At 28.8% G+C, this 131,099-nt stretch overlaps 12 protein-coding genes across 23 annotated transcripts; 2 read left to right on the forward strand and 10 right to left on the reverse strand.

The window, feature by feature from the left end:
* The first annotated feature begins 5,776 nt into the window (after positions 1 to 5,776).
* Positions 5,777 to 6,991, forward strand: LOC132950569 (uncharacterized). The gene is made up of 2 exons (XM_061022084.1): positions 5,777 to 6,195; positions 6,316 to 6,991. Exons 1-2 carry the CDS (start codon positions 5,799 to 5,801, stop codon positions 6,756 to 6,758), a joined length of 840 nt encoding a protein of 279 aa, XP_060878067.1. The 5' UTR covers positions 5,777 to 5,798; the 3' UTR covers positions 6,759 to 6,991.
* Positions 6,992 to 7,340: 349 nt separating this feature from the next.
* On the reverse strand, positions 7,341 to 12,150 carry LOC132950568 (uncharacterized). The gene is made up of 4 exons (XM_061022083.1): positions 11,496 to 12,150; positions 11,157 to 11,346; positions 10,699 to 10,791; positions 7,341 to 9,604 (listed from the first exon to the last, which is right to left on the reverse strand). Exons 1-4 carry the CDS (start codon positions 11,633 to 11,635, stop codon positions 8,822 to 8,824), a joined length of 1,206 nt encoding a protein of 401 aa, XP_060878066.1. The 5' UTR covers positions 11,636 to 12,150; the 3' UTR covers positions 7,341 to 8,821.
* A 1,482-nt stretch (positions 12,151 to 13,632) lies between these two features.
* LOC132950698 (uncharacterized) lies at positions 13,633 to 32,579 on the reverse strand. The gene is given in 22 exon segments (XM_061022237.1): positions 13,633 to 14,358; positions 15,643 to 15,899; positions 16,005 to 16,192; positions 16,728 to 16,740; positions 16,742 to 16,894; positions 17,017 to 17,210; positions 17,325 to 17,510; positions 17,575 to 17,731; positions 17,816 to 17,965; positions 18,030 to 18,221; positions 26,925 to 27,120; positions 27,197 to 27,465; positions 27,842 to 28,023; positions 28,412 to 28,526; positions 28,528 to 28,578; positions 28,904 to 29,097; positions 29,152 to 29,337; positions 29,419 to 29,578; positions 29,676 to 29,825; positions 30,713 to 30,901; positions 32,346 to 32,394; positions 32,499 to 32,579. Coding segments are annotated over 20 exon segments (3,381 nt in total). The 5' UTR covers positions 32,346 to 32,394; positions 32,499 to 32,579; the 3' UTR covers positions 13,633 to 14,159.
* A 3,869-nt stretch (positions 32,580 to 36,448) lies between these two features.
* LOC132950699 (uncharacterized) lies at positions 36,449 to 49,150 on the reverse strand. The gene is made up of 22 exons (XM_061022238.1): positions 49,019 to 49,150; positions 48,777 to 48,933; positions 48,462 to 48,647; positions 48,147 to 48,296; positions 47,889 to 48,048; positions 47,157 to 47,333; positions 46,882 to 47,075; positions 46,243 to 46,408; positions 45,733 to 45,914; positions 45,219 to 45,487; positions 44,969 to 45,136; positions 44,138 to 44,193; positions 41,767 to 41,918; positions 40,052 to 40,231; positions 39,656 to 39,805; positions 39,349 to 39,508; positions 39,081 to 39,266; positions 38,666 to 38,859; positions 38,165 to 38,330; positions 37,600 to 37,781; positions 36,947 to 37,215; positions 36,449 to 36,891 (listed from the first exon to the last, which is right to left on the reverse strand). The coding sequence occupies exons 3-22, from the start codon at positions 48,639 to 48,641 to the stop codon at positions 36,693 to 36,695; spliced, it is 3,540 nt and encodes a 1,179-aa protein (XP_060878221.1). The 5' UTR covers positions 48,642 to 48,647; positions 48,777 to 48,933; positions 49,019 to 49,150; the 3' UTR covers positions 36,449 to 36,692.
* Positions 49,151 to 52,171: 3,021 nt separating this feature from the next.
* Positions 52,172 to 58,025, reverse strand: LOC132949918 (esterase FE4-like). Of its 3 annotated transcripts, XM_061021042.1 has the most exons (11): positions 57,841 to 58,025; positions 57,663 to 57,773; positions 57,376 to 57,561; positions 56,067 to 56,216; positions 55,822 to 55,981; positions 55,554 to 55,739; positions 55,139 to 55,332; positions 53,526 to 53,691; positions 53,146 to 53,327; positions 52,635 to 52,903; positions 52,172 to 52,558 (listed from the first exon to the last, which is right to left on the reverse strand). In XM_061021042.1, the coding sequence occupies exons 3-11, from the start codon at positions 57,553 to 57,555 to the stop codon at positions 52,390 to 52,392; spliced, it is 1,656 nt and encodes a 551-aa protein (XP_060877025.1). In that variant the 5' UTR covers positions 57,556 to 57,561; positions 57,663 to 57,773; positions 57,841 to 58,025; the 3' UTR covers positions 52,172 to 52,389. The 3 variants fall into 3 exon arrangements, with proteins under 3 accessions (XP_060877025.1, XP_060877024.1, XP_060877023.1); XM_061021041.1 differs by lacking the exon at positions 57,663 to 57,773; XM_061021040.1 differs by lacking the exon at positions 57,841 to 58,025 and having other exon boundaries at positions 57,704 to 57,733.
* Positions 58,026 to 60,636: 2,611 nt separating this feature from the next.
* LOC132950700 (uncharacterized) lies at positions 60,637 to 70,335 on the reverse strand. The gene is made up of 18 exons (XM_061022239.1): positions 70,104 to 70,335; positions 68,397 to 68,582; positions 68,031 to 68,301; positions 67,462 to 67,847; positions 67,131 to 67,296; positions 66,785 to 66,966; positions 66,414 to 66,682; positions 65,226 to 65,441; positions 64,237 to 64,246; positions 63,777 to 63,998; positions 63,536 to 63,685; positions 63,158 to 63,317; positions 62,833 to 63,018; positions 62,557 to 62,750; positions 62,116 to 62,278; positions 61,654 to 61,835; positions 61,263 to 61,525; positions 60,637 to 61,200 (listed from the first exon to the last, which is right to left on the reverse strand). Exons 1-18 carry the CDS (start codon positions 70,134 to 70,136, stop codon positions 61,002 to 61,004), a joined length of 3,438 nt encoding a protein of 1,145 aa, XP_060878222.1. The 5' UTR covers positions 70,137 to 70,335; the 3' UTR covers positions 60,637 to 61,001.
* A 2,125-nt stretch (positions 70,336 to 72,460) lies between these two features.
* On the reverse strand, positions 72,461 to 78,296 carry LOC132950538 (esterase FE4-like). The gene is made up of 8 exons (XM_061022043.1): positions 77,270 to 78,296; positions 75,665 to 75,853; positions 75,284 to 75,557; positions 74,777 to 75,159; positions 74,108 to 74,273; positions 73,558 to 73,745; positions 73,204 to 73,472; positions 72,461 to 72,923 (listed from the first exon to the last, which is right to left on the reverse strand). The coding sequence occupies exons 2-8, from the start codon at positions 75,851 to 75,853 to the stop codon at positions 72,773 to 72,775; spliced, it is 1,620 nt and encodes a 539-aa protein (XP_060878026.1). The 5' UTR covers positions 77,270 to 78,296; the 3' UTR covers positions 72,461 to 72,772.
* Positions 78,297 to 78,321: 25 nt separating this feature from the next.
* On the reverse strand, positions 78,322 to 89,183 carry LOC132950537 (juvenile hormone esterase-like). 4 transcript variants are annotated; one of them, XM_061022040.1, is made up of 8 exons: positions 88,425 to 89,183; positions 82,724 to 82,909; positions 82,034 to 82,310; positions 81,327 to 81,709; positions 80,473 to 80,638; positions 79,634 to 79,821; positions 79,032 to 79,300; positions 78,322 to 78,718 (listed from the first exon to the last, which is right to left on the reverse strand). In XM_061022040.1, exons 2-8 carry the CDS (start codon positions 82,901 to 82,903, stop codon positions 78,505 to 78,507), a joined length of 1,677 nt encoding a protein of 558 aa, XP_060878023.1. In that variant the 5' UTR covers positions 82,904 to 82,909; positions 88,425 to 89,183; the 3' UTR covers positions 78,322 to 78,504. The 4 variants fall into 4 exon arrangements, with proteins under 4 accessions (XP_060878023.1, XP_060878022.1, XP_060878024.1 ...); XM_061022039.1 differs by lacking the exon at positions 88,425 to 89,183 and adding an exon at positions 83,478 to 83,694; XM_061022041.1 differs by lacking the exon at positions 88,425 to 89,183 and adding an exon at positions 83,349 to 83,487.
* Positions 83,750 to 92,758, forward strand: LOC132950539 (15-hydroxyprostaglandin dehydrogenase [NAD(+)]-like). 3 transcript variants are annotated; one of them, XM_061022044.1, is made up of 7 exons: positions 83,750 to 84,021; positions 85,984 to 86,178; positions 91,397 to 91,526; positions 91,639 to 91,751; positions 91,962 to 92,129; positions 92,263 to 92,444; positions 92,554 to 92,758. In XM_061022044.1, the coding sequence occupies exons 2-7, from the start codon at positions 86,065 to 86,067 to the stop codon at positions 92,669 to 92,671; spliced, it is 825 nt and encodes a 274-aa protein (XP_060878027.1). In that variant the 5' UTR covers positions 83,750 to 84,021; positions 85,984 to 86,064; the 3' UTR covers positions 92,672 to 92,758. The 3 variants fall into 3 exon arrangements, with proteins under 3 accessions (XP_060878027.1, XP_060878028.1, XP_060878029.1); XM_061022045.1 differs by lacking the exon at positions 83,750 to 84,021 and adding an exon at positions 85,618 to 85,682; XM_061022046.1 differs by lacking the exon at positions 83,750 to 84,021 and adding an exon at positions 85,693 to 85,771.
* A 770-nt stretch (positions 92,759 to 93,528) lies between these two features.
* On the reverse strand, positions 93,529 to 97,174 carry LOC132950701 (uncharacterized). Its single transcript, XM_061022240.1, has 3 exons — positions 97,146 to 97,174; positions 96,758 to 96,947; positions 93,529 to 96,467 (listed from the first exon to the last, which is right to left on the reverse strand). The coding sequence occupies exons 1-3, from the start codon at positions 97,172 to 97,174 to the stop codon at positions 96,261 to 96,263; spliced, it is 426 nt and encodes a 141-aa protein (XP_060878223.1). The 3' UTR covers positions 93,529 to 96,260.
* A 2,348-nt stretch (positions 97,175 to 99,522) lies between these two features.
* LOC132950536 (esterase E4-like) lies at positions 99,523 to 109,826 on the reverse strand. Of its 2 annotated transcripts, XM_061022038.1 has the most exons (9): positions 109,675 to 109,817; positions 109,136 to 109,191; positions 104,745 to 104,931; positions 104,371 to 104,665; positions 103,929 to 104,311; positions 103,514 to 103,679; positions 100,769 to 100,956; positions 100,422 to 100,690; positions 99,523 to 100,217 (listed from the first exon to the last, which is right to left on the reverse strand). In XM_061022038.1, exons 3-9 carry the CDS (start codon positions 104,922 to 104,924, stop codon positions 100,004 to 100,006), a joined length of 1,695 nt encoding a protein of 564 aa, XP_060878021.1. In that variant the 5' UTR covers positions 104,925 to 104,931; positions 109,136 to 109,191; positions 109,675 to 109,817; the 3' UTR covers positions 99,523 to 100,003. The 2 variants fall into 2 exon arrangements, with proteins under 2 accessions (XP_060878021.1, XP_060878020.1); XM_061022037.1 differs by lacking the exon at positions 109,136 to 109,191 and having other exon boundaries at positions 109,675 to 109,826.
* A 12,875-nt stretch (positions 109,827 to 122,701) lies between these two features.
* On the reverse strand, positions 122,702 to 126,857 carry LOC132951007 (Golgi integral membrane protein 4-like). Of its 4 annotated transcripts, none has more exons than XM_061022667.1 (11): positions 126,560 to 126,857; positions 126,283 to 126,470; positions 126,031 to 126,209; positions 124,925 to 125,050; positions 124,715 to 124,846; positions 124,567 to 124,644; positions 124,449 to 124,496; positions 124,255 to 124,356; positions 123,819 to 123,910; positions 123,680 to 123,759; positions 122,702 to 123,038 (listed from the first exon to the last, which is right to left on the reverse strand). In XM_061022667.1, the coding sequence occupies exons 2-11, from the start codon at positions 126,449 to 126,451 to the stop codon at positions 122,977 to 122,979; spliced, it is 1,068 nt and encodes a 355-aa protein (XP_060878650.1). In that variant the 5' UTR covers positions 126,452 to 126,470; positions 126,560 to 126,857; the 3' UTR covers positions 122,702 to 122,976. The 4 variants fall into 4 exon arrangements, with proteins under 4 accessions (XP_060878650.1, XP_060878648.1, XP_060878651.1 ...); XM_061022665.1 differs by having other exon boundaries at positions 123,668 to 123,759; XM_061022668.1 differs by having other exon boundaries at positions 123,825 to 123,910; positions 126,560 to 126,854.
* Between the last annotated feature and the right edge of the window lie 4,242 nt (positions 126,858 to 131,099).

Here is a 131,099-nt window from a genome sequence, read left to right on the forward strand (position 1 = left end):
AAATAAACACTTAGGCTATACTATTAGCACGTGCGACAGTCGTTGCTCACACGTGTAAGACCGTCGCTCATACATACTCTTGACGAATTTCACGACAACAGCTGCGGGGGGACTGCTCGTGTGGCAGTGTTATATAAAAAAATAAAAGTGTCGCCTCAGCCCAATATCTTGCTTCGCTGGTCTACCCTATCTTAATTAATTAGTATAGAAAATATTCCTACTTAAACTATTTATATATTAGATAAAATTACATTGACGAATGTCTACTATGAATACGATATACGACAGATATGGTAGGTACAACATTTAAAAACATAATTTTGGTATACCTAACCAATGTTGAAAATCCAAGGACTACGCACTGCTAAAATGTACGAGGAAGAATAGAATGTATCTTGTCGTGGAACAGGTCACTGTAATGAGAAATCAGCCGTTGCTTACGAAAAACGGTTCAGAGCCGAGAAGGTGTGTGTCTATTTCTATGAGTAATGTAGTATACCTACTACATTTATTTTATAATTTGTTTAGATTTTTATTAGTAATTTATTTTTCTATATAGGTAATACAGCTAGTAGGATGAACTAATTTTTTGCCAAAAACATTTATGTTATTATAAATTATTATAATGTTGTACAATAATATATTATTATTGTCGTCATTAAATCGTAAATAGCAGTTATTTCATTTATTGTGGACCGTTCATATACAGTAAAATCTCGCGAAGACGGAATCGCTTGGGGCCGTCCGATTTGTCCGTCTTAACAAAGTTTCCGACTTGATGGGGATCGCATTTACTATATTATGTATTTGAATCGGGGCTAAAAAAATTGTCTTTGTTACCTAGGTTTCCATCTTATAGAAGTTCTGTCTTACCGAAGTTTTACTGTATTTTAAATTGTTCTAAACTGAAACCAAAAGTGAAACTTTATTGGCATTGTATTTTGATGCTGTACCACAACCCACAGGATGGATTAAATCTATTCTAGTTTTCAGTTGTTATGCTATGCCTAGCTATTAAATCTGTTCTACCTATCACCTAACGCAACTATATGGTCAATATAAACTAGGAATAATTGTTGTCAGACAACTGCAAGCTCCTATATTATAGTATATTAAGTCAACTAGGGGGGCCGTAAAACATTTAAAAAATATTATTTATCTGTTTCTATTTGTATAATACTGTGCCTATATGCCTAATATAGTAAAAGGTCGACAAGTGGGTACCACTCTGCTGTACAGTAGTTGTAATGAATGTGTTATATTTGAATACAATGATAAACTATTGTATACAAAAAACGATTCTGAGCGGTTAGCGTAGTCCTTATAATATTACTATTTTTTCATCGTTGCTATGGTGATAGACAAAGCGTTAGAAATTAAAATCCCATGTTTACCGGTTTTTCGTAATTTGTCGGTAGTTTTTCTCGACGCTTTCTAAAACTACCTACTTGGAATTTTCAAACCAATACATTCTTCCACTCCGCTCAGAATGTAATATACCTATATTGGTCTTCCCCTATGCTCTATAGTACTTAATAACAAAAATGTTATCAACATCAATCTGAAATATAACATTTAAAAAACGAACACATATCATTGAATAACTAATGCGACAATACATTCAACGCTTCACTTAGAATCTAAACCTAGACAGCATGCAGATAGCAGATAGCTTTATATAGGTAGGTACTGTCTTACTGAATGATTAAACTATATTATACAGTCGGCAAATAATATTATTGTAATCAAATTCGATCGGAATTCATTAAATGACAATTTTTAAATTTATTTAAATACAGGCACTACATTTTTTTTTAAATAGTTATCACTTATCAATATAATTTTTAAACACTGATTATGAAAAGTACTTCAAATGAAAGCTAAAATTTATGATTCTATACTTATCATTATACGTACCAAACTAATTGGTTTGTTCACCTCGTACTGTATTATTGTTCGGTGTTGGGCATATTAATTCAAAGCCATATTATGCTTGCCTACTTATGATGTACGTGCAAATGTTTTGATTTAATAAATACCTATCTTACCGCTATAGTCTATGGCTTGATAACATAAATAAATATAATTATAATGCTTCTGACTCATCAATAAAATATGATTGTGGTACCTAAAATACTGTTAAAGTCTAATTTGCATTTTTTGTTGTAAGGTAGGTATTTGTTTAAAAACGGATTCTTGATGTTTGACTTTATTGAAAATACTAGTGTAAAAAAAGACTGACAACCAGAAAAATAAAAAGTAAAAACAATTGGCACAAGATAATATTGAGTTTATCAGATATATTCGATCACAAATACATCAAACACATTATTAATTTATCTTGCCTTTTTTAGTTATTATTTAAAATTATTTTATGGATCACTAACTTAAACTTCAACAAAAAAAGTTTAAAGGATTAGGTAATTAAAAATTGCATGTGATTTTACAAGAACTTAAAATTTAAATAATTCAACTTAAAGATAAAACAGAATGTTTAACTATCTCAATATTTGTTTTATCATGTTTGGTTTTGTAGGTTTAGTTTTAAATTGTTAATAAATTATATTTCTCGTAGGTACATAAAATCACTGTCGGTCTAGCCCACCGGGGGCTATTGAAAATTTTTATTTAATGCAAAATGAGAAAGAAATTAAAAAAAAATCTTACTTATTTAACTCACGCTTCTCACGAATTTTTAATAATATAATGACTAATAATTTCCCTTTTACCATGGTCTAAAAAAAAAATTCAGGAGGAAAAAATAATTTTATTCATTAACTTATACCGAACTTATATTTTCAAAAATACAACATATTGCGTATAATATTTTTAATTTATTTGGTTCTCACATTTTGATAACTAATGATAATCCGATGGGAAATGGGTAATAAAGAAAAATAGGTACTCGTTGAAATTGTATGTAGGTATTATTTATTTATTTTTCGTTTAATAATATTGTTCAATATGATAATATATATCCGCCATGCTATACACAAGTAACATTTTATATTTTTATAGACCAATGGTGGGGCATGATCTTTGTAATGAAATTAGAGCTATAATTAAAAAATGTACGAGATATTCCCAGCGGGCAGCGACACGTTAATTTTGTTATAAAAATCATGGTCCTTTAAAATTGACATGTGCAATTAAACCTATACATTATTTTATTTATATTAACTTATATAAATTTGACACAAAATAATTCTAACTAATAATTAATAAGTACCATGTTCATGAGATATTGGACTCTAGTTATAGTAAGTTATGATATTAATTGTACCTACATACAAAATAAATTTACCCAGCTAGAAGTGTTCTTTTTTAAAGGGGCCCATGGATAATGATTGTTTCGTGGGCCCAATCATTAGCCAGACCGACAACGCACAATATCACCAATATATTCATTGCTGTGTTGAAAATCTTAAATAGTTTAGTAATTTTATAAAATTCTGTAAAGTCAACAATCATAAATACATTATTATTCTAATTTATAAAAACAATACATAGCTGTGTAGGTGAGCAAAAGAGATGAATACCTAGCGATTCGTCTGTAATCCCTACAGATATTATAAAATGTTTATGTGATAATGAAAAAAAAGTAAATTTTCAATATTTTCATCAGTGTATTTTAGATTCTGAGCAGAGCGAGGAAGTTAGTGATTTTACAATGGTGTTTATTTTTATTTTTTTATTTTTTTTTTTATAACCTGTATACAAAATATCTTCCAGAAGGTGTGCTTTGATTCCAACATAATAAAGTACCTTATTTTTTAGCAAATTGGTTCAAGATGGTACTTTAGAAAGGTCATTTTTGATTTTCTCAATAGTTATTTAATGCCACAGGAAAAACCACCGACACATTTTTAAATTAAATTAAATTTTTATATAACCATTGAAACGAATAAAAAATAATAATACCTATTATAATATAATACAACTTACAGGATAAAATAAATAATAACAAAATCCAGACTGACAAACCGTCTCCGCTCACAATTGTTTTTCTTATACAATGATAATATTATATCATTGAATTCAAGTTTAATACAATCCTTTATACATTGACCCACTTGTAACCTACTGTACAGCAGAGAGACGTCCACTTACCCACTTTTTTTAATATACAAAGGTACCTAATTATTTAATATTTCTTTAGTTTTTAAAACTCTTTTAATGTTTCCCAGAACAGTTTACAAATTTGAATTTTTATCTTGAAATTCTTGATGATTTGGTATTTTTCATTATTATTACAAGTTATTTATTATACACGCACTGCATTATCTGGTACGATTTTTATCGTTCGGTTTTTAAATATATTTTAGATGCGCTTAAAATCGATTTCGCAGTCGTCCGAAAACCTTAAATATGAAAAAATAACAATGAGCTATATAAAGTATTATAAACGCACATTTAAATAGTGCACACTATAATATAACACTTGACTTTTGAAAAAATCGAAGTAAAAACACAATAGTTATATCTAGAAATACAGTTTAAATACTTTAAAAATATTCTATCACATAAGGATTGTATAAGTTTAGCTTTTCGTATATTTTAATATCTCTTAATAAAAACAAATTTAAAATATCTTTATCCCTGTGTTAGTTTATATAACAGTAGGTACCTATTTTTTTTTATTTTAAAAACTTAACTTCATATATAAAAAATCATGAAATGAAACTAAATCACATACATTTTAGATTATTAAGTATACAATATTTTAAGCTAAATTCATAAGTAATTAGTACACAAATAATATGATGTTCAATTTTATAGGTAATAACATTGTTGAATTATTAATACTTTACCCAATGGTGTTATCTACTTATACAGTATCTAATACTGGATATCTGGATGAATCTTATTTCGTTTATACACTAAAAAGTCTCTACGATTTGAGCGTTTAATTGTTTTCATAATATTTAAAACACACTATATTAAATAAAGAATAATTTCATATTAAAAAAAAATAATTTAAATGCATATCTCAACCAACGTATTGGTCACTTCCGTCACTTACAATGAACGTAGAAATATCAAATATTTAAAGTGATTTTTCGTATTGTTCTTTAGAAGCGGTAAAGCTGAATCCTATATTTTCCACCATGACATAATCAAAAGTTGTGCAAACAGCCCCCCCCCCCCCCAAAAAAAAAGGAAAAATTATAAGACTGAAATACGTTTGGCAGCTCAACAGGACCTTATCCGCGAAAATCCAAGTCTATCTTGAAATGTAGTTTTTAAACGGCATAAAGAGGGCCGAGGACATTTTTAAGGCGGATCGTCGTAGGCTGTTAGAATCAAGCAGCGGTGCACTACGCTGCACACTCAAACCGTCAGTTCATGCAGCAGATAATGCACGAGAAAATCGATCGGACGAAAATTGGAACCTAAGTTTTTCGTCCAAAGTTTGAGTGCGCGTCGTCACGAAACTCGGATATGAAAAAATAATACAAGACGAGACGAGACGATTTTTGTCAATCGCATTAATTGTAGTCACGGATTGCCGCCGTCATTTGCATCTCGCGATCGCCGCCGTTTCACTATTATTCGGACGTCCTGTACGTCCGAAAAGGACGAAGGACCCGCGCGCGCGCGCATAGAACGGGGGCCCGCCACCGCCGCTTAGTATTCCGAAGGCGACGCGCGCCGACCGTAATGCGGAGAGATTAGCGTATTTGTCACGCGCCACCCGCAACCGGTCGTCCGGCCGGCCGTAGTTATGTTGGGCAGTGGGCCAGTGCCGGTGGTATATAATGCTTGCGCGGAGAGGCGTGGCCAAACATTCGTTTACGATGCACAGCAGAAGAACAACAGTGTCCGTGTCGTCGCTCTCGGTGGTGGTGCTAGCCGCGGTCGCACTGGCCGTGGCCGGGGTCGCAGTTGCAGCCGACCGCCCGGTCGACGGTCTGCTGGACAGGGTGCTGGACAGGTGTTCGCTGGGACCGGGCGCCGTGGGATGTCTGAAGGGCAACGTGTTGGAGTTCCTGCGGGACGGCCGCGCCGCCGACGTGGAAGCCGACGGTGACGTAGACGCAGAGCTGGTGCGAGCAGCCGGCGCGTACATCGAGCGCCGGGTCAACGAGCCAAACGTTGCCACGCCGGTGCGGGACGCCCGGGCAATGGACAACGAGGCTGGTCCAGCCGCCTCTGCCGCCGCCGCCGCCGCAACAACTACCACCACAGCTAGAGGTTTGGATATTTTAAGTATAGTCGAATTTCTCAAGGTCGTCCGATCTGTGTATAAATTCGTTCAGTCGTTAGTGAAGCTCAAACAATCCGAACTCAATATTGCATTTATACCGTTTGTAGCTGACATGGAGATGGGCATGATGCAAGACAAGATGCTGATGCCGCTCATGATGATGATGAAGATGAAGCTCAAGATGCTCATGCCCATAATGATGGCCCTCGTCAGCATGAAGGCCACCAAGGCGCTGGTGCTCAGCAAGGTGGCCATAATGCTGGTGCTCGGGTTCCTCCTCAAGGAGTTCCTGAAGAAGTCCGGCATTCCCGGGCTCCCGTTGCACCTGCCCGGATTCCCGGGGTCCGCCGAACCGTCGTCCACATCCGGACCTCCACCCATGTACGGGCCACCGCAGTCTTCCGGCTACGAGTCGTCCAGCTCGTGGGAGCCAACGGGTTACTCGAGCCATTCCTCCGATTCCGCTCATTCGATGGCCTACAACAGTTACCAGCCGTCGCCGTCGTCTTCGTCCGGTTCGTCAGCCAGCCTGTCGTCCAACAAATATTGATTTGGTCTTAGAGTTGTATCCTAGGTACCATTATTAAATTATTGTTTGGATTCATATCATTATTATTTATTACTCAGGTTTAGCTAAATTTATTTATTTATTTCATGAAAATTGTTTAAAAACAAATATATCATATTTTCGTTGTGAACATACCGATTGTTCTTATATTCTCGACATATTTATTTGTTTATTTTTATTTATAATTTCTAATAAATAAATTAATAAATATTGTACGACTGTCTCGTTAGTCTCAAAATCTTTAGTGTCGAATCGATTTAGAAATATTACGTAAGTAATAAAAACACCATTAAACATTTTCGAAGACTTCATTGAAAATTATATAACATTTTGAACAAAGATAATACGATTCGTCGCAAAAAAATTATTATACTTATCACACAAATGCATTAATCATAAGGTATAGACTGTAGTTAGGTGCGAAAAAAAAACAATTGCAATCACATAGTAATACAAATAGCAAATGTTAGCAATGAACATTTTATTTAGGTAGGTACTTATACACAATAAATTATATTGTTTTATCATTTCCATACACTTTGAACTAATTAACTCTACGAAATGCATAGAAATAAAAAGACGTTAAGCACTTCAAAGTTCAATTGCCATTTAATAAGAGCATATTTTTAAAATCAGACAAAATAAATTATAATTTTTATTTGTTTTTCATGTATATAAATTATAAATAACTATATAAATAACATTAAATTAATAATACAAAAATAATTGGCTTATATATTTATATACGTACTTATATAACATGAATTTAATGTTTTTTTCTTTTCACTGGTCTCGACTACTTTAAATGTTTTACATTTTTAACAAATAAAATGTCTATAAATAACACATATTTTATCGGGGAACACCAATTAATGTTTTTTTTGAAGATTAAATACATTTTAAACATTTTTCACTTACAACATAATTTACACAATAAAACAAAGGCATTAACACAAACAACTATATATATTATATAAATTTATATAATTTTTTTAGAACTTTTATAATATAAAAAAGTAGATTATATATATAATTAAGGTAACTCAATTGGAAATACAATAGTTATTAAAATTTAGTTATCCTAGATGTACATCATCTTTTTTTATATTTTTCATTTTTACACCCTGTTATAATAAATTATACCTAAAAGTAAAGCTACAATAAAATAAATTACTCATAATCATTAATAGGTAGGTATTAAATTTAAATGATAATTTAAAAAAAAAAATGAATTTTTAATAGTAACGATATTGTTTCTTAATAGAGATAAAACGTGCGTGAAAATGTATCACAACCCAACCTAAAATCCCTATTAATTTACATGTTTATTTTTCTTTATTGTTATATACACAATCTGTAACTTAACCTCAAGGGTTCAATAAGCGTATTAGCTAAAATACAAAAACTAAGTACATGAATAAACTTGATAAAATTAGCCAGTGATGACACTTTTAGTGAAGTGATTTGCATGTTAAAAACCAATTTATGAACGTATTTTAAGTGGTATTCTTTTTTTTCTATTTAAACAGGTTTACGTAGTTGCAATAATATTAAGCATGATGTTTTAAAACGTTTACACATTTACACCTAACCTATAGTGCCTATATCTACTTTTCGGCACAAAATAAATATTATTTACAAAAATAATGTACAATTATTATTATTAACCTATACTGCAGTGCAAATTTAGGTAAGTGGTATTAATAATTCTATTGTGATTATAAAATTTACCCTACGGCGTCAATAATAATAATAATAATAATAACAATAGTAAATCGTATGATCTAACATTGTTTATAATAATTATCAATTATCATAGTACCCATGTATTGATGCGTATACAATATAAATATGTACCAAATTATTGGTTTGTTGGCAGTACTTTACTACTTTTATATATTTCAATAATATTCTATTGTTCCTACAATACCTATTTTTACTTCGACTTACACCTTAAACTTATCTATGGAATATTTTTTTTTTTAAGAAATGCACCAAGTAGACATTTCTCATTCGGATATTCCGAATGCTGTCGGTGGTTTTCATTAAAAACACATGTGCTGTTCTGTTTCGTTATTGATGATATTTTCGGTACCGTTGACCACGTCGTTTATACTTTCTTCTGTCACGTCTACTTGACCGTCGTTCGTATGAGTTTTATTAATCTCAATGTACGTTTCGCTTTGAACATTTTCGACTTCCGCCCCCACTTCGCCGCTAGTGTCGTCCGCTGCCAAATCGCAGATTTCGATTTTATTTTCAATAACATCATCGGAGGGACCATCGATTTCTTTCGTATCAGTTTCGTCATCAATAATTAAACCGTTCACTTCCTCCGATATGTCATCTTCTACTTGATTACATTGATTTTCCATATTTTCTGAAATTTCAACAACATTATTAACTAATTCTCCTTCAACGAGTATATCGTCGACTTGTTCGTTACAGTTTGCGTTATGATCGTCATCGTTCTGCTCGACGTTATCGACGTCAAACACTTTGACGTCTATTAGTTCGTCACAATTTGTTTTACAGTCGTCATTGATTCCAATTTCTACGACAAGTGAATTGCCATTTGTAAGTTCCGGTGATAATATGACATTTGGTTGGTCATCGATCGTCAAATGATTAGTGGACGTTTCGTTTTGCTCTTTTTTAGACTCGGGTTTAGTTCGTTTCGTTTTACTGGATGAAGGTGATTTTTTTTTTTCCACTGGCTTCGACTCAACAGGTGCCGACGAGTTCGCCTGACTTATGTCCTCTTTTAATATTTTGCTAATTTCGGAAATGGGTTTCAACAGAGCGATAAGTACATCGTCATCTCTTCTCTAAAATAAAAACAATATGTAATTAGAAAAATATAATTATACAAGTCACCAGCTATAATTATCATAACACCGACAAACAAATGACATGACTCTATATATAGATGTGTGCAATATACACTATGTAGTAAGTATGTTATCGATATTGTTGTTACGATTGTAATAAGTAATAACAACGTAGAGACGTAGAGTGTACTTGCAGTTGTTGACTGTAGTACAATCAACACACATTTCAATTTAGCAATATTACGAAACAACAAACGGTTTTGATAAACAATGGCGCATGAGTCAGTTAAATGGAATTGGCATTTGCTTGAATCATTTGTTTAGCAATTTCTTGGTTTAGCGGAAATAAAACGTATCACAATATAATTAGCTGTAAAATTCAATTAGGGCCGCAAGCCAAGGAAAAATTCTGCTGGCACACACGCGATTGATGAACTTTGTCAAAAAGGGTTTTTTCACCTACGCCGCGCGGGACAACAGGAAGGGACGAATGACAGAAAAAAAAAAAAAAAAAATTATAATAATAAAAAACAGCATATGTGCGTAGATTCGGAACTTTAATTTCACAAAACGTTGCCAAAACATGTCTCGGTTTTCACATTGCTGAGCGACAATAAAATGTCTAAAACGACGGCGCGCTATACACACGGGATATATATAATAATATTTTAATATTCGGAAACGAGATGCAAGTGCGTATATGCATAATATATTATATAGGTACATTATTTGATAACACGGAGGATCGCGCGTGCGACCGGCCGCGGACTTATGTAGGTCGGAATCGTGTGGAAATTTATTGCGTTCGTATTATAATTTGTAAACGATTACTATGTACTGACATTGGGACTATATGTGCGGAATCCGCATTTATTTTGTTTTGTCGAGGAATGCCGGTGGCCATGTGCCAGGGGACGCTCCGGCTTAATCATCACCGGCCATCGATCTATTTCTGTATTCAAGGTGGACACGGCCGTTTTAGTGAATTTACGATCAAATCCCATTTACTTTTTTTTTTTTTTTAGGCCCATTCACAAGCGCGCACGTATTCGCGATCGTATCGTATCTACGGCGCAAGCCTGCACACTTACTTGGAAAAGTATTTCCCGATCGAAATACACGAAACCGCGGCGTTTGGCCGCTATCAGCAGACCCACCACTTTGTCCGATATTTTCGTGTAAATCTGAAAGAAAAAAAGTACAAATCTTTTTACACATTATAATTTTAATCACGCGTTTCGCGAAATCTGTACTGAACTCAATAATTATTAGTATTTCGTCATTGTGCAACGTACACCTGAACGGGCACATATAATATTATAGACAATAATAATAGCACCTGTATTTGCGCGTGGAGTCTGGTCTGAGAGTACCTAATATGATGTAGGAAATCGAATATCGACTGACGAGTAACGATCGCATATTATTATGATATAATATTAATTTCGTAAAAAAAAGAAAATTCGTGAATGCTCCGAGTCGTACGGGGAAAAAATTGACATCGCCCGCGGTATTTATATTCTATATGTTTTATCGGCGGAAAACTCACCTGGAAAAGTTCACCAAAACTGACGATAATTGTTCCGTCGTCGATCGGTTGGTCCTCGTCGTCGGGATCTCTCTTTTTCGTATTGTACGTGCCCACATCGTGTATGACGGTGCACAGTTCCAAGATCTCGCGGCAAATGTGCGACTTTGCTTTGCGTCCCCTCAGATCTGTCTTAGAGCCCGCTATAGGCCTACGGAACATAATATCAATATGATACGATTGAAACACACAGAACCCGACGGGAAATTGTATTACAAAAAAAAAAATATAAAATACTTTTGTAAATCTATTATGAATGTTGCGGTGTGTGTGTGTGTGTGTGTGTGTGTGTGTACTCACTTTCCGTATTCCTCCCGGGAAAATCGAGGAGACGGCGATCGCGACTGTTCGAATTGCTCCGAAAACGGGTTCAGAGACTGCGATTTCGAATGGCTGTCGGCCTGTTGGTTGAATTTCGAAACGATATCGAGAAACGACATGGTGACGTGCAATTTTGGTACAAATATTAACAATAATTAGTCGGTGTACCTAGCGTATCATCCCAACACTATAGCACTATATAATGAACGCTCAACTGACGGAATTGAAGTATTTAAATAGAAACAGGCTGCCAAGAAATTCCGCGCAAAATCGTCACCGGCGATGCAAGAGAACCCACGTGGTTTATGATGTTTCTATTTTTTCGCAAACGTCACGAAACCTTACGAAACCCCACTCGGCGCCCGGCGCCTACGTAACACGCGCGCGATTATAAAACATCATAAAATAGATTTTTCTTTTATATTCATCATACTCGTCGACACGAGCCACGGGACACAATGTTTAGAATGATATTTTTCACGTTCCAGACATCATAGTATATAGTACAGAAGTTAATCGAACCTGGCGCTGATCGTAAACGAACTAGGCACTTGCGGCGTACGGAGCCAAGAAAAAAAATCACGATTTCTTAGTTCGAGTGGTTTTTATTCATAAAATCGCTTCGGACCGATTTGAATGATTCAACAACCATAATTCATCGTTAACGCACTTGTAACTGGCATTTCGTATAATGACGCGAGTCTGATACTGAACATTTTATCCGAAAGTCTATAATTTGACCACGAACTGCAGCCAGGGTATTTAAACGGCGAGCATTCTTCAGTTATTTGTAGCTAAACGAAAGGGATTTTGGCAAAAACATAACACACATACTGCATTTTATCTCACCGGGTAATTGAACATTTTGGCACAAACACGTTTATAGTTTTGATTTTCGGGTTGAAGAAATCCGGTTCATCGTAAAAATGTCTATAGTGACGTGATCACCTATAAAGTTGTTCGAAGCTATTTTTTAATCTTCCAAAGCATGTTGGTTGATAGTATAATATTATGCTGTACCTACGTGTGCTATAATATTAGGTTTTAAATATAATTCACTCAAAAAACATAGGTGGAGACAATAATAAATTAACTTTATTTTTAGTACGGATTAAATAGCACTAACATATTTTCCAAGAATTTTTTACCTTCTTCGCTGGGGTAATAGCCAAGTAAAACTAAAATATTATATAACACGTATATATTATATATTATGTTCAACAATATTCTTACAACCCTTACCTAGTAATAACTAATTAATTCTGAATTTCTTGTAAATAAATATCTAAAATTATTTAAAAGTTTATATCTACATGAGCATATGATATAGGTATAAGTATTTAGACGTAAATAACAGAAATCAAATTATAATTTTAAAAAATGTGTGTCTCAATATTATGAGAAGCTAACTATATTGTGTTATATTATTGTTATCGTAATTGTATGGCACATTAAAAATCATACCTAATGTTATTGATTTAATGTGTAGTAAATAATAAGTAAAATAAGACTTACCTACGTAAACTTATAATTTTAACAATTTATATTTTTTATTTTTTTATTTGTCACAGTCCTATAAAAAGATAATGTTTACACACTTTTCAATTTGTTGATATATAAACAACATTCTAAACATAGATTTGCATATTATTTATAGCATGATCTATTAAGTTTGATATTATTATTATTTGCATTACTGTTATTGTTATCCGTGACATCCTTAACCTTTTTTAATCTTATTATTTTAGTTTTTTTTAAAACTAAATAATATTATATACCAATATCTAATACATTTAAGATATAATAAATTAATTGCAGCAGACGAGATTAAATTAAGCAAACTAAACGTGTTATCAATATAATTAGTGTACTATAAAGTATAAATTATAATTTATAGTAATTAGAAAATGTGTTGCTATATAGGTAATGGCAGTATAATGGCACTAACAGTTTCTGAATGAAAAAACCTTATCACGTGATCAATGAGATACATAGTACCTGTCTAACTTCCGACGTTGAACCATCTTATATATATTACACACTCATTAAATTGAATGTCGGGTACATTTTATAGTTAAAGATTTTCGTTTTCATATACAGTGAGTACCGCATAATGTGATCACATTGGTTCAGGCCATTTTGATTCTATTAACCAGTTGATTCCATGAAGCATCTTTTTTTCAATAGAATATATTTTGGTTTGGGATTTTCAATTTTCATTCCAATAAACGGTTGATTCTGTAAACCAGCGATCACATTAAGCGGAACTTACTGTAACATATATTATATATATCAGCTCAAAAATATAAAACAATATTTTTCGTAAACACTCGTAAATATTATACAATACCAGAAAATAGTTTTATATTAACAATTATTGTTGGCATCGTTTTATATTTTTATACAACAAGACAAATAATATCACCTTAAAAATTGGTTTTGGCAGTATTATAAGTCTACAAAAAACGTATAAAAATAATAATATATTTTTCTCCTAAAATATAGTAGGTAGGTTTAAAAAAAAAAATTACCAAATAATAACTTAAATAATTATTTACTCTAACATGCATTTAGAATAATTAGTATTAGTCACGGTTAATTTTAGAAGCTTACAATATAAATGTTTATCTACACTATACACATTTAAAGTTCCGTTCTGGAATGTTCTCGACTGTAGTTGACACTAGGCGTCAGTGGCAGTCCGCTCCAAAAGTTGTACTCGTCCGTAAACGGTCTTTCGGACAAAACAGGCGTGGATGATTTTATTAATAAATATTTCATGTCCTTTTTGTTATACCTCGGCCAAGTATTTCCTGTGTTTTTTCCGTCAACAGTCAACTTACTAAAATCAATTCAAACAAACACATTTACTTTTACATTTTACACACAATCCGGCTTGGTCGCTTGGATAGTTATTATAGTAATAACTTATTACTTATTAGGTATGCTATAATTTAAAACAAATGTGATAAAAATAAAACAAATCTAGAAGATTATTAATGTCATCTAGATCTAATGATTGTCAATATGTTAGTAATTTACACAATTATTATTATATCATCATATACACAATAATTGTTCATTTATAATTATTTAATTTTTAATTATTCAAAAATTTAATAGAATCAACTATAATATATTATATATATATGAGGTACCTACCTAATACATATGAGTTCAGATCAATTATTTACGAAATAATAAGAAATATATTATTATGAATAATATTAGATATATTGTTTATAAAGATCCGCATGCGTTCTGTCTGCCTTACAAACGCATAACATGGCAAATTGTACGCTCAGTAGATCACGTTTAGCTCTGTTAGTTTAAAAATTAGTGAATTTACCTTTTATAAAATTTAAAGATAAAGATATCTATTAGTGAATTTCATAGTTTTTTTTATATTTTAATTTTAAAGCAAGTTACGAGTATTTTAAAATGCACAAATTTATAATTTTAAAATACTCATAACTTGATTTAAAATCAAAATATTAAAAAACCCTATGCGAAATTCACTAGATAACCTTACCTTGACATTTTTTAATAGATCGTCAAATCATTCTAATTGTTAACTAACATAGCTAAACGTGATCTGCTGAACGTATAATTTGCTATGTTATGAGTTTGTAAGACAGAGAGAACGCATTCGAGTGTAGCGCCCTCTTAAGAGTTTATTTAGTTTACCTAGAAAATAGAAGGTAAGTCATATTATATAGATTATAGAGCATAGGCATGGGGGACTAGAAATATCAATTAATATAATTAATTATATTTACGAGATTAAATCAGTAAATATATGAGGAGGCGTTTCGAGAGTTTTTTCTGCGGGAGGTTAAGTCCCCCCAACCCAAACTCACACCTATGCTGTACAGGATGTTAAAATAGTTGTAAAATAAGTACCTACTTAAAAAAAAAATTAAATGTGAACAATTTAAGTTCCAAAATTAAATACTTATATTCAAGATTTGAATTTTGTAGGTACTATTGTGTACTGTGGTTATTACGTACGTTACACGTATTAATAAACCTTGAGTAATAAAATAAATTAACCACTAAACGTAAATTATTTGCGTTAAAATAAATTGTTAATCATCACAGTTACGACAGATCAAATAAACCGTACTCAGAGCTGGCGAAGTTCGTCCAAATGTCTACCATAAGTTTAGACACATTCTCGTCTTGTGTGTTTAACCGCTTGCCTAAGTCGAAAAGGCTAATCATTTCATCGCCGTGAGTGACACCTAAATGTTTTGGACATGGTCCGAATAATGCATTTAATGAATGCTTGTTTACATAATCGTACACATAAAAGTGTACAGGTGACATTACATGATTGGCCATGTCAATAACCCCTTTTAAGAATATGCCACCAGTGACCATCTGAAATAAATGACAATTAATTATACATTTTTAAATAAACGACGAAAGATGGTCAACATATAAGAATTAATCATAAAATGTTATAATTATGTTAATAATACTAACATCGACCGTCTTTTTAGGATTGTCTTCGATCGAAGTTCCTTCTGGAAAGTAATGCTCTTTCAATTTGTCACTAATAAGACCAACGTCTTTGTATGAAGCGGTGAAATGGTAAAGCAGCATTAGAGGCACTATTCGTCTGAAGTTTTCTTTAAATTCAGGGTAGATAAGTCCATTTTCATTATACAGCCCTATATTATATCGTAAAATAATAATAATAATAATTATGAGATATAGTAAAAAAGATTTTAAAAAAAACTTTATTACGCTATATTTTGTACATAATTACAAATTACACTGATACGCTGTATATTTTATTAAAACTCTAAAACTCTTCATATTTTTGATAATTTTTTTTTTTTTATGCATCAACTAATATTGTTTTGTAACTCATATTGTGATTTGTAGTTACATTATATCTTCATGATGTTATACGAATAAGTAATACATTGTTTTACCTAAATAACTGTAGGCGTTTTTAGGTAAATATACTATTAATACAATTGTAGTTACATTATCATAGTACAGGAAAATGTAATTTACAATATTGAGATAGACTATATTATTATAATGTCTAATGATATTAATTATTAGGATAGATATTATAGACGGGAGCCGGGAGGTTATGCTCATGTCTCACCCGAATTTTTGTATATTTTCGATGTTGAGCTTATTGCACACATTTTTATTACAAAAAAAAAATGTATATTTTAATATTTTACTTACGAGATGCAAAAAAAACCACCTTCTCCAGAATTCATTCCAATTATAATCGGCACGAGTGATTCTTGTTTATAATATTTTAAAGGATAATTGCATAAAAACGAATCTTTTTTCTCGTGACACTTTTCAACAACGGCTGAAAATGTGACTGATGGATGTACTTCCCATTCCTGAATCAAACAATTTTAAAATATACGTATGCATAATACTACAATAATTGGGTCTAATTTCGTATTGCATTTATAGTTGAAACAATTATTATCACCTGTTATTACAATAAAGTTCAACTTACAAAAAAATTTCTATTTAATTGCACGAATGTATCGGCGGGCAACAGCCTTAAACAGTCAATCATATCTTTTGAATTGGAAGGACATCCAGTAATTGTAGCAACAGCTTTGGCACGCCGCTCGGCTAATCCCGGTGGCAAGACGGCCCATTGACAAAAGGGACTTCCACTTTGTATAATTGCTTTGTGAAATAGTCCTACAAATAAATTGAGATTATATAATTTAGTATCTTTCAAATTTATTCTATCTAAATTCCAAGTATAAGGTCGGCGGTTTTGTTGAAGTTTATAAAAATGTTGAATTATAGTACCTTTACTTAATGGTGACAGTAAATGCAATCCCACACTTGCCCCTCCTGCACTTTCACCGAACAATGTAACTTTTTTATTATCGCCGCCAAATTTGGCGATATTATCTTGCACCCAACGAAGTGCTACTACTTGATCTTTCAAACCATAATTTCCCGGCAATATGTCATCTTCAGTGCTCAAAAAACCTAGATAACATAGATGTAACATAGATACTTTAAAAAGTCCACACACAATATTAAACGTTGTTACCGAGAAGTCCGATCCTGTAATTTATTGTAACTAAAACAATGTCTTTATCCATTAGATACTTAGGGCCATAGAGTCGCATACCACCATGTCCAGAGCTAAAACCTCCTCCTGGGATCCATACCATGACAGGTAAATTTTTCACACCTGTTTTGGGCAGCTATTTGACATATTATATTTGGTTTATTATATAATAATTCAGTTGATTATTAATTTATCTATGACATGAATATAAATGGTATACCTTTGGTGTATAAACGTTTAAATATAGGCAATCTTCACTTCCCAAGAGGACATCGGATGTCTGGTACATGAACAGATTCTTTTGAATACACATTGACGGCTCTGATGTAGCATTAAATACGCCTTTCCAGGGACTAATTGGTTCCGGAGCCTAAATGTTAACGTATAAAATGTAATCACACAGGTTGATTATTGTATAGACGTTTTATAAATACTTTGAACCGGAGCTGTCCCACAGGTGGTTTTGCATACGGTATTCCTTGAAACGCAAAAAAATTCCGTCCATTTCTCGACAAGAACTGTTTTCCTTTCAATTGGCCTTCGTGTACGTTTATCAGTGGACCGGTACAAAAGACATATTGGAAAAGTAACGTAAAAACAGCCAACACAATGCGATGCATATTTAACTATAAAAATAATATGAGCTATATAAAAAAAAAAAAATGTATGCAATTCACTAAAAATCAAATCATATCAAAACCAAACCTACCTATAACCTAGTATTTTGACAGGTGCACACAGAATACACACTCGGATTATCTGTAGTAGGTACCTACACAATTATACATTTATACACATTAGTACGTCCCTATTTACAATTATCGTTTAACAACAGCGACGTGCAACAACATTTATTAATCATTATAGTATATAATGGTAAGGTATACAACTATTAAACACAATTATTGTACGTCGTTTATGATCGGCCTTCGTGCGTTGTTGCACTATAAAAATTAAAACGTAAAAATCGATTTACACTGTTGATAGTTATCTATTGACTATTGGCTATTCACAGTCGAAATGCGGATATTATATTATAATATTACGTTTTGTCGATAGGTAATAATTAAATTACATAAGGTTTACTGTGTGTATCGCATTTCGTATAAAATTGCTTAAATTATTATTAAGTATTATAAATTACCTATTAAATGTATAGTATAATAATACTAATATGTTTTGTAGGTATTTATATTACATAACAGTTACTAACCTATGTCCTATGATAGATCGATACTCCGACACTTGCACTTCGATTATTAACGATGCTTTGGCACTGTCTCGTGATAAACGCAGTTTGACGTTGATAAAAATTGTCGTTTGAATACCTTTGATTGTACAACGACCTTTAAAAATTAGCCAACGATGAATTATATACATATTAATGAATTTCATTGGCAACAGTATTTATTATTTATTTTTTTTTACATTCATTTTTCACAATGCGTTCACTTATACCTACATGTATATTATAAAGCGACATTTAAAGATTGTATGAAATAAAAGTGTGTTATATGAAAATATCATCATCTTATATCGGAAATATAAATAATGAATAAATTAATTTAGTCGAGAATTCTAAGCGTATTCAAACAAAATTCTCATATTGTAAACAAACGACTTTATTCAAGGAAAAGAAAATTAATTATTAACATTTACTCTTTTAGATTCAAAGGAAAGCGATGAATGTATAGATCTTACAATGATGTGTTTTATAGTAGAAAAAATTGCATTAATCTTAAACTTTGAAGGTGGTATATGTGATAAAAAGTTGGTACTTTTTGGAGGTCAAAATTGAACATACCCAGTTTTTTTCAAAATATTCGAGAAAAACAAAAATGATTCAGGTAAGTGGTAAAAACACTTTGCTGTACATTAGATGTCTAGAGATTTGCCTTCATGGATGTGTTAAAATTGAATTGAATAATATAAAATCATTGTATACGAACAACGATTGTCAGCCTATAATATTTCTAAGTATATTTTATGATATTGTGCTTAAAGTAATTAATTTTACCATTAGTACTACAGTACCTACTACTCAGTGGCGGCTCGAAGGAGGTATATTTGAATCATGTGATTCATAGAAATATTAATGGGTGGGTGGGTGGGTGTCCTGTGGTTGGGAAAGTTAGTTTGAAGAAGTTTTAAAAGTTGGTAATTCAATTAGAAATATAATGTTCAGCTCTATATGGACTACATGTGTATCAGCGTAAGTCGTACAGTAACAGCCAACATTAGGTTAAGCGGTTAAGCCCGGTACCCCGCATGTGTAAAGAATGGAATATAAATATTATATTTATTAATTCGAAGAAATTATCGATGAAAGATAACTATTAACGTTGGTTATAATAGTAGGTTACTCTGGTTACTGATTAAAAAAGTTGCTAACCGTAATTTATTAATAAATATATATTCCCGCGTTGTAATGTACAATATTTAATTTTGTCTTCGATGTACAATATGTACCTACCTACTATAAGCAGATTAGTTGACATTAACCACTTTCTGTTTGGTTATTCCCGAACTGTAATCTGTATCATTGTTATGTACAATTTAATTTTGTCTTCGATGTACAATGGTTTTTATTTCGTATTTTCGTCAGTCATTCGACAATCGTCCTATTTTCCGTATTAGCGCTACGTCTAGTTAAATATATCGTTTAGTCAATATGAACTTTTTTAATTTGCCATCGTCCGAGAAGGAGGCTGTTCATTTTCTCCAAGAACGCGGAGTGTTGCCAAGTGCACGGATTTGTCCGAACAATCACTTGGCAAAATTGTATTTTGGAAAAGAAATCTTTTGGAAATGTAATATTAAAAAATGCTAAAAAAAAGGTAAATATACGTAATGGTAATTGGTTTGCGAAATCACGAATATCGTTTACGACTGCTGTGCGATTTATATATGGGTGATCAAATGAAATGACTAGTATTAAGTGGTGTGAACAAGAACTTAATATAAGTGAAAATAAAGTTATTGACTGGAATAATTACTTACGTGAAGTATGTGCAATGGCGATTGAAAATAAACCACAGGGGAAAATAGGTGGACCGGGGAAAATTGTCAAAATTGATGAAAGTTTGTTTTCGAAAAAAAAAAATCATGTTGGGAGGGTACTTCCCGAACAGTGGATATTCGGAGGAATTTGTCGCGAGACAAAAGAGTCATTTTTATTAAAAAATACCTGACAGAAAAACAGGAACTTTACTTACGGCGATCAAAAACAACATTCAGGAAGGTACCACGATCTATTCAGATTGTTGGCGTGCATTTAACACCGAATTATTAAAATCATCCGGCTTCCATCACTATACTGTCAATCAATTTTGTTGACCCAACCACAGGAGCACACACCCAAACAATTGAACGCCTTTGGGGATCGGCAAAGTGGCGAAACAAAAACCATAGGGGAACAGCTCGCCATCATCTAGATTCATACCTGACTGAATTTGTTTGGCGACAAAACCTTGGTAACGATCCACCGTTTAATAAGATTTTAATGGATATTAAAACCTGCTTTCCTCCTAAAAAAAATTATTAACTACATTTTTTATTTATTTTTTATATTATATTATTACAATTTTTTCTATACACATTTTTATGCCATTTTATCGTGTTTCAAAATATATTTATATTATTATTCAGAATAGATTTAACCTATATATTTTATATATTTTTATTGCGGTAGTCGAAATAACACGGTTGATCGTATAATAGGTAGTCTTGGAAATATTTTGGTAGTCGAGATAACACGGTTGTGAACCTAAAGTAGTCGAGATACCACGGTAGTACCCAATTTTTATACATTTTGAAGTTTATAATAATACTGTTTAGTTTTACTGCAGTATTGGCAGTTGCAACTTACAGTGAATAAACTTGTGTTTTTTTAAAGTTAAAACGTAAACATTTAAAATATATGCTTTTTTTTTTTTATTAAAAATAAAGTATATTTACAATCTATACATAAGTTTATAATGAGTAAGTGTGGTGACAGAGTAAGTAAGTATTATAAGAAAAAAAAATAACAAGAGAAGGAAGGATCCCAGCAGTGCCACCTGACCAGAAATAAGATATATGCTATAGATGAAAATGAAACAAAATGTGCGTGTGGTAAAATTAAGGCATCAATGAACTTATGGAATTGGAACAAGCATTTAAAGGCTTGTAAATTGAATAACATTAAAAATGGTGCAGGACGAACGCAAGATATAAAATCTTTTTTTCACTACATTTAAGTAAGTACTTATAAGTTCTATTAACAAAATATTACGTTGTTTTTACTTTTTACCCAAAATAGTGCTAAAGTATTACAATTAATTTCAAAATTTACAGAAATATTATGATACCTAATTTAAAGGGATTTTTTTAAATATATAAGTAACTTAATGTCTTCATGACTTATCAGTTCATCACTATTTAGGTAGATGGTTTAATATTTTTGGTCAAAATCGTAGTTTAATATAATTTGTAAAAAAAAAACATAATAATATTGCATATTTTTTAAATAATTATAATATGAATCTACATATTTTATAGATTTTTATTGCTTATAAGTCCAGGAACTACTTATCAGTTAAACCTAGGGCTCGGATTTGTATGTAAATACATATTTTTACTAAAACATGATAAATTATTTATTACAAATGATAGATTCGTTTCACATGTTTTGCAATAAAAAGGATAAAAAATAAATATTTTATTTTACATATTTTTTCATAATTTGTAAAATGTCTGCTTTAATTTTACATATTTCGTACATTTTTACAATTTTGGTGGTTTAGTAGTAGTAGTACTGTAATAGTATTGATTAGAAATTAAAAACAATGAATTGCATTATTCAAAAATGATTTAGAATTGTATTTTAATTTAACACGTTAACATATTTTTAAATTTTCTTATTACATATTTTTTATTTTATACTACAGATTTTGGCCATTTTAATTACATATAAATGTACTTAATTTTGGTTTTTTATTACATATAAATCCTAGCACTAGTTATAACTTATGTGTCTAAAATACAAAATACCTAACTTTTGTTTATATTATGCAAAATGCATTAAATTGAATTTGCTCCCGTCTCTGTTTTCTTTTAAATATATTACCTACCTATTTTAACTTTTATACAATAAAATATTGAATCATAAAAATATATTAGGTAATTATGTATTAACAATAAAATTATTAGGTATTTACTTTTATTTTAAAAGAATTCCAATTATTTCAATAAAAAAATATTCAAATTTACTAAGTTGGAGCCGGTTAACTTTTTTTCTCATGAGGATCATGGTTCATGGTTATATTAATAATGTATCCACATTAATTAATTTTATTATATTCACTCAATTTTCACAATTGACTTTAAACCGTTAAAATAAGTAAGAAATAAGAAATTATCTTGAAATTTTCAATAACTACAGGTTAGTGCATACAAAGTACAAACTGGTATCACATGAATTTTTTTAAAATTAATATCATTAAATTAAATTTTTAGTTTAGATTATTGTTGAAAATATTACATTTAATACTTAACATTTAGAATATAATGTATTATTATATAATATTTTCTAAATGTAATGCATAGATTGATATGTCATATAAGTACAATTATTAATTGGTTCAGGGGTGATACAGGGTTATATAATATTTACTGTGTATACCAATTAAATACCTATAACTGACATAACTTATCCACTAAAAAACTATGAATTTACCTTTTGGAAAGCAGTGAAAATTTTTTTAGGGTGGTTGGTGTAAAAATATTAAATGTGAGTCAAGAAAAAAAAGTTCAAGCCGCCACTGGTTGTTGTTGTCATACCGTTCTTTGTCATATTCGTAGTTTCGAGTTTATCCCGTGAATTGTTAAACAGGAATAATAAAAGTGTTGTTTTCTTTATGGGTACTTTTTAATTACCTAAGTCGTTAAGTTTTGTCCATCCAATTAAATACCTATAACTGACATAACTTATCCACTAAAAACGATGAATTCACCTTTTGGAAAGCAGTGAAAATTTTTTTAATTTTAACTCAACGAAAACATTCATAGAAAAATAAAAACTAAAAAAATTTAAAATGTCTATAATAGTTGAAAACGAGTCAAAATTTAATTCGTTTTTTCCAATTAAAATAAACTCATCGATGGTCAACGACATATTTTACGTAAAGAAAAGTAAGGGATATTATTAATTATTGTCTACGTTACATCTATCTATAGCATTTGACAATCGATCGTTGTTCATTAGCCATTGCGGCCTGCACATGACGAGTATATTATATTAATATCTGCAGACGAAATTTAAAAAAAAATAACGATGGCGTACTAAATGTTATGCATGATTAAGTGTTTTATTTTCGGTAAGTTAAATTATTATGATTTATGACGTTTACTCTTTAATCTTTATTATATTACTCTATACATTTTACTCTATTATATATTTATATTATAATTTATACTTACATAGGTAACTACTTCCCAACGTCCAACGTACTTAGAAATTAGTACTAACAAATTATCGATCACGTCAGTGTTTGGAAAGAACGTCGTGCATGAACGCATAAGTCGTTCACGTTCATATTTAGTGATTAATTTAAACGATTTTTAAGACGTTCAATTGTTCAAATGTATTTACCATTAAATAATTAATATTGATTAGAAATGTGTGAATACTGATTAATAATATTATATAAAAACATGTGTCTATTATAATATTTTGATTATGAATTATAAGACTAAAATACGTGAAATCCAACTGCATGGCTCGACATAAACTATAACACTATTATTGTATCCACGAGTTTGTCTTCGTATTTAAACCTGTAGGGGTAGCGAAACGGTCGATCTTGGACGATTTCTATTCCCCCTGTTAGAATATTAATCATGCATTTGTCATTGAGTAAATACAGTTAACCTGGTAGACGGTAGTGTGAAATGGTATGCTATACTTTCTGGTAATCAATTAGGGCAGCGTCTTAGTTTAGCAGTCAGCGACTATTACCGAGATTATAATTAACATTTTAAAATTATTTAGAAATCTAATGTGAAACACTCACCTTAGATAACTTTACACTTTAATTTTATTATTTATATAAATAGGTATAAGTACCTATGTTTAGTATTAATATATAAAATAGTTTTATTTCATTAGTCGATCCTAAAAGCAAAAATATACCCACAGTAGATCTTAATCAAAAAAGTTTGGCCACCCCTGCATTTTAAACGATTCATAAAAATAAAATAAAACATTTAAATCAATCAATTCATTTTTTCAAAAAACGTGAACGGGGTCGTTTCAAAAAAACATGAACGTGAACGATTTTTTTAGTTACCGTTAGTGATGCCAATGGGTGATGGAAGAGGCCAAATTATCCTAAAAGCAGTAAGACACCCTGTAATTAAGAAAACCAAGGTTTATACCTTTACACCTTTAGTTTTATCACCTTTGACAACACACTTACCACCTCTAGAGATCAAAAATGGTAAGTTAATACATTCCATTATTCCAAAGTACATTATCGAATCTAAATTAATTAGGAACGTAACAAACTTTTTTCAAAATATTATTTACATAAATCTGTATTGTATATACATTTAAAGTTTAAATTAGGATAAAATTCATCCAAATCTGGAAAATGTTCAAATTATTTATCAGTTAAAAATCCATAAAAATTTATCTTTTTAACAAAAAAAAAAAACAAGTTTACCGTTAAGTTACGCTATCTATAGCCATGAGATATTTTTTAGATTCTGAGCGGAGTGATGAATGTATATTGATTTTACAATGATGTGTTTTTTTTTTTTTTGTTTTTGTTTTTTTGTGCTGTGTATACGATAAGTAGTCGAAATAATGGTTCGATTTTCAATTTCAGTATCTTGTTTGATGGGAAAGTGAATCTAGTTGATGCATAGAGGTTAAGATTATCATTAATGTTCAATAGCACGGAGAAAAACAAAAAATAAATTAAGGAAAACCGGAATTTTTTACGCAAAATTTTGATTTTTGGTGCAACTCTAAAACAAATGACCATAGATATATGCAATTTTCACTGGTTGTTTGTATAGCATTTTATATACCAGTACCATAGCCAGGAGGCTACTAAGGCTACTGAGGGTACTTAAATGAATTAGTTAAATAGTTATAGTTGCACCAACTTATTTTATAGTAATTTCAACTATATAAAATAATAACTTAAATTTAACCATATAAAATGGTTGATGTACAAATATTGAATATTAACCTAACATAACAGCAACTATAATTAAAGAAGCATTGGCCCTAGTGGACCAGTAGTGGATCTAGGGAGGGGGGGCAAAGGGGGCATTTGCCCCCTCCTCCCAATTGTCATAGTTTCCTATGTTTTACACTGTGCTCAGCCAATTTTTGTACTTTTTGAATTTTTTCTCCCCATGCCCCCCATCCATCCCTAAATTAAGCACTGGATCCGCCACTGTAGTGAACTCCAGAATATTAGTTTTTACATATCGGATAATACATAATAATTAGATATTAAAACAACGTAATAATATAAGAAAAAAAAGAGTAATAAAGGATAAATCGATTAATATTACTCTACGGCTAATGGTTTTCAATAATATTATATTATACTAATTCTACATCCTTATTTGTTTACAATCAATTTTTATAGTAACATTTTGAACGTTTGATACAAGATTCTTCATTAGTAATTCATACTGAAATCAAACACGTAATAAATTTATATAGGTATTAGGTACATAAAAATTTAAATTTATGTATAAACACAATTTTTTACAAACATTTGTAGCTCAGATATGAACGAACTTAAATATTTAAATAAAGAATAAAGATTCTAGTAATTTTTTGTTTAAATTAAAAAATATTTTTGACGGAAATTTGAAACTTTTACGTGCCTATATTATTATATTTCGTATCTAAAAGAAATTACATTTTCAGACCATTCATATTAATTTTACGGTATTGCCTATGTATACTATATGAACCTATTCACACCATTCTACAGGAATCGGTATTGTTTCGAAAGAATATTACAATAATAGGTATAAGATGAAATAAATATAATATAGGTATACTATTATAATAATTAATAATTATTAATATATAGGTACAATAGGTACATAAAATTAATAGTAAATATAATGTATTCGGAACATAAATTATAAATTTCATTATTAGATAGTGTAAGAATTTCCTCTACTAAATTTATATAATATTTAAATAATATATTATTAAATACCTATATCAACTAGTTTAAATATAATTAAAGTATTTGAGTTCGACTTTCTAAATATCAGTTAACTATGTTAATATTTCGAGTATAAATACATAATCAAAGTTCAGTTTTATATGACGCTCGGGCTTCATTCAATCCAGACAACAGTGGCAAACTATTCCAAAATTCGTATTCATCAACATATGGTTTCTCTTTAATTAAAGGAATACTTGTATTAATCAAAACAAATTCATATTTTTTGGTATTAAATTTCGGCCATTTTTTTCCGTTTTTGGTACCATCAATTGTGATTGAGCTAAACCAAAATGTTAAAGTTTTATTAAATGTATTTAATTGTATACACTTATAACCAAACTATCCCGATAACGTACTCGATGCATGCGAAATTTGTCCATATGTCCACCATAAGATTTGATACACTAAGGTCCTCTCCCTGTAGGTCACCACGTTCAGTTGTATAAAATAAACTGGTTACTTCGTCAGTGTGCGTTACCCCTAATTTTTTTGGAAATGGATACGGTCCATATACCGAATTAAACGATACATAGTTCAAATGATCGTATATGTAATAATACACCGGTCGTGATAACTCGATTGCCATTTTAAAGATACCGTGTAAAAATAGACCACCAGAAATCATCTATAAACAGTATAAATTAAATATTCAAATAATTGCCATTGTAATATTTTTCCTTTAACAAAACTATTTAAATCATAACTGTTATCTTAAAAACATTACTATAAATTTATATATATTATTTGTTTTTTATGATATAATTGAGATGACCGTCAGAAGCCATTACAATATAATATATTATATACCTACATATTATATTCAATTTCAAAGTGTACGAGTGTTTTCTACAGAATAGGTTAAAAATTAACATAATATTTAAATATTTAATACATACCTACCTTCAAAATTCTTTTAAAATTAACTAGTACATTAAACCTATTATTATTCATAAAATAATTTTTGAAAACATTTTGTTATTTGACAGAAGACTAAAACATACTTTGACAGCATTCAATGGATCTTTCAAAGTACCGTCTGGGAAATATCTTTCAAATATCTTGTCACCAATTATTGGAATATCTGAATACTTTGTCGTATATCTATACTCTAAAAATGACGATACGTAATGATCAAAATCTTCTTTCAATTCAGTATACACAAGATCAGTTGCGTTATACATTCCTAACCAAAAAAACAAACAAAAATTATAACATCAATACATCTGTAAACAAATTGTAATTAAAATTCCTATAAAAGAAGTAATATCTTTCAGACGTTTTCTATTAGTAGTGAACATTTAAAAACCCACGATGCAAAACATAATATTATTAGGAATTCTTTACCCACTACAAATAATTCACAAAGACCCCCGCGATATTCAAACAATATTAAGACAACTAAAAACTGATAAAATACTATCATTTAATAAGTTACTAGTTTACATAATTCCTATCCAACCACCTACTCAAATGACGGGTTAGGCATGAAGAAAACTTTTTTTCTGCGTAACACTGTTTTTACCTGCTGGCTAACCGACAGTTTCAGGTAGATTATAAACGTAATCACTTACTAGAGGCAAAAAGACCACCCTCTCCAGAGTTCATTCCCATTAAAACTGGAACTTTTGATATTTGTTTAAAGTCTAGTAAAGGATATTTACATAAAAACGAATCTTTTTTTTTTTTTACAATTTTCAGCAACAGGCATGAAATTGATTATTGGATAATTTCTCCACTCCTGTAAAAATAGATAAAATAGAATAAATAAAAACATATCATTAATCATAGGTTGACCTCCACTTCCCTCGATTAAAATTTAGAGCTAATGTGAGATATGCAGTAGTCACCGCAAGGTGCCAAGGTGGATAACCCAGGAAATGCTGAGTCATTAGTTAAATAAATATAAGTATTAATCGTACCTACTTAATAGATATTAAGTACAATCTGTGATGGACACAGTTTTGAATTAAGTATTTAATTATTTGTAAAACGTCTTTGCACAGATTAGTAGATATGTATTTGGAATGCTATAACTTTTTAATGTTCAAAAATTATATACTTACAAATAAACTGTTATATAAGTTCACTAAAACTTTCGCAGGTACTTGTTTTAAACATTTTACCATTTGTCTTGGTTCTTCGGGACATCCAGCAATAGTTGAAATAGCAGAGGCTCTTCGTTCGGCCCACCCCGGTGGGGATACGCCCCAAAGGTTTAATGGCGATGCACTTTCCATTATTGCTTTGTGAAACAACCCTATTATAACATTTAAAATTTAGAAATTTATATTTTTTGGATACTTGTATTTACCTTTGCTCATTTTTGATAACAAATGTAAACCAACGGAAGCACTTCCAGCACTTTGTCCAAATAATGTAACTTTTTTTCTATTTCCACCAAATTTATCAATATTTTTTTTTACCCATTGTAGTGCTAAAACTTGGTCTTTCATACCATAATTACCCGGCAAGACATCGTTTTCAGTACTTAGAAAACCTAATAAATATTTATAAGAAATCTTTTAAAAATATAATATTAAAATAGTTAGTGAACATAATACTTAAATAAACAATTTACCTAGAATTCCAAGTCTGTAATTTAGGGTAACTAGAACTATATCCTTGTCTAACAAATATTGAGGACCATATAAACTTAAACCTCCCGAACCCGAAAAATAACCTCCACCGGCAATCCAAAACATGACTGGAAGTAATTTTCTATCACCCTTTTTTGGTATCTATATATATTATATAATATAATATTATTATTAAACAAGACTTATTTATAAATTTTTTGAGAATAAAATTGTAATGTATTTCATATTATTTGATTACTTTTGGAGTGTACACATTGAGATATAGACAGTCCTCTGCACCGACAAGGATATCCGCTTGTTGATAATAAAACAAGTTCTTCTGAATACACACTTGTGGCTCGGTAGTAGCATTTAAAATACCTATCCACGGATCTGCTGGTACTGGATCCTAATAACAAAAATGTGAATTGCATTTAAGGACATTTTGATAAGGAGCTTAGTATAGGCAATGGTGTGTACAAGTTTCATGGTTTATACGATCATTATCAGTGTTTGGAAGGAACTTGTTACAAAAGAAACGGATACCTGGAATGAATTCCTTTTTAAAGAACGGCACGATGAACGAATTCCTTCTTATAAAAAAAGAACGAGGAAATGAACTAGTTCTTTTTTTCAAGGAAAAATAACAAAATTGTTCGTTCATTTCTAGTTCCAATAATTTACACAGATAATTATGTAAATAATTGAAATTAAGATTTTTTTAATGTGTATAATGTATATTGCTAATTAATGATCGTTATTGAGTATCGACGTTAAGACAATCGGCATACGTTAACCAACAATTTAATTTTGAAGAAAATCTCAAAATAGAATTATAAAATATGTACCCACCTATACTTGTAGTTGTATATTATAATTAAAAATTAAATAAGTATGCATATGAAAAAAAAAAACATAAGTGATTAAATAAGAATTTTTATTTTATTAGGAACTCGTTCATTTTCCTAAGGAACGACAAAGGAACGAATTCTTTTTTTTTTAAGGAACAAGGAACGGAACGAATTCCTTTTTTTTTTTTAAAGAACGAGGAACGAACGAATTCCTTTTTATAAGGAGCTTGCCAAACACTAATCATTATACATTAGTGAATGTCTATAATTATAGATTCTTCTGATTATAGATAGATTTGATCAATGCTCGGTGACTACTGACCCAGCACTTAGTTTATAGTTTATACACTCGCACATATCCGTACAGTCACTTAACACGAATGATCGGTTTCTACATTTTTACTCTCCTTGTTTACGAAACACAATATTATTTTGTATGATTAACCTTAAACCTAAGATCTCCAGTTGGTGGTTTGGCGTAGGGTATTCCCTGAAACGCTTTGAATTCTCGTCCATTTCTTGTTTTCAAACTGCTACCAGTCAACTTTCCTTGATTTAATTGTAACACTTCATCCGCACCAAATACGAAACCGAAAAGTAACGCAATAATAACAAATATCTCCTCCATATTCATCTGAAATAAAAATATTTATTATAAGAAGTAAGAAAATATTAAAGAGGTATATTATTTTGTTGATAACAGAGCATTCATGTTTAATAATCATGACTTTAAGTGTCAGTTGCTATTTATTATTATAAAAATATTATATAAAATTACATAAGGGGTATAAAACTTTTTTAGTAAGTCGTATACAGTGCTGTATGGATAGTAAATGTGAAGACTGGAGATATGTATTCACTAAAAAGTAAAAATAATGTTATACAAATAACCAAAACCTAGTTACAACTTACAAGTTTAACATTTTATTGCATCTTAATAACACCTAAAATTAAATTTATAAATATGATAGTTAAATTGTATTAATTTGTGTTGTATTTAGTATAACGATTGAGTATAGATTGTATAATATACAATATACTTTACTAATTGGTACAATTGTATAGGTATCTAGTATAATAAAAAAAAATGTCTTCAAAATAACACATGAATAAAGAAACAAATAATGCGAATCTGTATCAAACACCAGTATTTTGAGTGCCTACATGTCTATTATAATATACCTACCTATATCATCTTTCATATAGCTAAAAGATTCTGAACGAAACGAGGAAATATTAGATTTACAACAAATTGTTTTTTTTTTTTTAATTTGTTTAAATATTCAACATTTATGATAGTTTCTGGTAGAGAACAGATGCACCTGCTATCTTAGGGAGTCCCCAGTATTTCTTATAGATACTTTTGTTAATAATAATTGAGGAAACTTAGAAAAACAGCAAAAAATCGGTAAATTGAATTTATCTTTTATTGACTTTTGTTAGCTCAAAGTACTTAATACGTATTGCACGGTACAAAGTCGTCACCGCCTTACCGGTAAAATATAGACTGACCTATAAGTTATACCAGAATTACAGAACGCCACTTTTGTTTTCATAATAATTAAAATTTAAAAAATTATCATATTAAAAATTAAATATCATATCTACTTAAACAAATAATAATTGTTGATATTAGTTTGTAACTTAAATATATATATTAGTTAATGCGTCAAATACTAAAAATGGATTAAAACATATTGATTAGCTTATTACGTTATTGCATTGATTTTGTACAAATTAAAATTTATAACCAAATGCTGCAGTATGCACTAGTATATCATGACAATATATCATATATATGCAGTATATCATGACAATCCAAATTCACATTGTGGAAACAAGTAAAAATTATAATCAATTTTCATGCCGTATTTATTGTATACCTAGAGTTATAGTAAAACTTAACACTAAGTCTTTAACATGCATCAATACCTACATATTTTAAAGACGGACAATATTATAGACAACATAATACATACCTAAGCCAGTCATTAATAAGTATTAATAATTAACAATACAATTTAACACGTAAAATAACACTCGTATCAATACATACAGAATAGAAACATAAAACTTACTCCAAGGAATATTGCTTGCGATTAATATTTGCATTGAAAAAGCAATATTCTATGTAAAAAAAAACACACAGTATACTATAGGTATTAAAAAGACGTGGTTAAGTAAATTTCAATAAATTAAAAGTATTTATAAAATGTAATTAATATACTCACAATGTGGTCTGTGTACTGGTGTACTACCTATAGAAATAACGGTGGATGCAACATTTATATTCAAATCAAACAAAATATGAGTAACTGACGAGTAAGTAATATCGATAATATATAGTCCCAGTTTGTAGTAGTCAGCAATCGACGGTGGATATCAATTGATTACAATATTGTTAAATCAGGTCAAATTTTTTTAATCACCAAAAAGCGAAATCTATCATAATAATTTGACCAAAATTAGGGTTAAGAGTTAAATGATAAAAATAATAAATATAAATAATTACAGGTAAAAATGCTTAATCAAGTTTATACATTTTATTTGACTTCTAAATGAATAAATAACAATTTCGATAAAACTCTTTAATCTAAACCCGCATATCATGTTGTAATACCATATTACAAACGTAGGTACAATGACTTTATACTAGTTTGGTTTACAAATTAAAAAAAATTAAAATATCGGAAGAATCAAAGTACCTATCGCGTAATATTACATAAAAAGGAAAACGACAGTCTTACGTCTGTATAAATTGAGAAGGAAAATTGAACAAGTGCTATTAAAATAATTCAGAACCAATGGGATATACCCTTCGTAACAACCCGAGAACCATTTCGGACGTTTCGGAACAAATTCAGAATTTAGATACAACTGATACACAGGATTTGATTAGGTGCTTAAATCAAATGAAGAATAAACAAAATTATGAATTATGTTACTTCCTTGTATACAATTATACATAATTTCTAAAAATAATAATACTGTTATAATAAAAAAATTTCTATTATTTTATTTATTTTTTTACAAGGCAAACTTCTACACTTAAAATGTACACATCTCAGCCCATCCATAATCCATATTAATGTTTTTAAAATTTAAAATTTAAACTTTTTCACAATTCACATTATATTTTCTTTGTAATTCATTAAATTATAATAAAAATATTAAATAGCATACATACAGGTGTTATAGTTTTTATATTTTTGCGTGTATACTGTATATAATTTTATATATTATTATGCATGTAATATGTATATAAATTATAAATATGTATTGACAACAATACAAATGATGACTGAATAATACGACATATTGCCGACAGGGCCGGCGTTATACGATTTTGACGGGGGGGGGGGGGGGGGGCGTGAGATCAAGTATTTGCCGACTGAAATATAATTTATGCCAACCCGTAATTTCTTAAAACAAACTATGTGAAGTACCTATAAAAATTCCTGGTTTTTCTGTTTAATAGGTAAGGTGCGCTAAAATAATTTAAATTTGAGAAATATTATATTAAAAATCATTATAAAAAAAATTTTAAAAATAGAACTAAAACATTTTGAACAGTTCTATGCACATAGTCTGTTATACTATTTGTTACTTGTATATTATACAGCCGCTAGCCGTACACATACAAGATTGTCAGGACTATTTTAAGCAGCTCTAAAAAATTAAGTCGTATTATTATGTTCTAATCTATTAATCAGTGCCGTGGCATAGCCCCTACCGACCCGAAATATTAAGACAATTTAAAATGTGTATTATTAAATCAATATATTATAAGGGTTACAGGAACCAAAATCTAAAATAAAACTTCGGCATCTGCATGTTATACTTATGGAAGAACCTAGGTAAACCACCGCCGAGTAAAAATTGATCAGGAACATAATATATTGATACGTGCTTGCCAGTGGTTGTTTTTTAAGTTACCCATTTGGACTGGTCGAAACTTTTACCCCCCCCCCCCCTCTATTAAACACTGAAATGACACCACTGTAATAATAACAATATAGGTAGGCCTACCACACATAGCCCACAGATAGGTGCTTCAGATAGCGATCAGCGATAGCAAACCGATGGACGACGGTACTAAAAAAGTTAGGTTAGGTTAGGTTAGGTATTATATACGTATAGTAATAGGCAGTATTTTGATTTCTAAATCAGTAAACTCTTAAATTGTCAAGTGCGTATAGTCGAAGGCAGCGGGAATAAGGAAAACAAGGAGTTCTTCTTACTTGTATACAAACACATATGTGGAGTCAATAGTCATTGATTAAATAATAAATATCCACTTATATTTAAATTTTTTTATAACATACAAATAGTGTCTGTAATTACCGATTTCGAAATCAAAATACTGCAGAATGCTGAGGACCCGTTCTCGTTTTTATTATTAAAATTATAACCTAAGAAAATCTAGGAAAACAGTTTTTAACAAGTCATATAATCTCTGACAGCTCTCTGTTATTAAAAAAATTCCGACTGATAGTTACAAAAAATTCAAAGGGTCGATAACACATTATCAATGTTGCAGGATAGTTACGCAAATACGTAATGCAAATTACAAATCACTGTAACGAAATTACTATTTAAAAGTTATTTCGAAAGAGTAACGCATTATTTTCGACGTTATTAAAACAATGACAGAAATATGATATGACAATACGTCATAACCTGGATGCTAGGATACTTGAAAAAAAGGAAATTCAATTAAATTTACTAGGTAACGATTTCGAGAATTTTAAACTTTTATATAATAATCAACAATATTATTAAATATCGGAAAATAAAAGAGTTAAGATTCAAAATCAAATTTGAATTCAAATTAATTATGACTTATCACTAAACCAAAGTCTAAAATAATAATTAATATTATTATTTGATATTTATTATGAATGCACGTCCTAGGTTCCTCAGTGTTAAACGGTTATACCTCATCCAATCACCGCATAAGCCGTATAATTTGTATTTGTTCATGTATAACATATTTTACTCATTAACAATGTAACTATACTCAGGCTATACATCATCAATATTCAATGGTATACCATTACTTATTATTGTTATTACTTATTAGTTATAACTACTTATTACTCGTTATGGACTGATTTTGTAATTCATTTTTCTAAATAGTAACGTACGTTTATTTTTTAGAATTTTTTTAAATATCAATATTTTTTGATTAAATTAATTTGGAACGCAATAACTTTTTTAAAAATATTTTTTTTGGAAATTTGTTAACATGGGTATATTCTTAAAGCTATTTACTAATCATATAATTTTCACACTATTTTTGTCATAAGTTTAAGTAGCATCAATTTTTTTTTTGGCCAGTTTTTCTATTACACCTTGTATATAATATGTATATATATGTAACATATTAACCCTAATATTGATATTATATGTGATATTCGATATTGGTAAGTATAATATTTTTATTACAAATTTAATAAAATGTAGCTCGGTATAGGAATGTAGTAAAGTACTGTTGCCTGATATAACTTTTAACAATAATTGTTACCATTGTTTAAATACAATAGGTATACCTAAAATATTGTGTTAAACACATTTAACCAATGTTGCTACCTATACCTACTGATTAAGAGGAAATACTATGTTTTTTGAAAACTTTTAAATTTTTTTTAACTAGTTGAGTGATCAAGAATTTGCTATTTGTGTTCTCCTAAAAATAAAAATGAACTAGGTACACAAGGCAAAGTGACCAAAAGATATAAAAGTCTTTGTAATAGTACACATAACAATGTGTCTAATGTCTACCAAATAACAAAATATTTTTAGCTGAACACACACCACTATTAGGTAGTACCTTTTATTCATAAAAACTGATTAATATGCTGTTAACTGTAAACTTAGATTTTCAAACAAAATATATTTTATATAACTTTGTTAATAAATTGATATCTCAGTCATATATCAAGTAACAACCAAAATTAACACATGATTACAATAATTTATATTTTGTTTCATATTCTAAGGTTTCTCATGACTATACATAGTACATATAGTACTCATCTAAATATTGTAATATAGAATAATAATACAAATAAATAAAATAAAAATTATGTACCTAGGTAGGTATGGGTACTTAAAACCTATAATGATAGATAAGTACACTACATACTTAATATATAAAAGAAAATAATTAACACAACAATAATATCAACACAGTCAAAAATTTATTAAAACAATAAATTAGTTACCTATTCATAGATTATTTTTTATACTTTTATTTGACATAAGCAATCTATACAAACTATCACAATGAGTTTATATGATAATAGATTAATACATTATTTCTACATCATATTCCTCATCCAAGGAACAAATAATTTAATACCAAGGTACCCAAACTATCCTAATTATATGTTTAATTTATTCATTTGAGAATAAATACGTAATCAATGTTCATTTTTAACTGATCCTTGGTCTTCGTTCAATCCAGATAAAAGTGGCAAACTATTCCAAAACTCATACTCGTCAACGTATGGTTTCTCCTTAATCAAGGGAATACTTGTATTGATCAAAACAAATTCATATTTTTCGATATCAAATGTAGGCCATTTTTCTCCATTTACTTTACCGTCAATGGTCATAACGCTAAATTAAAACGTTAAAGTTTTATTAAATGTATTTAATTGAAATGACAACGTACTCGGTGCGTGCGAAATTTGTCCATATGTCCACCATAAGATTTGATACACTGAGGTCCTCTCCCTGTAGGTCGCCACGTTCAGTTGTATAAAATAAACTGGTTACTTCGTCAGCGTGCGTTACCCCTAATTTTTTTGGAAATGGATACGGTCCATATACCGAATTAAACGATACATAGTTCAAATGATCGTATAAGTAATAATACACCGGTCGTGATAACTTGATTGCCATTTTAAAGATACCGTGTAAAAATAGACCACCAGAAATCATCTATAAACATTATAAATTAAATATTCAAATAATTGCCATTGTAATATATTTCCTTTAACAAAACTATTTAAATCATAACTGTTATCTTAAAAACATTACTATAAATGAATATTATTTGAAATGTAATTAAATTAATTAAATATAATTGAGATGACCGTCAGAAGCCATTACAATATAATATATTATATACCTACATATTATATTCAATTTCAAAGTGTACGAGTGTTTTCTACAGAATAGGTTAAAAATTAACATAATATTTAAATATTTAATACATACCTACCTTTAAAATTCTTTTAAAATTAACTAGTACATTAAACCTATTATTATTCATAAAATAATTTTTGAAAACATTTTTTTATTTGACAGAAGACTAAAACATACTTTGACAGCATTCAATGGATCCTTCAAAGTACCGTCTGGGAAATATCTTTCAAATATCTTGTCACCAATTATTGGAATATCTGAATACTTTGTCGTATACCTATACTCTAAAAATGACGATACGTAATGATCAAAATCTTCTTTCAATTCAGTATACACAAGATCAGTTGCGTTATACATTCCTATCAAAAAAACAAACAAAAATTATAACATCAATACATCTGTAAACAAATTGTAATTAAAATTCCTATAAAAGAAGTAATATCTTTCAGACGTTTTCTATTAGTAGTGAACATTTAAAAACCCATAATGCAAAACATAATATTAGGTATTCTTTACCCACCACAAATAATTCACAATAAAACCCTCACGATATTCAAACAATTTTATGACAACTAAAAACTGATAAAATACTATCATTTAATAAGTTATTAGCATACATAATTCCCACCTACCCACCTACTCAAATGTAGGGTTAGGCATGATAACCCCTTTTTCCGCGCAACACTGTTCTTACCTACCGGCTATCAACAGTTGCAGGTAGAATATAAACGTAATCACTTACTAGAAGCAAAAAGACCACCCTCTCCAGAGTTCATTCCCATTAAAACTGGAACTTTCGATATTTGTTCAAAGTCCAGTAAAGGATATTTACATAAAAACGATTCTTTTTTCTTATTACAATTTTCAGCAACAGGCATGAAATTAATTATCGGATAATTTCTCCACTCCTGTAAAAATACATAAAATAGAATAAATAAAAACATATAATTTCTAAAAGTTTGACCGTGAACTTATACGTCCCTCAACTGGTACAATTTAGAGCTAATGTGAGGTATGCAGAAGTAACCGCATGGCGCCAAGGAGGATAATCCAGGAGATTTCGAGTCATTGTTAAAATATTTAATTAGTTAAATAAATATAAGTATAGAACATGTATTAGGTACAAACTGTGATAGACACAGTTTTGAATTAAGTATTTAATCAATTGGAAAACGTATTTACACAAATTAGTAGATAGGTATAATTGTTTAACTTCTTTAATGTTCAAATATGATATACTTACAAAAAAACTGTTATATAAGTTCACTAAAACGTTCGCAGGTACTTCTTTTAAACATTTAATCATTTGTTTTGGGTCTAGAGAGCATCCAGCAATAGTTGATACAGCTAAAGCCCTTCGTTTTGCCCATCCTGGTGGTGATACACTCCAAAGGTTTAATGGTGATGCACTTTCCATGATTGCTTTGTGGAACAACCCTATAACATTTAAGAATTAAAGGGCCCGCTCTTACAATGTCCGGTTTAGTGTCGGTTAACGGTCACTTAACGCTAACAGATAAGTTAGATAATAGATGTTATAACCGGCATAATTCCACCAGTTAAGTTTTCGTTAACTATAACCGGACATTGTAAGAACGGGCCTAAGTTTAATTGTACAATGATATTTTAATACACTCGTATTAAAACCTATGTAATACCTTTGCTCATTGGTGATAACAAATGTAAACCAACAGAAGCACTTCCAGCACTTTGCCCAAATAATGTAACTTTTTTTGGGTCTCCACCAAATTTACCAATATTTTTTTGGACCCACTTTAGTGCTAAAACTTGGTCTTTCATACCATAATTACCGGGTAAGTCATCGTTTTCAGTACTTAAAAAACCTTAAAAAATATTCATAATTAACGTATACAAAATATAATATTATATGATAATTACTAAATAATACTTAAATAACGTATATACCGAGAATTCCAAGTCTGTAATTAAGGGTAACTAGAACTATATCCTTGTCTAACAAATAATGGGGACCGTATAAACTTAAACCTCCCGAACCCGAAAAATAACCTCCACCGGCAATCCAAAACATGACTGGAAGCAGTTCTCGATCGCCTTTTTTTGGTATCTAAAAATATCATAGTATAATACTAAACAAGATTTTTTAATTTTAAATAACTAAATTAATATATTTTCAACTAATTGATTAGATACAAACTTATTTTTTAATTTTTTTGAGATTAAAACTGTAATGTATTTTATATTATTTGATTACTTTTGGAGTGTACACATTGAGATATAGACAGTCCTCTGCACCGACAAGGATATCCGCTTGTTGATAATAAAACAAGTTCTTCTGAATACACACTTGTGGCTCGGTAGTAGCATTTAAAATACCTATCCACGGATCTGCTGGTACTGGATCCTAATAACAATAATCCAAATTGCATTTAAGGAAATTTTAATACAGGATGTTTTAAGGAGTTTAGTGTAGGCAATGGTGTGTCCAAGTCTCAAGTTTTAAACAATCATTAGTGGATCGTGTATGTAGATTGAATGCATTACTAAAAATGTAATAAAATGTATTACTACTCACTGTAACGCTGTACCTAATCTACTAAATACAATTTTTAAAAGGTATTTAGTTATTACAACTGAAAGTATGTTTTACCTTAAACCTAAGATCCCCGGTAGGTGACTTGGCATAGGGTATTCCCTGAAATGCTTTGAATTCTCGTCCATTTCTTGACCTCAGGCTACTACCAGTCAATTTTCCTTGGTCTATATGTAACACTTCTTCCACGCCAAATACAAACCCGAAAAATAATGTAAAAATAATACATTTTTCCATTTTTACCTGAAATAAAAAAATGTATATCTAATTACAGAATATTGTTTTATTAATTTTATGACACAGAATTCCCATTCAAAAATAATAATATGAAGTTACAGCTTTACTTTATTTACTATACAAATGTGTTTATGGAATAAAAACAACACTAATTATGAAAACTTGAACCATTTTCCATTAACGATGATAATGTATATTAAATATGATTTCTTATAAATATTTAGTTAATTAATTAATTAATAGTTCAGAAAAATGAAAGATGTGTATTATTAAATAATATTCATTGTTTTATACTATATCTTAGGTTTAAGAAAAATATACTTAAAATAAAACAAATTTGTTTTAATTGCATTACAATATTGACGAAAACGGAAATACCCTATTAATAATCTAATAAACGATTTATAATTTTATAAATATAAAATGTAATGTACAATGTATAATAATTATAACAATAATTTATTATAGTGTACAAACACATAACATACTTTATAGAATATCACTTGGAAATAATATTTTCTAAGACCAATCGATTAATCGAAAAATTAACACAGTTATAAAATAATACTATTTTAAAGACGACTTAGTCCATTCAAATAATAATATAAATTCGTTGTAATAACGTTAGATACAACACATAGATTCAAATTGAATCACCAGAGAGCAAAACAGTAGTAAGTTATTGATTTATAGTCTCACTAAGTTGTAAACTCGGCAATCAACGATGGATATTATATAGATTAATTACTAGTTTGTTACATATTGCTGGCTCAGGTCAAGGTGTTTTCAATCACTGAAAAAATAACGAATAGGTAAATATTTGGGCAATCTTATAGGGTTAAGAGGTGAAAGTTATATGAGATATGGCTGATAAATATAAATCTTTTCTAGAATAAAAAAAGCTATTGAGCTTAAATTTGACTTGTAATAATTTCATTATAAATCATTCAAATACATAGTAAAATACTAAAATACATACTCAAGGTCATAATGTAAAAATCAACATTCAGTTTTTGATTTAAGTAATAATAGTACCTACTAAAAACTAATACTTATATCTATTTCGTTAATCAAAGTATTTTGACTACTCCAAAAGGCGATGACAGACATTTAAAAAAACACCCATAATTTTAATATCAATACTATCAATACTATAACATCATTGCTCCGCTCTCGAATCTAAAAGATAATTGGTGAGAGGCACACGTGTTTCCACGGGAATAATACATTTTAAAAAACAAAAAATGAAAGTATGTTAAAATGGAATAGGAGAGTGCCGTTTATGCGGATTTACGTTGTAAATTTAGGGCAGAAATATTTCCCTAAAAAGTACATACTTCCCAACCATTTTAAAACTAAACTAAGTAATATTAGGTAGACAGGTAGTCAGTGGCAGCTATCCTATACCTCAAGTGTATCGATGGATACACATGATTTTGGGGTGGGTGGGTAGTTGGGCGACTGCTTGACATATTATAGGTATTATATTATAATATAGTGTAAATAGCAAATAGTATGCATAATTACAGACATACAGTACTTGCTGTATTCACTATTGCACCAAGTAACTGAATTAAGTTTACAAATCTCTGTACGCTGTAGCTGGTTGTAGTAGCAATAATAAGAGACATGCAGCATGCACTGACGCTGGGGGAATAGTCTATACTTTCATTTTTATTAAGTGTGTCTATAAAAATTAAATACCATTATAATTTTAAGTTTTTAAATAGATAAGTATAAATTGTTTAGTGTCTAATCATATTTTTATGTTTTGTTAACATTAAACTTGAATGATCTGAAATACCTAGGTACTCTAACATTCATATAAAACATTTTAGCTAAACAAATATAGTTGTATAATAATACATTTATATGTATACTATGTGTGTAAGGACATGTTGGTGGGTGGGTGTCCACAGATTTTATTAATTTGGATACACATGGTAAATTTACTGTAGCCGCCATTGCAGGTAGTCCTCGCTGACTAATAATGATAACCTCAAATGTAATTAAATTTAATAATTAATAATGAAATATTAATATCCTAAAGCCAGGTTACATAAAAAATTGATTTGTTTCATGGTTCAATAAAATTTAATTGACCAATCATGGACCCACGTCCCACTAAATCTTGTTTAATAGCAACGATTAACTTGCTAGTCGCTATATATAATTGATTCATTAGTATTACTTATAGGCTGGCACACCATATTATCTCTAGATCGTTTTTCCTAACATTGAACTCAAATTTAAGTTATAACACATCTATTTATTAAGTGTATTATGAATCATCTACGCCTTTGAATAACAGTTTATAACACGAAAATTATTCTATAATCTTAAATATTATTAGTACGCCTCAATTAATCAAAAAAGTAGTTATAATTAAAGAAGTATATTGAAATATTTATTGAGATCATTTTTAGCTAAAATTCAAACCTAACTTTCCTATACAAATATACTAATGAGTCGTCCTTAGATCATATTATACTGGTATAAAAAAAAAATTTAATATAAATATAAACTAATTTATTAATTAACTAGCTGATTCCGCACACTTCATAGCCTGTAAAAAATTACAACTCTTTAAAATATTGTGGTTGTTCAACTACTTTGGGCGTAACTTGCTGCGGTAAGTTCAATTCAGCTAACCTGGTAGGCAATCCGACTACGTCAGATCGCAGACAAAGTGCAACAGCGAATCAAGACACGCCGATGAGTGGCTATAAGTTCAACTCAGCCACCTTGGAAGGCAAAGTGTGAAAATTCGATTTAATGCATGCTTGTACCTGATTTGCTCGATTAACACATTTCATCCAATATACAACAAAAATAACCAATAAGAACCATTTATAAACAAACATTTTCATCGTAAATCTCAAAATCCCTTTTTGAGGACTTCCCCGGGCTCCTATTGGCCGTAGCGTGATGTTATATAACCTAACTATAGCCTTTCTCGATAAATGGACTATCCAACACAAAAATAATTTTTCAATTCGAACCACTATTTTCTGAGCTTAGCGCATTCAACCAAACAAACTCTTCAGCTTCATAATATTAATATGGATATTATGTTAGTATTACTTTTAATAATTGTCATTTTTAAGGTATAAATGTAATAAATATATGTTTGAAAAATATAATAACAAGTAAACAATGTATTATATGACAACTATAACCTGTTAATCTTTCTAATCAAACCAAGTATACCTATAACATAAAATTATATTATAATTATTTTTCGATTTAATTAACTGTATAATCAACGAAATAATACTATAATAGTATAATATTTATTGTACGGCGTTGGCATGGACTGTTATTTCCGTGGACTTTTTTTCCGTTAGATTTTTATGATACAAAAGTGAATCTAGTTAGTACTTTAAGGGCCTAAAATTGTGTGCAGTAGTAAATTTAAAAGTGTGCGGTACTTATTTTCGGCTTTTATAAATTTTTATTTGATTAATATTCAATATTGGTTATTGAAAAATACTAATTAGCATATTATATTCGTTTAAAATCCTTAACGATAAAAATAATACCGACTACACCATATTCTGGGCGGCTTATAATATAATAAGTATATTAACCCAAGCTATTTCGTTTTTAATTTAAAAATGTTCAGTCATAATAGTCATAATATAGCCATATGTAGGTATCAAGGAATTTTATAGAAGATTGTCTTAGATTGTATTTATTATAACTAGTTATTAATGAATAGAATAGAAAAAACAATTATGCAATGAAGTTATATATGGAATGTGCACCACTAGATCTATGTTCATTATTTTAAAATATTTTGGTGTGGAATAAGGTGTGCAGAAGCAAAATATCGAATTTTTAAGCAAAATCAGTTTTTGACAAAATCGATTTTGTTTATTCATCAGATATTATTTTTATATTTACTCGCTAACAGTACTCGTATAGTCGTATCAGTCGTATCGTCAAACAGTTTATAATCGCTATTGATATTCTTAGAAGTTTAATGGAAATTACGATTTTATAGACAGATGATGATATTATGTAATGGATATATATAAATATATATAATATATTATTAAATTTTTACTGTGAAAAAAATTCAAAACGCAATTTATGCAAATTATATTTATTTTTAAATAAACACGAATGACCTAATCTCGAGGTTTTTTTTTTTGGGGGGGGGGGGTCTTGAGTCTTGACCAACCCCCTCCCCCCCCCCCCCCCAATGGTTCCACGACTGGTTAAAACAAAAATAAAATTATAAAAGCCAATGAAATTGAACTTGAACTTGTTTATGTTTAATTATTATATAATGGAGATATTATTATGTTTGGGGGATAAGAAGTTTTTCCTTTTTCATTCAACTATTTCGTCTAATTGTTTTAATATTTTTTTCATTATAAGATGTTATAAAAAACGGTTTGAAGGATTGAAGTCCAAACTTACTTGACTGACAATCTATTTTTATTTCATGGTTTAAATCTTAAAAGCCAAAAACAGAACACTTTAAATTTGTAACAAATAGTAATATTTGATGTAATACACTTTCTATGAAATGAATAGTATAATACTACAGTAATTCACTAAAACTATGATTAGTAAATAATATAGTGTATAAATTATAAAATGTAGGTAAAATTATGATTTTTTTCTTATTTCCCATAGGTATATTAGGCTGATGTAGATAATACATTTGACTAAGATCTATTTGTTTTTTATACTCTTACAAATTAAAGGTAATTTTTACACTAAAACTAATTCAATCCAGACAATAGTGGCAAATTATTCCAAAATTCGTATTCTTCTACGTACGGTCTCTCACATTTTATAGGGCGACTTGAATTTATTAAAATAAATTCATATTTATTGGTATCAAATGTTGGCCATTTTTCTCCATTATCGGTGCCGTCAATAGTGAGAATGCTAAAAAAAATAATTAATTAAATTAATTAAACGATGCATATTTTATTATGCTGATACTGCTGGAATAATAACGATAACGTACTCTTTAGTAGCGAAATTTGTCCATATATTAACCATCAGAATTGAAACACGTAGGTCCTCTCCTTGTAAGTCTCCCAATCCTGCTCTTAAGAATAGACTTGTCGTATCGTCGGCGTGAGTTACACCTAATTTTTTTGGAAATGGATATGGTCCATAAAACGAATTATAAGATACATAATTCAAATGATCGTAAATGTAATAATAAACTGATGACGACAGCTCAATTGCCATTTTAAAAACACCATGTAAAATCAGTCCACTTGAAAACATCTGATAAAATCAAAAATACAATTTTAATTTAATGACTTATAACTGATTTATAACTTTTTACTTCGAACACAAGCAACTATAACATGACTGTAATGTCCAATATTATTATATTAACTGAATAGGTATTGCTAAGAAAATACGTTAAAATATGTAAATAATTCTAGTATTCATATTTTAATATTTTATATAGGTAACATTAATTTAAATGATTTTATTATTTGACACAATATTCAATTAGTACTTACTTTAACAGCATTCAAAGGATCTTCAAAGGTACCATCAGGAAAGTATCGTTCAAATATCTTGTCCCCAATTACTGAAATATCTGAATACTTTGTCGTATATCTATACTGCAACAATGATGATATATAATGATCAAAATCATCTAAGAACTCTGTATACACAAGATTAGTCTCGTTATACATTCCTAAAAAAAAAAATATATATTATTTAATTTTATTTATTCCTGTGAGCAAATTGTGGTTGTTTTTGATGAGTTCTAAAAAAATAATAACTAATGCCAGATATTAAACGAATATAAAATGGCCCAAGACTTTCAACTACCGTATACTAAAGAACCTTGTATTTGAAGCATTAATCTAACAAAAATAAATAAATATAAAATAATTTTAACTTATAAAAAAGTAATTTATTTTCATGTTAAATAATGACTAAAAGCTATATCGTTTTTATTTCCAATATTACCTATTATTTATTACCATTTACCAACACTATTATAATACATGATTACTCACGAGAAGCAAAAATACCACCTTCTCCAGAGTTCATTCCTATTAGTACTGGAACTTTGGATTCTTGTTTAAAGTCAAGCAGAGGATATTTGCACAAAAATGATTCTTTTTGACCAACACAGTTTTCAACCACAGGTATTAAATTAATTACCGGATAATTTCTCCACTCCTATAACGATTTTTATAATAATTAAACTAATTTTCAGACGTTCAATATATTTCGAGCGCTGGAATAAATGTATAAAATCAACTAAGTACCAGCTATACCCTGCAGTGGTGTGCTGAACATTTATAAACCATGATGCCCAGCATACATTTCAGTACCTACTCACACAGTAAATATTTAAATTTTTGTTTTATGTTATTGGTTACCATAATGTATCCAACCACCCCACCCCAAAAACAAAATCCACCATCACACCTAGGTGTCATAAAACCCCGTTCAGCACGCCTACACTATATGAATCAGTGTATTATGCTATTACATATTTACATCATAAAACCACTAAAAAATTATGTATTTAGACATTTAATTGAAAACTTTAATTTTTTAGCTCGAAAGTGAAATGGTAAGTGCCTACTTCTTATATTATTTATCATTTTCAATATTGTTTAAATATACAATTATAATATGATATTTACAAAAATACTGTTGTATAAATCCACTAATACGTTCACAGGCACTTGTTTTAAACACTGAACCATTTTTTTTGGCTCCACGGGACATCCAGAAAAAGTTGATATGGCAGAAGCTCTTCGTCTAGCCCAGCCAGGTGGAGATACACCCCATAAGTTTAATGGCGTTCCACTAGCCATAATTGCTTTATGAAACAATCCTTAAAATAAAATGACATTGAAATGCTTTAACATTTGATCACATAGTTAAACGTTATACCAATGCAATGTGTTGAATGTACCTTTGCTCATAGGTGACAAAATATGTAATCCAACACCAGCGCTTCGACCAAACAATGTTACTTTTTTGGGATCCCCACCAAATTTGTCAATATTATTTTTGACCCATTTCAATGCTAAGACTTGATCTTTCATACCATAATTACCTGGTAAAACTTCGTCTTCCGTACTTAAAAAGCCTGAAAATATTAACTAAAACTATAAGTAAATATATTAAAGTCGTATTATTAAATTATATTTAATTTTCCAGATTTGTGACTTTATTACACAATATTTATCTAAGATAGGTAGGTACTATCACGTATTCATTTTTAGACTGAGTAATGTAAAATGAGTTATCCTACCTAACTAATATTATTAGTCATTATGTGACATATTATAAAAACTAGATTTCCAGATAGATTAAAACAAATTTGTTAGTTTATTATTATTATTATCTATGTACCTATTATACATATTAGGTGACTGGTGACTATAATCAATCTAATAACAATACACAATTGTAGTAGGTAGGTAGTCAATATTAGTTCCATACAACATACATAATATATCCGTATCTGACATTCCATATGTGTGTAGTGTGTGCTTATACCTATGTTTATATCGTATGTATTATATGATCCAGGTTAGGTCTTAGATAATACATAAGACAGATACAATTCCACTTCATGAGAAAAAAAAGATTTCACTAAGTGGATGCGACATATAAACTTAAATAAATGAATATAATATACCGAGAGCTCCAAGTCTGTAATTTATGGTAACGAGAACGATATCCTTGTCTAACAAATATTGAGGACCGTACAAACTCAAACTTCCGCCATCTGCAAAATAACCACCTACAGCTATCCAAAACATAACGGGAAGCAATTTTTGTTCACCATTTTTCGGAATCTAAAAATATTATAATAATGGAAACTTTTTGCTTATAAACGGTGGACATTTATTTTGTTTTAACGAATTACGATGGTTGAACTACTCTGCACGATTACCTTAGGTGTATACACGTTTAGATATAGACAATCCTCTACGCCGACGACATTATCGGCTTCTTTATAATAGAATAAATTCTTCTGAATACACACTTGTGGCTCAGTAGTAGCATTAAAAATACCTGTCCATGGATCAGCTGGTTCTGGATCCTATACAATAATAATCTGATTTTAATCCAGTTAAAGATGACGCTACACGGGGGTATTTGCTAAACATTTTCATATTTAAAATTTCTTTTCTTCTATTGCAGCCATTAAAATATATTTCAATCAGTATATTATGTTTAATATACGTAATAAATATTTATGGCTTACCTCAAATCTAAGATCTCTAACGGGTGGTTTGGCATAGGGTATTCCCTGAAATGCGTTGAATTCTCTTCCATTTCTTGAATTCAAAATACTTCCTCGTATTTTTCCTTGGCTTAATTGTAAAATATCATCTGTACCATGTACGAGACCAAAAAGTAATGAGAAAACACCAAATATTTTCATATTTAACTGCAATATTATATGAAATGTTTACTTAATATTTTACATACATTTTTACAAAACGGCTCCATATTATAGAACAAAACATATACAAATATAAAATGAACCAACAACGTATAATAGTACATTAGTACTTACAACAAAGATGTGTTATATTGATATATTTAAGAATATCCACTCGAGTTTAATTTTTCGATAATACAAATTACAAGCAATATTTGATGAAATAGATTGGTATGTATAATACATCAGAGCATAATAGCTCAATATAGTTTGAAAATAACATTAAAACCGACTTTAATAATATTATGAAACAATTGAAGTAAATTAATCAATTGAAAAATATTATAATATTAAATCAAAGTTTTTAAAGTTCTTACCGTCTGCAGATTTTTGTAAGAATGATACCAAATATTAATGCACAAATATGTACTATGAAAAAAACGATAACTATAGTTAATGCTTTATACTAACACAATGTTGTACAATCAGCAATCGGCGGTAGATGTTATACGTTGACCGGCCATTTTCGGTTTCAGTTCAGGATTGTTTTGATCACCGAAAAACTGAGCTCTATTTAGGGTCAATAGGTGAAGTAGGTGATGTATAAATAATAATAAATTATAGTAAAAACTATTAAAATTATTTCTTCAGTCAATTGACTTTTGCACCTGAAATATTCAATGTTAGATAAATTATAACCATAATATACACCAGATACCTACAGTTTAAATAATTGTGATAATATATAACACATTTTATACGATATACGACTCAGGAATGTTTGTGTTTTGTATAAACTTCAACGTTTAGCAGTAGCTATAACGGAACAAACATGTAATTGAAGATATAGTAGATACATCTTGTTGTTGATTTTCGGTAACTTAATCTTAATTTAAACTTAATCTCAAACCATTTTTCCAATGTATATAATTTATATTATTCAAAGTTAGTAAATTATTAGAAAATATTTTAATCTTATTATTTGTATAGTAATAAGTAGGTATTATATTGAGTTATTATTGTAATATATTATATAGCGAACATTCACTATCTTGAATAATTATGTTTATCAAAAATATAGAAATAAAATTATTTTTAAAATTCATAAAAAATATTGACTGACGCAAGTCGTCAACGTTTTGTTTCCCAATAAAATAATAACTGTATATATTATTTGTAAAAAATTAATTTTTACTTTAAAAAAGTCTATCAAGTACCTATAATGATTAACAGATTATATAAATATAGATTATCAAACATTTAAATGATAATCACGTACTAACCATACTCTCTAAAATTTTAAAGCTTCTTATAATATTTAAATATTTGATAAAATTAAATTAGTATTTAAAAATATTTATGGTATTCAATTTACCTAATATTGATAATATTGAATAAACATGGTATAATTTTCAAAATGTTTGGGCTATAGACGATTGAAAAGTTTGATTTATTTTTTTTTTCAATAAATGTCGATACAAAAAGCTTGAAAATTTAATACAAGGCTCCTACTATATTGTTACAATGATTCTGTAGTTATAAATAAATGTGGGTGGTGGGTTAGGTTAGCAGCGTTTTTTAATCAGGTGGATGAAACCACAATACAGATACTCTAATTCCAATTTCCAATACAGGCTACAGAGTAACTACGGCCTGCCACCTGGTAAGGGCGTTCTCACGTCATCAACGTGGCCACGTCATATCTACCCATTTGGCCTTATTTTTGTCATATAAAATATATGATAAAGCAATGATTATATATTTACCGCACTGTTAAATAACGTGGTCTGAGAACAGTCAACAATTTATTCATATCACCCTTTCAAAAAAATTGAGCACGCCACCGCGGCTTGAGTGTGACAGGCGATAATCAACCTTATAGTGGAGCAAAAGTAAGGGTTAACAAAACAGCTATATCATAGTATTAAATTTAAAAATAATCACGAAACTGAGTCTCGGTTAAAACTAAAATAATTATATACAGGGGGACAGAGTGGCTGAGCGGACTAAGGCGTCGGCTGCGACGCAGCCGACGCTGGTTCGATACCTCTGTCGCGGGTGGCATTTTTCTTCGGGCAATTTTTAGTTTTCAATTTTTTCTAAAAATATTAATAAAATGTTGTTAGTTAAAAACATAACCTACAAGGCTCCTATTATATTGTTACAATAGCAGTTAAAAAATATTAAAAATACATAAGTCACAATTTTCTTTTTTATAAGCATTTAAAGTTCGTATTTTGACACAATACGTAAAAATGACGAAAATTTGAAAATTATTTTAAGTTATAAATTCGTAAAAATTGTTCTTTTTAATCTAAGATTTGAAAATTGAATACAAGATTGCTCATAAGTTTGTCTTCCTTTATCAAAAAAAAATGTCTACAAGAAAGTCAAATTAAATTGTTGTGAGTTTTAGATACTTGATTTTACCAAAGTTTTTGTGACTATTAAATTTCAGTGCCGCTGATTAGGGGGGTGTGGGGGGCTTCGCCCCCACGGTGTATTTTACACTTTGATTTTCTAGGACTCTAGCCCCTGTAACTATTCAATCCTAGTTACGCCCATGTTTGTCGTCAAGACAGGCTACATCGCTGCGAGTTGTTGTACGCCGCTCCCGCTCGTAATGCTGTTTTTATACCATGGAGTAAGATTTCTAAGGGTAAATTTATTACTCCATGTGTTATACACAGTTCTTGTCTAGTAGTATAAGGTCTATGGTATTATGCCTCATATCATGAACTATCTTACTATTATCTTAGTTCATGCACATATTAATAAATTATTATCATTATTCGCTTCGTATCATTTTGTATTGTTTACTTTCCGCGGCCAACACCCTTTTCATTATTAATTAATAGTATTGTTCGCACGTAAAACGTCTTTCCGCTATTGCAGCGTACATTTTTCTTCGTCGTTTCTGTGATTTGTTCCTACTGTTATACTGTTTTATTGAAGTCGCGCTGTGCGCAAACTTTTATTATTATTAATATTATTACTATTATTCTGTGCTTCAGCAGTCACATATCATTGTATTGGTATTTTTTGTGATATGTTAACTAAATATCCTCACTTTGAGATCAATCAAAATATAGGCCTACAAAACATTACGATATCGTGAGTAGTCCTGTTATTATAAATATTCCTGCACTATCGTCATGCCAGCATGGTATTATTTATATATACGCAGTAAATTAAGCTAGTCGTTAAGTTGCCCAATTCTTGTAACTGTACCCTGTGGTCATTGCACCAGACCGGATCGACCACAGGGCCCCCGTTCCCCATAACTATGAATTCAATCCTAACTTCCTATAATTCAAAACAGTTTGGTTTACCGTCCTATGCAGCGTCACGAAAAAAGATGGCCTATCCACGCCTTGTCAGACGTGTGTATGTTGCGTGGCCTATCTACGATATCAGTAGGTTGATACCGAGTGGTCCTTCTTTAGCTTTTTTGATTTCTCAGTTGTTAAATTCTCAACACCTGTTTAAAAGCTACCAACAAAAATGTTTTCAAATACCCAAATGCATTATATATTTTAAGTACCTTAGTACCTTATTATCTATACAAAGTTATACATAATATAATATATATTAACAAGATTGAAATTAACAGTTTATTTTATCATTAATATATCCAGATTAATGTAATCCAATTATGTACCTTAATACCTATACAAAGTTATACATAGTATAATATATCTTAATAAGATTGAAATATACTGTTAATTTTATCATTAATACATCCAGATTAATCCAGTCCAGATAATAGTGGCAAACTATTCCAAAATGTATACTCGTCTACATATGGCTTCTCAGACGTGATTGGGTTACTTGAATTAATTAAAACAAATTCGTATTTCTGGGTGTTAAATTTTGGGAACGGTTCTCCTTTATCCGTGCCATCAATAGTGGGAAAACTAAAAATAAAGTTAAAATTGTTTGTAAGCCCGAAGCTTTTTGTTCACCGAAAAATCGATAAACAAGATAACGTACTCTGTTGTAGCAAAACGTGTCCATAAATTCACCATAAGATTTGATACATCGAGGTCCTTTCCCTGTAGGACTGCCCGACCGGCTGTATAGAATAGGTTTGTGACTTCGTCAGCGTGCGTTACACCTAATTTTTTTGAACACGGATATGGTCCATACAACGAATTGAATGAAAAATTATTCAAATAATCGTAAATGTAATAATAAACCGGTTGTGAAAGCTTGGTTGCCATTTGAAAGACACCGTGTAAAATTAATCCACCGGAAATCATCTTGAAACATTTAATATTTGAAATTAATTTATTTCATAAAACCTTGTGTCGAAAACAAGTAATATTATACGAGGCTGTTGCTTCTATAAAATCGTAAACAATATATCACACGAAGTGTATTTTTCACCAGCGAAAAACGTTGGCGTTGTAACTTGTAAATAATTATAATAGATTTTGAAAACATTAATTTTAATCGTCTTAAAAATCGTTTTCTATCCATTATTTATTCAATAGGTACTTACTTTTACTGCATTCAAAGGCTCTCTCAACTTCCCGTTAGAAAAGTATCGTTTATATATCTTGTCACCAATTAATGGAATATCAGAATATTTTGTCGTATATCTATACAGTAAAAACGATGATACATAATGATTGAAATCTTCTAAAAACTCTGTGTACACTAGATCAGTCGCGTTGTACATTCCTATTCAAAATATAAAAATTAGATTTGAATTTTTTTCCGGGAGTAGGTATAAAGAAATTTAAATTCTCAGTAATTTAATCTAAAACGAAAACCAGCGTGCTTCACTTACACTTATTTTATGTTGACAACTAAAAGTTAAATTCCTAATTATCATAAGTTTTCTTCAACATTTTAGATTAAAATATAATTATTACTCACGAGAAGCAAAAATGCCACCCTCTCCAGAGTTCATTCCCATTAATACGGGAACTTTTGTTAATTGTTCAAAGTAAAGTAAAGGATAATCACACAAAAATGATTCTTTTGAACAATTACATTTTTCTGCAACAGGCATCATACTTATAATCGGGTAATTTCTCCACTCCTGTAAAAATAAATGGAAATATTTATAAAATGTGCCCAATTTTATGACACATAATATTGTTCAAATATATTTTATTGTTTAAATAAATTCATAGGAAAAATCCAAGTCAAAATGGACCGTTACTAGTTAGTAATACACCATAATAGAATAATGCGAATTACTAATATTAATAGAAATATATTCGAAATAAACTTAGGGTAATATTATAGGCTGACCGTCTTCGCTCAGAATCGTTGTTCATATGCTATAAATTGATATAATTGAATTCAAATTCCACACATCCGTTATAGTTACTTACTTGATGGTATACTTAACACCTACAATTGTACAGCATAGACATTACCTTCTTACCCCCTTTTTTTACTCTTAACATTTCAAAGTACAAATTAGATCTAAATTATTATCAAAAATACACTCAATATTATAGATCAAAGTTTTTTTTTTCTGCTATAAAGTGACTCAAGGCACAAAAAAATGTGTAAAATATGTGTATTAACCACTATATTTAAAATCTAAAATAGAATCGTTCAAATAAGAACACAAATCAAATAATTTATTATTTATCGCATTTATAAATGACATAAATAAAATAATACAAACCATTAGGGTTTTAGTGTATTTTAGTGGTAAAAATATTTTAATGTAAAACAATTAATAGAAAATATAATTAACGTATACACTAATAATGATTAATGACCACGCATGCATATCTTAATTTAAGCCTTAAACCAAAGTTAAGACATAGTATAGTTTATCATTATACAGTACATAACGGCTAGGGCAGTACTGCAGTAGGCGCTGACTAAAACGATGTTGGTGAATTGCGGCCCAGTCCATAAATCAAGTACGAGTTGCTGCCCGGGTTTATGAGAGGAACGTACGAATTTCAATGGCAACATATAAACAATTCAATTTCAATTTCGGTTTTAGCGGACTTTTTGTAACAACTAAATTACAGTGAATCTTATAAGGGGGGGTGTGAGGGGGTTTGCCCCCCACGTGAAATTTTACACTTTGGTTTTGTAGGACTCTAGCCCCTGTAACTATTCAATCCTAGTTACGCCCATGCCTCTGTTTAAAAGGTTATCGCGCCGGAATTCACCGGTCTCCAGCGTCGTAAACAACACGTCAGACCGCAACTCACTCACATCCGACCAAAATATACTTTATACATAATATAAAGTTCTGTAATACTTAAAGTATCATAATTTATAACCATATTATTTCGGAGGAAAATACACTTTATGATTTCAGTCCAAAGAAATGTGTGGAGAAAAATCGAACGTACCTTTCTTTTTTTACAGTAAAATGATCAAATGTATTTTGTTAACACATAATTGAACCATCAAAAATAATACATCGTGCATATATATTTTATATCACGTGACCCAGTACATGGTCCTGTACTTCGATTTTTCAGTTTAAGAGTAAAAATAATTATACTTACAAATAAATTGTTGTATAGATTCACCAATACTTTCGCAGGGATTTCTTTTAAACATTCAATCATTTGTTTTGGCTCATCAGGACACCCAGCAATAGTTGAAATAGCAGACACTCTTCGTTTCGCCCATCCTGGTGGAGATACACTCCAAATGTTTAATGGTGATGCACTTTCCATGATTGCTTTGTGGAACAACCCTATAACATTTAAGAGTTAAAGGGCCCGCTCTTACAGTGTTCGGTTTAGTGTCGGTTAACGGTCACTTAACCCTAACAGATAAGTTAGATAATAGATGTTATAACCGGCATAATTCCACGAGTTAAGTTTTCGTTAACTATAACCGGACATTTTAAGAACGGGCCTAAGTTTAATTGTACAATGATATTTTAATACACTCGTATTAAAACCTATGTAATACCTTTGCTCATTGGTGATAACAAATGTAAACCAACGGAAGCACTTCCAGCACTTTGCCCAAATAATGTAACTTTTTTTGGGTCTCCGCCAAATGTACCAATATTTTTTTGGACCCACTTTAGTGCTAAAACTTGGTCTTTCATACCATAATTACCGGGTAAGTCATCGTTTTCAGTACTTAAAAAACCTTAAAAAATATTCATAATTAACGTATAAAAAATATAATATTACATGATAATTACAAAACAATACTTAAATAACGTATATACCGAGAATTCCAAGTCTGTAATTAAGCGTAACTAGAACTATATCCTTGTCTAACAAATAATGGGGACCGTATAAACTTAAACCTCCCGAACCCGCAAAAAAACCTCCACCGGCAATCCAAAACATGACCGGAAGCAGTTCTCGATCACCTTTTTTTGGTATCTAAAAATATCATAATATAATATTTTAAACAAGATTTTTTTAATTTTCAATAACAAAATTAATATATTTGCAAATAGTTGATTACTCTTGGTGTGTACACATTGAGATATAGACAGTCCTCTGCACCGACAAGGATATCCGCTTGTTGATAATAAAACAAGTTCTTCTGAATACACACTTGTGGCTCGGTAGTAGCATTTAAAATACCTATCCACGGATCTGCTGGTACTGGATCCTAATAACAATAATCCAAATTGCATTTAAGGAAATTTTAATACAGGATGTTTTAAGGAGTTTAGTATAGGCAATTGTGTGTCCAAGTCTCAAGTTTTTAACAATCATTAGTGGATCGTGGATGTAGATTGAATGCATAACTAAAAAAAAGGTGGATAAGTAGATGTCGCTCTGCTGTACAGTAGGTTACAAGTGGGTCACTGTAATGGATGGTGTTAAATTTGAATTCAATGATATAATATCATTGTATAAGAAAAACGATTCTGAGCGGAAACGGTCAGTCAGACTATGATATTACCAAGTATATTTGATGATATTATTGTGAATAAAGTAATTTATATATAACCTATTTACGTGGAGCCTTGTTTTAAATTTTCGAACCTTAGCCATAAAAGTTAAAAATTTATAAATTTTTAACCACAAAATAATTAATAAATTATAAATTTGATAAATGTTGTCAAAATTTGAACTTTAAATGCTTATAAATAAAAACTGTGACTAAGGATTTTTAATTTTTTTCATCTGCCTTTGAAACAATAACCTAGGAGCCTTCTATTAAATTTTCATGCTTTTTTACTCAACAGATAAAATTTTATTGATATTTATAGAAAAAAAAACTAAAAAAATTGAAAACTGACAATGGCCGTAAACAGCTCAAAATAAGTCAAAATATTTTGTAAATTTTATGGTGTATAGAAAATGCTAATATAAACATTCAGTCAAAATTGCATGTCCCTACGGTCATTTGTTTTAGAGTTACACCAAAAACCAAAATCGATTTTCTCGAAAACAGATTTTGAGTAAAAATTCCCGTTTTTCCTTAATTTTTCTTTTGTTTTTCACGTCGCTTGTGAAAACTACTGGGAAATGTTTACTTTTGACCCCCCAAAGTACCAACTAGATTCACTCTCCTATCAGAAAAGTTACTATTGAAGAAAATCTAAGCACTTTTACTGTCCTAAAAGGTGATGACAGATACAAAAAAAAAAAAATAAAAAAATAAAAAAAAAACACACATAATTGTAAAATCAATACATTCATCGCTTCGCTCAGAATCTAAAATGTAATAAAATGTATTATTACTCACTGTAACGCCGTACCTAATACTAAATACAATTTTTAAAAGGTATTTAGTTATTACAACTGAAAGTATGTTTTACCTTAAACCTAAGATCCCCGGTAGGTGACTTGGCATAGGGTATTCCCTGAAATGCTTTGAATTCTCGTCCATTTCTTGACCTCAGGCTACTACCAGTCAATTTTCCTTGGTCTAATTGTAACACTTCATCCGCGCCAAATACAAACCCGAAAAATAATGTAAAAATAATACATTTTTCCATTTTTACCTGAAATAAAAAAATGTATATCTTATTACAGAATATTGTTATATTAATTTTATGACACAGAATTCCCATTCAAAAATAATAATATGAAGTTACAGCTTTACTTTAATTACTATACAAATGTGTTTATGGAATAAAAACAACACTTATTATGAATCATTTATAATATGTTCAATTATGTTAATGTTGAAATTCTCACTCCAAAATATTAAAACCTTTGACAAATAAAACAAAAGAATGTATTTTATTAAGATCGATTTAGTAATAATTAAAAATAGGTACTTTTGTTTAAAATGTTATTTAAATATAAATAAACATTTGGATGATGCTCTGACAGGTATTTGGTTAGCATGAATCATATTAAAACCGTAGGTAACTATAATGCGGAATCGACTACCAGAAAATTCGGCGGTACCTACCTACGTAAATTAAAAATATATACCTAATAAGAATTGATATTCTAATGCGTAATCCTATCTACCTGCCCATTTATATTTAATTTATATCTGTAATCTTCGAGCTATAGTCATGTCGCCTTCTACGTACATCAAACGCTATCTGAGTTTACAAAAATAATAGTGCCGAGGCGTACTTAGTACTTATAGTAATTAACACTAAATAGATAAGTAAACAAAATAGATTAATAGATTTTACAATTTACATAGGCAAGTAGGTACTTGGTTATCATTGGTTTATACACGAGTGTCCAATAATTTGTATCGTATAAACGGTATGATATAATATTATAAACCTCACCAGTGATTACGAAACACGAATAAATGCAGATTGGCCTAAGTATCAGAATAACTAATAAGTCGAAATTAGTGATATAATTATAAACTAATGAAAATCGAGTATTTATAAAAAAACAATTGAAAATAATAAAAACAGGCGTTATTATTATACACGTGCATAGTAAATAATAACAGTAAATTTTAATTATTATTTGTTTGGCAGCGTAACGTGGTTGAGGAACCTGTAATATATTGTAAGTAATTCAGTGAGGGTTTTCAGAACGCTGTGAATTATATTTTAACCCTAGCTCGGACCCTTCGGGAGTGATAGATTAAATACCAAGTTCTAGTTTATATGTTTTATTAGTACACAGTACCTATAAAATGCAAAATAACAAAGGACTTACGAATAGTATGGTCATCCGGAGTTTGTATAGTTGTTGTCCCGGAACTAACTAATTTAAAATTGTATGTGTTTTATATATGCTAACAATTGTATGTGTATATGTGTATCCATAATTCAGATGACTATAATATGACTATGAGCCTTATTCCTTATTATCAATACTTTTATTTATACTTCCTAGTTTACAGTCTATGTAGGCATGTAGCTATAGTAGTTATAAAAGTTTTAGATTTTTCAAAAAAAACTAATAATGACCAGGCATTACAAAAATGATAATAATAGTTTCAGAAATAGTTACAGTGATATGTTAATCTTTATATTTGGTTCACATTACCTAAAATATATAGTAAATAAATCAAATATTTAGATATAATTGTTAAAAGTTAAAACATATTCTGGAATTTTTATTTCTCGGAATCTTATAAAATTTAAAACATATAATATAAAATGTTATTTTTTCGATCATAAAGTCCATTAATTAGAATAGATATATATTGTGACCCATAATTTCTTGCGATATGTTTATGATAATGTGTAAGTTCGGTTAGTCAAATGTATTGCTTAGGAAGTAGGGCATTATCAAAAATATTTCTTACAATCGTTATAGACTATAGAAGGCGTTGAGTACTGCTCATATTATGCTTCAACGGTAAAAATGATATAGATACTTTTTTGAAAGGTTTTTGTGGTATAAACCATTAAACCAACTAGCTGACAAGTGACAAGGCAATGCGTTGCTATTGCGAGGCTTTTGTGAGTATGCGAACAGTATATTATGAGGTGGGCAATCTACGTGCGGTAAATCGTAGACCCCGCGTGATGTGTACGTAAGAGTATAATTTAACTCTAAAGAATCAAAAAATGCAAAAAAATTGGCACACCGAAACCGATAGAGACACATTGTTTCATTTCTGATACATACGATTAGAGGGATACAACATTCAAGCGTTTTAGTTTATATATTAGTGACTCGTGCCTGGCAGTGTAGTGCCTGAAATCGGTAAGTAGTAAATAGTGACGAGGTCTACTCGAAAATCCTTTTTAAAGCTGTCAGTAATATATGTTTTAAAAACAACGCTATACCTATACTACGGATGGTTGATTTACCGGGATGGAATTCATGTTGCTCATCAATGAATGCAGGATATTTTTATAATTGTATAATTGATTATTATATTATTGTTGAATAGTTATTCTATAATTAGAAATAATGAAAATATTAATGTGGTCCTAGGATTTCGTAAAGGTGCTCAATATAGTATCACACGCGGAAACAAGGGAGGAGCTTATCCACCCAAAACACTCAGCTTTTTAGCGATGTGTGATTGAAGCCCCACGTTGATATTAAATATGTTAGCCACCCCTGACATTTTAATGGATTTCAGTCAATATAATATGGATTCTTTTTTTTGAGAAATAAATTAATAATAAGAGTCTTGATTTTTTTTCGATTTTCATAGCGTCTGTATAGGTATGTGTTTTATAAAATCCTAGGTTTTCCGGGTATGGTTTAAAGACAATATTTTTAAATTATATGGCCCAAAATACAAAAAAAATAAATACATAACTGCTTAATATTTGAAAATATTAAAATATGTACAAGTATATTTATACAGTAAAAATAATACAAAACCAATTAAGTTGATAATATACATTTTTTTATAGTTAGTTTGTCTGACTAAATTAAGGTAAGAAAATTTGAATCATTTGCTTATTTTTTAAATAAATTGCTTAAAATTGACCATGACTAAAACGCAATAAGTAAATATAAATATATCGCTAAATTGCGTAAGCTACAGTCGTGTGATAATCGCTTCAGTAATACGCTAAGATAAGATTTAATTTAATTACTAAACACCAAGTAAAAGATAAGTACTTGTACGAATTGTGCTCAAAATCATAATTAGGATAGGTAAATAGATAAAATACGCTAAAAAGTATGTATTTAATAATTAATTATAATGGTGTTCAACTGAAATAAATTACATTAAATATATAACATTTATTAATAAATCTTTCAAACATTTGTATTGTCTCAGCATGATTTAATTAATTGCTCATCATCTATCCTTATAATGGACCAAATGATAGGTACATACATATATTAGGTTCATAATTCAGATTATCTTAAATTATAATTTTTATGTACAATTTCATACCCGGCAATTGGATTTTTTTTACATTTTTACCCCATAGAATAAACATTAAGTTGTCACATTTTTATGATTTTATACACATTGTATTAAAATCAATATTTTTTGTATATATATAATATAAATTGATTATGTATGATTGTTTTTAAATCAAATTTCAGTTTTTAAAACCTCCACAGACTTTTTAAATGCAGATAATAATGGTAAACCTTTCCAAAATTCGTACTCTTTCATGAATGGCTTCTTGGATATGACGGGTTTACTTGAACTGATCAGCAGATATTTCATACTTTTGGAATCCATCAACGGCCATTCTTTTCCATTGTCCGTTCCATCAATCGTAACTTTGCTAAATATCATTAAAAAAAAATAGTTTTTACTAATGTTAATTATCAACAACAACAATCATACTCAGTGGTAGCGAAATTAGTCCATATTTCGATCATAAGTTTAGATACATTGAGATCCTCTCCTTTTAATTCATCACTTCCGTTGGTAAAAAATAGACTTATCATTTCGTCACCATGTGTTACTCCTAATTTAGTGGGACAAGGCCCGAAATATGAATTAAATGATATTTTATTTGTATGATCATAAACGTAATAATGAACCGGTGATGATAGTTTGATTGCCATATCAAATATTCCTTCTAGAAAGATTCCGCCGCTAACCATCTGAAAAAAAAAAACATTACATTGAGTATAATGTCTATAACATTAGTATAATAAAACTAAAATTTAATTTAATACATTTTGCTGATTTAAATATAATATAATATTGTAACATAATACGGTCTACCAACCTTAACAGTGTCTAAAGGATCGTCCATATTTCCTTTAGTATAGTAACGATTGTATATCTTTTTACTAATTATGGGAAGATCGGACATCTTTGTCGTGTATTTATAAATAAGTAAAGATGAAATATAGTGATCAAAATTATTCTTTAATTCGAGGTCAACTTCACAATTCTTGTTATAGACTCCTATTAAAAAAAAATTTCATTTAAATTATATCGAAACATATTAGGTAGGTATATATATATATTTTCATTATTTTTTCGGCCATTTCCAAAATAATACTTTTTATTCGTAATCTTACAAATGTTTACTGTCAACTGATACAGATTGTATAATACTTATTTAAAAAAAATAATAATAAAAAAAATTCATATGCATTTTTTTTACATGGAGTGTGAATAATAATTTAAAAATACTGTTGATATTTTATTATTTAAAATATTTATATAAAAAATAATAACTCACGAGCAGCAAAAAGACCACCTTCTCCGGAATTCATGCCCATTAAAATTGGAACATTAGATTCTTGTTTAAAGTCAAGCAATGGATATTTACATAAAAACCCTGTTTTATTTTCACAGTTTTCAACAACAGGCATGAAGGTGATTGCCGGGAACACTTTCCATTCCTATAAGAACATCACGTATTAGTATAAAGTATAAACATTACGCACATAATACATTTATATTTCAATATTTATATACGTAATAGACAATAGTTAACTAAATAATATAACAGCTAAAACAATAGATTACATTTTGCATATTGTATGATTATAGTATTACCTACTTTAAATATAGAAACATTTTAAGATTATATTCTTTAATTTGTCCTATTGTTTAAAATCAAAATAATGAATAAGTGTTTATATTTTTACATACAAAAAAAAATATTATGGTTACTTACAAATAAGTTGTAGAGAAGATCCACTAATAACTCTGCGGGCATATTCCTCAGACATTTAGCCAATTGTTTTGAGTCTTCAGGACATCCAGAAATAGTAGACAGTGATAAGGCTCTACGTTTAGCCAATCCTGGTGGAGATACACCCCATCGGCACAAGGGAGTCCCACTTTCCAGTATTGCTTTATGAAATAATCCTAAAAATATATTATAAACAGTAGCTATAGTACCTACTTACCCATATTAAATTGCAAATATGTAACCAAATTATGTGTTTACCTTTGCTCAGTGGTGATAATAAATGTAAGCCAACACTGACTCCTCCAGCACTCTCACCAAATATTGTTACTTTATTCGGATCTCCGCCGAACTTTTCAATATTACTTTTGACCCATTTCAGTGCTAAAACTTGATCTTTCATGCCATAATTTCCCGGTAAAATATCGTCTTCGGTACTCAAAAAACCTAAAAAGTAAAAACAACAATATAATAGTTTCATTACTATTCTTAATATCAGACATAAGCCATAACTCATAATAATAGATGTAGCTAATGCACCTAACTAATATAAGTCATCTAACCTTAAAGTGTTTTAATAATTTACCTAGAGGTCCAACTCTATAGTTGAATGAAGCAACAACAACATCCTTGTCTAGCAAATAGTGAGGACCATATAAACTCAGGCCTCCGTGTCCAGAGCTAAAACCTCCACCTGGGATCCAAACCATAACTGGTAGCAAGTCCTTTTGAACTTTTTTATCGATCTATAAAATATAATAATAAAAATAAATTATATTTTAACATATTACATTTTGTCTTCTTTTTAATAAATTATTATAAAATAATATTTTTGCTTATGCTTGACTATGATAAAAATAGTTAATAAATAATCGAATTTTTATTATTTTTCCAGAATATCTCATTAATACTACCTTAGCAGTATTATGAAAATTATTTTTTTTTTTTCAATTGAGCCAATTACCTTAGGGGTGTATACATTCATATACAAACAGTCCTCGTCACCTAAAAGTACATTATATGATTCATACATGAACAAATTCTTTTGAATGCACATTGGTTTTTCCTGAGTCGCATCCAATATACCATCCCATGAATCGGCTTCTACCGGATCCTAAAAAAAAAATCACACTCATCATTAATACCTACCAAGTAAACTCGAAACAAATTTTAAACTGTATAACATAGATTTTTGCTTTAAATACCTGTAATCTAAGGTCTCCAATCGGTGATTTGGCATAGGGAATTCCCTGGAATGCACTAAATTCCCGTCCATTTCTTGAGTTAATAATACTACCGTTTATCTTTCCTTGTCTTAAATTCAAAATATTGTCCGTACCATATGTGAGTCCGACCAGCAGCAAAAGAATACCAATTCTTTTCATTGTAATTATTAATTGATATAAAAATAATACAAAATACAAAATCTAAGAAAGCTGCAAAATAAAGATAAATTATTGTTACTTTCATAATAAATTTTTGATAAAATCTTGAATTCATAAAATTAAAATACTAGAACTATACATAAACCATTTCAATATTATTTTAGCTATTTACTATAGTTATATTGTAAAAAATATATTATACTAAAAAGTTATACATTGTCTTGGAAATATTAAATAAAAAAATGTAATATACTATATTATTTTTATTTTAGAAAAATACTTGCGTATGGCTGTACATGTAAAAAAGTCAAAAGTTAGTCTTAAGCTATTTTATTATTTAGGCATACAATATAAACTAAATAATAAAAAACTTTGACTTATACAAAACAAGGAATAAAAAATTTTACCTTATAGAAAAACTACTCCAGATACTAAGTAAAAAATTAATACGTAAGACGTAGAGAAGATTATATAGACACAATAAGTGTCTATAATCGTCTACTGCAAAGTGTTTGCAATGATATATATAGTTTATATATAAGTATAAAATATACATTTTAAGATGACAATGTCAAACATATTTGCCCTGTGAAACGGTTAATTATAATAGTATCTTAATTATTATTCATGATTTGCAGTTTGACCTAGGTGTTTCTTATTTTTGTTGTCTGCATTTCGGCTATGCTATTATTATTATTGAATAGTTATTCTGAAATTATGAATAATGAAAATATTAGTAGTGCAAATCACTAATCAAAGAGGAAGTTCAAAAAAACAATTGAAAGGATAATAACTATTGTTGACTTCCTACCTAGAAACCATTCGATCAAAATAAATGATAATTGGCCTAAACATTGTATTTATTCGAATAATAATAAAGAAATTGAAAAAAAATGGAAATTAATTATTTTAATATTTTAATAATTAAACAATAAAAATATAAAATGTTAACAAGATAATTTTTTTCACTGATTTATTAATCGAAATGAAAGTAGATTTAATTTTTATTATTATTGTTAACAAAAAAATTGTGCACAGAAATCAAATCACATATTATTCTCAAATAAATAAAGTTAAGTGTAAATAATTAATATAAATAGTATAAAAACACATTTTTTTTTGTGGAAAACAAATTAATTAATTAAAATTAAAAACATATTATAATTATTTGCAAACAAAATTGATGGTACATTTTACAAAATTATAAAATACATATAATATATTTATTTATCATAAAGCTGCACTAAATTCAAGGTAATTACAATTTACAACTCATTTTTCATATGGTCTGGTGGAAATCTATTTTGAGAAATTACATTCTTGAAATTAGAAAGAAGAGGCAAATTATTCCAAAAAGTATACTTTTCTTCAAACGGATTTTGTATAATATCTGGATGATCTGAATTTATGTGAAGTATTGATTGTCTTTGTGAGTTAAACGTTGGCCATGATGGACCATTCACTGTCCCATCAATAGTAGGTGATCTGCAAATATTGTTCTCATTATGTAAGTATAGACAACTCTATATTTATATAATGTATTCAAAGTTACATAGTATTTTATATTGAAACACATTTAATAATAGATTTTCATCTTAAAAATTTCTATCACGATATGCATCTGCAAAATTATTGTTAATAAATCAGTTAGAGTAGTATTAATCATAATTATCGTTATGTATTAAGGGGATTCGATACCATGATTTTCTGTTTTTGTCTAACACACGCGCGACATAGTATTTTAGACGTGCTTTTTTCCAAACATACCAATTTATCTAATGAAGCGATAAGAATTCTAAAACAGATTTGAATTTGTCGTTAAGTCTACTTGAAATAGACTTCCCCACATTTTTGATTTTAACTTCTCAGAAAATTGAAATACAACAATTTTTAAATACTCTTTTTTGATATGACATTTTTAGGAATTTGGGGGATATTATCAAAAATGTGGGAAAGTCAATTTCAAGTAGACTTGACGATAAATTTAAATCTATTTTCAGAATTCTTATCGCTTCATTAGATCAATTGGAATGGTTGGCAAAAAAACACGTCTAAAACACTATGTCGCGCGTGTGTTAGACAAAAACAGAAAATCACGGTATCGAATCCCCTTAAACACACTTTTAGTTTTATATAATTAATAATAACATGTTCATAAAGTCCAATTATGCTATATACTATATTATATCAATTACATCCTAATTAACTATATCATTTTTAAACTAAACCCAGAAATATTACATTTTTATATTTAACTGAATAATTCTGAAATATAATTATAAGGTTTGGAACAAAATTGTAGCTGACATACCTATAAACTGAATAAGAATATAATATAACAACACAATTGAATTACGTTCAAAGTTTAGCAAATAGACCTCCTATATTTCCTTAGTAGTAGTTGATTTTAGTAAGTAGGTGTATATTATTATCTATAATAACAGTTTTCATACTAACTCTGCTGTTGCGAATTTCGTCCAAACATCAACCATAAGCTTCGAAACACCCGTATCTCTTGAATTAATTTTTTTAGGATTTATGGTGTCTGATTTGAACAGACTGGTCAACTCGTCACCGTGCGTGATTCCTAATTTTTTATTACATTTACCATATAAAGTGTTAAATGAAAATTCGTTTTGGTAGTCGTATAAATAAAAATACACCGGTGACACCAATTTAAGAGCCATGTCCAATATGCCGTGAAGATAACGACCATCGGTAATCATCTAAAACACCGATACATTTTATTAAAAAAACCTATTCGATAAGAAACCAACATAAAAAATCGTATAGTCGCATGTATGTAAATAAACTTGTATATAAAATACTTCGACAGTTTTCAAATGCGAATGATCTCCGATTTTTCCAGATGGAAAATATTTCCCGAGTACTTTTTCACCAATTTCGCTCAAATCTAGTGTGAAATGCTGATGTGACAGTATGATCGATAGCAAACGATTAAAATCCGTATAAAATTCTGGATATCGAAGAGACGTGTCGTTGTACAAAGCTAAAATACATATAGGTACTTTTAGGTCGGATCGTAGATCAAACAAATGTCGCATATTTATTAATTGACAATTTTTTTTTACACCAGTCCTTGAAATTTCAGAGGGGGTACGGTTATTGCTCAGGGATTGTGGGGAAATATTAAATTTCGAGGCACCAACTTACAAGAAACAATCATACCGCCTTCAGCTGAGTTTAGTCCGATAATGGCCGGGACGAATGACTCTTGCTTGAACTCATTCAACTGATGACGACAAAGAAACGATTCTTGGCCCGTGTCACACTGCTCCACTACCGGCGAAAACAATACAGTAGGATACGAGTGCCATTCCTATATTATTATATTATTATATTATTTGGAGGAAAAGATAATTACTAAGAATCCAGTAATATTTACGAAACAAAACCGGTAGGTGTTTATTAATAATATATAATTATTAATGTACAAATGGTTTTATTTTTAATCTATGAAGAACCAAACATAATATTATCTTACCCGAAGTTTATCATAAACGTCACTGAAAAAACTTTCCGGTAATGTCTTGAGACATTTCAATATATTTTTAGAAGACGAGTTTCCAACGCATCCAGCTATACGTGAAATGATTTGACTTCGATCGCGCGCTACGCCAGGTAGATATGTACTCCAACGGCATAACGGAGTACCACTTTGGAGGATGGCTTTGTGGAATAGACCTTTACTCATTGGCGATAACATGTGATAACCGGTACTAGCTCCACCAGAGCTTCCGCCAAAAATCGTCACTTTTCCGGGATCACCGCCAAATTTAACAATGTTTTCTTGGACCCACCGCAATGCCGCAACTTGATCTTTCATTCCATAGTTTCCGGGTATAACATCGTCTTCGGTACTCAAAAAACCTATAGCGAATAAATGTATAGAATATAGTAAGTACATTAGTACCATTATATAGTTTTAATAATAATAATATTAAAATAAGTTCTGACACCATACCAGCTACATATTTGTTTAATATAAACAGGTATAGGTACTGAGAAACGAATGTAATCAACCAACTCAATGTAAAATTATACACAACTCACCTAATACGCCTAATCTAAAATTAGCCGAGACCAAGACTACGTCTGAATCCATAAAATAATCAGGACCAAATATATCCGGACTACTGTGTCCCAAATAAAACGCCCCTCCGTGAATCCAAAACATAACGGGAAAATTGCCATCAGTACTTGGCGTGTAGACATTCAAGTACAGGCAATCTTCACTGCTATTAGTTTCATATTTTTGGACACATGCGTTCGAATGCTTAGTGGCATCTAACGTACCATCCCATGGATCGGCTGGTGCTGGAGCCTACGATATAACATAATATTGGTACCGTGATATTGTATACAATTATAACGATTAACGGACTGACAACTACTTATGCAGATTGAGTAGGTACCCACCTCAAATCGAAGTTCTCCAACGGGTGGTTTTGCATACGGTATACCAGTAAACGAGTAATAAGTCCGTTCATTTCTAGATTTCAAAACTCGACCTTTTAAAATTCCTTTGGTAATTTTTACCTCCACTTGGCAAAATGCTGAACTCAAAAATAATATTATCACGGCGTACACCAGCTTTTCTCGCACCTTTATAATAAATAATAATAATAATAATCCCATTGAATATTCAAATATATTTATAATTTTGTTGTACTTTGAAAATAATTATTCCCCAAGGATTTAAGAGGATATAAAATAAGATATTAACCAATTTCAATAAATTCAGAATTGATAACATAGAACTATAAATAAATGGATCAAATTACACCATTATACCTCCGTTATACCTTCAAATAATCAAATGTAGGTACTGATAACAGAGATATTCCGGGGGCCAACATTTTTCGAAAAAATAGTATACAACATTAAAACCTTCTATACGCATCAATAGTATAAGAGTGAGAGTATAGAAGTTCAACAACCAAGATAGGTAACAACATTTTTAGAAAAATACAGTATACCTACACAATACACTTTAGGCCACTTTAGTGTCGTACGCAGAATTTTTCAATGGGGGGGGGGGGGATAATTAATTTGTAATCAAGTAATTTGTCACAAATCACAAGATAAAGTTTAAAAAATAACGTAGGAGCTTCTACAGTTTTTAGTACTTCTAACTGATAGAAAAATGAAACATAAGATATACATACAAATATATTTGAACAAAACTTTTTATCATAAATATAGTATAGTACAATAAAGTACAATTTTATGTTTATTTTGTCTAGTCTAATAATTTCAGACCTTTAGGTGAACTATTTGAAAATTTTTGTATAACTTCAACTTCTGTCAATTGTTCTTTTTTATTTATGTTGGCTATAGCTAATCCGGTTAGCCGTAGGTATATCTATAATGTATTATGTATGTACACACCGTTGATTACTAGTTTACTATAGTTGAGACTTGATAAATATAATATAAACAACAAAATAATAATCATAATACGGGCAAGGGGGGAGGCTTCAGCTTGTTATCCCCCACCCATATTTACAGGTATTTACAATCTCTTTCTAACAATGTTGGCACTTGGAAATCTATAGCAGCCAGCAGGCCATACATTCCATATTATATTATTATGTCTATGGTTGATAAAGAGGTTTAAAATACTTGTCGATTATGGTAAGAAACATTAGTTTTAAAAAAGTTAGTTTATAGATAGTAAGTTTGTATGCACTTTCAATGCACTGGCCAATTTAAATACTGTAGTGTCTTCTTGCTTTTCCAATTTAAATATCGGCCTATAGGCTATAAGTTATAATTTTATAATCATTATAGTTGTATATTTATTTTTAATATAAATTTGTATAGGTAGGTAATTGTTTCATTAAACCATTTGATAAGGTATCATTATTTTGTATTAATGATAATTTCAAATAGGTATAAAATATAATAAATTATTTATTACGTAAGCATCTACAAAAGGCAATAAATATTATTTTTTTTTATAATTAATTTAAACAAAAAAACCATTTTGATGAAAATAAAAGGTTGAATCATTAAAAAACATACTATTTCTTTAACTTTCTAAAAATATTATAAAACCAAGTGTAGCGTGTGATTATTTTTAGTCACCATGTAATTATTTTTTAAGTAAAAATATAATTTTACCTGATTTAATGTCCCCGTCCTTGAGAAATACATTATAGTCCACTGCGTATAATGATATGACTAGTTACACAATTTTAATCAAATTTTTGAGAAAAAAAGTTTTTGTTTATTCCCATTTTGAGTGATGATTTATCAAATATACCGATGTATGCCTAATATTCATAAAAATAACCATTATATAATTAATATTGTTTAACTATACTCTGTTCAGCGAGAGGACACGCAGATTCCATACATTCCCCCCTGCGTCAAACTTCCCGATTCATCTATGACAGGGTGCCGTGTGGGGGTTCGCAGAAGAACCGATTTTCGTCGATCCGTAGCGTGTTCTCTGGCTGATCAGTATATTATAGACAAATTATGTACTTTGAATAAACTATATCTAATTCAATTTTTAATGTATAATAATAATAATTAGGTACCTACTTATTTTAATAGATGATAATATGTTTTTTTTATATATCGAGGTAGGTAGGTAGTTACTTAGACATCCATTAAATAAGATAACAACAAAATAATATATTTAACCATGATTATTATTCAAACACTTATACGTTATGAGTTATATGACTTATAGTGATACAATACAAGTCTACAAGACGTACGTTTTTAGAATGTTAGTTGATGTAGACTTTTTAACGTTAATGTTACATAATTATGTTTCTCAATAGTATACGCAACGCGAAATTATGTCATATAATTTCTATATATTATTTGAAATGTAATAAAAATTAATTTAATTTAAACTATTGTTATAGTTTTTTTTTGTAGTCACTTGAATTTTTAAAAAAAAATGTACTCGTTATTATTAAATATGTATAGGGGAATGCCAAAATGAGTTATGCAAGTACTATTAGTTAAAATGCAATAGTAGGTAAAGGTTAAAGGTATAATAGTGTCAATGAAAAAATATATCCTAAATATTTTTCCTATACATTGCATATTATTATAATATTAATATGCATGTACAATGTACTCATAACTTATAACTACTAAGGTACCTATTAATGCATGTTGTGAAGACTAAAAAAAAATTCTAATAATCTAATCTTTGTAATTATAGTATGTAGATTACGTATTATTATGTAAACATATACTTCAAACAAGGTCAACAGTTGTCGATTACGAGCAAATAATATACAATGTGTTGATGTAGTTCTCTTGTTATTTCAAGATCCAAGTAAGTAGTAACAAAACTATGAACGCGAAGCATTATTAAATAATAAATACTATTATACGCATAATTAGACATTAATATTGGGGGGACGAGGTGGCCGAGTGGTCTAACGCGACGGATTCGGCACAGCCGGTCCGAGTTCGATCCTCGACCACTGGGCGGCATTTTTCTCCGTGCAAGTCACGGTGTCCGGAGAACAAGTGCCGCCATCCCCCCACCCCGGGGCACGGCAGAAACCTACGGGTGCCCCATTAGAAATTCTGCCAAACACAACACACACGTGTACCAACCTACCCAATATAAAACCTACCAAACCTACCCAATATAAAACCTACAGTGTCCTCCCCACACCCAATGGCCTATGTTGCCGCGGGTTACCCAATAAAAAAAAAAAAAAAAAAATAGACATTAATATAAATTCTGTATGGCTACTAAAATAATAAAATCATAGATATACTTGCTAGAAAAAACTTTTTCACCAAACCTAATCGGCATAATCTTAGTAGATATACTTAAAATAACTGGTTACAATACTACATTGTAAACTTTTGCAGTAGATATTTAATACAAATGTATCACCCTGTGCTCCTGTATGAGGAGAGTTTTTTTTTAAATATTTACTAAATTCAGGTTGTTTTATAGGATAGTGGTGTATCATTATTAAAAATTTAAAAGTAATAAAAAAAGAAACAATGGAGTAGGTACAATCAAAAAATTATTCTCAGGAAAACGGTTTATTTTACTTTTTATTTTTATTTAAGTCCTATAACAAGGTGTTATTAGCTATTATAAGTATAAACAAAAATCAGAGTTAGTCAATTCATTTATAGATTATAAACATTCAATAAAATAAATTAAAACAATAATATAATTAGAGTAGCTCTGCATTGGAATGTCAACAATTATTACCTAAAGTCTCAAATTTAACTTTGACCATTTTTCTTTAAAAAAAGTTTTTGATAATTTCTAGGCACAAAATATACCAACGATCACTATTAGGTATTTGACATTTTCAAAACAAATTTACTTTTACACAATCTAATTTTTTGAAGTATTCTTCATTCTGTGAATGATATTATTTTTCCTTCACAGGTATCACACTTACTCATTGTTCATTACATAATGTAAATATGTAATAGGTTGTTAAATTAACATTTTAGATTTAAAAAATAAACATATCTAACACCTATGGACAATATATATTTATATAATTTGATAAAAAAATATTTAATTAATTTCTTAAAGATATCAAATATTATTTTCTTGAATAACCACAAATACTCCATTGATTTACGTGACATTTTCAACAAATACATAAAAACATATTCAATGTATGTACTTTAAATTAAAATACCAAATTTTTTCATTTAGCCAATTAGGTAGACACCATAAAAAAATTGTACTGTAAAAAAATTTCTAATCGGTTGATTTTTAAAATATTCAATTGTTTTATTGTTTTGATTATTGTCGGAAACAGGCATTGTTTATAGAATTATGTAAGTTTTTTCCAAAATGCATAGGCATCCATACATGGATTTTGAATAAGACTGGGATGACTTGAATTGAATAGGATCATCGATTGGTTTGTGTTTGTAAATTCAGGCCAAGGTAAACCATTTTCTAATCCATCGATGGTAGGAATACTGTAAAATATAAAATATAGTTGTAAGTTGACTAAAACAATACAAGGCATACATCTTCGGTTATGTTAAACTAATTAATGTATTAATCATCAGAATTTGAACACAATGTGAACCGGTACTAAATAAATTTAATAGTAATTCATAAGTAGATAGGTACGTTGTACACATTAATATTTGTATTGTATGTAATATGTACCTACTGTATAATTAATAATGATTAATTTTAGATTTAAAATGTCGAGTAAAAAATTAAAAAAACAATTCAAATAAATGTACTTACTCAGATGTAACGAATTTATACCAAATATTAATAACTAATTTCGAAACTTCGAGATCTTTTTCGTTTAAATCGTTTGGATTTAAGCTATTCATTTTGAAAATACTATTTAGTTCATCGCCATGGGTGACTCCTAAGGGTCTCTCACATGAGCCAAACGCTTTATTATAAGAAAATTCATTTTGATAGTTATAAAAATAACTATACACGGGAGATGACAATTTATATGCCATATCAATAACACATTCTGTAAAACATGAATCGGTGAACATCTGAAATACAGTTATACATCGATTATGTAGAATGGTAATAAATTAATTTAAGGTTTTGAATATAATTATTGATTATTGTACCTACTTTAACAGCGTTAATATGCGAATGATCATCTATACCTCCAGATGGGAAATACTTTTTAACCACTTTTTCTCCAATTTCGTCAATGTTTTCAGGTTCTGTATAATAATTATAATTCATCATTATTGATATTAAACGATTAAAATCCGTACGAAGTTCTGGATGTATTAATGACGTATTGTTGTACATAGCTGCGGAAATACAATTATATTTAGGTAAGTATAGGTATTATTTTATTTTTTTTTTTATTAATACTACTGAACTGTATTTTATATATTACATTAATCATAAATTAATTCAATACACTGTATTAATTCTATTGTACTATTTGATTACAAGAAATTGTTTTATCTATCAATACACGGACTAAAAAGAAAAAATCCATCATAAGTCAGTAAATGTAAAAAAATACGTTTAAGAATTTGAAAATATTTGAAATTAAATACTTTTTGAATGTATTTTTATTTAAAATCGGCAGTTATTGAAAATATATTTAAATGATTTTCCATTCAAGTATTTAATAAGTATGATTCGTAGTTATTGTTTAACTCACCAGCAACAAACAAACCTCCTTCGGCTGAATTTAAGCCAACAATAGCTGGTACGAACGACTCTTGATGAAAGTCATATATTGGATGATGACAAAGAAATGCTTCTTGACCAGTATTACAGTTCTCAACCACAGGATTGAATAAAACGAAAGGATAAACAATCCAAGTCTAAATAGAATTTTTTTATCAGATAAAAAATAAAAAATACTTAAATTAGTCTATAATAACCGCTCATATTTCTTCAAAATTGTTCTTAATGTTTTTATATGTACATAAATATTACATTCATTTTAAGAAAATTACCGGTTCGTACTTTGTCTACCACTTTCAAATTAAACCAATAACAATGTTTTATGATTCCAAAAATCCAAAAACATTATTTATGTAGGTTTCCACATTTAAACCAAGTGGAAATACATTGTTACGTTACATGAGCTATAGGTTTATCGACACATTAATTTATTTTTAAATCTTATTAAGTAAATTGTACTCAAAGTATTCAATCTCATTTGACTTTTTTCTTATTACAGTAAAACTCGCATAAGACGCTATCTTAATATCAGCTCAAAAGAGCGTATATTAAGCAGGAAATCGTCTTAAGGGAGAGCGTCTCAAGTGAGTTTTATCAGACAATTTTTTTTTAAAACTTTACGTTGAAATGAAAAACATACGAATAATTTGGTATGAAGATCTATCAAATATTGAGCTGGAACTTGTCTTAAACATTGCAATATGTCTTCGGATGTATCGAAATTACACCCTGAAATAGTTGCCACTGCATGGGCGCGTTTACGAGGAATTCCAGGAGGTAAAACGGCCCACTTGCAAACCGGTGCACCACTTTGAAGTATGGCTTTATGAAAAAGACCTTTACTCATCGGCGATAACATATGATATCCTGTGCTAGCACCTCCTGAACTTCCACCAGAAATTGTCACTCGATTAGGATCACCGTTAAAATGCACTATGTTTTCCTGCACCCAACGTAATGCGGCTACTTGATCTTTTACTCCGTAGTTGCCGGGTATCACATCATCTTCGGCGCTCAGAAATCCTAGGCAATCATAACGAGACGTTTAGTTAATATTAGTTTAACAATAATATATAAAAACCATGAGAAACATGTAGAGTAGGTATACAATATTTATTCAGTATTGCGAGACGTTTGAAATACTAACCGAATATACCAAGTCTATAGTGTATTGTTACCAATATCACATCCTTGTCCATAAGATAATCTGGCCCGTATAGACCAGACCTACTGTGGCCCCAAGTAAATCCTCCTCCGTGAATCCAAAACATGACTGGTAACGATTTTTTATTCGTTTTTGGAGAATATACATTTAAATACAAACAGTCTTCCTCACCGTCCGTGCTTCCCTGTTGAATACATATATTTGATTCTTTCGTAGCGTCCAATATGCCGTTCCATGGTTCCACCGGTACTGGCGCCTAAATTGAAAAATACATCGTGTAACAATAATTGTATGAAAAATGTTTCGTTCAGTCGAACGATGGCCATAATTATATAATATTATATACACGAATAAATTATATACCTTAAACCTAAGTTCTCCGATTGGTGGTTTTGCATATGGTATTCCGGTATAAGAATAATAAGACCGCCCATTTCGAGATTTCAAAATTTGTCCTTTAATCACGCCTTTAGTTATTTCCAACTCCTGTGCTACGCAGTGTACCAAATCTAAGTACAGCACGACAGCAATAAAAATCCATTTTACAACCATCTAAAATATTATCAAATTGTTAGGTTTATTTATAGTATGATGTATTCATAATATAATAGGTAGGCAATTAAAAACTCCGGAGGAGAAGTACTGGCAACATGGTTCCTTCTCCGGTCCTCGATAAAAAAAAAAGGTAATTAAAAACCATAACTTTAATAAGCAGAGGCATATTTCTAAATAATAATATGCAAAGTGCCTATTAGATAGTATGTATAGAATCCATTAGTAGCAAAATGTATAAAGCAGCACATTTTAATCTAAATTCTGAAAGGTTCAATGATGCATTTAAATTAAATTTTATTGTATAATTGCTATGATTGAGAATACATATATTACAACGAGTAAATTAATAAACTTAGCCTGCCTCTGTTAATAAAATATTGATTACTTTATATATTATAAATATTAAAATATATATATAATATATATATATATATTATTATATATATTACTTTAGGTTGGTATTTTTTTTTTAATTTGCTTGGATCAAAATTATTTTATTTCTTTATAAATTATTTCCTATTTTTTTTATTTTTAAGTTGTTAATTTAAGTTCGCCATTTGTAGACACTGAGTCATTTATCCCGATCCCGTAATCTTTAGCGATTTTGGTTCCATAATATAATTATTGTAAAAATCAATAATAGCACAACTTTATAATTTTAAATACAAAAAAATTAAGTAGTAGGACGTTGAGTTTTGAGCCAACAATACAAATTTAGCACGAATTATTAATAAATAAATCAAATGAAACAGCAGACTGTTGTTATTGTAAGCTATAAAAGCAGCAATAAATTCGAGCATTCCAAGGTCACTTTAATAAGTTTTTAACTAATATGTACACCTAATGTATAACATACCTACACTACTTTTTTATCTGACTTATTAAATCAGTACCTATACCTAATAAGTTCAAATATATATCTATCACATATATTAAAGACACAACTTAATTTTCAAAATAATTAATATCAAATACTGTAATCGTAATGCATTGAATTAACAATTTATATTTATGGTTGGGAAAGAGTTAATCGATAAATTTTAACAATGTACAACTACAAGTCATTCTAAAATAATGTATCTTAGTACAAGTTACAATGTTACATCAATTATTCTAAAAATAAAAATCTGGTAAGTATTCATTAAATGGTTATTTTTTATTATTTGAAGAACAAATTTAATTAAAAATACAAATTATAGATATAAAAAAATACATGTATACTTAAATAAATTAAAAAGAATTAATATAATTTATCGACGACCTAATTAATTTGGTTAGTAATATTATAAAAAATTACAAAGTTAAACATTTAAACTAGACGTACCTATACGACTGTACATCATTTAAAGTTGTTTATATTTATATATTACTTGATATATATATATATAATAAAATAGTATATATAAGTATTACCTTTATGCGTATATTCTGAAATTATAACTTCAGTGTACCAGATACCATACATTTTTCGCCGTTACATAATTGACATAATAATATTGCTTGTATATTTTCATAAACATTAATTTTTTTATACTTCAAAATAAATTCAGTCTAAAGTCTTAATTCGAAGGATAAAGTGTTTCACCGATTTCACTCATAATATGAAATAAAAAACCAAATGCATAAGCTATAAGACATCGTAAGTATATAATAACATTAATTGAATAACACCAGTTTCTGCAGAAATAACTAACTAGACTGCCGTACTACTAAAGACTGAAATAATGCTACAAAACCTAAAATCCAACACATATTTTGCCGGACAAATTAATGTTGGTTATCAGCGATATTTAAAGTGTATCAATTTGCCATATTATTATGCCAATTGAAATTACTATAGGTAATGATGATTAGACAGTGGACGTCTAACAATATTAATAACGTGTCTTATCTTAATGTGTAACTGTTCATCAATTACAGGTAACTGTATTTCTTATAGGAGGATTTCAGCGTACTATTTTTTTACTCTCATTGGCCCACGCACAACACAGAAAATTGTGTTGTTACTTGTAACCTTGAGTATTAGAAACAAAAATCAACTCACAATTGACCTTAGACCTATTATCAAATTTTAATTTAAGAACATTATCAGGTATACAAATTAACAGTATATACGATATTTAAATTATTATAAAAAAATAATTTTTATTGAGTGTATAAAATTCTGATAACAATAAAAATAGATAAACTAACAATAATAAATATATAAATTGTATGAAGTGTCGGTCGATAAGTATTCACTCAGATCACACCACTACTTAATCCTAATATTCCTAGCTTTCCAAACGTATAGACTTGATGAAAGACAATATGAGGATTCTTACTGCATATGTTCCTATAATAACTACAAATTAGTGTAATATTATATCATAGTAGACACTTATGTTACCTATAAATAGAATAATTATGACTAGATTATAATTTATTGTATAAATACAATAAATATCATATCATTTAGATTTTTAAATATCATGACAATTTTTTTTTTTAATATAATATAGTTTATAATATGTATTGTGCTAGATATAGGTATGAATCCATGAATGTTCAAAACTTAAAAGTGTTTAGTAAATACATAAATAAGTACCTCTGCTACCTATTTACTCGATATTTATACTATCCAATTTCCAATGTATACGATAGTAAAACTATAGTTCAGTTTTTATGTCTGCTATTTTTCGTGACATCGTTTGATTTAGACGAAAATTGTAAGGCAGTTGGTTCCAGAATTTATATTTCTCGTCGAATGGATTTTGTATGATTTTTGGTTGCGCTGAATCAATGTGTAAAACGCTAAATTGTTCATCGTAAGTAAATTTTGGCCAAGCAGTCCCGGTATCTGTCCCGTCAATAGTAGGAGTCCTGAAAAATATTTATTTCTATTTATCTACAAAATACACAGTAATTATGTAGAATAAACATAATTCCTACAAAGATTTTCTTTCTATAATGGTCAACCTTCTAATAAAATACTATAATGTATCAAAATAAAACATGATTGGTTTAAAATTAAATTATTTTTTTTTACATAACCTAGTCTCATAGCCCATGGTACTAGGGTCTGTGGATTAAATGTACATTATTCAAATATTTTTGCTCAGTATTCAAAATTAATTGCACATCTAAATATCTAATAATGATATCAATAATATTACTGGTACATTTAGGTACTTACTCAGAAATCGCAAATCTATACCAAATATTGACCATTAGTCTGGAAACTTTGAGATCGTCCGCGTTTAAATCGTTTGGGTTTAAATTACTATTTTTAAACAGACTGTTTAGTTCATCCGCGTGAGTGACTCCTAGACTTTTTTGGCATGAGCCAAATAGTTTGTTATACGAAAACTCATTTTGATAATCGTAATAATAACTGTAGACTGGCGACGACAATTTTTTTGCCATATCAACTATGCAGTGAGTAAAACATCCATCGCCTATCATCTGAAATCATATGTTACGTATATAAAACGTGTGTCCATGAACACTGTGTACACTCTATATAACTCCTATAGTTACCTAAACTACTCAGCACCTTATTCATATTTTAGAATTCTGTCTACGGGAGATTTATGATCCGTTAAAGATAGTCTAATTTTATTTCCCGTTAACAGAATTCAAAATTATGTTTATACATACTGAGTAAAATGAGTAATATACAGTGTACTAAGTTTTGTTTTCGTGGACACTCGGTATATATTATATATAATATACATTAAAAAGAAAATATTTGTTCAAATATTATAATTGATAGGTATACATTATTGAGTTTATTACGTTAACCGCATTCGAATGTGTATTGTCGTCCAATCTTCCTGATGGAAAATATTCTTTCAACACTCTTTCTCCGATTTCGTCTAAATCTTCCGGTCTAGTGTACTGGTAATAAAATAGCATAATTGATAATATACGGTTGAAATACGTCTGGAACTCAGTGTACATCAAAGAAGTGCTGTTGTACAGGGCTAAGCCAACAGAAAATATAAACAAGTCATATACATGATATTATGTACGCGTCAACCAAATGTCAAGAATTGATTGATGGGTTTTCAATATTATCAATAACTAAGGCAAAAAATGTCTTGCCCTAAAAAAATAAGAAAAATGTTTTGAATATTGCAGCATTTCTGACCTTAATAATATACGTTAAAAATATGAACTTATACAGTGGGGCCAGGCTAACAGAAAACGGATGGCCTCAAATAATAATTAATGATAAAAAAATTTCCTAAAAAAGTAATTAAAAATAATATGCAAGAAAAAACTCGATTATTGGTACATTATAAATAAACTAACGCAGTACCATCTCGTAATATTATCATATCATGTACTAACAGGTTGTCTGTCAACCTTAAATTATATAAAAATATTAGTAAAAATAATGAAATCGGTACCTATATTGTATTGAAAATGAATCAAATACTGAAATACAGCTAAAAATACTGCATTTCCTAGAATACATTTTTGGTAAAAAATGTATGGAAGCATACTAAGAAACAATTAATTATGCATTCAAATTCTCACCCTAATAATTAATAAGCAATAACACTTTAAACTGCTTTCATAAACAATAAGTGATGTTTTATAAATGTATTTTAATTAATAATGGAACTCACAAGCCACAAACAGACCACCTTCAGCTGAATTCAGACCAACAATAGCAGGTACAAACGACTCTTGTTTAAAATCGTATATAGGATGATGACAGAGAAATGCTTCTTGGCCAGAATCACAATTTTCGACGACAGGATTAAACTGTATACACGGATGTGAAAGCCATGCCTTAATCATAGACCAAATATTAAACATTTCATCGAAAATATTTATAAAACTTTCATATCATACGAAGTAGACCACAGAACAAAAGTCATTTTTGAATAAGCAGTAGCTCGGTTATTTTTTAATCTAAAATAATTTTATTTTAATATTTTATAAGACATTTTCATTTCATTGGGGAAGAAACACCCTGGCCAGCTTGTACTGTAACCATGTACAATATTGTGTAGGTTTATGATGTATTTCTGAGGAACCTCGGCGATCTGCTCGACAACACGTCACTATAGAGCTCGTTCACCTCAGCTTTATGAACAGACTTGCACCGTGTTATGGACAAGATAGTCATCATATGATTGGCGTTATTTCAAAAAAAATTTAAATGGCATGATGTGATTATCTAATTAAATAAGCAAATCAAATTGTTTTAACTTAAAAAATAACCAAGTATATATAGGTACCTACTACTCAAACAAAATCGTCTGTCTTCCGTGGGCTACCCTGTACATTATCGAAGTTAAAAACCGTAGAGTATGTCATTATTATATTATAGTTTATAAAATATAAATGATTTCTATTACTTAGAATTTTTAATTTTATTAAAATATGTCCGCATAGGTATTACTATATCATGAAAAAAATAAAAAATTGGAGAAACAATAATTTATGAAATAGTTTAATTTAATTGTACACTTACATATAATCTGTTTTGAAGATCGATAATATAGTCGGCTGAAAGTTTTCTCAAGCATTGCAATATGTCCTCGGAAGTATCGAAATTACACCCAGCGATAAGTGCTACCGCGTGAGCGCGTTTACGAGGAAGTCCAATAGGCGAAACAGCCCATTTACAAACTGGACTACCACTTTGAAGTATAACTTTATGAAAAAGACCTTTACTCATTGGTGATAACATATGAAATCCTGTACTAGCGCCTCCTGTGCTTTCGCCAAATATTGTCACTTGGCTAGGATCACCGTTGAAATGAATGATGTTTTTTTGTACCCAACGTAAAGCCATTACTTGATCTTTCATTCCATAGTTTCCGGGTATCACATCATCCTCGGTACTAAGAAACCCTTTACAAGCACACGCATTAATTGAATAATAGCTAAAATACACATATGAATGAATAGTAATAATTTTTTTTGTAAAACTTGTTTCAACTGTTAAAAAATAAATGTGTGACTTAAACATTTTAATATAATATAGGTATATATTAACATTTTTTTAAAATTTTAAACCAAGTTATGAGCATTTTAAAATTGCAAATCTCTATAATTTAATATTTAAGTGTAACTATGGGAAATATATAATTTTTTTAATAGTATGAAAACATTATTTACGGCCAAAAATAAAATCCCTACTCTCCCCCCCCCCCCTTGGATATGCCCATGACTTACCTAATACACCGAGCCTATAATTTATAGTGACAAGTAGCACGTCTTTGTCCATAAAATATTCAGGTCCGTGTATGCCAGGCCCACCACGGCCACGGGAAAACATACCACCGTGAATCCAAAACATTACTGGTAAAAACTTTTTATCAACTTTTGGAGTGAACACGTTTAAGTACAAACAATCTTCGTGGCTATCTGCGACATTATTTTGAATGCATATTTTGTTCGATTCTCTCGAGGCATCCAATTTTCCGTTCCAAGGTTCAACTGGTTGTGGTGCCTTTAATAGATTTAAAAAAAAAATATTGCATGTATCTATTAATCTTAACTTGGGACTAGTTGGGAGGAGGTTGATCAGACGTCACAATTTTAGCGGAATAGTAACGGTTTTCCAGCTAATATCTAATAAGTCAAAATTATATTGAATGAAAATAATAAGAAAAATTGTACTGAAACAAATGACAGACATGATTGTTTTTTTTTTCATGCAAACTATTTTAAACAATTTATATAATAATTTTATGATAATTTCTACGTGAATTAATTTTGTGTCGGTAGGATATGCCTCCACTCAATTATATACTTTATTTAATTTAGCATTTCATGTGAGGAATTTTTAATTTAAAATAACTAATTTCACGTTTTGGGCGTATATGGAATATAAATAGTAAATAGTATATTCAATGTTAATACCTTAAACCTTAATTCTCCAATTGGTGGTCTTGCATATGGTATCCCGGTATAGGAGTAATAAGTCCGTCCATCTCTCGACTGTAGAACTTGCCCTTTGAGAATTCCATCCGCAATTCTAACTTCTAACTCACAGCACACCAATTTTAAAAAAAGTATCCATACGATATAAATACATCTCATGTTGATCTAAATAAACAATAATAAATTGTGATGTATATAGTGTGTTGCGAATATATATTGAATATATAAATCACTCATAAATATCGTATATAACGCATACGCCAACCTACTTATTATTTATAAAAATTTTTATATTTTTTTTGTTGTTACCTTAAACAAATACAATAATAATACGTATTTTCTCATTATAAATGGTATTTACAATTATAATTTATAGCTCGCTATTACATATTCACGTCATATTATAGATATTATCATAACACTATATTATATACCTAGGTACTATACAGTTGGTTCTATAATAACTAATACGTTATTATAACCAATAATACATTATAACATACCTACAATTATTTTACACATTTCCACAAAAACAAAAACAATTCAAATAATTGAACTAAAATAGTGTTTAAGATCTTCATTAAAATATAATAAGCCTGATTACCTGCGACTACCTGAGTATATCTGAATATTTTTTATAACCCATGTATTGTAAGTATTAAAATAAATAAACTATAAGTGAAACAAACAAATGTACGCCTATAACCACTGTCAATTACTACGCTATACATACCACAATTATGTATTGAAAATTTGAAATTGTATAAAATTAAATTAAATGTTTAAAAAAAAACTATTTAGCTCTATTACGTTTAATTAGAAATATTTTAATCATTTTAACTAAAAGTCTAATACTATAAACTGTTCCTAGTTAAAACAATACTAGGTTAATTACTTCAAGTTCATCTAACGCACAGTTAATCCCTACTAATATACGAGACGTTGAACACTATCTAGTGCCTATATTATATTCCTCCACAGTCCACAGTCCACCTCAAGGATTGTTTGGCTGACAGAGTTAGCCAAAGGCTCGATCGTCGCGCCATCCGGTGTCAAAAATTGAGAGGCACGAAATAATAATATTACATATAACAATTTTTACAACAGTTAGTTCCAACTTCCAAGACAATTAAAAAAATAATAATTATGAAAATTCGTCAACATTACGAAAATTTGCAATTAATATAATACCCAGTTAAAAATGTATCAAAAGTTTAATTTTTAAAGCTACGCCTTGTAAATTTAATATAACGTTCCTCATAAGTCATAAGTCATAGGTAAGTAGTTATTACATTGTTATTGTTATATTCTGTGGTTATTATGCTGGAACCAAAAAATTTAAAAAACAAAATTTATTTATTTATTTAGACTATGTGCATAATAGTCTTAATTTTTTTATAGACATTTTAAGTACAAATTTGGACAAAATTACATATTTAATCAAAGTTATCAATACCTATATGGCGGGCTATATATCAATGTTAGTAATTTTGTTGTAATTCGGAAACATTATTCATAAGAACTTAAAGTTAAAACTTTTATGTGTATTATTAATTTATAAACTTTACTATACGCAATGACATTTTAAAAATATTTAGATTAATTTTAAGCGATTACCAATTTATACCATGAACCTATTCATACTGTTCTATGGTAAGGTGGTATACTGGTATTGACCCAAAAGTTAATAACAATCAAGAAAGAATATGACTTTTTTAATATACAATTTTAATTGTTTTACTATTTAAATTTGTACTATGAAATAAAAAAAAGCTTGTAAGTGGATGTCGCTCTGCTGTACAGTAGGTTACAAGTGGGTCAGTGTATAATGGATTGTATTAAACTTGAATTCAAATATTCGATGATATTATAATGTAATATTAACGATTCTGAGCGGAGAAAGCTTGTCGGTCTGGATATTAATTTATATTGTTATTATTTATTATAGCCTGTAAGTTGATTTATATTATAATATTATTATTTTTTATTCGTTTCTATCCAAAATTGGGACAAAAATCAACTGACTTTAGCGCCTATTCAAATGCTCCTAAAAAAATATTGTTACTTAATAACGCTAAACTTAATTGTTTTGCTATAAGTAGAAAATTTTGTTGGGAACCTTTTAATAAAATTTCTTATCTTAGCTATGAAAAAAAAAACTTAAGTCGGTTGATTTTTGTTCCAACTTTCGAGATACTCCCTCCCCCTTTGAGACACACTACTAAACAGCCGATTTCCTATCGTATTCAGCAGCCCCGATTCTATATTAGCTATAAAAATTTCAAGGAAGCTAAAATGGGTGAGGTCAAACCGTCAGTAGCTCCCTGTCTACAGTGCCTGGACAAAAGTAATTCCTAGTACTTACTACTTAATGGACTCATTTTACAAAGGAAAGGTGAAGAATTTGAAATAATAGGTTGTAACCATAACTAGTAGTTTAAGTAACTAGTACCTAGGTTTGGCCTTATATATCCCCACATCAGAATTTTGACCCTATATGTGTTATCCTTCCTGAATTTTTGTTTGAAATAGAACAATTTATCAGTAAAAACTGACTATTGTATCAAGAATAGTTTTATATTTTTGTATATTAGAAATTATATTCTTATAATATTTTTTTTATTAGAAAGTGCTGTGACAAGTTAAAAATAATAATAATAAGCAGAAAAATAATTTAATTTATGGACCTATATGAATTGTATATTTCTTATGATAACAATAGTGAATGCCGAATGGGATCAACTTACAGAGATAATAAATCATAATCAATAACACGCTATTAAATCATAGGTTAATACTGCGATAACAATTTAGATTTTCTCGAAAAGTAGACTAAAATTGATTTAATTCCGATGATAAATCTGATTAAAAACCGCAATTACAATCCGTTAAAAGTGAAGGGACAAAACGCGCTTTAGAAACACTCAGAAGCATTGTAGTAAGAGCATTAAATACAGAGAAGATTAAATTTATAGATTTATTTAAGCAACTTAGTTTATTAGAGAATTATTGAACAAAAAATATTTAGTAAGCCAAAAATAAAAACTTAAAAATCATTCTTAAAATAAAAAAAATTGGTATAAATATAATATACCATATTATATATAGTAATTAATAGGTACCTAGGTGGCTAGGTATATATTATTTATTATACATTATTTAAAATAAATTTTTTTAAGGTTTTATATTTGACGGTTGATATTTTTACACTATTTTAATAACTCAAATTCTTCTCTTAGAGTTTACAAGATCAAACTTTGTGTGGTATTTTTGGATCGATTCGTTGTTATTTGACATTTCGGCACAAATACTATATTGCGATGAACACTCAAATTTTAAACGGTGAATTGCACGGAACTGTAGCACTGGTAACAGGTGGTGGTCAAGGAATGGGTCTCGCAATTGTCGACGAGTTGCTAAAAAACGGAGCATTCGTAAGTAAAAAATGAATAAGTAATAACAATATAATCTAATTTTAACCAGATTTATAAAATCGGTTTTGATATTTTGTTGTAATGACACTTGAAATTTTTACCAAATGTTTATATTAAATTTGTCTATATACGTTAAGTTTTCGACGACTCTTTATCAGCTATTTATAGACTTTGAAATTTACCTTTTTTAGTTTTTTTTTTTATAAATGTCGATAAAAAAAACAATTACGCTCTGTCCGAAAGGTTGACAATTTAATACAAATACCCTCATGAATTATACTGGGTTTTAAAAAAAAGTTAAGAGTAAATGTGCTATGAGTGCTTGTTCTAACTACTTTTTGTAAAACTTTTTGTTCAAATACGTCAAAATCGCGAAAATTAGAAAATTATTTTGTCATTAAAAATTTTTTAATTTTCAATATTCATTCCTAAGATTTTAAATCTTAAGGAAAGATTACAAGTTCTTCAAAATGTTATTATTATGTAATTTAAAAAAAAAAGCTTAGTATAAAACCACATATACCTAAATTTTCTATAAGCGCCTGAAATTAGATTCATGTGTAAAATAACATTTTCTCGTCAAATATTATTAGTTTTTTTTGTTGTATTTAAATCTTTATTAATCGTAGAAACTTGAAAAATGTTATCGTTATAAAAATGTTTAGGTTAGTTTTTATATTCAATTCAATTTTCAAAGTATTTATTATCAATTTAAGCTATTTATAAAAATTTCAAATTAGGTATCGAATTTTTTACTCATTTTTTCTATAAATATTAAAAAAAGGTTTTTCAGGCTGACTTGGTCAGAAAGCTTAAAAATTGTATATAAGATTCCATAAAAGTTCTTCCTTTAAAAACTTTAAAATATTTAAAATTTATATAGCCACAATTGTTATTACTAGCATTTGAATTTTAAATTTTGACAAAATATTGACAATTCGCAAATTATTTTCAAGTTAAAATTTATAAAAATGTGATGTTCTATTTTTTAGTTAAGACATGGAAATGTAATACAAGTTCCTCATAAGTAGTTCATACCGAAACCAATAAATATTAAATACAAATTTTTTATAGAGACATTTGAAGTTAAAATGTAGACGAAATTTGATATTTAAACAAATAATAAATATTTTAGTTATTTTGTTGTGGTTCAAAAATATTTTTTGTATGGGTTTGAAACGTGTGTATATTATTATATTTTGTTTAGGTACCTACACAATGACATTCTATGGTTTATTCCGTATATTATATTCCTAATAAAAAAAATTGGTTAATATAATAATTAATAGCAATAGTAAATTTAAATTTTTAATATTCATTATGATAAATGATAATAATACATCCGTGAATTTATAAAATAGAATAACAATAATAGGCTGACAAACCATATCCGCTCAGAATTGTATTTTGTAAGTTGTAAGTATATGCAATGATTTATCATTGAATTCAAAAATCAAAATTAACACATCCATTAAAATAATCTACTCAATGACGACGTTAACTTGACTCCTAATGTACAGTATAGCGATTACTTATTTTCCCCTTTTTGAAGTTCGAATATAATTTAAATGGTGAGCGTGTGGGTGTGTGTATAAGATTTTGTGTAAGTGGTGTGTCGTGTGTGTGTGTGAAGTAACATAATATACGTATCAGCTAATGTAATTTATTGTATTTACGTGTAATTGTAATTTTTTTTACGAAAATAAATAAATAAATATTATTATACCTGCTTGTATTAAGTATTTTGAATTGCGAGCAATAGTCATTGTGTATTCTTCTTCTGTCGATCAAAATTACGCAGATATTTTTGTTATGTATACATTTACAAAACATTTGCAATGCGGACATATTCGAAAACAATGATAATATTATAATTCCATACAATTTTATTTCTAAACTTTATTCTTCTTTATTTCTCCGATAATATTTATTTTTCACTTTTAAGTACCTACATTTAGGTATAGCTGGTACCATTCATTTTAGCAGCTGCAGTGTTTTGTATTGTAATTTAATTTGATCGACCTATATCCTCTATCGAGAAATCTCAAACAACACCACTTAGGTACCTATGTACTTTATTTATTTAGTTTTTCATGTATTTTATGCATAACAATATTATTTGTAATTTTGTGCGTATGACCTATCCATACTATACAAAAAACCGTAAGATGATAATATTGTATTGTAATGAGATAAATAAGACAGTAAATGGAGAATAGGTTGCGAGTTATTTTTTTTTTTGTTACCTTTATGGTAAGTTTTGCCCCTCTCTGTTGAACACTTAAATGACGCCCTTGTAGTAAATTGTTATATTTTGACGATGGTTCCGATGTTTTTCCACTACGATTTTTATTCCAAATATATTGATAAAAAATGCTTGTATAGTTGTATGGTTTACATTGATGATGTAATATTGTAATAAGATTGAGTTATCAATTATTAATACCTTCCACATCAATAAGAAATAATATAATTATAATATGAGAAAAAAAATTAACAATTTCGATTTTTATACACATTTATTTTTGAATTAAAATTTTTGTTAAGAGAATGTCAGTGCAATATTATTGTTTTCTCTCTCTGGCCCACGCGCCACATGGCATATTTATGTTCAGCAGAACCAACCTTATGTTGTTAGCTTTAATATTAGAGTGAACTGACCTGTGGTATAACTTAATGCTCAGAACATTATCTTTGTTCTTACGTCGGATTTTTTACGACGTTTCAGTATTTATGAAAGTTATAAGTATCTAAAATTTTACAATTTAAAATGCTAATAAATTGCATAAAAAATATAAATATCATAAAAAAAACCAACGTAAGAAAACAAATTAACTCGTATTAACCTCAAGTATGGTAATAGATCAATTAACTCTAATATAAAAAGCTGACAGCACAAAGGTGAGTGGTTCAGAGTGTAAAAGGAAACTGAAGTGTGGTGACATCCTATTAAAATTGAACGCACTCATAATTGAAACGTATGTGGCGTATTTTTCATACTCGATGCTGATGTGAAACTACTACCTTCGGTAGTAAGTGGCGTTAATTTTTTGACTTTGAACTCATTATATTATGGAATTATGCAACAATAAGATAATATTATATAAGTTATATCCCATAACGATAAGAACAGTGCAGGCAAGTGGCCAGAAAGGCAGATAACAATAGCTCGAAAATACTATATACCAGATGATTATAATTATCACTCATTATTTCAAAAAGTATAACATTTTGAAAAAAAAATGTCATGCTTTCTAGTCGTTAAAAACATCATTTTTAAGTTTTTTTTTTATCTAAAACGGCTATAAATTATGTAAAAAAAAATATTTTCATAAACATTAATACTTTTTGAAATAATGTGTGTTACGTTAAATAAATCACCCTGTATGTATAGGTATATATACTATAGATGTATATAATATAATATATCATATACAGGGTGATTTGTTTATCGTTGAACACTCATTATTTCAAAAAGTATTGACTTTTTTTCAAATTTTTTTTCAAATTAATTTTAGTCTCATGATTTTCTATATTTGTATACATTTTTAATATTTTTCACCCTTATATTTATTAGGTAAACCACCATCGACTTTTGATTTTCAAATGACAACCTATATAAATAATTGCATAAATTAATGAAGCTATTTTTTTTGAATTTTCACGTTAAAATGTTCAACTTTCGTTAACTCGTTGATGAGTTATAGCTGCTCAAAGTTGGGTGGTTTTGGAAGGAGGTTTTGTGATTAAATGTGTTATACTTTGTCAGTTTAGTAGATGCCCCGCTATCGGGATTTTTATGTCCCAAGGCAAAAGATATTACACTTTTCAAATCAATTCAAATAGTACAGTAAGCTAAAGTTGTGCCCCTAAATGTATTGTATAATACCCATTTGACTGGGTGTCGCGCAGTTCGCCCCACTTAAGGTGATCTTGCCACCGGTCATAACAATACTTATAAAATATAAAGAAGAATAGCATTGTCTGTACTAAATAGTAAATACCATCTGTAGGTAAATAACCGTTTCTATTGCACTGTAACAAAGTGTGCGTACGTCGGGCGCCGTGCAGGCTTTGATCCTTTAAATTATAATAGGTACAAAGTACAATGATTATCAATCGCGGATTCAACGATATCGAATTTATTACTATTATACCTTCTGGTCTTTACAAATAAAAATCCTAGTTCCCGACGGTGCTGATTATGTAGTATGTATGTAGAACACCTAAAAACCTTCTAAAACCACCCAACTTTGAGTAGCTATAACTCAGCAACGAGTAAACGAAAGTTGAAAATTATAATGTGAAAATTCATGAAAAATATAGCTCTTATAATTTATGCAATTATTTATATAGGTTATCATTTGAAAATCAAAAGTCGATGGTGGTTCACCTAATAAATATAAGGGTGAAGAATATTAAAAATGTATACAAATATAGAAAATCATGAGACTAAAATTAATTTGAAAAAAAGTCAATACTTTTTGAAATAATGAGTGTTCAACGATAAAAAAAACCAATATAATTGAAACCATACGAAAACCTTACGAAAAATCGGTTAGAAACATTTTATCGTGTATCCAGTTCTAAAACATATTTATGTTAAAAAAATTTGAAATTTAAAATTTGAATTACATACAATTTTTTGTTAAATTTCATTATTTTGTAGAATTTCTAAATAGTTTTTTAATGCAGTTTTTCATTCAAGAACGTATACAAAGCTATTCGTACCTACATATTAACAATTATTACTAGACTTTTAAAAAACGTTCAAAATCTTTAACAATTAATTAATTATTTAGAAGAGTTTTCAACACTATAGTAAACTGAGCATCAATCAGTTCCTTCTTTAAAAATGTATAAGCTATAAAATTATTATCATCACATTCGAATTCTTAATAATAAATAATAATACTCGATAAACTCTATCCTACGCCGAGGTGATCGAAATGAGACAAGTGTCCAACACTCGGTGTCTGAAATGTATATTTCGTGCATTTTTTCAAATACCTGTAAAGAAAAATTTACAGTTTACCTTAAAAATTTGATGAATTTTCGCAATAATATTGGTGTCCGATAAAATCACTTTTCAATCATTTATGACAGAGCCTCTTATTAGTCTTATTGTACTTATTTTTGCCAAGTGTATAAATATCATAATGATTATTCAAAAATATCTTTTTACATGAAACATTTATTACTATTAATTTTTATATAGGTGTCTTTATTAGATATTAACGAAGAAATAGGAAATAATGCGATCAGTTTATTAGAAACCAAATACAAATCGTCTTCAAGTAGATTATTATTCATAAAGTGTGATGTTACCAATGAAATCGAGTTCGAAGGTAAACAACGATGTCAATAGTTCATGTTGTGTAAACATAAAAAATTACAATAATTTATATAAAATTTGGAACATTTTTTAATTTTAATTGTTTATTTCATATATGTTCTTAGATTCTTTTAAGAAAACTATTGAAAAATTTGGAAAAATAAACATCGTTGTTAATAATGCTGGTATCATGTCCAAGTACTTGACTTCATGGGAGCTGGCCATCGATTTAAATTACGTAAGTAACCAAGTATATAGAATCACCTAAATCTTGCACCAGTAATATTTTTATATTGCCACGATCTTTTTAATTTAATTCAATTCACAGTTATACTATTATTTATGAATGAGGGTTAACGAGAAACAAAACAGGAACAGTTCTAATATTATTTTTTTATTTTTAAAAGTATCAGTTCTTATTAAATGTTTTTATACCTTCGGATTATAGAAAGCAGTAGTCCGTGGTACCATACTAGGTCTCAAGTACATTGAAAACAAAGTAGACAAGAACTCTGCGGTAATTAATGTAGCATCGATAGTTGGACTATCCAACACTGTCTTACCCATGTATCAATCGACCAAAAGAGCTGTTATCGACTTTACGAAATGTATTGGAGTGAGTATACCGTGAATAGCTTACAATATATTTCACAATTCGGACATTTTTGTCATTTATTCTTATTTTAAGACTTAAGAGTGTAAAAGCTATTCTTTTTAATATTAACAACCAAATTGTTATGCGTTTCAAGTGTCCGTTCAATTCGAAAGCGACCGGAAATAACGTTAGAGTCATGGCCATTTGTCCAGGCGTAACGTTCGACGGTTTCGAAAACAACATTGAAGGGAAAAAAGCTTTAGAACAAGAAATTGAGGAGTTAATTACGAGTGGCGAAGAGATCCCGAATCCAAATAGAAAACTAATAATACAGAGGTAATGCATCCGATCACGTGATTACGTTAGGGTGTTACATTAATTGTAGTAGATAATATATAAATAAAAAAACTCAAAACATTTGAAAATTTGAAAATTTGTATTACAGCACTGATTACTATAAAGCTGCATTTCTTCACGTTATGAAAAACGGTAAGAACGGAGACATTTGGATAGCCGAAAATGAAGAGCCTCCGAGACTTACACATTTCTCTACTCAATATTAAAATATATCGACTCCTAACGGAATTTCAATTTTCTATATTTTACTGATTTTGATAAAATGATTAATTAAAACATTGATTTGATTTGCATTGATTTTATTGACTTTACCTCAGTTAAAAAATATAGTTGGTTAAGATATAATTCCATACGCTGTAAAGTTTAATTCAATTTAAGTATTTAACCACAACTTACAATATAATGGTAAAAACTATATTCACTTACATTGTTGCAAATTATAATATTACAGTTGTGCACTTGCAAATATTATACGTATACTACAAGTTTTTTTTAATTTAAATTATACCTTCATGGCTTCATACAATATTATTATAATGCTATTTTTTCCCACTACCGTTTGTTTGTGTAAGTAGCAGGTGCATATGTTACTTTAAAATGGCAACTTATTCTAAATTTCACGATCCAAAGCAGAATGTTTATATGAGATTTTTTAAGGTTAATTATGAAATATTGAAATAATAAAGTTTTGTTTAAACTAATTAAGGTTTGAGCTGAGTAATCGAAGGTGTGGGTCTCTTCTGACATTTTTATTCTCATATTTACAGGAGAGCCCTTTTTAATTTTTACAGGCATACAATGATTTAAAATTGCATGTAATATATGGGTAAAAGTCTTGAAAAAAAATATTAATTTTTTTTATTGCATACAAAATCTATATAATTTTATTGAGTACCTATAGGTCACTGTAATGTATGTGTTAAATTCGAATTCAATTACAACTGAGCATTAAGTTATCTGATCTAGTCTATTTTTATCTATTGATTATAAAAATAAGTTTTCATTTAACGAAATGTATGGTGAGTAGAAAATATCTCTTGGAATCTTGGACTTAGTCACGGTGATGAATTGATCAGTCGGTTTTCAATGATGATTGATGAAGGACTTGATTGGCAAAATACTAAACAATAAAGATACAGAAAAGTTCAAAGGTTATAGTTAACATATATGTCAAGTTTGCAACTTAATGTTAGTAAGCTTGATATTTGTTAGTTTAATATTTATTCAAAATTAATTGTTTAAAACCAATAATATTAAAAAGAAAAAAGTGGAAAGTAGATAACCACTCTGAGACTCTGCTGTACAGTAGGTGTCGAGTGTACTTTGTCATTGAACAAGTATCTGTAATTAATGTCTTAAATTGTAATTCAATGATATTATGATGAATCATTGCATACGAAAAACTATTTTGGATGTCATATTGTATATTGTGTATATAAAACATAATAATATACGTACAAATTTCAAGTACCCACAAAGAATATATTTTTTAATTTCAACAAAATAACTAATATCGTAATCTGTGGCTTGGTACAAAGAAGGGCAATGTCATATATTTGGACGAATTTGAGATTATTTGACCAATGTCATTAAACTTTAATTTTAAAATGTTTGGGTATATTTAAAAAACTGGCCGATTGGTTTTTTTAATTTCTGAACACTATCAAAACGTGTCATTGGCCTTTGTTGCACCAAGCTACAGCGTTATCCTTTGTTCAAATATCTAATTTCATCAACATTTTAACTTCAAATGGCTTTAAAAAGTGTGTGCTTGGCCATGGGTGAGTAATAGTAAAAATGTATTCACTTATTCAAGGGTTTTAAATTTAAAACAAACGAGAGGTATTTTATTGTACAATATAATATCTCATCCACTTAACGAGTTCTTATTGAAGTACTTACCCCTTAATCGAGAAAATAATTTTAAACTAGAGTTAGGGAATAGGGACCTACCTGCTATTACATTATATAATTTAATTTAAAGGTACCTATAATAAAGTATGTACCTAACATTAATCATTAATTGGGATTAAGTACCTATATGTTATTTTCCAAGAGACACATTGCAAATATACTATTGAAACAGCCACTGTATTTGAATAAAAACTTATATTTGGCCTTTTAAATAAATGTATTGTCTATTTTATTTAAGCCACAATAAGCTAATATTAGCGCCGTACTTTAGCACTGAACCTCCTCATCAGCCTAACTAAATAAAAATAAATGGTTCAACGTTTACCTACACTTGGTGATACTAGAATTTAGTTATAATTTTTATTTGTTTTAGTTAAACTATAAATATTATATATATATTTTTTAGATTCTTAGCGAATGTATTGATTTTATTATAATGTGTGTTTTTTTTTATTTTTTTATTTTTATTTTGTGTCTGTTACTCTGTTACCACCTTTTAGGACAGTAAAAGTGCTTGGATTTTCTTCAACAGTAACTTTTCTAATAGGAAAATGAATCTAGTTGGTATTTTGGGGGGTCAAAAGTAAAAATTTCCCAGTAGTTTTCAAAAGAAACGTAAAAAACAAAAGAAAAATTAAGGAAAAACGGGAATTTTTACGCAAAATCTGTTTTTGAGAAAATCGATTTTGGTTTTTGGTGTTACTCTAAAACAAATGACCGTAGGGACATGAAATTTTGACTGAATGTTTATATTAGCATTTTCTATACACCATAAAATTTACAAAATATTTTGACTCTTTTTGAGCTGTTTACGGACATTTTCAGTTTCTATTTTTTTTAGTTTTTTTTTCTATAAATATCAATAAAATTTTATTTGTTGGTTGAAAAAGCTTGAAAATTTAATAGAAGGCTCCTAGGGTAATTGTTTCAAAGGCAGATGAAAAAATTTAAAAATCCTTAGTCACTGTTTTTGTTTATAAGTATTTAAATTTCAAAACTGGACAAAATACGGAAAAATCACGAAAATTATTTTCAGTTGAGAATTCATAAAAGATTTTCTTTTTAAATCTAAGATTTGAAAATGTAACACAAGATTATCCATAAGCTTGTCTACATTTATCAAAAAAAAAATGTCTACAAGAAAGTCAAATTAAATTTTTATGAGCGTTTGAAAGTCATATTTTTACAACATTTGATATTCACTCGATTTTTCATGTAACGATTTTGCTATTTTGTTGTTATTCAAAAACGACTAACTGTAGATACATTAAAATGTTACTGAATGTTTAAATTTTCAATTTCTATACACCATACAATTTTGAAAATATTTTGACTCTTTTTGAGCTGTTTACGGACATAGTCAGTTTTCAATTATTTTAGTTTTTTTTTCTATAAATATCAATAAAATTTTATTTGTTGGGTAAAAAAGCGTGAAAATTTAATGCAAGGCTCCTGATATATTGTTACAATAGCAAAATTTATAAAATGTTCAACTTTTATGGCTATGGATTGAAAATTGAAAACAAGGCTCCAGGTAAATAGGTTATATATAAATTACTTTATTCACAATAATATCATCAAATATACTTGGTAATATCATAGGCTGACTGACGGTTTTCGCTCAGAATCGTTTTTCTCATACAATGATATTATATCATTGAATTAAAATTTAACACCATCCATTACAGTGACCCACTTGTAACCTACTGTACAGCAGAGCGACATCCACTTATCCACCTTTTTTAAACTTATTCTTTACATTTTATTTCAGTGTTTATGAAAAATGTTGTGGCCTTGTCATTATGTTATTTTTGTTTAATTTCATGAAACACATTAATTCAACAACCTATTGTTTAAATTATTTAATGCTTATTATTAGTATTAATCTGAATCATCATTATTTTCTTCATCTCCATAATCTCCTTGATCTCCTTGTTCACCACTGTCATCTTCAGTGAATTCTTCATTTTCCATATGATTATCTATATTATATTTTGAATTATCTGTCTCAGTAGGTGATTCAACTGTTGTTTCAACATCTTTTTTATCATCAAACATATTTGATATTTTCCTACCTACTGCAGTTCCCTAAACATATGATAGACAATAAAGAAAAATATATTCATTAATTGTGTTCACTAATCATATAGGTACAGTTATAGTTATTACTTACCTATAACTTATTAGTTATTACTATCTACTGATTTTGCATCAGTAATACAATGAAATAATTTTTACTTTAGATAACATGGGAAACAAAATTATGTTTGTATTAAACACATATTGTGGTGACTTTCCATTGAATTTAGTTCTACCAAAATAATTTGTGATGTACCTATATTCAAAATAAGTATCTAATAATGAAGGATGATAGCTACTATTGCAACTCCTGCAGCTTGCTTAGCAATTTCTCCTACAACTCCTCCTCTTCTTGGCTGATTGGATAAAGACGCAGGTTCTTTAATGGTTGGTGCAGATGATGTGGCGTTTGTATCAAGTTTAGATCGCACTTGCGGTTGTCGTATTTGTGGTGTACTTGAAGTTTTTTCTATAGCTCGTGTAATTGATCTGCGAAAAAAATAATGCTGTGTTAATAAAACATCTTGTAATATTTACAGACTTACAGTCTACAGTTATTGGATTCAAACAAATATGTAAGAGACACTAATACTAAAAAATAGATTTCATCTATTGTGTGCTAAAATCTCCATTTAATTATTGCAATCATGTTGAAAATACTTAAAGCTCAACAGTTTGATTACGTACCTACTAGTCTTAGAACAAAACGATCCCATTATACAAGAAATAACAATGTTAATTGATAATAGCTACTAACTAATACAATAAGATGTACTCAAATTGTAATAACTAATTTGTTGTAATTTAAACAATACACTTTATACTATTATAATATAATATATATATCCTAATTTTCTATGGAAACCAAAAACTATTTTTATAAAAAAATCAATTTATTTTATTAATTATGTATCATGAATGTATTTTATTAATTTTATTTTATTTTTAATTGCGTATAGCTAGATTTTTATTTTTATACATACCTTGAATCTCAATACATATTTTTAATTTTTTAAGTTTTTAAATTTAATTATTTTTAAAATTTTTTTGAGTCATTCGCCTTATTGACTCATTCGGTTAATCGACTCAAATTGTGTCCCAAAGTGAGTCCAATAAGCGGCGACTACTGTGTTAAGAGGACGTCGCACCCGCATCATAGGCGGAAATCTATTCAAATTTCAAAGGGGCTAACATTATTAACATCAATGTGAGCGGAAGGGCTTTGATACTACAAAACTAAAAAAGGGGAGCTTGATGGACTTTTGGAGGATTAAGCCCCCTTAAGCCCCCTCCCGATTTCAGCCAATGAATCAGCCTGCATGTGTTGTCTCCGTCATACACACGTAGGACATGGCCACATGGGACATTTTCGTTAGCTGGTTTCAATAGTGCTGTCAGTTTTGATATTAGAGGGAATTGACCTACTATCAAACTTTTAGGTAGGTTCGTAGGTGACAACATTTTCTATATTCTCTCGTTGGTTTTTTACGATATTTTAATTTTTAAGTGAGTTATGAACATTTTCAAATATTAATATTTTACATACTGATAACTCACTTAAAAATAAAAATATCGTAAAAAACCAACGAGAGAACACAGATAATGTTGTTCCCCGAAAGTTTGATAATAGGTAAATTCACTCTAATATCAAAGATGACAGCACTATTGAAACCAGCTAACGAAAATTTGCTATGTCGTACGTCTCGCCGTATAACGATTACTCGTACGTGATAATGACACGCGTAAGACCGAGACAACTGCACATGTGGGTGCAACGTCCTCTTAAGCCTTCTCAAGCCTAATGAATAACGTTAACTATACATTATAATAAGAATCATGTTTCAAATATCTTGATATACTGAGTGATTATTTTATCATTGATCACTCATTATCAGCTTTTTTACATGGTTTCTAATCGTTAAAAAAAATATATATATATATATTTTTAAGTTTTTACTTTTTTGATTGACACAGTTTTAGATACAAATCGAATTTAGGACGAGTAATTTATGAGTTATATACTATAGTACCTATTTAAAATTTACTGTTTAGATGAAATGAGTGGAGTGGCACGCAGTTACCGCGCAAAATGTGAGTCAACTAATACTCCGCTAGTCCGCTCATCAAAACTTTAAATACTTATATCTCATAAACTACTCAAGCTAAATTCGATTTTTATGTATCGTAGTCTGTAGGTAATTGTTGTAATTCAATAAAATAAAAACTTAAATAAAAAAATCGGTGGAAAGTAGGTATATCTATACCACGGTCTTAGATTATTATACTATCTAGTGTCCTAGTACCGATTCTGGTACCGATGTGCAGTAGGTTATTAGATATAGTAAATTCATTATATGTTTTTTGGTACCTACATTAATTTATTCAACCCAAGGGGCAGTGGCGTGCAACATAGGGTCCAAGTGTTGCTCGGGCAACACCTTAAATATGGGTGGGCGGGTATTGATAGATGAAAAAAATAGGTAATTTTATAGGAGAGGTAATTTTATGTATAAGAGTTTTATGAGGGGTAGGTCTCCTAAACTTATTTGAGCAACACCAATTTTTTTTATGATACACGCCACTGGTGGTTAGGATAGGTTAGATTTTTTGTTTTTCGTATGAACTACCTACTTATGAAGAACCTTCATTAAATGTTCAAGACTTAACTATAAAAATTCAATATTTAATACATTTATAACTATACAATTATTTGGAAATTGTTGGTAATTTTGACGAATTTGATCAAAATTTGAACTTCCAACGCTTATAAAAAAAAATCCTGCATATGTATTTTACAAATTTTTATATGGTTAATAATTGGTTATAAACAAATTTATCAGCATTTGAAAAATATATTCAAAAATTCTAAGCTTTTAAATTCAAAATATGACTAAAGAGACATAAAAAACGCACTTTTAAGCCCATTATCAGTATTGTCACCAATTATTACTAATGTCAGTTTACACAATAAATATTTATTCATGACCAATTCAACAATGTCGCCGATGATTAAAAAAAACATCCATAGCAATTATATAATAAACAATACAATTTAAAACTAAGCTATTGGCACCTCAAATCTCAATATCTCATTTATTCAAGGTAATATTATATATTTATATTGGTTACACTTATCTTATTACCTACATCATTTCGAAACCTCTCTCTTTCTGCCTACGCTTAATTAATAACTAAAAAGTAGATTACATTTAAGTCTTCGCAGTGAAATATTAAAAAACGTTATTATAATAATACACAAGTTAATAATTTATAAAACAAAAAATTAAAGTACCTTTTTAAAAAAGGCTAAAATAAATAACTGTAAAATCTAAGACATTTCAAAATCATTATACAAATAAACCATATGAATAAAATAATGGAAAATTATTGTAACATTATTTAGTATCATCGTTTCGAGTATTAAACACAGAAATGGTTATTTTAAGCGGTATCATATAATATAATTGTAGATATAAATATATCACCTAATATTTGGTTGGTCTAAAATTTTAAAAATAAGTCTATAATTAAAAACTATAACAACACTACAGTTCGTTTTTTATATTAAAATTGTTTGGTGATATCAATTTATTTAAACCAGATAATAAAGGTAGTTCACTCCAAAATTTATACTTCTCCTCGAATGGATTTTTTATAAGTTTCGGTTGGACTGAATCTATGTGCAATAAAGTTGATTCTCCAATAGAAGTAAATACAGGCCAAGCTTGTCCGTTATCCGTTCCATCAACAGTAGGTATTCTAAAACAAATAATTTGTCATGGTATGTTTTTTTAATTTTAGTACCTACACAACTATAGATAGTGAGTACAGCTTATTTTATCTTATTCGAAAGTTGAGATTGTTGATGAATTATAAATAACTTAAATAGTAAATAATGTTAAGTTAATTTTTATTTGTATACCGGTTTTTAATATAACTTAAATTATTAATTATCATGCTCACTTAGATGATGCAAACTTGACCCAAATATTAACCATGAGCTTTGACATTTTTGTATCTTTGTCGTTTAATCCTTTGGGATTCAATTCCTTCAATTGAAACAAGCTAATCAATTCATCAGCGTGACTTACTCCAAGAGGCTTTTTACAATCGCCATACAATTGGTTGAATGAAAACTCATTTTTATAATCAAATAAATAAAAATGGACGGGTGAAGATAATTTAATGCTCATGTCCAGAGAACACTTGATAAAAGTTCCGTCTCCGATCATCTATAATTGATAAAATAAACAATATATTTCAATGTTTGTAAGACCTATTTATTTATAAAGTGATATACAATATAGTACTTTGACTGTATCCAAATGTGAGTAGCTCTCTATCTTTCCCGATGGAAAATACATTTCCATGATCCGATTACTAATTTCGTCAAAATGTTTAGGCAATGACACATGTTTGTACATTAATAAAATGGGCAACAGACGATTTATATCGGTGGACAGTTCCGGATATTGAAGAGAAGTTTCATTGAATAAAGCTGAAAATATGAATTCTAAATTCAGGGTCAGATTGGCATATTGGGAAATCGGGAACTTTTGGAAGGCCCGGTGCCCCGGTCTATAAATGGGCCACTCGATTTATACTTAATAATAATATCAATTTTGTTTTGTAAAATCACATTTTATAAATACAATCAAAATATTTTCTATACCTAGTTTCAAATCAACCAAACTAACCAAAGATAATATGTTTGTACAATTAATATATTTAAAAAGTATAGTATACGCTTTGAAGTGATGCATATCAATAATAATTAACATTTGTATAGAAGTATCTACTTATGCTTCCTTTAAGGCTTTAACTCAGGTTAAAGTTTTTACAATTTCTCCTCTGCGCTGTTCCTTTACACACAGTCAAACGACGCACATACTCTTCAATCCACATGCTCTAACTTACCTCACACACGTTTACACACGACCCATACGCACAAACGCATAGGGAATTACCTATATTGAACTCCTTAAAAACGGTCGGTATTGATTCCAAAACGTAAAATATAATAATATTGTTGGTACTTACATTAGTACCGGAGAACATATTTTTTACCAAACAATACAATTTAAAAGGTTCCAATAAGTCCCCCACGGCTTTGTAGGTACGTCACATATCTTTATATAAAGTGTGTAGTACGAAATTTAAATATCTAAATAGTAAATACCTTAGCCTTTTTCCACCTACTATTATAGCTTACATATTACGTACATATTATAGGCACACGTAATATAGTAAACAATGTAGAGTGGGGGGGGGCCTAAAAAATATACTATGTTGCCTGATTTTTTTACATAAGACACCCATTGTTAAAACAATAATTAATGTTTTTGAATTTTTTTACATAATTTAATCATTAAAAAATATATATTTTTAAAACAACTTTTATTTTTATAACTTAGGTCTGTTTAAAATTAAATTTAAAACTATAAGTTAATTAGGTAGTTATAATAGTATTTAAAGTTAAGTGCGTGGGAGTTTGCTTCTAGAATATAAAGTTACTAATAAATTCAATTTTGAAACTTTTTGTATTTGTTGACATTTTTGTCCATTTTAGGTATTTTTTTTAAATTTTTATACTCTTTTCGATATTAATAATTTCCGCCTATTAAAACTTTTTACACACATTTCATGAATTATTTTTACATTTTCATCTTACAAACATTTTACGTAATCTGAACACACGTCGTATTTAATCAATAATATATCTTTAATTTTAAATATTTTACAATTGAGATATTTTTATATTTTTTAAATTATAAAACGTTTATTTACTTACAATGCATTTTATACTGAATTTTAGATTCTGAGTGGAGCGAGGAAGCTAGTGGTTTTACAATGGTGTTTATTTTTTTTTTTTATATCCTGTATACAAAATTTCTACCAGATGGAGCGCTTCGATTTCAACATAATATATTATCTTGTCTTTTAGCAAATTGGATCAAGATGGTACTTTAGAGAGGTAATTGTTCAATTTTCTCAATAGTTATTTAATGCCACGGGAAAAATTACTGACAAATTACGAAAAACCGCTTAAAATGGTATTTATCACCGTAGCAACAAATAAAAAATTATAATATTATAATATTAATTCTACTTAAAGGCTATAATAAATAATAAAAATTGTAAAAATCCAGAATGATAAACCGTCTCCGCTCAGAATCGTTTTTCTTATACAACGATATTATATCATTGAATTCAAATTTAATACAATCCATTATACATTGTCCCACTAGTAACCTACTGTACAGCAGAGCGACATCCACTTACCCACTTTTTTGATATTTAAATGCATTTATAAAATCTGGTACCTAGTGCATTTTAAACTGTTTTTTTACCGATTTTTTAAAGTTTTTTAAAGCGTAGATAAACTTATAACTAATAGTATATACTATATAGGTATAAGAATATAAAATTAAACATGTATTTACTATTTTGTCATTCAAAAAATTGCGAAACTTAAAAAACAATAACGATAAAATGAAGTAAAAATTATTTTTTTCAAATATTATGTTTTAAAAATGACTTCAAATTATGCGAACAGAATATTTTATGAAATATACCATTATAATGAGTGAGTAACGTTGAATGTCTTACGTTCAAAAATCTTCCAAGTGTAGTCAAGGCCTCGTAAATATCGTGTTTCATCCATCAACAAAAATAACCGGTTTCTGAACTTAAATTTGGAAATAGTTAAGGTCGCACCACACTGCAGCGGTACGGCCACGGCGGCGGTAAAATCGTGTCCGGGCTCAATTTCCGTAACCGCTACCGCCACCACCACCGCCACCGCCCACCGCTACCGCTGTAGTGTGTGGGGACCTAAATGTGCCAACGCCAAAGCGTTGCCTATGAACTATATAATATAATAAAAAATAATTTAATATTCGTGATGAAAAAAAAAATGTATGGTACCCTAAATGGTTCTTTATTTGTTGGCTTATTGTTTATTTTAAAAAATATCTTCATTAATTGACATAGTAGGTAATACAGTTAAAGTTAACTGTTTGATATTAAATAATCCAATTGGTAACTCTACTTACATGCTACAAACACACCACCTTCGCCCGAGTTCAAACCAATAACTACAGGTACATCAGATTCTTGTTTAAAGTCAGTAATTGGATGATTACATAGGAACGATTCCTGGTTTGAATCGCATGATTCAACCACAGGCGGGAATATTATGCATGGATGATTGATCCACTCCTGAAACATGAAACACTTTAATTACTTTTAGTATAATTTACATAGAAAACAAAAAATAAAGTGTTATTGCGTGTTAATACGTTATGATTTTGATTTTTTTTTTTTTTAGTTGAAATCTTTTTTTGTTGTACCTTATTTGGTACCTAGGTACTTGCAGCCTGCTGGTAAGACAATAATAAAATTATAACGCGTTCTAATTAACTGGCGATACAGAAAAGATAAAGACACCCGTAGAAAAGTAATACTTACGAAAAATTTATTATGAAGATCAACCACATAATTAGCTGGAACTTTTTTTAAACATTTCAATATTTCTTCAGAAGTATCGGAATTACATCCAGCGATAGTAGCAACTGCTTCGGTGCGTTTGCGGATTAACCCAGGTGGGGAAACAGCCCAACGACACAAAGGTGTGCCACTCTGGAGTATGGCTTTATGAAACAGGCCTTTACTTAACGGAGATAATAAATGGTATCCTACACTGGCACCTCCCGCGCTTTCGCCGAATAGTGTCACCTGCCCGGGATCACCGCCAAAGTTAGCAATATTTTCTTGGACCCAACGTAAAGCCATGACTTGATCTTTGAGTCCATTGTTACCTGGTATCACGTCGTCTTCGGTGCTCATAAATCCTGAATAATAACAAATTATTAATCAAATATTAATATCAGTTGGGTTAAACAAATCTTACCAAATAATCCAAGCCTATAGTTTATAGAAACCAAAACAACATCATTGTCCATAAAATATTCAGGTCCAAATATGTTTGACCCGCTATGACCAGCAAGAAATCCTCCACCGTGTATCCAAAACATTACTGGAAGTTTTCCATTTAAATTTGGTGTGTAGACATTCAAATATAAACAGTCTTCTTGGCCAAGTATTAAGTGTCTGATTGCCGGGAAAAAATGGTTATTTTGCGTACACATATTTGATTCTTTGGTGGCATCTAAAATACCCCCCCACGAATCTGCCGTCACTGGAGGCTACAATCAATCGTAAAATATTATTATAAAGGTTTCATTGTATCTTATTAGTTATTATATATATTTAAACGAAATTTACCTCAAATCTAAGTTCATCGACTGGTGGCTTTGCATATGGTATGGCGGTAAAAGAATAAAAATCTCGGCCATCTCTCGATTTTGAAGTTACTCCTTGAATTGCACCTTTTGTAATCCTTACTACTGGATCACAAATTACTGCACTCAAAAATAGAATGCTAATAATAGAAGCCACCCACATTTTTAACCTAAACATTAAATAATCCTTCAATAAATAGCTTTGTTTGAGTATATAAGGTGATTCATCTAACGTGCCCACCCTCATTTTCCTTAAATAATAAATGTATTCAAATTATGAGTTTTGGAATTTGTAAGTATACTTAAAAGTTAAGGACCATATTTTCAGATACTTAGATTGAGGATAGCACTTTAAGAGATCCTGTGGTGATACAAACTTCTTTTTTTAATATAAGAATCAACCTACTCTTCTGTAATTATTATTCAGATGACTTTTTTTTAATAATTTTGATGTATCTAAATCGAAATTCAAACGAGTAGTTCTTGAATTTTTTAAATAATAGTAATACCTACATGCAATGTACATGATAATGGGTTTCAAAGATATGGAGGTTATAACGATTTACACATATTACTACATTAGTGATTAATATTAATCCATCTACATTTTATAATTTGTAAAAATCATATAACAAATGCTAGATCCAATATTAGGTACAACAGTTTTCTAATTTATTTTGTACAACCATTTTAATAACTATCATCATTAGTATGTGTGGGTTTATTTTAATAACTCAGAAACTACTAACTATACTAACTACTTGTTCGAATATTATGATTAGGATACTTCAACATTTACAAAAAAAAATGTTTAACAATTTACGGTATAAAATAATTTTGTTTCACCACAGAATTTCCTTATTCTTATTTTCTTATTCATTTATTCCTTAAGTGGAATAAAAAATCTAAATGATTAAAAATAATATGGTCCTCGAGTATACTTAAGAATTCCAAAAACCAGAATTTGAATAAATTCATCATTAAATTGAAAAAATAGAGGTGACAAAAATTAATTTAAACATGATTTTTATCACACAGATAGTATAATTGTGTTTACATACATATTTATTTTATATTTTTCATAAATAGTAGTTTATGAATTAATGGAAATTAAGTAGAAAAAAAGTTTTTTTTTTTTTAAATATTTATTTGGATATAATATACAATCTGTAAATAATAGTTACAATAAGCATATGAGCTGAATTACAATTGACTTTGAAAAAAACATGAGGGGAGTAGTTAGCCAACAGTAACACTCGACTGTAAAAAAGCAAACAAAAAAAAGTTTACTACCTACTGCCAATTTTTTTTAGATTCTGAGTGAAACGATGAATGTATTGATTTTACAATGATGTGTGTTTTTTTTTTTATTTTTTTTTTTATTTTTTTTTTTATTTTTGTGTCTGTGTACACGATAAGTAGTCGAAATAATGCTTCGATTTTCGACTTCAGTATCTTGTTCGATGGGAAAGTGAATATCGTTGGTGCATTGGGGAGGTCAAAATTTTAATTTCCCAGTAGTTTTCAAAAGCGATGTGAAAAACAAAAGAAAAATTAAGGAAAAACGGGAATTTTTACGCAAAATCGATTTTTAACAAAATCGATTTTGGTTATTGGTGTAACTCTAAAACAAATGACCGTAGATGCATGAAATTTTCACTGGTTGTTTATATTTGCATTTTCTATACACAATACAATTTTGAAAATAATTTGACTTTTTTTGAACTATTTACGGACATTGTCAGTTTTCAGTTTTTTTAAATTTTTTTTCTATAAATATCAATAAAATTTTATTTGTTGGGTAAAAAAGCTTGAAAATTTAATAGAAGGCTCCTAGGTTATTGTTTCAAAGGCAGATGAAAAAAATTAAAAATCCTTAGTCACAGTTTTTTTTTATACACGTTTAAAGTTCAAATCTTGAAAAAATACGGAAAAATCACGAAAATTTGCAAATTATTTTGAGTTAGAAATTCATAAAAAATTTTCTTTTTAAATCTAAGATTTTAAAATCTAATACAAGATTCCTCATAAGTTTGTCTAACTTTATCAAAAAAAAAATTTCTACAAGAAAGTCAAATTAAATTTTTATGAGCGTTTTAAATTCATATTTTTACAACATTAGATATTCACTCGATTTCTCATGTACCGATTTCCTTATTTTCTTGTAATTCAAAAACGAATAACTGTAGATACATGAAAATTTCACTGAATGTTTATATTAGCATTTCCTATACACCATACAATTTTGAAAATATTTTGACACTTTTTGAGCTGTTTACGGGCATTTTCAGTTTTCAATTTTTTTAGTTTTTTTTTCTATAAATATCAATAAAGTTTTATCTGTTGGGCCAAAAAGTGTAAAAATTTAATACAAGACTCCTGATATATTTTTACAATAGCAGTTGAAAAATATTGAAAATACATAGGCACAGTTTTTTTTTATAAGCATTTAAAGATCAAATTTGGACAGAATTTATCAAAATCTCGAAAATTATCAACCATTGTAATTAATAAATTATAAAATGTTCAGTTTTTATAGCTAAGGATTGAAAATTTAAAACAAGATTCCATGTAAATAGATAATTCGGTTACCAAAAAATCTAAAAAATACACAAGCACAGTTTATTTGTATAGTCATTTTAAGTTCAAATTTGGACGAAATTACATAAAAACCTAGAATAACTATTTTAGTTATTTTGTTGTGATTGTATAATATTATTCGTGGGCACTTGAAACTTCTAATTTGTAATATTTTCATCGATATATTATGATGATAGTATCACGGTTTGTTGTTGATGTATAACGCGTTATATGTACCTAATGGATATTGTGATATGATTAATTTGGAATTTATTATAGGTCAATTTTTTTTTTAATACCATAGATAAGTGTATAATATGTCTTATACCTAGACTGACATATCGTCTCCACTCAGAATCGTTTTTCTTATACAATGATATATCATTGAATTCAAATTTAATACCATCCATTATACAGTGACCCACTTGTAACCTACAGTACAGCAGAGCGACATCCACTTGCCCACCTTTTTTTTGTTAATTATTATTTATTGTGTATATCGGTGTTTACACCAAACATTTTAATCAAATAATTATAATTAAGAAATGTTTAAAATAACTTATTTTATTTTATTTTATAATTACCTATTTCAAAATTATGTAGGTATCAACGGTGTTCAAGTAACGGTATTGAAATGTATAAAAATATATTTAACTCATACATTATATTATATAGATACACACAACACACATGCATACATTTACAAAGAATAATAAATTATATTATATATAAACGAAGGATTAAACGGTTCTATTGCTCTCACGACCCCAACTAACCACATTCTGAAGGCATTCTTATTTAAATGCAACAATATCAAAAATTGGGGAGTATCTATAGAGCAGGTGCTAAACTGCCAGCTACAAATCATTGAGCCGCCTTAGGCACTTCAGGTGTGTTTACAAAATAAAAGCAAAGGAAACTGAATTATTCGCTATACAAAACACAACTAAAATAAATATTATATGATTCAGGGGTGGCCAAATTTTGTTTGATTAATATCGACTGAGAATACATTTTTCCTTTGAAGATCGACTAACGCAAACGATTTGTATTTTATTTTTAAATCTTTATCAGTTTATCACTAATATTAATAATAAACATACTTATATAATTATATAAATATAAATAATACAATTAGTGTAAAGTTATCTAAAATTGTGATTGTTTCACATTAGATTTCTAAATAATGTCAAAATAAATTAACATTATACTGTTGGCGTAGAAGCGTGTCATTGCATATTGTTGGCTATTTGATTACATGATCTGGGAAATAGTTGGTAGCTGCTAAATGAAGACACCGCTGTAAAATATGATCATCAGAGAACGTATAGCTCGGTATTCACCTTTTATAACTTTCGTGTGAGAAAATGTCATTTCACACAGATAGGTTGATCCGGAATATGTATGTAACTGTATGTGTCTACTAAATATTATATAATAATAAGTTCTAACAAAGGGGGATCGACTTTGAAATCCTCCGAGATCGACCCGTAGATCTCGATCAACCGTTTGGCCGCCAATATATATATATTAGACATATTATTATTTGTTTGTCTTACAATTTTTATATTTCAAAAATTACGTTTTGACCAATTGATTTAGGTTCAATTTCATTTCATCTTCCTATTTTATGTAGTTGTATAAATAATATAATAATAATATGCCCCTTGATTATTGATAGTTAGGTACCTGTTGATACACACGTATTGATAAGAGAATATAATAACTTACTAAAATTTAAAGAATGCTTTCTTTTGAAAGAATTATTATATACTGACATACTGTTATACGTACCTAGCGAACAGTCAAATCAATTGTTGTTTATGTTATCTTGCAATAAAAATTAGAATCTAAAAGATAAATGTAATTTGTATAGTTCCAACATTTATATCAGGTAAACAAACTGAACAATAATAACATTACACTTATGCACACACTTTTACCAAAATAAATTTACGATTTGATAAATTAAACATTAATTTCATAAAGCTTAATATAACTCGTTAATAGATAAAGATATATTTGTAATTTTAATTAAATAGGTATACATTCAATAGGCACAAATAGGCCTTCAAATAAACTAAAATAGTTTAACCGACGAATATTTTTGATCAAAAATACTATTGTTATTAGCTATACCTATTGACGGTTTTCATTTTATTTGTCAATATATCTATGTTCAAACATTTTGTTAACAAGCGATCCGTATTAAAAAATACAACATTAATATTCATAAATTAACTGCAGGAATATAATTGCTCTTAAACAAAAATCTCAGAGGCGAAAATAAGTTTGAAAATAATTAGTAAGTAATGAGTTAGCAAGCTACTTACTATTATCGAGTTGTAATTCGTTTAGTTGCCGCTTTCGCACTGAAGGGCGACGCGTATGTATAAACTATTAACTGTTAAGTGTTTAGAACAGTTTGTAGATAGACCTGCATCACTTGACGACGGCCAGCGATTGTCTGATTGAGAAAGAAACTTGGTCTTACCCGTCCCAACTAGATTAAAATAGTTAATATAAAAACCTACTCCTCAAACATTGACGTCGACCGCTTAATATGATACACCTACATTTTTCAATACGCCAGGTCATTCATTTTTTTCTATTTTGTTTTTCATTCGAGTTTCCGTCAAAATCTAATTATAATCGTTCTAGAAAATTATTTAAAATTAAAAGACACTTCCGAGGAACTGTATACTACCTAATATAATAATGTAATAGAAATGTATTATTATAATATAATATTATAATTTTTTTGGTTCCCGAAATGGTGCACCGTGGTCCATACAAAAATTAAAAAAATATTTACAGCATATCGTAATAATTTTTTGTTGATTTCAATATAAATTTTCTAAATATAATTTGACTTTATTCGTGTAATTATCGAGCACTGTGTGTTCATACGTTGCGTTAATTCAGATAACATTACGCGCACAACTTCCCGGGAACGGTTTTGTTTAGTTTTGTCAACAACGTAGGTACTTTGCTGATATTTTGACCCGGTTTAACGAGCTTAAATTGATTATCAATGAAAACTAGAATTCATTTGCTCGTGTTCCTAGTAGAATTCACAGCAGGGCGCGGCTGAATTTACTGCAAAAGAGGACACCGCCGGCTAAACAATTCAAAAACAATGTGTTATAATATTATTACAGGTTATCATAGTAATTATGACTTCTCTAATTATGACTGTCAAGCACAAAAATATCAACCCGTCTATTATACTGCGGCGAATTATTGAAAAAATAAAACAATTGTGTAACCTGTGATATACGATTTCGGGTACGACATAAATGACATATTTTATTTACACAGAAATTATAGTAATAACCTGTTTGGCTGCTTATCATTCTATTAAATGTAATAAACTAATAACTGTATGGATTGCATATACCTATATTATTATGGATAATAAGTAATAACCCAGTGGGAAGTGTCATAATTCAAACATTGTTAGGTACCCTACATTTATATAGCTGTGTTGACAATATATTATAATAAATTGGCAAAAGTTTCAGGTGAGCTATTAAAAATAGAATTTAGTTCTAGTGCAGTGTTTCCCAATCTTTTTGACACTACGCACCACTTGAAAACTCAGTAATAATAGTAATATTAGTAATGAACCTTTAGTTTTAAAAAAATTGCTCAAGGTAGACTTTTTTAACATATTTGAGATATTAGAATAAATTAAATAAAAGGAACTTTCCAACAATAATGTTCATTAATTTTGCTTTATTAACTTATTTTTAATTGTTTCTTTGTAAGAATAATAATAATAATTTAATATAATTAATGATCACGATTTTTGAGCTTGACTTTTCCTTTACAAGTTTTGTAATTCTAAGATTAATATAACTACTTTTGCTCAGAGTTAAAATGAGCATTTCGTCTTTTTAATACTATTTTTTCGCTACATCTAGATTTATTTTTTGTACCAAATAAGAAAAAGATGAAAATGGAAAAAAAATTAAATATAATTATACAGTGAAAATGTCATTCTCTATGGTTATTAATTTTTGAATTGATTACAACAACAAAAAGCTAATCGATTCTGTCAAAAACTGGTTAATACTTAAAACTTTTATGTATAAACAGTTGATACTGGACTTACTATCAAACTGTGTAAATAGGTTCGTTGATTCATGGTATAAATATAGGTAGTTTAGATTACTAGTCTCAATATTTTTAAAGTTGCATTATCCGTAATTATTTTTGTTTTATTCTTTTTTCAAATTATTTTGAAAAATACTGGGAATTTCTTACTTTTGACCCAGATTTAAACAAAATCCAAATTCCAAAACTACCCCTATCAAGATTAAAGTGTTTGCAGGTTCAGACAGAAAGAAAATAGAAAAATAATACATCATTGTAAAACAAGTAGATTCATTGCTCATTTGCTCCGTACAGAATCTAAAATTGATGATAAAAAACTCATATTTTATCCAAACATAAAAATATAATAATTTATTTCATAATTTACTATGTAATATGTATAGTGTGTGCTTATAATATGATGTACTATATACCTATAATATCATAGAATAATATATATTATTATCATCAGTGATAGGATGTCGATGACCTAAAATAGTAATAAACTGACAAAATAAAATGTTCAAATTAAAAAAATTAAAAAAAATTACTCAACATTTTTCAAATTAATAAAATTGTATTTATTAATTTGAAGAAAAAAATGACTTATGATTTGTAAATTATAATATTCGATAAGCGTATTTCTGTAAAGGTATTATGTGTAGGTACTTGTACGCTGTAAATTTAATCACAACAAAAACCTTCACAATAAGATAATAAATAATAATAATATTATAATACACATATTATATTTAATAAATAAAAATATTTTCTTTAAAATCTAATATTTAAGAGAAATTATCTATTATATTAAAAATGTAAAAATAAAGAAATGACGTTAAAAACAAAAAAATTAATGTATAGCTAAAAATTCCCAAAAAATACAAAAGTAAATGTATATTATATTATTCTGAATAATGAAGCATGAAACATAATATGTGTTGCTTGGTATTAGCATTGTATATAAAATAAAAATGTAAAAGTCATCAACGTCCTATCACTAATCATCATCACTAAATGTAGACACGTAATCTATGAGTCTACAACACGACTTTTTTCTTTCATTTTTTTTTTTATTATGATAAACCTCGGCTTCTGAGCCATGGCTGACAATTTTTTATTACAATAATAAACACAATAATATCATTATGTCAAGTACATGTTTGCTGTTATTACAATAAATTATCTATAGAAATTTTTTTGATAAGTTTTAGTTTCACTTAACTTTTATTATAAATTATAAGTACCTATACATAGGTAATATGTATAATAAAATATAATATCTGAGCATGAAGGATACTAGCATGAATGTTATTGTTATATTACCTATACATGTAAAAACCAGATATATTGTAGGTATATAATTTATTGGTGTAATTTGCAGTTTGATAGCCGTCAGTAACTATTTTTCTTACCTATACTTATAACATATTTAAAAAAAAATGTTTCATAATAATAAATATAAAAAATATTATATAGCATTAAATATAAGTTATTAATAGGTTGGTTACACAAATATTATGTTTGAAATATTATTGAACTACTTATACTTACTTAGTATAATAAACATGAAATTATAAGGAAAAATAAATTTATATTAATTTAACTGTTACTACCTATTATTCCAAGAATAGAAACATTAGAGAACATAATATATTGTATAAACAACAATATCAATTAAATTTCGAAAAATTATATAGTTAATTATTATACCTACCTAGTGTAATGACAAATAAGTACGTAATAACATTTTACATCAAACTTGTATTATTTATTGTTTATTATACAATTCAAATTTTAATTTTTAAATGATAAAATTATTATCACGATGATCTAACGGCATATTTGATATTTTATTTACATAAATTATATATAATATAGGTCAGTATAATCATTATTAATTAGTATAGTTAAATAATTATTGTGTATTTCAATTGCACGAGGTTTTTTTTTAATTTTCCTTCTTCCCGAACAATAATTATTTGTTTCACAAACTCGTTAGAAGAGTCATGAATCGCTACTTCTTATAAATATAGCGCATTATTTAATTAATAAAAATGACACTACTTAATACATAATTATTATTCTGCATTCAGTTGTATATAACAGTATACGCTAAGCTAATACAGCACGTTATATAGCAGGGGCCACCAACTAATTTCTACGGGAGTCCGTTTTGAAACTTACCAAACTTCCCACGGTCCTAGACACATTTAAAAACCCAGTGACTTCTTTCGCACATTAAAAATTAATGCCTATATGGTCTTTCAACGTAACGCTCGGCGAAGGAGACGCGCGTATGACATGATATTATTATATATGTATAGTGTATACCATACTCACAATATCGGAAAATATTTGTATTTTGTCATTTCATTATGAAAATATAAAAACTAAAAACTATATTATTTATTTTATAATTACGCAGCCATTAGGGTCTGTAAAAAACGTGTCTGCGGTCCGGATGCGGACGGTGGTCCGCAAGTTGGTGACCCCTGTTATACTAGGCTTATAGCCTAGGTAGGTGTCCTCGTGTCCATATACTGCAGTTGACTCTCGATAATTCAAACATTTCAAACCTTCGATGACATATAATATAATAATTTGCTATGCAGTTGCCGCTCGTACGGCGGAATCGCCGGAATCAAAGTTTGGAGATTGGACGACCAAATTTGGTTTCTGCCATTGTCGTTGCCGTCCGAAACGACGAAGTCGACGGATTGGATGACGAAAATCTCTTCCTGTTGCAATGTTATCATAGAACAGGGGTGGCAAATAATTTTGACGCTCCGTGCCAGAAATAAACTTTTTTTTCCGAGCATGCAATTACATTATGAGAATGTATTATATATATTATAATATAATATACATGTACGATATTTTCTATTTATAAGAAAAAATATTTTAGAAATGCGTTAATATCAAAATAAACGTGTAATAACATTACTTTGGTAATTATTTGTTTTCTTAATGTGATTTCTTTTTTTGAACACTTGATGCCGATTCGTTGGTATTTAGTTTATAATTAATATTAATTGCCTAATGGCTAATACATATTATTATAACTTTTAATAAAGTATAAACATGGCACTGAATTCATCAGTAAGTTATATAGTCAGTATCTTAAATCAGATTTTATAAAATTAATTTCGGAAAATAGTGACTCGCACGAATAAGTCGAAAAAAAATTGTATCAGTCAATAATGATTATTCTATTTTATCTAGGTATATTGCGTCGTGTTACATTTAGCACAAGATATCTATACGTTTCTAACGAATCTACGATTCAATTTTTTGATAGACTTCAACGATAGTAAAAAAGTACTAACATTGTGATGTTGTTATTTATTATTAAAAGTATAGTATAAATATTTTAATTTTTCGCGTGCCATGGATTTGCCATCCCTGTTATATAATAGAACGAAGTATCAAACCTTGGCCATTCGGCGACTAAATACGAAAATTGCGTGTCACCTTTTCGATATAATTTTTTTGCGCTTTTATGAAAATATCCAATGTTTTGATTTAATAAATTTCATTAGATTATTGTATTCATTGTTTTGTTCTTGATATCCAAACCTTTAGACATATAATATTACCTTATAGTTTACGCTTGACTGCTTGACGGGAAAGTCGGCACAGAACGCAGGTACAGTCTGGCCTGTATCATGAATTCATGAACTAATAGTTAAATGATAATATTATGATGTGACTGGCAACGATAATTAATAATATTATTTTTATTATTATTTATTTATTCAGCCAAAACAATTACAAATTAAATAATTACAATAAAATAAATTAATAATAGCTATAATAGCTATAATATAATATGATACAAAATTGTTCTTACTGCAGTAATTAAAAATTATAAAAATTACGCATAGGTAGAATTTTTTTTATAAACGTTTGAAATTAAAATGTTGACAAAATTCGGTATACCTATTTAGTACTTCCAAATTATTTTGTAGTTTAAAACCCACTTGTCAACCTTTTTTATATTGTAAAGGTACCTTTAGTTTATCGACTTATTTGTATAATACAATCATGTTGGTATAATAAACTATAACGTAATAGCAGCGCTACGCAGTACCTAAAATATTGAGAATCAGTGGTTACAACAGTGGGTATGGACAACGGGCAGTGGGGGACCATTTTTCGTGCACCCGACTATCATAGGTAACTAATTTATCTAATTATTATTCTTAACGCCACTAAACGAAAATAAAAATTAGCATATTACAATATTCATTAACTGGCGGTATACCTACAAGTATTGAATATTGTATTAATTAAAAAAATTAGTGGATATACATATACAACGGCAAACATGAATCCTGAAGTACCTACGCATTTTGACTTTTTTAGTTATTACATTGTACGAATGCATGCAAATAAATGATTATGTATATTTTAGAGGACGCCGAACCCGCATGTGTTGTCTCTGTCTTACAAACATGCAAAATGACAAATTTTGCGTTCACATATATTTTACTCTGTAATAAGAAATTATTTCTGAAATTAGAGTGAAATGACCTCTTAAAAATTTAAATGTAAGATTATTATGGCAAGTTGAGTGCAAGCTAAAACCTTGCAACTAGGCGAGGTCTTGGATGGTCTAAGCCCCACCCCGCCCCCAAAAACAAATAAATAAATCACAATGAAAATGAATTCTTCAATGAGCCAACAACTGGCTGAGAATGAGTATATGCTGCGAGACTGTTTCTCAAATTTGGGCTTTGGATGACGTTCTTAATAGGTACCTATTGAATGATATGTTGTCAATTTATTAAAGAATAGCGATACATCGGAAAAATATATCATTTTAAATATTTAAAATATGTAAATTTGTATTATCCTAAAATTAAAATTTGTTGATTATAACTTAATATAATATAATATAGATATCTATAATACAAATGTTTATTTAGTTTAAGCCACTTGAAAATACACAAACTTAGTAGAGGGCATTGCATATATACTCCTTCTCAATCAAATATTTGATGATAAAAACAAAAATGGCAGCGTAAAGGGAGCCAATAATAATCAAATAATATGTAAGCGCGGGATTTTGAATTTGTTAGCTTTTATCGGCGTATTTTTAGTGATAAGAAAATTTATATTTGTGATATCCCTTTACGCAGCCATTTTGTTTCTTATGATAACAATCCGAGTCGATATGCAATAACCTGTATATTTCAACCATGGTAGAGGGCGTGAGGGAAATGCTCACACAACTTAATAAAGCGATAACACGGACTATATCTTTAGCAAAAATAGGAAATTAAAATAACATTCATAATGATCAAAATAAAGCCATCTACACAGTGGTATTTTCGTAAAAAATCAATAAGGTAATTCAAGAGTTTATGGCAAAGATGCAAATATGCAACTGATTAACTATCTAAGACAAAAAATATCACCTATTTGGATAAATAAAAATAATACAATTTCTAATAGGTACATGAATCTTACACAAATAAATAATAATAATAATAATAGATATTTAGGTATATATTATAATATGTAAAAATATACAAAGTAAAATGTCAAGCCCAGACCCCGTAAAATAAAGTAACCGGGTCTTGAGTCTAATAATTTCAGCTGATGTGGGTTTTACAATAACTTACTTTGCAAATGTAAATATTTGTAAAACCTATTATATGACATTGGGTACCTACCAATAATTGAACATTTTCGGTACATGTCGTATTGATTCGTTGATATAATATAAGTACACCAAATATATAGGTAGACCATATTATAATATAGTAACGCAATAAGTGCTAAGTCACGAGGATATAAAACGACGAATATTTTAACACCGAAAATCTAGAACTCTTACCAATTAGCACACTGTTTTTTATTAGCAACTGGTTAGAAAATAAAAATAAAGTCGTTTTCCCATCTAAAAAATAGGTATGCCACATCTACCTATGCTACAAGGCCAACAATGGGCCAACACGCCTAAATCATAGTATTGAACACTATTGTGACTTTATTATTTGCATATGCATATGTCGACATAATTGATTGTATTTATTACAATATTCAAGGACGTATAGCTGGAGAACATTTCAGGAATTTTTAGTAACTCTTCAAATGTTACATGCCTTAATTGTTATTTTTCTCTACTGGACGTAGTATTTTGAGGTGTTTATATTTTAAGGCTATTTTTAAGGTATTTATATGATGTACCACGAACCAAAGTGAAGAAGTGATGTTAAAACATAAAAATCCTAATTACTAAGTACCTAAATTAAGCAATGGAAAATATAAATTAAATTACAAAATATATAACTAGTCATCGTCAATAATAGGTACCTAGGTATACTCTTATAAATAATGCTTATTATACCTACAACCTATACTTATGAATGCTATATTGTTATTAATATAGGTTATATAAGTATATAACAAGTCATAAGGTATACATATAAACAATTTTTAATATAATTATGTCAACAGTATTTTTGTTACACAACATTTTTTTTTTTTTTAAAGGCATGTTCAATATTAACCTAAAAACAAATAGGTATGTATTGAAATACATTTTTAACGTTCTGCATATTTTAATAATGTATGATAATTAAAGAGCATCATTGATGATTTAATATTATCAGTGATAATTTATCAGTTATCACTATAAAATCATGAATTTTTATTTTATGAATCAAAAAATAAAAGGAGAATAATACGATAGATGGCGATCCACTCATGACTTTTGTTTTTACCATTAATTTGCTTCCCACTGATTACTGAAATATATTATGTTCATAGATGAGTACTTCTATAATATAGAAAATCATGCTACTGTAGTTGTAGGTAGTAGCCAGTAGATACCGACTTGGCGAACAAATATTTTGACAACGAGTGACGTCAATATCAATAATAATTAATAATTAAAGCTCAGATTATAATATTATATATTACGTACAGACGGTACAGTTATAGCCTATATGCTATAGATACCTATAGTCACCTAGAAACTATTTTAAAAGCTTGTTGAGTTTTATTCTCCTTCAATCGACCACCACAGAGTTAAAGATATGGAGAGCTAAGTATTAAGTTGAAAACATTACTCTTTACTCAAGGTTACATATGCATTATAAATGTTTGTGACAAAGTATTTTATAAATTAATCCAAATATATTCATATGCTTTTAAGAATAAAATATTTAATACAAATTTGAAAAATAAATGTAAAAAAAGCGGGTAAGTGGATGTTGCTCTGCTTTACAGTAGGTTACAAGTGGGAGAATGTATAATGGATTGTATTAAACTTGAATTCAATGATATAATATCGTTGAATAAGAAAAACATATATAATATGTACTATAATAAATAATAAAATAATATTAAATAATAATAATTTAAAAAATGTACAGTGAACAAATGCTCAAGAATTTTTCGTTTTATAGCGTATCTAGGATTTTTTCAAGGAGGTATATACAATTTTTAATAGACATTCAGTATATATACATATTAGGTATATCGTATATTCATATTATTATATATATGTTGTATTTTGTACAAAATTTGGTCTCCGGAGAGGGATATGACCCCCATATCACTCCCTAAAGACACACTACTGGTTTCTGTACAAATATGATTGTAAATTTAAAAGTATATTATGATGTATATAGATGTATATACAGTCATACAGAGATGTGAAGACTATGTATTGAAATAAAATAGTGCGTACGAAATCGACTTAGGCTGTTGAAATTGAACCATTTTTAAGGGGTCATGTTTAGGCAATATCATATATATTATGTGAGTTATATTGTGTGACTGTGTGTATAGTCACTGATCATTAGTGTTGTTCCCCAATCCTCGAACGCTTCATGTAATTAAAGATAGACTACGCCACTACGGCTAAGATTTTTATAAATCAGTAACGTGCATATACGTGCAGTCACAAATCACTAAATCTTGTGATCAAAAAAGTTTCAACTTAAAAGTCCCAAAAAGTGGAAGAAAATTCGCCCAGTACCAAAAGCCCGATTTTAATTTTTAAAACATATTTGAATTCCTTATTCTGTATTTTCAAGGTTATGCAGGAAATGGATTTTCGGTATTTTTATATTGTTTAATTAGTATATTTAGTACAAAATTAATTTTTCATTTTTTTTTTAAATTCACCTTTTCTTAAGTGTTATTAAAAAAAATAATCGAAAATCCATTTCCTACATAAACCTAGAAAAGAAAATAAGGAATTAAAATATGTTTTAAAAATTAAAATCGGGCTTTTGGTATTGGGTGAATTTTTTTTCCGCTTATTGGTCTACATAAATCCGACAAATGCGACAAAAAACAAAACAGTTTGTATTTTGTCGCATCGGTCGCATCGTATTGCGACGAAACAGCATGATCGGAATAGAAATCGTCGGACTTTCCGGATTTACGTAGGACACAGCGTTAATGCACGAAAAACTGACGAAAAAACGACCAACTTTCAACAGCCTCAAATAATGTGATTCAAATAGGTAATACGAGTATAAAATATGTATAATACGCTGGGTGGGTACCGTACGTGGCTTTAACGTTGAGCATAGAAAGCAACATCAATTGTTTTTAATAAGGTAATAAAATATTGAGAAAAAGTAGGCACGATGCACTTTATAAGATATCTAAGTTCAATTATTCTGTAGGTACTATGGTTAAACAATTTTAATTTTTATAGCTAATGAGGTCTATGTCCCCAGCACCTCCACCTCCAAATTGTGATTCAAAATCTATATACCATTCGTTTGTACCTGTTTGTACCCCAAGTAAAATCAGGGACACATGAGTTGCGTCCTTCAAAAAAGGTATACACGAATTGCGTCGAATCAGGGGTTCTTAAACAACTAAAAAAAATAAATAAAAATAATAAATATGATCACAAGTCAATCAAAAAATTGTTTATCAAATGTAATAAAAAAGTAAATAAACGTTCAATCACTATTATATCTAATCATAATCAATATAGTCTATAATATAATAAATAAATACATAGTAATAATAATAATAATAATAATGTTATTAATCAAAATGCCAGTGAAAAATTAGGTTTATACTTATTAGATAAACTTTTTACAAAATCTAACCTTGTTATTTTTATCTCATTTAATTTTAGATTCTGAGCGGAACGATTTAATTTTTAATTTATTTATTATTTGTGTCTGTGTGCACGATAAGTGGTCGAAATAATGCTTCGATTTTCAACCTATCTTATTCTACAGGAAAGTGAATCTAGTTGGTGCATTGGGGGATCAAAAGTAAAAATCTCTCAGTAGTTTTCAAAAACACCGTGAAAAACCAAAGAAAAATTAAGGAAAAACGGGAACTTTTACGCAAAATCTGTTTTTGAGAAAATCGATTTTGGTTTTTGGTGCATCTCTAAAACAAATGACTTAACATTTTTAAAAATTTAAGTTTTATACAATTCATGTATCATAAACCATAATTATTATAGGTGCTAGCTCTTCAAACATTTTTACACTCGAAGGAGCTTTTACAAATATTATTTTGCCGTTTGAAATAAGTTGATCGACTTTTGGGAATTTTTTTCTGATTGACAGGTTCTAAAATAGAATCTGCTTACAGTTTATTAAATAATTGTAGACTGTGACAACAAACGATAAAGATAATGAACGTTGATAATCGACAAGCTAATGGAAACTGAATGTGTTACAATAAAGACATCAAGTGTAACTTCCAACAAGAAAAATGCAAATATACACGAAAAAAAGTACAAAAATAAAATATGAATAAAATGCACCAAACATACTAAAAAATGCATGTAATGCAAAAAATTCTATAAAAATGCAAAAAAAAAAATTGTACCATAAAATTATATATTCCATAAATCAAATTTCTGTAAAGACGAGTCTCGAATGTAAGCATTAAAAAAAATATGCAAATGCATCAAGTTCCGGGCCCTATAATAATTAGGTACTATTATAATAAATGCTATTTCAGCATAGATTGATTCAACCTACCGTTTAAGTTAATGTTAAATAAATGATTATAGGTAGTAGAAATATGTACCTAAATATATATGTATAATAAATATATGCTTACTGCTTAGTAATATCTGCTTAGAATTGTTTTTCATGTACGATATTTATCATTAAATTAATATTTAACACATCCATTGCAGTGAACTTCTGAGCTACTCAATGGTGAGGTACACTCAAATACTCTATACTTACTTTGCAGTAGACCGGTGACTAAATTCCCCGTTTTTTGTCATAATTTTATCTCCATTATTTATTACATTTTTTCCTTTTATAAAAGTTTGGATTGGATTTGATATTAAATATGAATAGTTCGGCTCAATATGACTCAAAATTGCAAGTTTATTTCGGTTTGAGTTTGATTTGTCCTATAAAAGTAGTTATATTATTTAAAATTGTATATAACATAATAATAATAATAATTTAGGTACATTGCATGTTCTACAGGACACGTCATTATCGTACCATTTTAAATAAATAATTAATTAACATCAACTCAATTATTACCTGGCAGCCAAACCTATTACAAAATTTGATAACACATCAGTACTTATACAACATAATTATTAATATTCTTTATAATATTTGTTTAAATAATTATGGGGGCTTTAACTCATTAACTGCATGAATATTCTTGTCACAGAATAAATGTAATAGATCATTCCATCTATTTTGTACTTGTATAGTATTAATAAATAACATTTTAAAGTGGTATTATATTATTAAGGTTAATAAATAAATAATAGTAATAACTAATATAATATTATAAAAGATTAAAAATTCTCAAGTGCTTACTTATAAATTGTATAAGACCATTGTACTCCTATAAAATGTTTAGACAGTTTATAAAACACTTTAACTTAGAATATGGACTATACACTGTTTCAAAAGAGAACATACCGGTCGGCGACCAATATATGTCTGATGGCACGCACCCCCCACCAATTTCCTATCGTTAGCGTGACCACGTGGTTCTCAATACAACAATCGAATCATTCGACATACGCGAAAACGGTATATTCTCTTTTGAAAAGCAGTATATAACATGATTAATACTTGAAAACAATTTCAAATATTTTGTGAGATTTAGATTAACATTTAATATGATACATTGACTCAACTTTATTTGCTATATACTATTACAGACATTTTATTTTATAGTATTTATTTACATCCAAATAAGAAAAAATATATGAAAGTATAAAACTATTTTGAAAGATTATAGATCAAACCACTTCACAATAAATTAATACTACTATTTTAAGTTTCAACCATAAATTAATTTTATAATTTGAGCTGGTTGAATAACATTAAGTATGACACAATGATACATTCATTTCTTATTTTAGCATTTAGAATACACGTTAGATTCAATAAAAAAAAATTTAATAAACAATTAATTATAAACTGCATATTATTTAGCTTTTAAAAAAATTATCATGTTAAATTAAAAAAAGAAAAATACAATTAATAGGTATCATATCATTTAAATATTTATCTTTAAGATAAAGGTACCTTAAATTATAAATACATTTATTTATTTGCATGTTGATTTGCATCTTCTCTTGTATCGAAATCATTCATGTCTTCATCATCTACAAAAAAATAATTTTATAATTAATTAAATAGGTAGATAATTTAAATTAAACACATAAACTAAAATTCTGTGATTATAATTTACCAAACATCTTGAAATACTCAATAGCTTAAGTAAATATTAATTTTTAATAAAAAAAAAGTAAGTTGTTATTTTTTAGAATGGGTACAATATATCGTGATCAATTACTTATTTATGCGATCTTCTTCGATTTGACGAGTAACATTCGTTTGTCATTCAAAAATATAAACTTAAAATCACATTGAAAAAAAATTCTTATAACTCACTTAAAAACAGATTAAAATATGCGCTTATATTGGCAATAGAAAGCTTATCAAATTTTATGCCAGGGGATGGATCTGTAACGGGCCACTGGAAAAATAACATATTGTCGCGGCCACACATATTAAACTCAATATTCTCCCTCGGCGGTTTCAATATAAATGATACATAGTGCGCTTGTTACAGTTTATCACTTTCTATTACCAATATCTTATACAGAATGTTAAAAATTAAATACAATAGCATTTAATGTATCTGATACAAACCAATACATCAAATTAAGTTGAAAAATCACATATTGTTCCTATTCTTATTTTATTATTTAATAAATGAAACATAGCATACTGTCTATCTCACCATCTTCTTTGAAACGTTCTTGTTCATATTCATATTTATAGGAATTATTTTTTTGCTTTGATATTTTGTCTTCTTCATTACTAAAATTTAATTTAATTTATAAAATTAATAAAATAAAAATTGTTTTGTTTGGAATTACTTATACTTATTTAATGAATCTTTCTTAACAGTCTCCTCTTGAGGTGGAGCAGGCATAGCTTTCATGGACTCATTTCCGCCAGCTTGAGATTCCTAACACAAACATACACTCCAATTAATTAAACTAATTATAACCAAACATTTACAAACAATGTTAAAGATACAATCATTATACCAATATATGGTAATTATGGTATACTATGTTACAAAAACTTCTTAAATTGGTAATTAAAAAAATTAATGATATCATTTGAAACTTAAATATTGGAAATTGGAGATAAATTAGATTATATTCTGTATAATAGCTTTACTTATTTTTTCAAAAAAATACATTGAATCAAGTTGAATCTACAAGCAATACAATAGTTTCAATAAGTATATTTTTTGAATTTAACATTAGTATTGGAAATCTAAAAGCAATTTTTTTGGTGACTTACTTGAGTTGAACTAGTATCATTTTGTGGGACCAAAGCATTATTGGGTACTTTATCAGAGCTGATGTCCATAATAATAGGCTGATTAATTGGATTCGCTTCATCCTATGAAATATTTAAACAATATTTAATATATTATTTAGAGCAATAAAAAATGTAAAAACAAAACACAATTTAAAATTATGTATACTTATTACATTTCCAATAGGTAATGATTTGTTTGAAGAATTCACTTTAAAACTTAGCTAAAATAAAAACAAAAAGTGGTTAAATTAATGATACTAGCCATAAAAAAATAATTAGATGGTCCCATACCATTGGAGTTGAACTCTTAGCAGTAGCTCCGTCGATTGCTTGTGGATTAATGGCTGGAGTTACTGAACCACTTTTTAACTGGACAAAATAAAGTTCATTAATAGATTAATAATTATACATAATGATAAATTATGATACAATAACATACTTTTGTAACATTCATAATATCATTTGATTTTTGAATAAATTTTATATCTGATAATTCACTTGATTTTTGTAAGTTATTATTTTGGTCATTTTCTAAGTTTTCTTTTCCACTTTCTAATTTAACTTTTTCATTCTTAAAATTAAAAAGACAATTAAAAAATTATAATTTATTATATTTTCAAAGTTTATATAGTTTAATATATTTACTGACATTAAAATTTTGTATTTTGTTTTGTGCATCATTCAATTCTTGAGTAAGTTGTTTGTTTTTCTTTTCACCATCCAAGTATTTTAATTTCAATTTTTCCAATTCTTCTCTTAAATTTTTTTCTTCTTCCTTTAAATGATATCAAAGTATAGGGTACTATAAATTAGATATACGTATGCATATATAAAAAAAAATGTTGTGTACATAATGCTATTAGAGATAATTCATATTTTTAAATATTACATTCAATTAGTATAACTGTTAAAATGTAGATAATATATTATACTAATTGACAATTGTATGTTTATTTATGACCAACATAGATTTAACACAAACACAATATTTTCAGAATTTTTTGTTTGAACTTTATCAAGAAATTATAGTAGTTTAAAGTTTAATAGATTTATGAGTTAGACACTATTATATAATTTATTATAAGTAATATGCGTACATCTCTAAAAAAAATAGAATATTTAAAATAATATAACATCTTAATTTTTATTGGGCTAACAATCTTATTTCTATAGTTAATTTTTTCTTAGTTCCAAAAATAAATTTCAAAATCATATATCTTATTTTATCACAGTTGAGAAGTATTTTTATATGACTGGAGACAATTTGTAAAGCAAAAAACATGTCTATCTTCAACTTTAAGGGTAGCTTCAGGTATCAAATTGGATCTAGTTGGGGTCAAAATAAGAAAATTCCCAGTACTTTTTAAAAATAATCAAGTAAAATTAAAAAACAATGGGAAAAATGGAATATTTACATAAAAAATATGTAGGTACCTATCGATTAGCAACTATGTATTTATTTATAAGAATACAGTTGAAATATTAATATGGTAAATAGTAACTGATCATTGTTATAATAATAAAACTAGTTTGATATTTTACAACTTATAATATTGTTTTTTTTTTTTTTTCGAGTACCTAATAAGTACCTATTACAAGTACCTAATAAGTACATTCTTCTAATCAAAATAATTATTAAAACATAACACAATAAGTTAATAACACAAGCTATTAATTTAAAACTTATAATGAAACCTGAACTCAACTGACAGTGTTGTTCGTAATTTCTAAACATGTTACAAAAATATATTCTACCTGTAATATTTCATGATTTCGTTCTATCTCGCTATATCGATTCATAGAGTCAACATTTTGTTTATCACGCAACTGTTTCTCATCTTGAATTACTGCATTAAGGTCCTCCTTGGTTTTTAGATGTTCATGTTTTTCTTCTTCTAATGACCTCTCCAATTTCAGCTTATGTTCAACGATAACTGTGAAATTATTGTATACATAACTGATTAACAAATTGGCTCTCTGCAGTCAACACGACTGCTGATACGGTACCTTGTAATTGAGACGATAACGACTCTAGCTGATGTGTGCACGAGGATGCCGAATTACGGACGCCATCTAATTCCACTTGCGTTTCATGAAACACATACAGCACGGCAGAAAAAACAAAAACCATGCAAATGAAACCAATTAATCTCGTTTTTCCCCCTCTGGCCACCATTTTTGAAGACAATTTGTACCTGGAAAACGAAAATTATAGTCTTGTTGCGAGAATAAAACAAAGTCAATATTATTAACATCGATCATTCTCATCTCTCGATCGTCTTACCTTCGGTGTTTATAAAGGTAGTATGATCAGAATCGTCAAAAAATATTTCGTATACAATATTGTCATTATCTGTGATCCATCTCCAAGGCTGCACCTGTACGCACTACTTGCAAATAAAAAATGTTCAATTGAATAAAACAAATGTTTGTTTTTCGAGACAAAGTGATGAACAAATGACGAATATTGTCGAATAATATTATGGTTTTTTTTTTTTGTTTTTATCAATAGGTCGTCAAACCTCAAACGGTCGAACGCGAACGTCGAAAATTTGATTAGCCGGACGCGAATGTGCATGAAAAAAATCTCAAAAATTTATTACTCTGAGTTACGAGATAGCGCTCCTTGCCACGATACCGTAACAACCTAATACTCTATAATATTACATTATTACTCTATTGCACGATTTAAGATAGACAGTGTTAAGAGCACGATTATAAAGAAAGAAGTTTTTTATAATCGTGATTAAGAAATTAAAATAGATGTTAGATCGGGGGCGTAATTAGGGGTGGGGAGAGGGAAGAATAGGGGGATAAATCCCCCCTAAAACTTTTTTTTACTGCTAACATTTTGATCAAAGTACTATATCAAAAACGTATATCCCCCCCCCCCCCCAACCAAATTCCTAATTACGCCACTGTGTTAGATGGTACTATCTTAAAACGTGGTTCCTGTGCTTAGACCATAGAGTAATATAGAGTTCCAGAGTTGGGTGGCTTATGTACACAGGCTGTAGCTGGCGGATATGCTGCTCGTATAACATAACTATATAAATTTATTTTTATTTTTATTTCTTTGTCCACTATAAAATCAAAAACTACAGAACTGTTTACAATACAAGTTATATCAATAGTTCTTTGGGACTCGAGGGGGTTTGTAGCTCCGTATTTCAACCCCTATAGGCTATAGGTCTCTATATGGAGGCTCATACAGTCATACGAGTCATACATGAATGAATTTTGTTTTGGCTCACAAAAATCTAATACAATTGTCTATTTCAGTTTCATTTATCCCCAGACAACGCCGGATATCGAGTAATACAGCTAGTAATACTAATTACTAGTATATTAAATAATAGTTCTTACTTTTTACTTTTTAGATAATATCACTGTTATCATAGATTTTTTTACCATAGGGCATCTTCTTTTCTGAAACGAGTGCAACAGATGGCGCTGCTGTTATGTGAACCCACATATTTATGTAATAACAATATAATTATATATATATATATATCTGTTAATACAATATGAACCTGGCTTGAATACCTTATACCAGCCCCTCCTCTCTCATTCGATCATACAGATTACAGACTGAAACAATAATTTATCAGTTGTAACTAATAACTTTTATAACTTATATAGTTTATACGCATTGAGCGTGTTATATTATTTGAACCACGATCAATTATGATAAATAACGTTCTTTACACCTTTCTACTCGTGATCTGAACTGTTTGGTTAACATAAGGAGAAATTAATTTATTTTACTAATTTGTGTCATTGCGAATAAGTACAATTTCTACAAAAAAATCCCAACAACTAACAAGTGATTGGTAATTGGTATGTCGTATGTGTACTATAGTCTCAAGTCTGAGAGCAAGTCTCTGCAAGTGAAAAATAGGTACCTATTCAGTATTCAGAAGCATCATTCAAAAGTGTGGATGGTTATGACTGTATAATATGTGTATCTATTTCAATATTTTCAATCCAAAATGGTCCCAGATCCCAGTATTGTTTATAACTTACTAAGTGTTACAAATAATTTATGAACGCAAAAGTAATATTATTGAGTCAATGAGATAATATTTTAGAATAGGTACCTAGTTAATTAAAATAGGTACCGTGCTATTATTAGTGTTATCGCACTTATAAACCATCAAACCCATATTAATAAATCGGAGACCTCATCAAATTTACTAGGTAATTAAATATCTATTTTATAATCCAATACTTCACTCTACATCTTCAATCTCCCCTATAATATAAAGAATTAAACATATTCAACATTACTTCTCAGTTCTCGTCGCTTATTTCATTGGATGTTTGTATAATACTATAATTGTATATTTATGTTTAAAATACTATAGTTTGTCTTAATAAAAATATTTAATTTACGCGTATTATGTATGGCACTTTAGCTAATAATATTTTTATTATATTTGCTAATTTTCTGTTATCGAACTTCCGCGCAGCCAAGATTTGCTTGGAGGTGACCAACTATTGTTTTTTTCTTTTATTATTATTATTATTATTGTAATGTAATCGCACTGTAATATTTTTGTTAGTTGGAAATAAATATTATTATTATTATTATTTTATTGGGGAAAATTATCAGAATTTACAATCGACCTTTTTATTATCTCGGGCCGAATTTACAGCAATAAAAATTATACTGGACCGATTAAAACCTCATCTTGGCTTGTTGACTAAATCTTACAAAACATTGTAATATAAGCACTTGAGATTATTCAAATGTATACGATTTAAATTATTAAATTAATTTTTTTAATATAAAATCTGTACATTTATTTACAATAAGCATATAGTGAAGGTTGATAATATAATATCAGTACTCATATGAATGCCAGTAATAACAATGAGCTATTGAATATTTCATTTTGAGTTAACATTTTTCATTTTATTTATAACCACTATTATGTTACATCTTAAAAAAATATCTTAATATTGACTATTAAAGACAATAAATCAAATAAAGTAGAATATAAAATATTTTTCATAAGGTTAAATTTAAGAATCGGAAAACTCTCTCTGCTGTGTAATAGGTTTTGACTATTTTGAATGAACTTCGTCATTGGTAGTCTAGTCATTGTATTGGACAGTGGTGTAACCGTAATGAAAATATTACCTTCATTTAAATTAAATTGTTATTAAATTGTTCAGGAAAAACGATTTCGTGTTAAGACTTTAAAAGGTGATAGTACTTTTAGTAATTTATTTTTCTATTAATAATATTAACATATTATTATACGACTAGTTTTTGTGAAAAATATCCTAGCTATATATTATATTATATTGTTATGCATTTATTATTAATTGTATTATTATAATCTTATAATCGTATTTATAACTGTTGTTACTCATAATAATTTATGTATAGAAGTATAGAACATAGATTTGTATGCATTAAAATTAAATCACAAATCACATAATATTATAACAATTATGTTCACTTCTTGTTAAAAACAATGTAATTGATATTATTATTTCCAACAAATTAAAGGTTCGTAGTTGACAAAATTTATAATTATAGTTGTATACTCAATAAAATTGATAAAATAGTATTTTACACCTATATATGATATTTTTAAAACAGTAGGTATATAATTTGATTTTACTTCAATATGCTAATGGCTTTAGACGCCGAAGCTTAAATAAATTTTAAAAAAATGTATGCAATAAATATTCAATATACAAAAAAGTGCAAACAAAAATTAAAACTAATACGATTTGTAAAGGATATAACTAGCAAGAAACCAAATATATACAAATTAAAAATATTTAAAAAAATATACAATCGCGTAAAAAATTGCGTTTTACTCATAAATTATTAGCGTAATACACCAATTGTTAATTTTTATATAATAATAAAATAATTATATTGCTATATTCTTTAATAATAATTAATAATTCTTTTAAACGACTATAGCCCGATAGCATTCAGCAAATTACCATTTCCAGCGAAGTTAAGCGCATTTACAAAAAAAAAAAAAACAAAGAAATAGATCAATGGCCTTACTATTAATTTATTTGGGTACTGGCATTACGCCTAAAATATCGTTACAAAGATATATTTAGTATTTAAGGATATTTGAACTTTTACAATATTATAATACAAAAATTTAAAGACGGCGCTTTAGATAGGCAATTCAGGGTCATTATATTATTATTGAATAAAATATAGGTTTTATACCTATATAGTATATATTACCTATATAGTATATATTACTTATATATTAATAACTAATAAATGATAATATTTCGGTCACCTGTAAACAGTTACACACCGGTGTACATAAATACGGTATTATTTTACATGGGTAATTCAACATTAATTGCCTATCGACACTTGTTTTATAATCCGTTTCCGATTTTCGAGAGACTTGATTCTATTAATAATTGAACGAATAATTTCCACCCCGCAGTCCACGAGTACGTTCATACCTTACAAAGCTGTGTACACCAGGTGACGCAATGACTAGAACACAAAATTCTAGTGAAACGTGTCTTGTACGTATAATTGCACTCATCGCCAGTTTCCGGTTCGTAACTCGTTCCCGAGGATTACGCACCGATCGGTGAGCCAAGGTAAGACGCATTTTGGTCACCTTATTATTCTCAGGTATTCTTGGAACAGACTGCAGTAGTTTCATACACTACTACCACGACTGCCGATTAGATTTAAATTATAATTCTTTTTTATTGTCTTTACAATTTCGTTGAAATTACACATACAAATGTGTAATGCACTAATGCGTATGTACTCAATATAGATTTGTAAAATCAAAGTAAAAACACTTAAAACC

The sequence above is a fragment of the Metopolophium dirhodum genome, chromosome 8 (assembly GCF_019925205.1).
Source record: "Metopolophium dirhodum isolate CAU chromosome 8, ASM1992520v1, whole genome shotgun sequence".
Taxonomy (NCBI): Eukaryota; Metazoa; Arthropoda; class Insecta; order Hemiptera; family Aphididae; genus Metopolophium; species Metopolophium dirhodum.

Excerpts from the sequence above, each read along its gene's own strand:
- LOC132950569 (XM_061022084.1), top strand. The coding sequence starts at position 5,799 with ATGCACAGCAGAAGAACAACAGTGTCCGTGTCGTCGCTCTCGGTGGTG. Across the intron at positions 6,196-6,315 it reads AACTACCACCACAGCTAGAG|CTGACATGGAGATGGGCATG; the intron begins GTTTGGATATTT and ends TACCGTTTGTAG.
- LOC132950568 (XM_061022083.1), bottom strand. The coding sequence starts at position 11,635 with ATGTCGTTTCTCGATATCGTTTCGAAATTCAACCAACAGGCCGACAGC. Across the intron at positions 10,792-11,156 it reads GTTTTGGTGAACTTTTCCAG|ATTTACACGAAAATATCGGA; the intron begins GTGAGTTTTCCG and ends TTTTTCTTTCAG. Across the intron at positions 9,605-10,698 it reads ATCGGGAAATACTTTTCCAA|AGAAGAGATGACGATGTACT; the intron begins GTAAGTGTGCAG and ends TTTTTATTTTAG.
- LOC132950699 (XM_061022238.1), bottom strand. The coding sequence starts at position 48,641 with ATGAAAATATTTGGTGTTTTCTCATTACTTTTTGGTCTCGTACATGGT. Across the intron at positions 44,194-44,968 it reads CTATTGTCTGGATTGAATTA|CGATTATAAACTGTTTGACG; the intron begins GTTTTAGTGTAA and ends GAATATCAATAG. Across the intron at positions 40,232-41,766 it reads TAGTGAATACAGCAAGTACT|ATGGAAAAATGTATTATTTT; the intron begins GTATGTCTGTAA and ends TTTCAGGTAAAA.
- LOC132949918 (XM_061021040.1), bottom strand. Across the intron at positions 56,217-57,375 it reads CCGGGGATCTTAGGTTTAAG|GATCCAGTACCAGCAGATCC; the intron begins GTAAAACATACT and ends TATTGTTATTAG. Across the intron at positions 53,692-55,138 it reads ATCTATACAACAATTTATTT|GAGTGGAGAAATTACCCGAT; the intron begins GTAAGTATAATT and ends TTATTTTTACAG.
- LOC132950700 (XM_061022239.1), bottom strand. The coding sequence starts at position 70,136 with ATGTATTTCTCAAGGACGGGGACATTAAATCAG. Across the intron at positions 68,583-70,103 it reads GGACGGGGACATTAAATCAG|GTGCGAGAAAAGCTGGTGTA; the intron begins GTAAAATTATAT and ends TTTATTATAAAG. Across the intron at positions 61,201-61,262 it reads ACTAATTTCGCTACCACTGA|CAAAGTTACGATTGATGGAA; the intron begins GTATGATTGTTG and ends AATGATATTTAG.
- LOC132950538 (XM_061022043.1), bottom strand. The coding sequence starts at position 75,853 with ATGGTTGTAAAATGGATTTTTATTGCTGTCGTGCTGTACTTAGATTTG. Across the intron at positions 73,473-73,557 it reads CGCATATTAACGCTGTTAAA|ATGTTCACCGATTCATGTTT; the intron begins GTAGGTACAATA and ends ACTGTATTTCAG. Across the intron at positions 72,924-73,203 it reads TATAAATTCGTTACATCTGA|TATTCCTACCATCGATGGAT; the intron begins GTAAGTACATTT and ends TATATTTTACAG.
- LOC132950537 (XM_061022040.1), bottom strand. The coding sequence starts at position 82,903 with ATGAGATGTATTTATATCGTATGGATACTTTTTTTAAAATTGGTGTGC. Across the intron at positions 79,822-80,472 it reads AGGTGGTCTGTTTGTGGCTT|CCCTGTACAACAGCACTTCT; the intron begins GTGAGTTCCATT and ends CTGTTGGCTTAG. Across the intron at positions 78,719-79,031 it reads TATAGATTTGCGATTTCTGA|GACTCCTACTATTGACGGGA; the intron begins GTAAGTACCTAA and ends AATATTTTTCAG.
- LOC132950539 (XM_061022044.1), top strand. The coding sequence starts at position 86,065 with ATGAACACTCAAATTTTAAACGGTGAATTGCACGGAACTGTAGCACTG. Across the intron at positions 91,527-91,638 it reads CAATGAAATCGAGTTCGAAG|ATTCTTTTAAGAAAACTATT; the intron begins GTAAACAACGAT and ends ATATGTTCTTAG. Across the intron at positions 92,445-92,553 it reads AGAAAACTAATAATACAGAG|CACTGATTACTATAAAGCTG; the intron begins GTAATGCATCCG and ends TTTGTATTACAG.
- LOC132950701 (XM_061022240.1), bottom strand. The coding sequence starts at position 97,174 with ATGGGATCGTTTTGTTCTAAGACTAGTAG. Across the intron at positions 96,948-97,145 it reads TTTTGTTCTAAGACTAGTAG|ATCAATTACACGAGCTATAG; the intron begins GTACGTAATCAA and ends TTTTTTTCGCAG. Across the intron at positions 96,468-96,757 it reads AAGCTGCAGGAGTTGCAATA|GGAACTGCAGTAGGTAGGAA; the intron begins GTAGCTATCATC and ends TCATATGTTTAG.
- LOC132950536 (XM_061022037.1), bottom strand. The coding sequence starts at position 104,924 with ATGTGGGTGGCTTCTATTATTAGCATTCTATTTTTGAGTGCAGTAATT. Across the intron at positions 104,312-104,370 it reads CTATAGGCTTGGATTATTTG|GATTTATGAGCACCGAAGAC; the intron begins GTAAGATTTGTT and ends GTTATTATTCAG. Across the intron at positions 100,957-103,513 it reads AGGTGGTGTGTTTGTAGCAT|CTTTATTCAATGAAACTTCT; the intron begins GTAAGTAGAGTT and ends TCATATTTTCAG.
- LOC132951007 (XM_061022665.1), bottom strand. The coding sequence starts at position 126,451 with ATGGTGGCCAGAGGGGGAAAAACGAGATTAATTGGTTTCATTTGCATG. Across the intron at positions 126,210-126,282 it reads GTTATCGTCTCAATTACAAG|TTATCGTTGAACATAAGCTG; the intron begins GTACCGTATCAG and ends ATAATTTCACAG. Across the intron at positions 123,911-124,254 it reads ATGATACTAGTTCAACTCAA|GAATCTCAAGCTGGCGGAAA; the intron begins GTAAGTCACCAA and ends TGTTTGTGTTAG.